Genomic DNA, 139,867 nt, shown 5'->3' with positions numbered 1-139,867 from the left:
CAAGGTATGTAATAACTCAATTGTTCTTCTTCTTCAATGGTATATGTACACAAAAATGCATTGGATGTTTCCAAGCTAGATAAGTTGGAAGATGTAGTAGTTACTTTGTGTTTGCTTGAGAAGTACTTTCCCCCTTCATTCTTTGATATCATGGTTCATCTAGTAGTACATCTTGTCAGAGAAGTTTGTCTATGTGGCCCAATATATTTTAGATGGATGTATCCGTTTGAAAGGTATATGAAAGTGCTAAAAGGGTATGTTCAGAATCATACTCGTCCGGAAGGTTGCATTGCTGAGCGGTATATAGCTAAAGAAGCTGTAGAGCTTTGCACCAACATTTATCTGAGTTATCTGATTGGAGTGCCTTCAAGTGAAGATGGGAGTTTCGAAGCCATTATCAAGTTGGCGAGTAAGCTTAGTTGATCGGGACTTGTTAAACCAGGCATATTTATTTGTCTTGGAGAATACGGAGGAAGTCCTACCTTATATCGAGTACGTATGACTTTTATTTTTCATATGGAGCCATTTTAAACATTATTATTCCTTATATTTATCTTATATACAAGGAATCATAATGCTTGACTTTTTGGTGTCAATGTCGAGAACATATGATCCACATCAAGACCACTTATCCAAAATTTAGAAAGAGAATAAAGTGGCTGCAAGATAAGCACAATTACTTTCATTCAATGGCTCGGTTTAAGAGTATATATATGTTATTGAATGACATGCATCAACTTTTAAGTTTCTTCCATTCTATATGTTAGATTGAATTAAGGTATATATGATTAATTTGCAGGGTTTATTTCTTCCAAGGCACAAGATGACGTGCGAACTGTCCAAAATAGTAGAGTTATTTACTTACATACTATGCAAGTTACACCTATTGTCTCCGATCATGGGGTTTTATGGTGTTATTCAAGAAATTTGGGATATTGACTACCAAAAGTTTAGAATCCCAGTCTTTAGGTGTGATTGGATAGATAACACTTCGGGCCTTGTAGTCAACGAACTTGGATTTACCCTTGTAGATCTGAGTAAAATTGGACATAGGAATGACCAATTTGTTATGGCTTCTCAAGTCAAACAAGTATTTATGTTGATGACCCAATGCATCATGGTTGGTCGGTAGTGTTATCAATGCCTAATAGAGAATATAATGATGTTATTGGTGATGATGTGCTAGGTGATACTAGAATTGAGTGTGAGCCATTTACTAGAGGGATACCAAATGTTGACACATTTGATGACCTAGTGGGTGAGTTTGGGAATGAAAATATTAGAGATGGATGTGAAGACATATGGATTGATTGATTGTTGTAATGTATGACCTTAGTTATTCAGTTAATTGTATGACATTAATTAATAATTTTGTACAACATTTTAATTCTTATCACATTTTCATTATGCAGGCTTTGGGCAAGACAAATCAAAAATTTAAAAGCTTGGTTAAACTATGTAAATCAATGATCGGGGATAAAAATTGAAACACATCGTCTAAGATAAAAACAACGTCCGGGTTTCAAAGGCAGCGATCGTAAAACAAAAAAACAGACATCTAAAAAAAAATCAAGATGGTTTGCTTAAAATAAACCGTCATCTAAACCTCAAAACAAAGGCCTTTCAGTTCAATTAACGGTCGTGACAAATGTTCTGCACGTTTGCTAGTCTATAACAATGATGTCTCCACATACATACACGTCACGGTAGGTCAAACAAGCGACTTTTAAAAGGACAACCACGTCATCATGTAATAAGAACCGACGTGGTAAGTAATTACAACGTCAAGCAGGTGGATCTCTAGACGTAGTGAAGTAATTAACCACGTCCTTTATTTTAAAGCAACAGACATTGAATCTATAATCCACGGCGGTTATGTTTCTATCCACGCCTTAAATACTATTTATAACGCCATCCCTTGAGATAAACCAATGTGGGGAAGAGTTTTGTACGTCGATATTGAGTAATATTCTGTCATTTTAAATATTTTAGACGTCGGTTATTTAGAAAAAGTGACGTCTACCTCTGTTAAAGGGCCTTCTTTATTCTATTTAAACGACGATTCTCGAAAAAAACAGACGTGTCAATGAGTTAACGGACGGTTTGTATTATAGTTATGACGTGGATAAATACATAAGCGTCTATGATGCCTAGTGCAGGATGTAGTTATTTTATTTTACGACAGTTATTGAAAGACAAATGACATGTAATACTCTTTAAATGTTTGTTGGTTTGTGCGTACGTCGTTGTTTATGGTTCACACGTTGGTTTTTTTTAAAGTTTAACGTTGTAAATATTAACCACGACGGTTTCTAGCTTATCCAAGTCTTTTTCCCTTCATTTAGAGATGTGGATAATTATCTATACGTCGGTTCTCCTTTGGATCATGACATGTAATAGTCTTTAGACGTCTCCTTTTTCATAAAACCGTCGTCTAATGTTGTCAGAGATTTCATTTTAGGCTAATTATATAGTAATTACACATTGGTTAGTAATAAATATGGACGTTGAATTCCTTAACAACGTCGGTTATTAACCGTCTATTGTTGTTGATAATACAAAAGATGGCAGTCGATTTCATAACGGTTGGAAAACCTTATATACGACGGTGGTTTCCCGTCGTCTATTTCGATTTTTGTAGTAATGACATTGGTCACACTTCATTACCTCTTTTGATTAGTTACCAATACCCCCAAACTTATTTCTTTTCAACACTTGGCTCTTTACCTTATATATATCGCTCATTGAGAGAAGAATAAACATATCAGTTTAAACCCTAATTACTTTTGAGTTCTCTCTCTCTCTCTCTCTAGCAAAGCTTGTATTGGTAGGCCTCAGCGGCAATAAGAGTTACACGAACAACCTTTGAGGTTTTAAATTATTTTCACAATTTGTTGATTTTTTGTCCAAAGATTAATATGTTTATTTTTATTTTTTAGATTGTAGCTACAGCTGATATAGCCAGAATGTAGATGCATCCCTGAATTTGTCAGGCCTTGAAAATGGTAGTTAGATGAGTAAAAATGCTACCCATTAGAGCAAGTGCAGCACTAGGGCCTTGCCCTAGCAACAGTTCCACCTACAGCGCACCAAACCCAGCCCGAGCAAGGCATGGGACCCACTAGCGTGATGTTAGCACTGACCCACCAACCCACATAGCCCAATGGCTACAAGCCATGTGGCTTCTCCTGGAGCCTCAAATCAAAAAGTCTTGCCCAATCCAAAGGCTGAAAAAAAATATCAAACAATTTTAAAAAAAATATAAAAAAAATTTTGAAATTTTTTCTATAAATACCTACCAATTATTCACTTTCCATACTAAATCTTCATATATAAATTCATCTCCTTCCAATATTTTTCACTTTCTACACCAAATTTTCTACTACAAAATTCCATTTGTGCAAAAATATAAATGGTTTCTTCCATCGAAGCCGGAGGGTCGTGGACAAACGTTCGAAGAGGTCAAATCTAGGCGACAAGGTAAAAAAGATTAGTTACCGTTTTATTCAATTTAATGTCATTTTTAATATATATTTCTTTCCAATTTCATTTCTTGCCATAATCGGTTCGTTGGTGCATTCGGTATGAAATAATGGCACTATTACGTCATCCGAAGGAAAATACTCCCCCACATGCAGTGGCGGAGCCAGGAATTTATGTGTTGGGGGGCCAATATATAAACCAAACAAGACATTAAAAAATTTCAAATTTTCAACCTTAACAATGTTTGGAAAAATTAAAGGCAAAAAATAATTGTTTATTCAATTAGGTATCAAAATAACACTCGTCGTTCTTTCATATCTCGAAAACCATCTATGATTGAGTCAACGCTAAACTTTTCTGCAATTTCCCTTTCGATGTACATAATCAAAGAGTCTGTGAGAAATTCGTCTTCCATCTTGTTATGGAGCCTAGTTTTTACTATACGCATAACAGAAAATGATTGCTCTGTAGTTGCTGTAGAAACAGGAAGAGTAAGCACAAGAACAACCGCTCTATAAACAAGTGGATATGTCGTTGATCTTCTAGTCATTACCATCCATTGAGATAGATCAGAAATTGTTGACAAGTTTTTGAACTCTGGGAAGTCTAACGACGTCACTCTCAAAATGTCGAAGTTGTCTTCTCAAACCTATCTTCTCATGATCTTCAAAGTCTTGTGGATAGAACTTATCTACCAATTGACAAATATCATCAATCCTAAAAGATTTATTCACTTCACGAGGATCCAAAGCCGACCCCATAATAAGCAGCTATGTTGTTTGATCACTAAATCTGCTATTTAATTCTTGAAGTTGAGAATCTATTGTAGCATAAAAAATATCTATCATATAATAATGCTTAATCGTAAAATCATCTTGTTGATGGCGAGCTCTACCTCGTCTTGCAACATAACGAGCATTCATATCTAGGATATCTATGTTCCATGCTTCACAAAAAGAATTCACCTTGGTAAGCAAAGAATCCCATCCATCATCTCTTAATTCTTGGATGAGTGCTTTAGTGGAAGAAACAAGATTCATGGCATTTATGATGTCTTGGGATTGACATTGCAAAGCTTGACAAAGATCATTAGTGATCTCCATAAGTTCTTTCATAAGATGTAAGATAAAGATAAATTCATATGAAGTCATTGCCTCATAAGCTGCATCAGCATCTCCTCGTTGAGAATAAGTAGTTCCGTTATCAATTATATTAATTAGAACTATGCATGTTGCACTAAACATATTTACCAAGCTAGTAATTGATTTCAAATGAGAACCCCAACGAGTATCACCATCATGTTGTAAGGTGCCAATTTGGTTCATTCCTTTCCCAGTCTTATTTCAGCAGCTTAAGCATTTTTCAGTTCATCATTACGCTTGCATGAAGCACCAACAATATTGACAATAGAAGTCAATTTAGTGAAAAAGTGGTGAACATGAATAACTTCTCTTGATGATGCAATTAATGCCAATTGTAATCAATGTGCTAAACAATGAACATAGTAAGCATATGGGCAATCATTCAAAATCAAAGCTTGTAACCCATTCCATTCACCTCGCATGTTACTTGCACCATCATATCCTTGTCCTCTAATATTTTGAATATTTAGTGAATTATGAGACAATATAGAGTATATACCTTTTTTCAGAGTTAATGCCTCAGTGTCGACACATGAACAAGCCCAAAAAGCGCTCCTGAATATGACCTTCTTTGTCAACAAATCGCAACACTATAGTCATTTGCTCTCTCTTGGATTCATCACGTGCTTCATCAACAATTGTACAAAACTTTGATTCCCCAATTTCTTCATAGATTGCTTTCTTCACTTTAGTTGAAAAACATGTAAAATTTCTTTTGGATCTATGGTGATGTGTAAAAGGCATTTTTGGGAGCTTTATCTAAGATAACTCCAGCAAATTTTCATTATATGCAGCCAATATTTCTAACATTTGAAGAAATTTTCCATGATTGATTGAATTCTTTTTTTCATCATGGCCTCTAAAGCACATCCTTGGAATGCAAGCCACCTGACTGCTTCAATTGTTGCCTTAAGTCGTAGTCGATTGTCCAATTTGTTGGGAAGAATAATTCTCAACGACTTTCTGTATATGCTGATTGATTCATCAAATCCAAACATGATATTTCAGCAATCTTATGGGGGGAGTTAGGATCTTTCCCCTCGTAATTTAGAAAAGAACAATTTTTTCCATCTCTAACTTTCTTCTAACTTTGAAATCCCTCAAGAGTGAAAGCATTTTTTCAGAATGTCCAGATGGTTTGTTAAAAAGATAGCACGGTAGACAAAAAGCTGCATCTTTCACAGGTGAATATTCTAACCACAAAGGAAATAATTTGAACCATGAACTTTGAAAGCTACGCTAATGAGTTAATGATCCAGATTTTGGATACTTGGAAAGTATAGGTTGGTATGGACCGACATTAATGTAAGCTCGTCGAATTTCGTCACGTTGATTAACAGGATAATTCCATATTTGCGGACGTAGCCCTGGGTCGCGCTCTAAAGTACTAATATCAACTTCATTATCAGTAGTCTCACTTGGAGATCCAAACGATTTTCATACGCTATTGTCTCAATATTATAATCAGTACAGATGAGGTAACTTCAATATGTTTTCGTTTGAAAAATCCATCAATTTTAGGTTGTTTCTTCATCTACAAACCAATTACAAATTTTATTAAGGACATGATAAATTATACCACAAACCAAAATAAAAAAATAAAATCATATTCTATGCATAGAACATATACAAATATATTCTCATAAAAAGTAAATAAACAAAGGAAAAAAATATATGACTATGTAAAGTTATCTAACCTGGAATTAGAAATTCTGAAGTAGGAGGTTGGAGAGCAAACAACCAAATTCAATATTTTCTTTTGTTGTGTGCGGCTGCTTTGAACTAAGTTCATGTTGCTTTATATAGGAACAAAAATTAAAATCTCAATCCTTTTTTATTTGGGTAAAAGTCTATTTCCTATTTGATAAAGGAAATTTTTTGAAACTTTATTTGATTGACTGTTTTAATTTTTTTATTAATATATTGATGGACATGAGATTCTACTTTTTAAAAAACCAAAACTGGCGTGAGGATAGAAACATTCACAACCTTCTGTCAAGTGGCAAGTGGTTATTATTATATATATTTAATTGGAAAGAGAAACACATCTTGAGAGGGCCACAAGCAAAATTATCATATTTACTTTCTAAAATCTGTAGGAACAGAAGACCACAAATCAAATATTATGAAACTTTTGGGGGGGGCAGGCCCCTTCAGGCCCTCATATACCTCCGCCACTTACATCATGATCCGGTGGAACTGCGCTCTCACAATGGTTGAGTCGTCCTTATACTCGATTGTGTCGAACTATGAGGATCGGGAGTATTTCAATTGTATGATGAGTGAGTAGGTATTTCAATTGTATGATGAGTGAGATGTGAATTTTATAATAAATATGGACACGTGGCAACCGAAAATCTTATCCAAAAATTTAATTTGAAAATTTATCCGAAAATGTTATCTGAATTTTCAGGTGAGAATTTTATAAAAAATATTGACACGTGGCAATTGAAAATCTTATCCGAAAAGCTCATCAAAATTAATGGTTTAAGTATAAAAATAGAAAATAAATTAAAGTGAATAGTAATTACTCTCGCCATTGCCTTTTGGGTGGAACCAAAGAAGACAAGGTTGCCACTATTCACATAAATAGTGAAAAACTTTGTCTTATTTTTGCCTTACCCTTACCCTTTGGGGTTAAGTGTGCCGTACAAGTTAGCTGGAGACCTTAATAACAATATTAATTACCTTATCGCTTGACTGAATATTGGTACAACGTAAGTTGATAAGCATTGACATCAAGACTGAATTTTTGGATATACTCGATAAACACTGCATGCATGGACCCAACATTGACTTGAACCAAGCTATTACCTCTCTCTCTCTCTCTCTCTCTCTCTCTCTCTCTCTCTCCACCGAAGCATGTATTGGTATGCCTCAGCAATAAGAATTACACCAACAACCTTTGAGATTTTAAATTGGTTTAACAAAATTCTTTTTTTTTTTTTTTTGTCAAAAAATTAATGATTTTATTTATAAAAAAAATTCCTTCAAATGACAAAGTTTGCCCCCAGTATTATATTGCAATACATTCATCATTTGCATAAAGTTTCATTGAGTGGACTAGTTTCAAATGGGATGGGTTGTGTCTACATGGTTACAAGAGTTTTTTTTCAAGACTACATGGATATTTGAAATGTTTTAAAAAAAAAAAAAAATGTAGCTACAACTGATATAGCCCAGAATGTAGATGCATCCCTGAATATGTCAGGCCTTAAACATATGGTAGTTAGATGAGTAAAAATGCTACCCATTATACATTGGTGGAGACCTTAATTACAATATAAATTACTTATCACTTGACTGAATATTGGTACAACATAAGTTGATAAGCATAAACGTCAAGACTGAATTATTGGATATACACGAGAAACACGTTGTTTTGCCTTCGACATTGCATGCATCATGCACGTACCCAACATTGACTTGAACCAAGCTATATCTCTCTCTAAATTGTTTTAACAAAATTCTTTTTCGTTGATTTTTCGTCTAAAAATTAATGATTTTATTTATAAAAAAATTTATTCAAATGACAAAGTTTGCCCCTAATATTATATTGCAAATACATTCAATAAGGTGAATTTTGTCATTTGCATAAAGTTTCATTGAGTGACTGGTTTCAAATGGGATGGGTTGAGATTTTTTTTTCAAGACTACATGGATATTTGAAATGTTATAAAATAAAAAATAAAAATTGTCGCTACACCCCATACAGCCCAGAATGTAAATGCGTCCCTTGATATGTCAAGTCTCTTGAAATTGGTGGTTAGATGAGTAAAAATGCTACTCATTATACATTGGTGTTGGTTGCGTGTGTCGTACAAGTTAGCTGGAGATAGGCCTCATCATTTGGCCGTGGGCTCATGGGTCGATGGGGGCCCGCCTGCCCATTGGAAAAAGCCCGTCCGCCCATTGGAAAAAGCCTGCCCGTCCGACCGTTATGGGCTTTGAGATGGTTCTACCCGCTTTAGGTCGCCAAGCAGGCTTGGCAGATATCTGAGCGGTCTCACCCTATGCCCGACCCAATTAAGCCCAAGAAGCCGAGGCCCACCCATAAAAGCCCGCCCCTTAGCTGCAGATACATATATAATTATGTATAAATAAGAGTTTAGGATTATGATTATATCACTTAAATCACATATATAATTTGTTTCATTTCATTTACTTTTCTTTACTCATTCCTAGTTTATAATTGGATGATTAGCACATTAATTTGTGTCAATTATTAATACAACAATTATATATATATAAATAAGATGAACAATATATCATATCACTAAATATAATCATATCACGAACATAATCGTACTACTACCACCAAATATAATCATGTTTTTCTTGAACACATCACCAAACATTTACATATTTATTTATACCATCCTTTAAAAAAATATATCCTTTTGATACTTATTATTTTTTAAAACGTATTACAATCTAATTATGTAATAACCTCAAAAATAATACTTTGTTTTATTATGTTTGTGGAAAATCTTATTAAGTTGTGTGACTTTATTGGGTACTTTATGAATTTGGTTTGATGTGAAAATATTGGAATTAAGTGAGTTTAATCTCAAAATATGTGAAAAGAAGATTATCTCTTAAATTAATTAATTGAACCAGTTTATCTAGCCAATTAATTAATTGGGATAAATATCTTAATTAATGAGATATTATCTTTATTTAATGAGATAATACCATTAATTTAGATATTATCCTAATAAAGAGAAGATAATATCATTAATTCAGATATTATCTTCATAAAAAGAGATAATATCATTTAATTCAGATATTATCTTCAATAAAGAGAAGATAATATCATTAAATAAGATATTATCTAAGTCCGACTCGATCCCAACGAATTTGGGTAGAGAATAAACTCAACATATTCTCTACGAAATAGCCCCGAGACTCCTATAAATAAACTACTTCATTCATCATTCAAGGTACATCTAAACCTACTCCTAAACCCAAGAAAAATACCTGAAGCTCTCTCTTCCTTTCCATTCTCCATATTTTCTCCACACGACTCACTACCACACACGGCTCCGCCCGCCCGCCCGGTTCACACCATACATATAACTCCGTACCATTTGCTTAGCTATTGTTTTCCTACAAACACTTGAACTAACTTAGGCATCGAAGGGCCTTTGGCCAACACCCCTAGGTGTGGTCTGTTACTCCAATCTTTTTTACAGGAATTGAGAAAGAGAGAGAAGGAAGATCGAAGGTTGAAGGATCTAGAAGCGAATATTCTCCCGCGAGATTATTTGCACAAATAGTATGTTGATAATTAATTTGACCATATTTATCTCTAGTAATAATCTGACATAATTATCTCTAGTAATAATCTGACATAATTATCTCGTTAACATAGTATGTTGATAAATAATTTTAAAAATTATGAAATTTTAAATTTTCAAAAAAAGTCTGCTAAAGAATGCAGTCTCCTTTCTTCCCTTTTTTACCCTTTTCTCATTTTTACCCTTTTTTCTTCCAGAGAGCATTGAATGCAGTCTCCTTTCTTCCTTTCAAGAGTTTTCTCTCTCCTCTTATTCTTCAGATCAATGCTGTTATGAAGTTGAAACAACCATTTCTCACAGAAAAAGCAAAGGGACAAAACTGGGTTTTTTTATTTGACACTATTGTTTGTGCAAATAATCTCACGGGAGAATATTCGCTTCTAGATCCTTCAACCTTCGATCTTCCTTCTCTCTCTTCCTCAATTCCTGTAAAACAGATTGGAGTAAATAGACCACACCCGGGGGGTGTTGGCCAAAGGCCTTCCGATGCCTAAGTTAGTTCGAGTGTTTGTAGAAAAATAATAGCTAAGCAAAGGGTACAGAGTAGTGTTTATGTAGGGTGTGAACCAAGGGCGGCCGGAGCCGTGAGTAGTGGCCGGAGCCGTGTGGAGAAAATATGGAGAGTGGAGAGGGAGAAAGAGCTTCGGGTATTTTTCTCGGGTATAAGGAGTAGGTTTAGATGTACCTTGAATGATGAATGAAGTACTCTATTTATAGGAGCCTCGGGGCTAGGGTTTCGTAGAGATCAAGTCGGACTTAGATAATATCTGATTTAATGATATTATCTTCTCTTTATTGAAGATAATATTTGAATTAAACGATATTATCTCTTTTTATGAAAATAATATCTGAATTAATGATATTATCTTCTCTTTATTATGATAATATCTTAATTAATGGTATTATCTCATTAAATAAAGATAATATCCCATTAATTAAGATATTTATCCCAATTAATTAATTGGCCAGATAAACTGGTTCAATTAATTAATTTAAGAGATAATCTTCTTTTCCATGTGGCGTGCCCTGATTGGAGACGGAAATATTTGTCCCACAAATGCCCTCGCTTCTGATGGCGCCGTGTGTGGCATGTAGGAGATGAAATTATTTTTTCGGGCTCTCCAACCGTGTCGGGATTTTTGTAGATCGGATTACTAATTGGCGAGGCTTTAATCGTTCTTGGAGTTGGATTCTCAATAGGAATGAGCTTGCGATTCCTTCTTGACTGAGTTGTCCAACTTGTACAAATACAGTGGCTTCTCTTCACTCTTTCTTACATTGCAAACTTAACTTCTACTTTCTAGCTTGAGAAAGATCTTGGAGAATTTTGTACTGCTTGTCGAAGAGAGGAGTTGCCGTGCATCCCAAGGTAAGTTGAGCACGTATATTTTTCTTCGCTTCTTTTCGAGGCAAGGACCACTGGGTGACATCGTGATTGGCAAATAAGAAGGTTAGAGCGAGTGGCGCTTAGTTGCTCGGCCGAGCGAGCATCGAAAAAGACAATGGTCTGCCTTGCTAAGAATGTCGAGGATGAGCGAATGGTCTTGATCCCGATTATCCGCCGCTAGATAGGAGGAGTGTTCGCTGTCAATGGCCATGGCATGTTTAGCCTACGTCCAAGACATGTAGATGAGAGTGACCCGTGTGCCCTATGCTTCAGACGTGTCGATGTGTGTGGCCCGCTTAGCCTACGTCCGCCCGAGACGTGTCGGCGATGGTGTGACCTGCTTGGCTTACGCCCAAAGACGTGTCGATGATAGTGGCCTGCTTGGGCTATGTCCAAAGACATGTCGATGTGTGTGACCCGCTTGGCCTACGCCCGAGACGTGTCGATGCGATAGTGGCCTGCTTGGTCTACGCCAGACGTGTCGATATGTGTGACCCGCTTGACCTATGTCCAAAGACGTGTCGATGCGATAGTGGCCTGTTTGGCCTACGCCCGCAGACGCAGTCCGTTATGTGTGACCCGCTTGGCCTACGTCCGAAAACGTGTCGATGTGTGTGACCCGTTTGGCCTACGCCCTAAGACGCGTCGATGATAGTGGCCCGTTTGGCCTACGTTCGAGATGTGTCGATGAGAGTGACCCGCTTTGGCCTACGTCCGCCAAGAAGTGTTGATGAGTGTGGCCCGCTTGGCCTACGCCTCGAGACGTGTCGATGCGAGAGTGGCCCATTTGGCCTACGCCGAGACGTGTCGATGTGTGTGACCCGTTTTCCTACGCCAGCAGACGGTCGTTGAGAGTGGCCCGTTTGGCCTACGTCCAGAAACGTGTCGATTGCTTTTGTGAATACTTCATTGGAAAGAAAAGCTTGAACTTGTATTGATGTCTGTGTGACTACATTGCTTTATCGAACAAAAAAGATGAGTGCATGAGTAACATCAAAAGTAACTTGTCTTCAATGGAGGTGAGGAAGGCTTGGTCACCTGCTTAGAGCCGAGCTGATAAGTGAAGAGCTTCATGGATAGTACCCTTGGAGGTGATGGGTATTTCATTGTCTTAGAACTTCCTTCCATTGAAAGATGAAGAAAGGTTCGTCTTCCACAACTTGGTAGCTAGTGACGGCTTAGGAGACGGAAGTCGCCTGCTTGATCTTTCTTTGCCCCCTCGGTGGTCGGTCTGGGCTTTTGAGTCAGCTAGGATCGTGTTGATCCATAAGACATTTTTCGTGAAGGTTCATCGTTAGCTGCGTCACAATCCTTGATTTGCTGGATAGCCCTCCTTGCGATGAATTCCATGCAATGGCCGCCTCGACTAGATCTTCAAGGTGCCTTTTCCAAGCGAAGCAGTCATTTATGTAATGACCATGCCCTTCATGGAATGTGCAGTATCTACTAGTATCCTTCTTGGTTGGGTTTCCCTTTAAAGGCTGATGGTTTCTTCAACCAAGGCATGTCTTTACTGGGCCAGATCTGGTGTATCGGATAGTGAACTTGGTGTAGCTCTCAAGCACCTTCCCGAGGCGTGATCCGCGCTGCCGCTCTTGGCTTGCTCTGCTCAACTACTTGATCAGCCTTCTTCGTGGCGATCCGGTCGTCCATCCCATAATACGTGAGTGCTCTGCTACAGCGAAGACTTCTACCGTTGTTTGACGAGGATAAATGGTCAGCTATCGATACAGCTCATATTCGCTGACAACCCCCTCTTGAAGGTAGAGGACACAATTTGGTCATCACATCCTACAATGTTTGCCCTCTCCGCTTTGAACCTCTTGATGTAGTCTCGCAGGGATTCATTGACATCTTGTGCAAAGGTTGAATAGATGGTCAGGATTCTTCTTGATTAACCGATAAGAAGTGTATTTTTTAGTGAAGATATAAGCAAGCTCCTTGAAGCTGCTGATCGACCCGGATGGCGGGTGTGGAACTCCCCAGCTGCTCCTTGCAAAGTCATCGCAAACACCTTGAACATTAGCGCGTCTTCGACTTTGTAGAGGATCATAAGGCTCTTAAAATGCTTCAGATGGCTTTTGGGATCGGAATCGCCTTTGAAGCATGTAAAAGAGGGCGTTGAGAATCGTTTTGGGAGCCTGCTCAATTTCGACGGTGAAAGGTGATGAGTTTGCTCGGTCTACCTCAACACGTAGTGCATCTTCGAAATTTCCACCAACCTTTAAGTCTCGAAGTCGGTTATTCACAAGCTTCTCAACGTCTTCCGCACACATGGCTAGTCGGTCACGCTGATGACCTTTATGATTTGGGTGAGACCGAGTAACTTCCTCGCTGGTTTGCAAGGGTTGATCTTCTTGGCCTGGTCTGCCTTAGGCGGCGTGTTGGTGGACCATGCTTATGCAGGAATTTTCAGAACTTGGCGATGAGAATTGGTTCTTCTAGAGCGGCCGCTGGAGTGCCTTTCTTCACGGTCTTCATTGTGCGGGTTACTGTTGACCTCCTTGGGGGCCTAGCCTCGTGAATATTTCTCTGCGAGCGGTAGCGGAGCACCTCTTCATGATCCTCGATTGTGGCGATTGTCGCTTGACCTCCCGGGAACCTAGCTTTCATGAACATTTCCTGCGGGCCCAAAGCGAGCGCAAACGCGTCAAGTCGTGGGCCGAGTCTTTCTCGTGACGCTGCTTTGTGTGTGGCTTGCAGATGCTTGTGACATGACGACAAGTTGATCACGTTGTTGTCCTCTCCTTGTCCGCCCATTCCTCGCCGACCTGCTTGGTACCCATCGAGCTGCCGATAGGTGCGTTCATCCATCATTCTCTCTTCGCCCGGTTGTCCAAGGTCAAGGTTTTGAACCAAGTTTATTTGGTAGAGAAGCTGCCTCATCAGATTGGTTTGGTCGTCCATCCTCTGACCTAGCTGTTAACTCTCATATTAAGATCTGCTTGACTTCGTGGATCGGGAGGAGAGAAGTGTGTGGAGCCCAATTGCACATGGGCTAGGGTTTCATTGGATGTGTATGGAGGAGCATGCATCGAGCGTGGAGGCAATGGAGGGAATGCTTGAAGTTACTCCAAGACCGGGCCTAAGTCAGTGGTGGTAACGAGCCCACCTTGATGGGAGGTTCCACCATGCTCGGTGGCGGTGCCACGGAGGTTGCTAGATCCGACTGCAGGTCAGGTAAGCAAAGGGCACGAAGTAGTGTTTATGTAGAATGTGAACCGGGCGGCCGGAGCCGTGTGTGGTGGCCAGAGCCGTGTGGAGAAAATATGGAGAGTGGAGAGGGAGAAAGAGCTTCGGGTATTTTTATCGGGTGCATAAGGAGTAGGTTTAGATGTTCTTGAATGATGAATGAAGCAGCCTATTTATAGGAGCCTCGGCTAGGGTTTCGTAGAGATCGAGTCGACTTAGATAATATCCGATTTAATGATATTATCTTCTCTTTATTGAAGATAATATCTGAATTAAACGATATTATCTCTTTTTATGAAGATAATATCTGAATTAATGATATTATCTTCTCTTTATTAGGATAATATCTTAATTAATGGTATTATCTCATTAAATAAAGATAATATCCCATTAATTAAGATATTTATCCCAATTAATTAATTGGCCAGATAAACTGGTTCAATTAATTAATTTAAGAGATAATCTTCTTTTCCACGTGGCGTGCCCTGATTGGAGACGGAAATATTTGCTCCCACAACTATTTTCGTCATCTTCTTCATCTCAACTATAGATAGATTTTTAAAAACTAAATAAAAAAAACATAGTATAATATAGAGTTACCAATAAGAACAAAGAGAAAGAAGAAATAAGATATGAAATGCATGTTGGGATTTTTTTTCTCCGATATTGAGTGTTGAAATTGGAAAAGTAAGAAAATTCATGGTAAAGTGTTTGATAGACCTCTTTAGCAAAGTGTTTGATAGAGGCCCATCGTTTCATTCATTTTGATTGTAATACGGAAGGAAAGTCCTCTTTGTATCTGGCCACTGAGAAAGGGTTTGCTGAGATTGTGAAGCTAATGCAAGAAGAAACAAGTAAGGAAAAAATTCCTGTCATTGGCAAGTCCTCATTGCACGGTGCAATTCTAGGCCGTGGAAACAAAGGACCCCTAAACCATACATTGTGCAGCATCAATTGGTTATCTGGACGGGGTTCGTTTCTTATTAGAAAGACACCTCTCCGATTCTCATCAAGTGGATCATCGTGGCATCTTTCCATCCATTTAGCATCAAGCAAAGGTCATGTCAAGATTCTTAAAAAAGAAAATTCTAAAAAATTCCTAAATTTTTTGTATAAATACCTACTTGATTCTTACATAATTTCGCACAAGATCTTCATCATTTTACATATTATCCTTCATCAATTTCATATTTTTACATAATTTCTCACATTCTCTTCATTCTTTTACAAACTATCCTTCATCTTTTTCCATTTAATTTAATTTTTAAGTTGTTTTTAAAACAAGAGAATGACTGAAACAAGGAAAAAAATAATAATAAGAAATCTATGGGGCTAATCACGTGCCAACACGTGAATGTCAAAAATTCTATCCCAAAATAATTTTATCTTCTAAAATGTATTTTAAATATGATATAAATAGTAGTTTAATTAAATTAACTAATAAATTTACATAATATACTAAAACTTTTAAAATATTAAATTTAGCCCTTTGTTGCTGGAGATGATTAAAATGTAACCTCACACTATTCCTTATAAAATCATTTATTAAAGGGCTAAATATAGCCCTCCCCACTTGAAGATGACCTTACATCACAGAAAGATAAGAGATAATACATAACAAGGACCCCAAACCACACAAGGAAATGAAAGGGTGACCATCCAGCCACAAAGAAAACAAAGGGTAGAAATCAAACCAAGTAAAGGAAGTAAGTGAAAGAAAGTGATGCCCAATTAAACTTGCACAATACAATTTCCAAACTTACGCTCGAAAGTTAGCCAAAAACAAAAACCCAATTTTCAAGCGATGCCCTATGGAGAGAGACAGAGAGAGTGTTGGGTCCATGCATGCAGTGTTGACAACAAAGCGGGAAGGCAGTAGAATGTTGTCCATATTCAATAATTCAGTCTTGATGTTGATGGTACTTCTCGTCGAATCCATGTAATGAGCTAATTAATTTTGTAACTCCAATGTGAAAGTTCAATAATAATAAAAACTCATGCGGAGATTATGATAACAGTCGCTTTTGAGCTACTTTGATTAGCATTCCTCTTGTGTTTAAGATAGCAGCTGGTAATTAAGTTTTCTCTCAGATAGTAGTTGGTGGTTAGCATTTACTCCCATATTCTAGGATGTTCTTGTTCTGTTATAAAAATCCCTGTATCTGCAGCAGTTTATGGCAAGGAGCAACAAAAAATTCAGACCTTACCAGACCTCTTTAGAACATAATATAAAAGCCCTGTCTCTACTGTTTGTATAGTTTCTACTTCTCTCAGGGTCTTTCCTAGCTAGCTACTTCCTATGTAAAATCTCATGCGGACCCATGTAAGAACCTAATTCCCTATGTGTTTGTGCAATAAAAGACCACATTGCTACAATAATTTTGAGCAATAAAAGACCTTTATATATCCTATTTTCCCACTTATCATATAAATTTGAAAAAACACAATTCTATCTTTCCACTCGCCATTATTCCTAAAATACTCTTTAATTATTAATTATAACAAGAATATCATAATTTTTGCTTAAATTATAACTAAAGAGTATTAATCATACGAGTCTTAGGTGGCCGTGCTTAAAAAATAAGCGGCTTTAAAAATAATTTTTGCAACTGAAAGTGTTTGGTGAAAGAAATCAAGTCATCTTATTTTAAAATCTCGAGTCATCCGAAGCAATTTTTCAAAGCAGGTTGGACCCAACTTCTCAAAGCTGCTTTGAAAAAAAAAACAGCTGGCTCCTTTTAATGATTTTTTCATTTTTCCCATAACGCCCTTCCTACATTTTCCAAAATGATAGCCCATATCCCTCCCATTCCAAAATGGGTTTCGTCTCCCCTCTGCACGCAATATTAGGCAGAACCCGTATTAGGCAAAGACACTTATCTTAGAGCTGCACTTTTTAACCGATATTCACATTCTCTCACAAGTTTTTTAATTTTTGAAAAAACTTCATCAATAACCTTTTTGCAAGATGCAATTCAATTTCCCGACATTTTCAACAAATGAAATTTGACTCTAGAATAGGAGTCTTTGTAAGTATTATGATAATAATTGATTCAAACATAGTTTTTGCTCCTTTCCCTAACTTGTCAAGCATTTTAACATACTTCTACAATAAAGCATGATCATCTACCTTGATTTCATTATTCTCAGTAGTAAGATTAACATTAGTACTTGCATTATTATCCAGATTACTCATATTCTTGAATATAAATAAAATTCAACAAATTAAATATAATATTATTAAGGGCAAACTACAGTAAACCCCCCAACCTATAAGGGTCATTGACGAGTCCATATCCGATTTTGTGACATTTATGAAAAGACATACTCAACGTCGCAAAACCTACACTTTGCCCCCTTTCATAATGATCACATAAAATCCAAGTTATCGCACGCATTCATGGAGACTTTTTAACTGACGTGGACTCCACATAAGACATAAAATTAATAAAATAAATGAAAAACAATAAAAAAATCTAAAAACCCCAACCACAAAAAAAACTCATCTTCTCTCTCTCTCTCTCTCTGTTGATCTGGGCCAACGTTTGAGTCTTTGCTCTTGTTCGTCCCAGACAACGAAGAAGAAGTTACAGATGATCCATCGAGCCTCGATGAAAATGCCTCCAATCTTCCATGGACCTACGCCAATCGCATCGAAGGCTAATCCTTCGATTACTTCGTGAGGAGATTTGATGACGCCATGAATTCACTCCCAATTTGAGAAGGCTCGATCTGAGCTTCAACAAGCTCGCTGGGTCACTTCCAAAATTGCCCCCCAATTCGCTGAGAAGAATAATGCCCGTGAATGGCCTCTTGTTTTTCTCTTCTTCTGTTATGTTTGGGCAACTTGCAACAAAGAAAGAAAGTGTAGAACCAGCTGCCAAATTAGTGAATTATTTATTGCACAGTTTGATCTTTTTTTCAAACCCTCCTCTAGGAACCCACGCCACACACCCAGCCAACCCCATGAACTTCGCTGACTACCCCATCTTCCCCTACAAAAAAAATAAAAATAAAAATAAAAAGCAGGGCAGTCTCCATAACCCACCAAACTCAAATCAATTTCAAAACCTAATTTGTACTTGGTCAATTTATTGATCAAATTTGAATTGTACTTGAGAGTTTCCGACCTCATCGGCTCAGCGGTCAAATTCTTTTGGTGTCCTATTTTTTCATTACCCTATACTAATTATATGAGATTTCTCATAGATATATCCCTTTTTTTTTCTCGAGTTAACCAAAGGAAAGAGGTTAATTACATGAGTTTCAAACTAAATTTTTTATTATAATCAGTTTTATCTTTTCTCCCACCTTCAGAAAAATAAAGCATAAGCGTTTTCACTATTATTCGAATTTTCTAAAGGTAACTATCTCGGTTTCATATATAAATTTATATAGAATCTTTGAAAAAGGCAGCTTCATAAGAAGGAAAAGACTTACCATCTTTGGGATCTGACGCTACACTGCTGCTCAATACCTTAGGGGATCGACTCTATTACATAAGTGGATTCCTAACTTTTATCTCATATCATGACATAAGTAAGCGCTTCTTATTGTATCGGACCAAAACCTCCAATAGATCTTTACGGCGCTTCCTCTATCAATTAGATCCTTTATCCATAGAATAAAAGTAAAGTATCTAGGCATACCTATTTCTTCATATTCATATTTCGACTTTTATGAAGTTTATTTCTTTGTTACACTGATAACAATCGTTGTTTTGAACGATACATATGTAGAAAGCCTACTCTTTGTTTCTAGTATTTATTAACGTTAACAGGATTTTTTCTTTCTTTCCTTTTTTATTTCTATAGTGGAGATAGTCGACGTAATGACAGATCACGGCCATATTATTAAAAGCTTGTGGTAAGAATGGGTTTCGCTTAGGCCCAAAATAATATTCCAAAGCTTGATGTTCCTCTACTTGTGTGGATAAGGCCTATGTTATAGAGTATATAACTTCGATCATAAGGATCAATTTCTAGTCGATAGCTTCATAATAATTCTGTAAAGCTTCCGATAATTTCCTTCGATTCAGCCGACATCCACATGGTCCATTCGATTCAAAGAATCTCCGCTTTAGAACTGCATATGAGATTTTCATCTCATACGGCTCCTCCTTTATGTGCGTAATGATAATAATACATGGAATCAAAAAGACTGAAATATTCTCATTATAAACTAAGCGGGGCTAGTGTTTTTACAAGAAATCTCTAGCCAACCTTCTTGTAGAAGATCCTTCCTTAACATCAAGCATGTTGGTATTAGATAAAAAAAAGTTACTCCAACAATTTCTTTGTCTTCAACGCCTTAAATTTGCAGGAATTAGTCACTTCAACACTTCAATGGTTATACGGGTATCCAAAATACGAACGAGATGGATGTTTGTTGTCCCAACCATTGTTAGTCCCGATCCTGATAAGGAAAATGGATAATTTATAACAAAGTTTTCATGTGTTGATTCCTAGTAGTAGTGCTTCTTCCCCTATGCACCCTATTGGTACTAGTGGAGTAGGGTTGACCTAACCCATAGGTGTAACCTTTCGCTCAATACTCTAGAATCAACAATTGAAGCATCCGAGGCTGCATTAATCGGGATACACGATGCGTTGTTTTATTTACAAACTTCACCTTCAACAAGTGTAGATTTATTTTCATAATTTTTTTCTTCCTATTCGAATAATGTTGTCTTTCTCTTAAGACCGAGAGCGTAAAATAAAAATAAAAAATAATCAAATCGCACCATCTCTGTAATAGGTGAATGCCTCTTTATCTCCCGGGTTGTCGGAATTATTCGTAATAAGATATTGGCTACAATTGAGAAGTTTTATCAATAAAATTTCCATTTATCCTGATCTAGACATAGGTGTATTAATCCATTCTATAATTTATTTTAATTCTTCGTGAGAAAATGATCCCATAAACAAAGGAATTGTGCAAGATTTAAATAACATAAAAACGGATTCATTAAAAAGGAAGACCTTTTACTCAAATTGTTTCTTTTGACAGAATCAATAAAAAATCAAGTGTTCATGAATTTGGAATAAATTTATGGGTTAAGAAGTTGGAGTAAGAGTTGTTGTTGAAAAATCTAAAACTGGAAAGAAATTTTATAATTTTATGAAAATTGAATAATATTGTAAACTAAATAGAATCATGATTTAAAGGTATCCATTAAACACAGTCTAAAAAATATATATCGATCATTGATTCGTTTCAATTGAGTGATTTAATCCGTATAAATATTAGAAAGGGCGGAAACACCATCTTCAAAACATGAATAGATATATATCCTTATTTTACAATTTTTCCCAAAAAGGATTTATCTTTATCCCCACCTCGAGGAAGGATTTTTCTTTGATGAAAAGTTTTCTATTTTTAGAGTTAAAATTGAATGTACATAATACCTATCCAAAATAATATGAATGACTCACTATTCACTCGATTTTTGGGCCATAATCATTATGTAGGAGAGATGGCCGAGTGGTTCAAGGCGTAGCATTGAACTGCTATGTAGACTTTTGTTTACCGAGGGTTGGAATCCCTCTCTTTCCGTACTCAAATCAACTAATTCACCAATGTTACTGACTGCAATGCATCAAATAAGAATGGATACTCCAACAGTTAGACCTTTCTCGATATGGATTATCTATTCCTACCCGAATTTATGTGGTACGAAAAATACTAGACAAAATCAACAAGGAATGAAAATACCCTACCGATCTATGATACATGAATAAGAGAAAATCCCCAGATGAAACCCCTTACCTTACTTACCCCGGGTCCCTTTACTTAAGCCAAAATGAAGGGGGCAAAATTGCCCGAACCCTTGTTATTTTAGTTATGGTTAAGTCTGACGAGAGTAATATTCTTCAACTAGCAATTCATTTATTTTCAAACCGACCCATTTACTGTCTATTATTTGATTGACTAATCCTTCATATTGGAATGGGTGAAGAGTCAAATGTTTTGTTAATTCTCGCTGGGGGTGAATCAAGATAATTTTGAATCGAGCCTAGATTTTGCTCACCTCACCGTAATAATTTCGGGTTTGCAGCGATAACTTGGTATATCTACTATACGACCATTAACTAAAATATGTCTGTGGTTAACTAATTGGCGGGCTTGAGGAATAGTCAAGCCATACCTAATCGAAAAGGATGTTATCTAAACGCATTTCAAGTAATTGTAGTAAAACCCGACCACCCTTTGGCTTTTCCGCGATCCAACGTATTTAAGTAATTGTTGTTCAGAAACCATAATGAAAGCGCAATTTTTTTTTCTTCTAAACGAATATGATATTGAGATTTTTGCGGGCGCGATTGGTTTCTAAGATCGCTTCCGCTCTAGGCTTTTTACTAGTTAGCCTCGTAAAGCCCCAGACGATTTAATTTTTTTGAAACGAGGTCCTCTATAACATGACATAAAGACTCCTTATTTTTTACGAAATTTCATAAAACAAATTAAAACTAAACTAAAATATGATAAATTAAGCTTAAATTTACTGAAGTATTACAAAGAATAAATAATTAGAGGAATTGTATCAATATCCGTACCTTATTGTATATAAATAATTGTATTATATAAATAAAAAGAATTTAAAATAATAAAAATTTAGGGTTTTTTCTTATCTTAATTGATTTGTTCTACAGAGACCGAACTCCTCCAATCCAATTTTTATTCATAATTGGAAATTCCTACAAAATAATAGAAATAGATCAGTGACCCTTGGGAAAAGGGAAAGAAGTTTTTCACTTTGATTTCACATTATCAATTAAATTGTGTAAAAAATCAAACAAATGGAGAAAAGCCAGCTATTGGAATCGAATCCGATGACCATCGCATTACAAATGTGATGCTCTAACCTCTGAGCTAAGCGGGCTCGCATAACATAAATTGTACACATATACTAATTTAGTAAACTACTGAGATATTAATTGTTCATTCTTAGCTATTTCATAAGAAATATTATTTATATAAAAATAATAAATATATATATAAAGATATAAAAAATATATATAAAGAATATTTCCAAAAATATTGGATATTTGAATATTAAATTTCGATCTATTTCTCAAATATATGTTTATCGATAATTAATATTTTAATTAGCTTAATTAAATAGTAAGATTTTTTTTTTACTATTCTATAGTACTATGTTTTTTTGATATTTTATTATATTTCATATATATTATATATGAAATATATTTTAATTTTTTTTATATATTTTATTTAGAATTATCTTCTAATTATAAATTAACGGAAAGCCATTGTATTAGTTATGGCTAGTAATTAAATTTTAAATTAATAATACTCAAATTTTCCTTTTTTTTGTTATGTTATAGAGGGTCTGCCCTAAGAAAAGGATAAGAATAAAATGAAAGATAAAAGTGTAATTCAGATCATAATGAAACACTCCTCTGGTTTCATTCAAAAAGGCGAAAGCTAAGATGAAAAAAAGAAGAAGAAGAAGAATCGACCGTTCAAGTATTCAAAATTGCACGGATAGAAATAGGGGCATATCTAAGTATAATAAATATATTATATATAGTATAATATATATGTTATGCGGTATATATCTATATTGAATTTCTGATATAGAAATGATAGAATCATTTCTGATTGGACCAAATACTGGTCTCCGATAGAGATCAAAGAAAATAGACAAGAAATCAAATAGTAGAAAACACTTTTCAATATAGGAACCGTATCTAATGAATTCAACGGTTCCAAGATAATATAAATGAAAGAAAAGAAAAAAGGGTGACGGCATCATAATGTGATCCTAATCACATCACAAAAAAAAAAAAAGGGATATGGCGAAATTGGTAGACGCTACGGACTTAATTGGATTGAGCCTTGGTATGGAAACCTACCAAGTGATAGAACTTTCAAATTCAGAGAAACCCTGAAATTAAAAATGGGCGATCCTGAGCCAAATCCTATTTTATTAAAACAAACAAGGGTTTCATAAACGGAGAATAAAAAAGGATAGGTGCATAACACTAAAAAGCCCCAATTTCAGGCTTTGTTCAATCAAAGGAGGAGCTTTATGTGGCTTCGCTTGATCTGAACAAGAAATTTTCTTCTTGTTTAGGGCGCGAATAAGACAACCGTCCAATCTAAGGCTTTCAACGCCTGCTCTCTTCGCATCGCTTTCAATATCCTTGGGTGGCTTCTTTGTAGTTTCAGCTATGGAGAGTCTGAGACTTCAAGTTTTGATTTTTAGTGCGAACAAAAAAAGCAAAACGATTTTGTTTTCTCGCTTGGGTAGGGGGAAAAAATCAGTTGAAGAAATCGGGGAAGAAATCGAGAAGGGAAAAAATTGGGAGGAAGGGGAAGAAATCGAGAGAGAGAGAGAGAGAGAGAGAGAGAGAGAGAGAGAATCTGGGTAAGGTTTTTAATTTTAATTTTAATTAAAAATTTTAAAAATAATTTAAACAATAAATTTTTTATTAGTTTTTTGTTCACGTGGAATCCCACTCAATTAAAAAATGGGTCCCACATGTAGGCAGATAACGAATTTTCTAACTATCTCGCTAATGGATGGAGCAAATTGTAGATTTTTTTCGACGTTAAATATGTACTCATAAAAGTCCCTAAAATCAAATATGGACTCGTAAATCACCCTATAAATTGAGGGGTTTACTGTAATTTACCCTATTATTAAATTACCTAACCCCCAATTTTTTTTTCAAAATAAAATGGGTTTTCCTGTGGTGGAGTGGGGGGGTTGGGAGGAAATAAAATTCAACAAATTAAATATAATATTATTAAATTACCTAACCACAAATTTTTTTTCCAAAATAAAATGGGTTTTCTTGTGGTGGTGGGGGGTGTGGGTGTTGATTACTGTAATATAATAATATATGTGTTGGTCACGTAAGGACAAAAGTTGTACCAGAACACAAATCAGAGAAAGAAGCGTGAACATACCGACGGTTACCGCACCCGAAAACGCCCCTAGTAGTTAGAGACTCTCTCTGTCTCTCCCTCTCCCTCCCCGTGCAAAGGTTGAAGGGTTCTCTAGCTATATACTTAAGGAGTGTCGCCCTCACTCGTCAGGTAAGAATTATATTTAGGAAGGCATTCATGGCGGAGCCCTTCTTCGAAGTGGGGCTGACTCTCGAAAGCGCCCTCGAATTGGCGCTGACTCTTGTACGTAATGCTGTTCGCAAAATCTACTGGGGTTTGGGGTCGCCGCTCCTCTTGGATCACGAACACTTATGGATACTGTTGGCGGACGGATTTGCTAGCCTGTGGACAGGAGTATTGAAGAAAGAAGCACATAAACTCCAGAACCTTGACGAAATAGCAGACCCGTACCAGAAGCTGTACAAGTGTGCATCTGAGGGGAGGCTAGATCAATTTCTAGTGACTGTGGGCAAGCGTGAGAGTACAAATGATGCAAATGTTGACATCCAGCTACTCTGCGAACTAAGCCCCTTGAAAAACACATTTCTTCACATAGCTGTGAGCTTCGGCCATGAAATTCTAGCAACTGAGATCGTAAAACTTCACAAGCCCCTTTTGTTCAAGAAAAACTTTCAAGGAGACACTGCGCTCCATCTTGCGGCCAGAGATGGGAATCTAGATATGGTAAAATATCTCTGCTCAGGTGAAGGAGAAGCAACGGATATTGAAAATGATATGTCATCAAGGAATCCAGGTTCAGGTGAAAGCAATGCCACAGATATTGAAAACGACCGCATGCGGTTGCTGAGGATGAAAAATGATGAGGAAAACATGGCTTTGCATGAAGCACTGATTAATGGCCGCAAAGAAGTGGCAACATATTTGATCGTGGCCGATCCAGATCATGACCGTCCGGTTTCATTTTCTGCAAATAAGGAAGGCAAATCACCTTTGTATCTGGCCATTCGAGCAGGGGATGTTCGAATTGTGAAGTGTATAAGTCAACGGTACCGGTCGCCTAGGAACTTGGCGGTGGAAGGGAAGTCCCCATTGCATGCTGCAATTCTGGCCAAGAACAAAGGTATTTTTCTTCTGAAATTTCAATTACTGAACACATGGAATCAGCTAAGTTTAATTGTTCCATCAAGTCTCCATGCTTTTTCAATTATTTTTACGAAGTTATTTTCTGGTTCAGTAAAAAAACATAAAGAAGTTTTATTTTTATTTTTATTTTTTATACCGAAGTTAGAAAGGGTTAGGAAGGGGAGTGAGTTTTCTCACATATACTACCAGTGTCAAAGGAGTTTGAACTTGTGACCACTGATCAACAAATCAATATTCTTTTCCACTGAGCTAAACCTCGTTGGCCTGCATGTATTTATGATGCTTGCATGATTAGTTTGGTTGTGATTTTTCCAGTCAAATCTAATCGTATCAGAGGTTTAAATCCAATCCAATATGATTAAATTGATATTAGATTGAATTGGATTGGATGATCAGTTTTGATAATGAAAAAAGACAATAATGAAATATGAAACATTTATCGTTAGATTTAATCTAACAAAAATATTAATAGATGTAAATGTAAAATATGAATGAAATACTAGAGAAAATTATTTTGGTTTTATAATATACTAAACATAATTCCATCAAATGACTTAAAATGTTCATAAAATTTTCAATTATAAATACTAACACGAGCAAAATAACAATGAAACTAACTAGATTGGATTTGTTTGAATTCTCACAAATAAGTCCATTATCTGATCCAATCATTTCAGTTTTCAACATTACAAATCCAATCCAATCTGCCAAATCATCAAAACCAATTAAAATTGAATTGAATCGGTCGATTTGGACGGATTGAATTAGATCTTGCATACCCTTAAAGTTTTGAGCCCATATGTGAAAAAGATTCCCCATTTAGCATCCATGCAGTCCACTTCCTTTATGCCACACAAATCCTTGTCAAGGCTCAATCAATGCAATTTTTAGTTTTGGGCAAATTACGTTTTAGTTTGACTTATTTTTCATTTAGGCTTTTACGTTCAATGATTCTAGAACTTTGACCTAATTCGCATTTTGGTTCCTCAATTTCCAAAATCATTCTCGTGGTCCTTCAATTTCAGTTTCGCTACGAAAAATTGTCCTGCCATCAATTTTGTTAACTTTTTAATGTTAAATTTGAGCATATGCATGGCACATGGTGTACTGTTGAGGTCAAAATTGAAAACTACTTCACTTCTGTGTACATGGGCAGTTTCTGGAGCACCCAAACCCACACGCACTCCCCACATATATATCTCCCTCCCTCTTTTCCCAAGCCAAGCCCATGAAAACCCACCAACAATCGAGCAATGATATATCTCCCTTCTTCCAATCCAACAAAGCCATGGTCAACCTCCACCTCACCCTGAGCTAATTAACCCACTATCCTGGCAACAACTGATGGCGCTCCCACAACCCACACCCCCGCCTAAACCATACCCACCCTCTCTGCCTCTCACTCTATATCATATCCTCGATTTTGTTGATGAATTTTTTTTTTTTTTTTTTTTGAATATTTCATCATGGGGAAAGAGGGGTTGGCACTGGGTGGGATGGTGAGGGTGAGGAAGCCTTGGTGGTTGTTGTGGGTTGTGTGTGTTTAGGTGGGATTGGGTTGAAGAGGTTGTGGCTGCTATGGCGAGGATAAGAATAAATTTTTTTAGTTTTTAGCCTTTATTTTTAATTTTTTGGGTGAAAGGAATATTCAGATGGTGGAAATTAAAAATAATACCCAAAAAAACAAAACCATTTTGCCCCTGCATTTAACCGAAAAGATAACAAAATTGATGGCATGACCATTTGTCTTAATGAAATTGAAGTTGAAGGACCACAGGAATGGTTTTGAAAATTGAAGGACCAAAATAAGAATCAGATCAAAGTTCAGGAACCATTAGACCTAAAAATCCTTTTCATTTTGCTTGTCATCATTTCAATTTCAGCAAGTCTATCCTATAGTTTCTTTTGGTCTGCAATCAAGTACAAATCATAAGTTTTGTCAAATTAATTTATGAAATTTATACAAAGGACCGACTAGTGTAGTGGTTTGGAGCAATTGTCCCCTAAGAAAAGTCTTAGGTTCGAGTCATAGCATCCGTGTAGTGTGTGTATGAAAGGAACTAACCCAAATTCCACTTCAGAATCTGAGCCGAACTCTGTGTGTGTCCGACACTTGGCGAATGCCGGGCACAAATGACTAAACTATCCCTCTAACTAAAAACCCAAGTTTTCTACTAGCTAGACTTCTACTGAAAATTTGGCAAAATCTCCCTTGTAAATTGAACATTTCTCAAAAGTTTCCACCTGTCAACAAACATTTATAAATGTATCACAATCGTTCAACATGCACTTAAAGATATTTAAGAAATCAAACAACCTAATACTCTGGCCTCCAGACTCAAAAAGTCGAATAAATCATTCTCTTAACGACACTCAAATCAATTCTTATAACATCCCCAGAACAGTGTTAGATTTCTTAATAACTTAACTAGACTACCTTTTACTACCTAACCTCGTGGCTGCACCTTGTAACCTCAGGCTGCCTATGTACCCTTACTGAGGGATCAAGCCACACGTAATTCTTTCATCTAATTCTGATTCGTCACTTCACTAATATCTGTCAATACCCTCCTCGCGGGCCTAGGAGATACTGCTTCTATCCGGGCCGCAACCTTGTACCTCATGACTCAGGAGTCCCCTAAAGGTTCCAAAATGCCTAGGACACATGTCTCGGGAGTTTGGTCTCGATCATACGGTCGGATTACCCCTGATCGCACAATTAGACAATTACTATAAACCTAGCCCTAGAGTTGGCATTTCTGGAGTAACCGGGACTCCGCTTCACAATCCGTCGAATTCTAAACGATCCTGGAATTACCTATATCAATATATCTGAAAATAACTACGATCCGAAAGCTCAAACATAGCTAACCCGAAAATCACACCCTAGGCGAGATCCGTTCAGGGTTCAAACGTTATTCGAATTGGAATCCGCGAGTACCCACACGCTTGTGAGGACCAAGGGATTATTCTAGGACTGAATGTGGTTCCCACCATACTGCCCACGCACCGCCACACGCGCCGGTAGAGTGTGGTTCCTAAAGTGATAATGCTTCGCCGAAAAATCTCCAAATCACGGCTCAATACTCCTACACTAGGTGTAACACCCTATTTGGAATCACTTTTGTTCTTGGACCTACCCCAAAAACTGGCCGAAATCTCAACCCGAAATCCGGCTACACTTTGGATCCAAGATCGAGTTATCTACGCTTGAAATTTCTGAAATCCTACCCAACCAACAGCTAGGGCTCGAGAAATAAATGAGTTTCCATACCTGGATCACCGGAAATGGTGGCCGGATGACGGAGGACGAACGGCTGGAAATCTCGAGCGAAACCGCCTATTCTTAGGTTCTTTCCAAGTGGATTCGGTGGTTTCGACGGCAGAGCTTGACCGGGAAGGGAAGGGGAGGCTGCCCTGCCCATTTGGGTCCGATCCGTACAATCGTGGCTGTGGTGGCGGCGGTGGCTTTTGAAAGCCACCGCTGAACTGAAAAATGGGGTGGGAGGTGTTCTGTCGCACCAAAGAAATTACCATTTTGCTCCTCAACGTAATTTAATCGTATCTCTCTCGTTACAACTCGGATTTGGGCCCATTACGCGTCTACGGACTCATTTCATCGCGCTATACGCAACAGCATAATCGAAATTCCCAAATTCTTTTCTGGTGTAAAAGTCAACTTTTAACCTAATAAAATATTCCGAGGGTATTCTAGTCATTTCCTTGAATAAAATAATAATTAAGAATTAATTAAGGATCGGGTCATTACAGTGTAAGTTTAATATATTATCACCCCTTTCAATAATAAAGGTCCTCCAAAAAAAAAAATTTGTTGTAGCAATGTGTGACCACTACATGTTTTGTTTTGCAAAATATTTGCAATCAACCTACATTGTAAGAATATCGTTTTTTTTTTTTTTTTAACAATATAAGGGTGAAGCCATCAGAATCTACCCTAGTATAAAAGGACCTTGACTTGTAGACCAGTGGTATTATGTTTGAACCCCATGCACTTTGATATTGTGTGTATGAGAAACCCCCCTCCCCCTTATAATTTAGACTGTCGCTCTTATTAAAAGAAAATATATAAGGGTTTTAGAACTTTATTGCTAACTAAACAAAACTACAACACTAAAATTGTCCAAATTGAAATGACAGAGACTAAGTGGAAAATGGGTCAAACCACAAGCACAAAAAATGTGATCCTTTTTTCTTGAGCGTTAATAATATACAAACAAGAGCGCTCAAGCACTAACCGATTAGTAAGTTAATAAGGCACTAAGCACTCATTTTTACCCTACTTCACAATCTATCTCACAATCCGAACTGTGTACTTGTTAGATCATTAATGAAAGATAATCCTTGTAAAAATTAATTCAAATCAAAGAATGTTAAGTTTTCTAAAACTTACCACACATTTTTCCTCACTTTACAATCTATCTCACAAGATGAAGATCTCAACAAACCATACACCGAGATTGTCCACACCTTAACCACCTAAGCACAATACTTGGGTTGGGTTAGGCCTAATGGACACTAGGTGTGTGGTTTTAACTTAAGACCTCGGTGCAATTAGGATTGGAGCACCTATATTTGAACTGTAGATTATTGTTGTATTCTTCGATGTGGGACTTTCACATCATATCTTGTATCGAGCCACTACACCAACAATTTGCTGATATATCATTGGAATATAGAGTTATGATGGGTTTGAAGAATGACAAGTGTTAGCTATAGGTTGTTTGTGTCTTAGTAGATGCAATTGAACTGGCTCTTGATGCCCAAAATCTGTGTTTCATTATATTTTAGTTTCGTATAGCCATGCTTAATTCCTTAAATCAAACCAGTTATGACCCAATTTTAAAACAATATAATATGTAATTAAGGGTCTGTTTGATAATCATTTTAGTTTTCAGTTTACATTTTTCAAAAACTAAGAATTGAAAACTTGTTTGGAAACTAATTTTAGTTTTCAAAACAAATTAAAAGTGAAAGTTGAACAAAAGCTGTTGTGTACTTGATTTTAGTTTTCATTTTTCAGTTTTATGTGTAACTTGGAAATGAAATTTTTTGGGGTTAAATTGCGAATATGAGATCACGAAATGAAAGTGCATGTTATAAAGAGATCGTACGTAGTATGTTTCGGTGATTTTTTTGGAATTAAGATGATTTTTTGGTGAATTTTGGATTTGGAGTCTCGAGGCTTGGACTGAGTCTGTGACCAACGCAAGAATTAAGTGGCCAGATCCAAGAACACCCGCAATGGACTCCCTAAACCACCTCTTTAGATAGAATTTAGGGGGTAAGTGAGAAAACCCACCTCCAACTATGCTCCCTATCCAGCTCCTAAAATAGGGAGACCTTTAGGAGCTCCTAAATATGAGGAGAGAGAATGAACTCTTAATGGCTCCCAATAATTTAATGCTGTCTTATTTAATAAATATTTTAAACTATTGCCCTTTATTATTATTATTATTATTATTATTATTATTATAATTATATAGAGAAGATGGACCATTTATGTTGAATTAAAAAAGAATTAAAGCATTTATGATTCCTTAAACTAGGTTGTAAGATTGAACTTAAAATTTGATAGAGAGCTCCTAAAATAGCGTTTCTGTGCTTTTAGCTAAATTTTAACTAAAAAATGAAGAGAATGATTGTAGATCCTCTAAATAGCAAGAATACTAAGAGAACATCATTGGAAGAGACTAAAAAGGATAAGGACGATGAATAAAAAACTATTTTCAATTCATTCTAATTTAAAGGTTAAATTTTTTGTCAAAACTTGTGTAAACTGCAAAAGATTCCATTCGTATTACATTTACCCAAGGGGAAAAAAACAAATTCATTGTAATTATATCATTCTGAATCTGTATACTTGATTCAATTATTGATGATAGAGCTCCTGGAGATAATATCAACCATGGGATTTACCATCAACGTAACAGATGAGAAAGGAAGGACCCCACTTCATTATGCAGCATCAACTGGTTATCTCGAAGGGGTTCGCTTCTTCTTGGACAAATGTCCCTCTGACTCTAATCAAGCAGATACTAGTGGCTTCCTCCCGATCCATTCTGCATCAAGCAAAGGTCATGACAAGATTGTTGAAGAGCTGCTTCGACATTTTCCAGCTTCGAAGGAATTGCCAAACTCAGATGGCCAAAATATACTCCATCTTGCAGCAAAGTTTGGAAAACATGCCCTCGTTAACTATTTTCTAAGAGAAGGTAATGGGTTTCAGATGTTGATAAACCAACAGGATAAGGAGGGAAATACCCCTTTACATTTGGCAACAATTTATCGGCATCCAAGAGTTGTGAAATATTTCACATGGGACAAAAAGACCAACTTAACGGTTTTGAACAATGAAGGCATGACAGCTCTTGACATTGCAGAGTGCACTATGGAAGCTGTTGCTTCATTTCATGGGGTAAGTCTGCTATATTTGTTTTAGGGGAAGTAGCCCAGTTCTATTTTATATCATCTGTTTCGTTTTTGTTGACAATGAATATGATTTTTCTGTCCCACCATACAGAGGCTAACATGGGTAGCACTGAAATCTGGCGGTGCGCAGCGAGCTCAGCCTCTGCATGTTCTCTTGCGGACAAATGTGCAGAGTCCACAGCAAGATGATGTAGGAGACAACGATGGACATGTCGCAACTATGAGTCAAGATGTCCGAGATGAAATTATAAATTCTTGTAGAGCAGACCGCATGGAGTTACAGTTTCCTAACAAGGAAAGTTACAAGGACAGGGTGAACACTCTATTGCTGGTAACTACACTTGTAGCTACAGTGACATTTGCAGCTGGTTTCACAATGCCGGGTGGCTACAATAACTCCGGTCCTCACGAGGGCAAAGCAACCTTGCTAACCAAGGTTATGTTCCAAGTGTTTGTGATCAGTAACACCATAGCTATGTATAGCTCCATCTTCGTTGCAGTTACTCTCATTTGGGCACAAGTGGGAGACCTAATTTTGGTGTTCACAGCTCTTCGTTTGGTAATGCCTCTGCTGGGGATTGCGCTTGGCATGCTGTCCTTAGCCTTTATGGCTGGCGTTTATGTGGTCGTAAGCAACCTTCGTTGGCTTTCGATCGTGGTGCTGGTCATCGGAATATGCTTTCTTTACAGTGTCTTCATACTTTTCAGCCCACTCTTCTTTCCAAATACAACACCTACTTTTCATTACATCACCTATTATCCCTTTTATTTGGTAGCTCTATTAGCTGCTGGAAGTCACAGCAACGACCTAGAAGAAGAAGAAGAATCTCCTCTGTCGAAGCGCTAAGTTGAGAAGCACTAAGTTATTAAGAATTAATAAGAATTATTAACTATATATTGTGTGTTATTTTTTTGGTGTGGGTCATTGTATTTTATAATGTTACTACATTATTAAACTTTGTCGGCTTTCAACCAAATAAAACTTTCTGGGCTAAACGTCTGCCTGTTCTACATTAAGGCTCCTATTTGCATGCATAATTCTAGAATGAACAGGACATGCCCAGAATATCACTGTTACCAGCGGTCTAGTCATCTATCAACATTCAAGTTTAGCTGGCCTGCAAGTTCACAACTACAGCAAGAAAAAAACACAGTATTTTCACCCTGCTAGAAATTTTAGCATACATGACATTCTATGGTGAACATGACTGCGTATGTGGATTCGGAGAGTTGAATGCTAAATGCCATAGAAATCTTGAAGAGAAGAATAAACAGAGAAGGAAAGTAAGCTCTTGGGCTAGTTGAAGCCTAGACGATATGAAATCACTCGCGATGATCTTCAGTTGACCTGAAGAATCATGACAATCCTATGTTATGGCATCCATCTCTGATTGGGTGGCAAAACCAACTTCAAGACTTGGCTTTCAAGGATAACCAAAGAAGGAATCAAAAAGGGAGGAGAATATGCAATTCATGTTTATTCAGTAATATTTTATGTGAGCCTAGTTTTTCATTTATTAGAAAATGCACTAGTGGAGAAGAGTCTTATGCCTGTTTCTAGTATCAAAACTGACAGATTCAACTATGTGATTGCATATTGTGAGGCTCAAACCAATTGTGTGATTTAATAACATTGATCAGAAAATCAAGTGAGCACTGTTAAGTTCAAAGCCATAGTATCAATTACCTGACTCCTAAGAAATGAAAGAAGGTTCACTTTCAAGAAACAGGAAAGAAGTGTGGAGACTTAAATGTGAAATTCAAGATAAGAATGTTATCATTAGAGTCATGGCGTTGTACAGGGAATGTATTAAAATGGGTGATCTCAAGTTTCCAGTCCAACAATAAGAGCATCCAAGCACACACCAATGATGAACAACTGTAAGGAATTCTCACCAGACAAGTGAGCTGCACTAAAAATAGCTGAGCTTATCAAAACTGCTGACTGCCATTTCATAGCGGACGAAATCGACGCTAATAAAAATCCCCTGTAAACAGTTTCTTCCAGCACGGGAGTTACAATGCAATATACAAGGACGCAAGCAGCTTTTGAGATGTTGCTGCTTACCAGGATTTCTTTGAGTACAGGGTTGTTTATAGCCTGCAATGATATGGTGCAAAATAAATACTTGAAAGAGGAACAGAGTTTCCATAAAATTACTAAATCAATGATATATTTATTTAGAGAAATATAAATGAGCTGTAATAAGAACTTGAGAACAATTTGAAAAGGCAAAAACAATTTATAGGAAACTCTACAACAGCCAGAAAATGAGCCAACTTCTTTGGAAGTTTTTTTACTTGCATTAAGGACTCAGATGATACACATTGTTGAAGCAACTGCTTAGAGTTAAGGGTTAAATTGCATTGGAACATGTAGATTGAAAAGGGTCAAGAACGACGAAATAAGAGATATACTAAATCAAGAAATCTTTTTCTAATTTCAATGCAAGATTGATTTGGGAAATTTCCAGTGAGTTAGATTAGGCCTTTATCCCCTTATTCAATTATTCTTGGGCCCTTTCAAAACATGTTTTACTTGTTGTCTGATGCAGTTGTGAGATCATTTTAACTTAGGTGGAAAATCCTTAATTCCAATTGTAAAAGCCTCTTCTACCGAGCACTATATGATTCTAAACTAGTTAAAATCAAACCACAGCCACTTACTCATAAATAGTGAAATCAAATTAAAATTAATATCAGAAACATTTTATCAAGCACTAAACCATTTTATATTAGCTGCTGTATCATCACAGCAAACCGAGTCATCAGACCAGTTGTCAGTTTGTTCAGTTTTGGCTAGTGAAACCATTGTGAGCCTAGAGTTATCAAGTCAATGAGAATCAGTCCCCTATACAGTTTCATCTCTCAAATTCTCTATGCACTATGAATCATGTGAAATGAAGGATACAACCTCCTTCCTGCAACTCATCATTAATTCCTATGAGATCTCATCCATCATCAGATTGGTTGTATTATTCTCAAAAACCATTTATTTACTATATTTGGATACCTTAATCATTGTACCTTCTATCATTTGTATGACATTATAGACGTATGCTCTAGGGGAAAAAAAAATAATAATAACGTACAGTTCTGAAAAATAAAGCCAATTGTAGAAAAAGGTACTTATCCCAGTTTCTGATTGCCTTTTTTTTTCTTGGATGAGAAAGTACATGAAATATTATAACAAGAGCAGAAAACCATAAGCAGTTAAATTTATCAAGCGAACCTTGGGCCCAACAACACTATCAGCAAGGAAGGAAGTAAGGAAAACCAACATGAATAGAAACCCAAATCCTACAGCTGATGCCAACAGCCAGCTCCTCTCTTCTGATACTTTGTTAGCTTTAAAGAAATCCACAAACTTATATTGTGGCTTAGCAGTGCTCTGCAGAAGAACTAGAGCTGCAATGAGCTCTAAAATTTGAGCTCCAAGCAATGATATTGCCTGCAATATCCAAAAAAGGAAACCAACATGCGTTATAAGTGTGCAACTTTATTAATGCAAGGCTAAAGTTTGTTCAAATGCTAGACAGTCCATATATGAACTTGCCCAAATTAGGTATCAGTGCAGAACAGAATCCATGAAATCCCATTACTAAGAGAGTTATCTACTGAACTACAGATCTTATGGGCGTGAGAACAATGCTATGCCACGAGATGCTAATTGTTGCTTGTTTCAAATTTCAATTGGTACTTCGAAGATGCTGATGAGATTCCTATCTCTGCATTACAGAACCATGTACTTTCGTAACCATTGTCACGTTTTTGAGTTTTGAATCCTAAGTTTGATGTAAAGAGAGGACTGGATGGGCTACTTGATTATAGGGTGGTTCATTAGCCTCAATAAAGCATATGCCAATCCATACACAAGGACAGAAGACAAACAAATCCAAATTCAGCCCCGAAAAACGACACCTACATTTCAATGTTAAATGATGAAAAGGGAAGTAAGATCGCCCTTCTCGGTAAAGCATTTTGTGTAAGTATCCTCTAACATTTCCCATTCTTCCGAGAATCGAATAGTGTAAAAAGGCATTTTTGCGCCAGGTCGATCTTACAAATCAAGAAACAAACTCACCTCTATCTGTGGATCAAGAATGGGTTCACGCAATACATGAGCAACCACAGACAACCCTCCAAAACTCAGAGGAATGTGCAAACTGAACATATAGAAAGCCATAGTGCTCCATAAACTTCCATGGTCCCATGGAGCATCTGCTGCCAAAACCGAGAATCCCTACAATTTAGAATCACAAAGAAGCCCATTTCATTTCATGCTTGGTTCAAGAACAAAAAAAGCCAAAGAACCCAAAAGAATATGGTTGACAGGCCAGTTGTAACAATGAATTCACCATTAACGCATAAAAATCCTCTGAGAAAATATCAGATATATAAAAAAGAGAAGTTCAAAAAGAAAAATGAGCGGAGTTGAACCTGAGAAGAGGCTTCATGGGTGTTTTCAGTTTTGTTACAAAAGCACTTGAAAGAAACTTTGGAGCTTAAGCTGGATTTGGAATTGGTGCAACTGAGAAGAGTATGGGGAGATAGAAAGCAAATTAGTGGTCTGCTAAAATTTCCAAGGGGTTTTTTTGGTGCAAGGTGTAGAGGATGCCACAGTTGCCACTGTAACTGTATCATTCTGTCCCAAAGCAGTGGTTCTGCTCCTCCTCATGTCCAGCCGCTACCCAATCATCGATGGTAAACCACAAGGTCTTAGGCCAAATAGGGGAATTTGCGCTAACGGTTCTTGTCCGTATCCTGCTTTTATTTGCTCAATTAACACAATTAAAATTGCGGTGAAATTCGGATCAACTCGTCATGACACCACCCAATTGTCATGACAAAGGACAAAGAGAGACAAGGCTGATACTATTTATATGAATAGTATAATTTCAAAGACAAAAGTGTTTTAACTATATCACATAAATGACAAATATTATTCACTTTACTTTTATTTTTATTTTTATACCTAAATAATTAATTTTAGAAGATTTTCTGATAAGATTTTGGATTCCTCGTCAATATTTATTATAAAATTCATATCTCAGAATTCAAATGAATTTTTGGATAAAATTTTCGAATAAGATTCTCATTGTCACATGTCGATATTTATTAAAAAATAAATCTCAAATTTCAGATAAGATTTTAGGATAAGATTCTTGGGTGTCACGTGTCGATATTTATTATAAAATACAAATATCAGATTTCATATAAGATTTTCACCCTTAAAATTACGTCACGTGTCATCTCTATCTTCTAAATTTCTTTATAAAACTAGAGGCTCAACTCATACCTCTCACACCAGATCTTCTCTATCTTTTCATTTCTCATATTTTAGATTTCATACTCCACTCTCAATGTCAGACATAACGAGATGCTTGGATAGGCAAGAGCGAGAAATTAAAGAAAAAAGGTGTAGACGAGTTGAAGAAAAAAGGGTGCAGTGGGTATGCTTGATCTATCAAGGCAAGGCTGCCACCGTGGTTCATAAGTCGGTCGTGGCTCGAACGTGGACAGACATAGGCATTACTTTATCCCAAATTCTATGTACTCTAATGTTGATTTTCGAGGGCGATATAGAATGCAACCTCATTTGTTCAAAAGTTATGCATGATGTTTGCAATTACGATACATACTTCGCTCAGAAGTGTGATGTTGTTGGGGTTTTAAGGCTTCTTCCAGAGCAAAAGCTTACAGCTAATATCGAATGCTGGTGTATGGTACATCTGTTGATCAGGTGGATGAGATTGCTAGGATAGAGAAGTCCACTACTCTAGAGAGCTTGATCAGATTATGTGATCCAATCAAAACTCTTTACACCAGTGACTATCTTCCCAAATGGCTTCCACAGAAAGCTGAAGTTTGAGGTTTTCCAAGCATGATTGGAAGCATCGACTGTATGCATTGGCAATAGAAGAATTGCTCAACTGTCTGGCAAGGAGATTATGGGAATAGGAAAGGGCAAAAAAGTATCATTCTCGAAGCCGCTGCTAGATTCGATATATGAGTTTGGCATGCCTTTTTCGGAGTAGTCGAATCTCAAAACGACCTGAACGTGCTGAGTCAATCCCTAGTATTCAATGATATCTTGAGAGGTGAAGCCCCAAATATCACCTATGAAATCAACAATACCGTCTACTGGAATGAGTATTATCTAGCAGACGGCATTTACACGAGGTGGACCACATTTGTCAAATCAATTCTGCATCCCCTATCGGAGAAGGAAAATTTATTTTCTACATATCAAGAGGGTTACAGAAAATATGTCGAAAGGTGTTTTGGTATCCTCTAAGCTCAGTGAGCATTTATTAGGGGTGATGCACGTATGTTTAATAAGGAAGTGCTTTGGAGCATTATGATGACGTGCATCAACCTCCATAATATGATTGTGGAGGATGAGTATGATTATGATGCTCTAGACGTATTCAAACTTGATCCCATGAATACGACCTTGACAAGAATTTATGAAAGGCCCATGGGAATAAATGGACAACCACTGGAGCATGAACCGTTGGTTAGGAACGGTCGTTTCATGAACCTTATGATTGATCGATATACGGAGATGCAATTGTCTTATATTCATGAATGATGTCAAGTTGACTTGATGGAGCACTTATGGGCGGTTAGAGGCAATGACGGTGAATGAAGTAAAGTGAAGATGCTTTGTTTTTAATTTTACTTTGTGGTGATGTATGCTTTACTTGTTTTTTGTTTTGAATTTGCTTTGGTTGTGTTTTATTTTTAATTACGTTTACGTTGTGTTTTTTATTTATTTTTTTATTATGCTTTAGTTTGATGTATGCAATGTGTTGAATAAAAAGGTATTCTATTGAATGATTTCTTTATTCACTAAAAGAAAAGCAATACAACTAATTACGAAAGACTAGTAATTAAATAAAAGACAAGAATTACAACTAATTTAATACAAAACGAAAATTACCAATAACTTACCTCATTGCCAAGATTTTCGCCGCTTCGATGGTTGTCCCTTGCTTTTGCCAACACATCTCTCCATTTCCCCAACTCTTTATTCAAAATTTTCCACCTACTAGCCAAGGCCATTTCCGTATGAGCTGAACGCGATCTTTCACAAAATTCGACATGAATTTTTCTCCACATATGAGAGAATTTCATCTCTTTGCTCGTGATCGGACATTGACCAACTTGGACCCAACACTCACACAACAGAACATCTTCAATGGTTGTCCACGTCCCTCCAGCTTTGATGGAAGATGCCATAAGATGGTGAATAAAAATGAAAATTGAAAGTGAATAAATTTTTGTGTAGAAAGTGAATAATATTAGAAGGAGAAGAAAATGTATGAGGATTTGATGTTGAAAAAAGTGAACAACATTGGTAGGTATTTATAGAAAAAGATTCCAGAATTTTTTGGTAATTAAAAAAATAATTTCAAATTTTTTCAAGAATTTTTAAGCCAAAAAAAGGGTAGCCTTTGGATTGGAGGAAAAAAAAGATTGAGTGACCAAACACGCCACGTGGTAGGTGTTACCGCGTAAAGCAAGGCCGACACTAGCGCAAGGAAGTTTAAGGTAAAAAATTCAAACCTGTGTGTTGACGCGATCAAGGCCAAGAGCCCTCGGGCTCATTTCACCTTCTGCTTGCCTCGGTTTCAGTGGGACCCACCTCTTGCTCAGCAAATTTGGCCTCTGAACGCAAAACCTAGGCTTGGGCTCCCTCCTCCCTAGCTTGGGCAACCGTTGGAAACGCTCTTAATAAACTAGTGAATTTAAAGATAACCCACCAACTCTCGAAATGACCTAATTGACACATTTACTATTTAATTTTTATTAATAATAATAAATATGTGGTATAGGGTAGTAGATTTCATCCCACCCAAATGAAAGTCCTTAGCCTAAGTCGATATCCTTAGTCTAATTCTCATATGTATTTTGAATTCAGCCTCCTCTTAAACATGTTAGTAATCTATTTAACATGACTCGAACACGTTTATTAAATGGATTGGATTTGAGTTGAGCATCCAGACAGGACACGACATGACACGACCCATTGTCAACCCTACTAGTCCAATAGTAAATTTAGTAAAAGGGCATTTATCATTTGGTCCATATAAGGTACGTAACGTATTTTGTAACAATTGGATGATAATAATCTTATTGGTTTTTAAGATTCCCTTTGAAGTCTAATTGTGCTTCTCAGATGATGCCAAGGGAGATTTTATTTTTTCTTTTCATACAGTACTAAACATGGTTCCACTTTTCTTTTGTAAAATTTGGTACTTACGTAGATGATCTCTTCGCGTGAACTGGAACTACTACTTCTCCTACTTAAATGATCTCTTCATATGGACTTGTGTTTCGTCTATCGCTTCTATTATTGTTGATTTTAATCTTATTGGGAGATGATAGATTCATTTTTATCTTATGCTTCCGTCATGTTCTCGATATGAATATGTTCTTATGCTAAATTATTCTAGTATGACATGTCATTGGCCCCGTTTGGGATTGCTTTTTTTCGCTAAAAACCTGCTTCACTTTAGTTAAGCAGTTTTAGGTGTTTGTAAAAATAAAATATCTCGATTATTTTAAAGCGAGTAGCTTTTGACATTTTGAAGCTAAGTTATGTTGCTTTTCAAAGCGCTTTCAAAAGAAGCGAGATAAACCTTTAATGAATTTTTCAATTCCCAAAATACCATCATTCATTTTAAAAATAACACCACCTCCACTTCCACATCCAACTCCACCACTTACACCACCACATTCACTACCTCCACAACCACCGCCATCGCCACCGCCACCACCACCACCACCACCTCCTCCACCACCACCTCCTCCATCACCACCAACCCACCACCACCACCACCACCACCAACAATTCCACCTTCACCTCCAACTCCACCACAACCACCACCACCACCACCACTACCACCACAACCACCACCACCAACTCCACCTTCACCTCCACCACCACCACCACCACCACCACAACCACCACCTCCTTCAAAACCTCCACATCCACCACCACCTCCACAACCAACACCACCACCACCACCATGCTGCCACCTCCACCACCATGCTGTCACTACCACCACCTCTACAAGCGCCATCCCTACCACCACCACCTCCACTCCATCACTACCACTACTACCACATGATGAGTACATAACACTTTTAACATCATGTCTATTTTAGTCATTATTCATAGTTACAACAATTTTATATTAAAACTTACCAAACGGTTTTGACACTGCTTTTTGTACTAACAGCACTTTAAAAATATTGTTTACCAAACACGGAGCTGTTTTACTTTATAACTAATTATTTTCAAAGCCAGTTAAACAACTTTTTTTAAAAGTGACAGCAATCCCAAACTTGGTCAGTCTATCTGCTTTGTCCCTATCTATGAAAAATATTTTAAAAAACCACGGTATTTATAAAAAAAAAACGTATATGTGTGAATAAAATAAGTATTGTAGGTGAATTTACTAACCATGCTATAGAAATTCTTTTTTGATTAATTCAGGCTAGCATGAGAGAAGCACTCAATGTATCGGTTTCTTCTTCTAATTTTAAGCAAACGCCGCGTTTTGAAAGCTTGAAAGCTTCGACTCTTTCACTTCATCGTTTTCCCATCCCGCCATTTTTCCGCAAAGACGGATTTCTCTCCTCCTTTACACCAAAATCAATCCAACCTCAAACTCCCCTTGTATCTCTATCTCCTTTAACAAAAGTTCAAACTTCACTCCTCAGCATCAGGTATGGATTTGTTAACTTTTTTTGTTTATTTTATTGAATGAGTGCTGTATGCTTATTGGGCATTACAAAAGTCTGGGTTTTTCTTTTGTTGAATGAGTTTATACAATTTGCAGAAATTTTACTGAAAAATCAGACAAAAAAAAGTAGAAATTGGTTATTTTATAATTTTGTTCAATTGATTGATGGGTTTTAGGGATAAATTTTTGTTTTTGAACAAGGTTTTAGGGATTATTTTGTTGAAGGGGTTTTAGATGAATTTACTTAAGAACAACCTTGAAGCCAATTCATTGAGTTGGCCATTTTCGTTTCTGTCTTTTGAACTTCTTTAATCAAATTTCTTGCTCTATTTTCTTCTAACCCTCCCCAGTATCACACGTGAAATTTGAAATATTTTCTCTAGCCCCAATCAATTTTCAAGTTTTGTTTTTAACCCTGTTTCTTACAGGCTTGAGGGTTCATTTCCAAATATTCTCTGGGGTTGTTGGAACAATCTTCTTCCTCTAAGAATCACAGCTCACTCACCCCAGCTGACCCAGGTATTTCTTCTTCCCTTCTTTTAGTTTCTGATTTATTTCAAATTTAGGATTTGATTAGAGTTTATATAAGCTTCTAATTTAAGGTTTAATTTAGAGTTGAACATAGGTTTAAATTTGGGGATTTAATTTATGTTTTAAATAAGGAATTAATAAATAACATTTCTTACTTTTTATGTACTTGCTTCTGTATTTGTACATGGACATATGGAGTAAACTAAGGCAGGATTTCCAAAAACATACCTGCGCACTTTTTTCTGGCCTGTTTGGGGTTTGGACAGTTTGGCAATATGAAACATGAAATTGTTTTTCTGTGAGTATACTTTATACGGACAGTTTGATGCTCTGAGAAGCACCATGTCGGAATCTGTTATGCATGCATGCCTCCTTCTTAGAGTTGAACCAAATTCTTCTGCAACGTTGGTTGAGATAGTTGCTTGAACAGCAAAAGTAATGTGCAAATTTCTCGTAACTTGAATATCTGGTGGATATTAAAACTTCCAAACTAATTCAAAACATTGTCTTCAGTAATCATGGTGTTTTTCTAAGCTAAAAATAAAAATTTCTATTTTACATAAGACGATATGAGAAACTGTTTTTGGTTTTCTCTGGAAGTGTTTTTTGAAATCTGCGTTTTGAAATAATGAGAACCTCTTTATACATTGTTTGTAAGGTTAAAATAAACATCTTCTTAGGTTTGTGAACCACTTTTTTATGGTTTTTGGAGGGGCTTCTCGAAAAGTGTTATTAGGTGAATAGGTAACAGACAGTGATAAGAGGATATTATCTCAGGATTATGCAAATTTTTACGTGTTTCTACTAACACTTTATAGGTGTTAAATAACTCGCCTTCTAGATCTTGTTCTTTGATGTAACCGACGGCAATAGACTAAACTAGCAAATATTAAAACACTTAGAAACACACAAGAAATATACTGGTTCGGCAGAACTTTTGCCTACGTCCAGTTGTGATTTCTCTACTAGAGAAATCACCGCTCCTTTGATTAATAATAGAGATTACAGAACTTTTGCAACCCTAGAACTAATCTCAAAACTCTTGGCTGTCTCTGGCTGTTTTTCCTCTCTTTAAAATAAGCCTTGCCACACCCTATTTATAGATATAGAGTTGGCTTACATGTCCCAAGGCTGATTGGATTCCTATTCCTAAGTAGATTAGGAAATTACATTTATCCAAATCATAATAGACTTCTAGAAATCCAAACCTGAATTGAATAAGGAAAACTGAAATTCTTTCCTAATCCCTTTAGGACAAGAATTGGTATACCTCTAATTTTCCTAAAACAATCCTAAACCAACTAGGACATATTTGACGAGCCAAAATCCTAACAATCTCCACCTTGGTGAGTCAAACCAAGTCTTGATCGTTGCACCCCAGAGTATCTTTGAACCTCCTTGAAGTAGCTCTGGAAATCTTCAAGAGTCTTCACCTTGGCAATCTTCTTCTTGCCTCATTTGCACCTCAAGTGAGGAGGTGCTCCACTTTAATCAATCAACGAGATTGATCAAGTTCAAGCAATGCTTGAACTTCTTGGCCGGCACTATCTTTGTAAGGAAATCTGCAGCATTGTCATATGTATGAATCTTTTCAATCCAAATCTCCTTAGACTCCACCCAACCTGATTCTGTGATATCTTGCTTCAATGTGCTTTGATCTTCCAGAAAAAACTTGATTCTTTGCCAAGTGAATGGCACTTTGACTATCACACTTCAGCTTCACAAAATCTTGGGTGATCCCCATTTGACTTACCAAGCCATTAAGCCAAATTGCTTCCTTTCCAGCTTCGGCCAATGCAATATACTCTGCCTCTGTGGTCGACAAAGCTGTAATTGGTTGCAGTAGTGCCCTCCAACTGATCGGTCCTCCTGCGCATGTAAACACATAACCAGAAGTTGACCTTCTCTTGTCCAAGTCCCCTGCATAATCAGCATCCACATATCCCAACACCCTTGCATTTTCTTTTTGCTTCTCAAACATAATCCTTTGTCGCCAAGAACCCTTCAAATAACGCAAAATCCACTTGACTGCATCCCAATGTTGCTTTCCTGGATTTCCCATGTATCTGGAAACGACACTGATTGCTTGAGCTATGTCTGGACGTGTGCATACCATTGCATACATAAGGCAGCCCACGGCATTAGCATAAGGAACCTTCTCCATTACTTGCTGCTCTTCCTCGGACTTAGGACACTGTTGCCCACTTAACTTGAAGTGAGCTGCCAAAGGAGTCGAAACTGCCTTTGCTTCTTGCATGTTGAACTTCTCAAGAACCTTCTGAATATACTTGGCTTGTGATATCCAGATCCTTCCAACGGTCCTATCTCTCTGAATCTCCATGCCAAGGATTTTCTGTGCTGCACCTAGATCCTTCATGTCGAACTCCTCGCTCAACATCATCTTCAAGTCTTGAATTCTAGACTTGTCTTGACAAGCGATTAGCATGTCATCCACATATAACAACAGCAATATGACCATCCCATCTTGGAACACATGATAGTACACACAACAGTCATATAAACATCTTCTAAAATTGATTTTCAGCATGAAGTAATCGAACCTCTTGTACCACTGTCTTAGAGACTGTTTCAGGCCATACAGGGACTTCTTTAGCTGACATACTAGGTTTTCTTTCCCATATTCAACAAACCCTTCTGGTTGAGCCATGAAAATTGTCTCCTCTAGATCCCCATGAAGAAATGCTGTCTTCACATCCATCTGCTCAATCTCCATGTCATGCTGAGTTGCCATTGCTAAAAGCAATCTGATAGAAGTATGTTTAACTACGGGTGAAAAATCTCATCATAATCCACCCCTTCCTTTTGTGAGTACCCTTTAGCCACGAGCCTTGCTTTGAATCTCACGGCATCTTGTTCATGTAGTCCTTCCTTTTTCCTAAATACCCACTTGCATCCAACTAGCTTTCTGCCTTTGGGCTTAGGAACCAACTCCCAAACAGAGTTCTTGTAAAGAGACTCCATTTCTTCTGTCATAGCACTTATCCAACTATCTCGCTCATCACTTGCTATAGCTTCTCGATAAGTAGTTGGATCTCCTTGACTAATGTTGAGAGCATAATTAACTTCGTCTTGGTCAAACCCAAACCTGTCAGGTTTCTTCTTGTTCCGATTAGGTTTGTCCAGTGCTATGCATCTCTGGAATGCAGGTGGATTGTTGGTTGGAGTTCTAACCCTTTGGGATGTCTGGCGGATTAGAGTGCCTTCAATCTGCCCTATTTCTTGCTCCACCTGATTCCTAACTGGTGAACGATGCTGATGCTCTTCTTCTTCCTCAAAACCATCAAATTCAAAGCATCTTGCTCAATTTGCTCCACCTGAGCTGCTTCTTCGTCTGAACTGATTAACGGAATCTTTGTTGCTTCAATTTCAGCATCGTCTTTCTTCTCCCTACTGCTCTCGACTTTATTCAGAGGCATGGTTGTCTCATCAAAGACAACATCTCATGACAACCTTTTTCCTGTTGTTGATATCCCAAAGCTTGAAACCCTTCACTCCTTTCTCAAAACCTAAGAATATGCAATGTGTAGACTTTGGTTTGAGCTTGGACCTTTCATCGCTTGGAATATGTGCATAAGCACTGCAGCCAATACCCCGAGCTTGGAATAGTCCACCGACTTCTCGCACCATACCTCTTCTGCACTCTTAAAACCGAGAACTGTAGATGGTGATCTGTTAATCAAATAACTTGCATGATTAACACTTCGCCCAAAAACTATTAGGCAATCCTGCATGAAATCGCATGCTCTCTCTCTCTCCATGAGAGTTCGGTTCATCCTCTCAGACTCCATTTTGTTGGGGATTCTTCTTTCTTGTAAAGTGCCTTGTGATGCCTTCTTGCTTGCAGTAATCAGTAAACTCATTACTTGTATATTCACCTCCATTGTCACTTCTGGTACTTGATCTTTCTTCCAGTTTGATTCTCGGTTTCTTTTTCCATTCCTTGAACTTTGCAAAAACCTCGGATTTCTGCTTCATGAAATAAACCCAAACCTTCCTAGAAAAATCATCCATGAAAGTAACAAAATACCTGGCTCCACCATTTGATTTGGTTGGTGCAGGGCCCCAAACATCCGAGTGAATATAGCCGAGTTGCTCCTTGCTTCGGTTATCTGCACTGCTACTCGTGAATGATACCTTCCTTTGCTTTCCAAGAACACAATATTCACAAAAGTCCAGTTTGCAAGATGACACGCCTTCCAACAGGCCTTGCTTGTATAATTCTTGCAACCCTTTCTGGCTTATGTGCCTGAGCCTATGATGCCAGAGTTCAGTCTTGTCTTCTATACCTTGATTTACAGAAACAGCTGCTCCCCCAACTATAGTGGTCCCAATTAACTTATACAGCTTATTGGGTTGTAGGTCACCCCGCATTACCACCAGTGATCCTTTGGCTACCCTGAGTCTTCCCTTTTTAGACTCGTACCCATAGCCGGCCTCATCTAAAGTACCCAAGGAAATCAAATTCTTTCTTAGTCTAGGGACATATCTAACGTTCCCCAAAACTCGTATCATCCCATCAAACATTCTGATTTGAACAGTGCCGATTCCTTTTACAGGACATGAAGAATCGTCCCCCATTAAAACTTCCCGCTGCTGACTTCTTTGTAAGTATCGAACCATTCTCTTACTGCACACATATGAAAAGTGCATCCGGTATCCAAAATCCAATTTGTGAAAGCCTTGGAGCTGATGTTACTTGAAAGAAGCTCCTGTCACTCTCATGCTCGGTGATTGCACTAGCTGAACCCGAGCTTCCTTCCCTCTTGGCTTTCTTCTCTTTCCAAATCTTGCAGTTCCTCTTCCAATGATCGGCTGAACCACATTCGAAGCAACCTTCCTTCTTTTCCTTTTTCTTCTTGGATTTTGACCTACCTCTGTTGCCTGTTTTCTTTCCTTTGTCTTTTCCCGCCCCCTCTCCTTGCCTTTGGCATAAAGGCCTTGAGAGCTTTCAGTTATATCATCTAGTTTAGCATATGGTGAAGAGCTTGAATCACGTCTTCAAGCTTCAGGGACTCTTTTCCAAACATTAGAGTTGTTCGAAAATGCTTGAAAGACGAAGGTAGAGACCTCAGCAAGATGATAGCCATATCATCATCTTTGTAAGTTTCTTCGACCTTCTGAAGATTAGTTATGCAATTTTGAAACTGCATACGTGATCTTCAATATCACCTCCTTCTTCCAATCGAAGTCCGAATAGTTCATCCTTTAGAAAAAGTTTATTGGACACGGTTTTGCCCATATAAACATTCTCCAACTTTTCCCATGCTTCTTGGGCAGTCATCTTTTCTGTGATGTGTGACCGAACTGATCTTGTGAGATGGATCTCGATGGAACTCTTGGCTTTCTTGAGAACCTTAGTCCATGCTGTGTCTGTCATGCATGTTGGCTTCTCACCGCTGAGTGCATCATCCAAATCTTCTTTGTATCGACGTTCTTCATCATCCTTTGCCAATCCGTGAAGTCATCCTTGCCGTCAAAGGGCTTTAACGCAGGTCCTAGATCCGCATTCATCTTCCCTTTAGACATCGTAGAACCCCTTAACCAGGCTCTGATACCACTTGTTAAATAACTCGCCTTCTAGATCTTGTTCTTTGATGTAACCGACGGCAATAGACTAAACTAGCAAATATTAAAACACTTAGAAACACACAAGAATTATACTGGCTCGGCAGAACTTTTGCCTACGTCCAGTTGTGATTTCTCTAGGTAGAGAAATCAGAGATTACAGAACTTTTGCAACCCTAGAACTAATCTCAAAACTCTTGGCTGTCTCTGGCTGTTTTCCTCTCTTTAAAATAAGCCTTGCCACACCCTATTTATAGATATAGAGTTGGCTTACATGTCCCAAGGCTGATTGGATTCCTATTCCTAAGTAGATTAGGAAATTACATTTATCCAAATCCTAATAGACTTCTAGAAATCCAAACCTGAATTGAATAAGGAAAACTGAAATTCTTTCCTAATCCCTCTAGGACAAGAATTGGTATACCTCTAATTTTCCTAAAACAATCCTAAACCAACTAGGACATATTTGACGAGCCAAAATCCTAACAATAGGCACTAGCAACAATCCTAAGTTGACTTATTGGTGCTGTAGCGTCTGCGCAGGCAGCTGGGAGGACACATCAAAGCAATCCGATAAAGGTGGGTTCTCTATTCTCTATCTTTCTTCAGAATTTGTTGTCAACCACGTAGTTTTCAAGTAACCCTATGGACCAATAGACAGAAAACCAAAAAGAGAAAAAGATATGTCCAGGCCTTTCTAAACAAAGACAATTCTTACAAAACAAAAGAGATGTACAAGAAAGTTATATGTCCAATCTATAAACATTTCATACCCATTACATCACAAAGATCCAAGTCCGTACATACAGACTGCAAATACTTCCTTAATCTGGAAGGGGCAGTGGCAAGCCAAATTGCTTCAATCTTGCAAGCTTGTAGTGATCATTCTCTTATCCAACAAGGTAGACAAGTTCATGCGCATGCTATTTGCAGTGGACTTGTAAAAAACAGCCTTGTCGGTACAAAGATTTTGGGTATGTATTTTCTCTGTGGGAGCATTGTGGATGCTAAGAACATCTTTTATCAGCTTGATTCGCAATATACTTTGCCTTGGAACTTGATGATTAGAGGGTTTACTATGACGGGTTACTTTGAGTTTGCCTTGCTGTTTTACTTTAAGATGTTGGGTTCTGGAATTTCACCTGACAAGTACACTTTTCCAAGTGTAATTAAAGCTTGCGGTGGTGTGAATAATGTAAGATTGGGTAAAGCAATCTATGATACCATCCAGTTTATTTGTTTTGGAGTGGATATATTTGTGGGTAGTTCTTTGATTCAATTGTATGTGGACAATGGTTGTATCCATGATGCATGGTGCTTGTTTGTTGAAATGCCTCACAAAGATTGTGTTTTATGGAATGTCATGCTTCATGGTTATGTTAAAAATGGAGAATCGAAGAATGCTGTTGGAATGTTCTTGGAAATGAGAAATAGTGAAATTAAGCCCAATGCAGTGACGTTCGCTTGCATTTTGTCTGTTTGTGCCTCAGAAGCTATGATTGGTTTTGGTACTCAGCTTCATGGGCTAATTGTTGCTTCTGGGTTGGAGTTGGATTCTCCAGTGGCTAATACATTGTTAGCAATGTATTCAAAATGCCAGTGCTTGTCTGAGGCCCGCAAATTGTTTGATATGATGCCACAAACTGATTTAGTGACATGGAACGGAATGATATCTGGGTATATACAAAATGGTTTTATGGTTGAGGCTTCACGCTTGTTTCAAGCGATGATTTCTTCTAGTGTCAAACCGGACTCAATCACATTTGCAAGTTTTCTACCATCGGTTGCTGAACTGGCTAGCCTCAAGCAAGGTAAGGAAATTCACGGTTACATTGTAAGACACTGTGTGCCTTTGGATGTGTTCTTGAAAAGTGCACTGATTGATGTATACTTCAAGTGCAGGAATGTGGATATGGCACGCAAAATTTTCAACCAAAGCACCAGAACTGATGTTGTCATGTGCACTGCTATGATTTCAGGGCCCGTTCTCAATGGGATGAATAATGATGCATTGGAAATTTTTAGATGGTTACTTAAAGAGAAAATGCGACCGAATTCTCTAACCTTGGCAAGTGTTTTACCAGCTTGTGCTGGTTTGGTTGCTCTGAAATTGGGAAAGGAATTGCATGGAAACATCCTCAAGCATGGGCTTGACGGAAGGCTTCATCTGGGAAGTGCGCTTACAGACATGTATGCAAAATCTGGAAGATTGGATCTTGCTCATCAAGTTTTTGAAATAATGTTTGAAAGGGACACCATATGTTGGAACTCAATGATAACAAGCTATTCCCAGAATGGCAAGCCAGAAGAGGCCATTGATATATTTCGTCAAATGGGGATGGCAGGTGCCAAGTATGACTGTGTAAGCATTTCAGCTGCTCTTTCTGCTTGTGCAAACTTACCGGCACTTCATTATGGGAAAGAGATTCATGGTTTCATGATTAGAAGTGCATTTAGGTCTGATCTGTTTGCTGAGAGTGCACTGATAGACGTGTATGCCAAATGTGGAAACTTAGTTCTTGCTCGCCGTGTGTTTGACATGATGGAAGAGAAGAATGAAGTTTCCTGGAACAGCATTATTTCTGCTTATGGGAGTCACGGTTGCCTTCAGGACTCTCTTGTCCTGTTTCGTGAAATGTTGGGTAATGGGATCCTGCCTGATCATGTCACCTTTCTTGGTATATTATCTGCTTGTGGCCATGCAGGCCAAGTTGATGATGGAAATTTCTACTTCCGTTGCATGATTGAGGAATATGGGATCCCAGCTAGGTTGGAGCATTATGCTTGCATGGTAGATCTATTTGGGCGTGCTGGACGTTTAAGTGAAGCATTTGAAACAATAAAGAGCATGCCATTCTCCCCAGATTCTGGTGTCTGGGGAACATTGCTTGGAGCTTGTCGGGTCCATGGCAATGTTGAGCTTGCTGAAGAGGCATCAAGACATCTTTTTGACGTAGAACCACAAAATTCTGGGTATTATATACTACTCTCAAATATACATGCTGATGCTGGAAAATGGGGAGTGTGCTTAAGGTTAGAAGTTTGATGAAGGAAAGAGGAGTTCAGAAGGTTCCTGGGTACAGTTGGATCGAGGTTAACAACAGCACTCATATGTTTGTTGCAGCAGATGGAAGTCACCCACAGTCTGCTCAGATATATTCAATGCTCAAGAGTCTTCTTCTTGAACTGAGAAAAGAGGGTTATAATCCTCAACCCTATCTTCCTACACATCCACAAACATCGGGGATGTAATTACTGGAAAGTTTCATTGTCTCCTCTAATCCTAGCAACTTCAGGATTAGGAATATGGTGCTGGCTCTGTGAATTATGGTAAGTCAGGGAATGAAAGGTTGTTGAACTATTCTATTTTACCAATTGCTAGATACATTTTTTATTTGCGTACTCGGATCTGCAGTTGTCACCTGTAATGAATGAAGCTTAAAGTTTTTATCATCTGCTTTATTGCACTGGTTGGAAGCACAAATATTTTTTTTTTTCTGGCCAGGGAACATGAAACGAATTTTTGTGAAACTGTACGCTGTTTTGTTTTTCCTTTCTTGACATTTTAATTAGAGTTTTAGAGAGAAAAAAGCTATAATCATTTTAACTTAAAGTGTGTAATTATACATAGCTAACTTAAAGTGTGTAATTAGACATTAATCCTTTTCTTTCTTCTTTGAATCATTCTATAGAACCAGATTAATTTTTGGAGATCATTGGAACTGATCAAGTTGGGCTTGATCTGCTTAGGTTTCCAAGACCTAAGTTTATTTACTTTAGTTTATTTTAATTTTATATTGTGGCCAGTCTTATCATCTACCCATTTTTCTTGTAAGATATAATTGCAAGATTGTAGCTTTTGGTCTGAAAATTACTATGTTAATTTTTAGGCAGATAAGTCTCTGAGGTTTGAACCCTTTGCTCTCTTTCATTTAGGCATCTTCAGCTATAAGATTAGAGCTTCAAGTAGGTTTCTGTATTTTGTTAACCCTTCCTTTTGCGTTATGTGAGAATCTCTGGAAGTGGTCATTGTTTTGTGGAGTGGAAAGATTGGTTTGTTTTGCAGGAGAGGAGGCAAATATGTGGTCAAAAATTTCCTGAAGGATTGTGCTGGAGAATCCATTTGCAGTTGTGGGTACTGAGATGAGCGTTCGACACATGATCTATATCGTTGCGGAGGGATTTTTGGAAGTGCACAGAAAGGAAAGCTTCCTAATATTGTTTAAGAATGTACGTTTACGTTTGCGGTTTTCTGTTTAAGACATAGCTTTAAGGGCTTTTGATATGTAAGAAGCTTGAAAGGTTTTGACTTATCCATACAGCCTAGTATGAATTGATAGTTCTAGTGACTGAAAGAAATTTTAAATCCGTTTTGCCACTTACGGATTTAGTAGGGTATTCTGTTTTGATATATGCTGCAAGAAATGAGGGGAATGTATAAGTGGGGATTATCACGTCAATGCATTGATCACAGAATCACCTCAACATAATTCATTAGAAGCTTTATGGATTCTTGAATATCCAATTACCGCAGATCCAACCCAATGACGTGGTATTTCTTTTGTTGTGTTTCGTTCTAAGTACAGATGTGCACGATTAAGCTTTCAATTTTTTCTGATGTGCGACTCTGAAACCTTTGTATCATGACCGTCTTTCAAAGAACTTGAAGTGACACAATCCAGACATTGTATGTTACGTTGTTGAATGGACGTGTTAAACAGCTCAAGCATTTCATGGCATTCTGTACATTACTCTGACACTACTTATCAGAATTCATATGAACTAAAATAAATAGGATCTCTCTACGAAATCCTCACCTAAAGGAGTTCTCCTTATACCATATTTGCAAATATTAGGGCAGAATGTGATGATGATCCTGCTACAGTCTAAACTCGTGTACATTATTAAAAGTCCAGAGGTATGCTCGACCACTTATACTATCTTTTTTGGTATTATGGGTTGAATTCTAAGTCTCGGTGTATGTTAACGGCATGTCTGATTTATTAGGTACTGTGATTTTCTTCATTTTCTTCTGTGCACATAGGCTAGAGTGCTGACCACATAAGCTTTTGTGTTCTGTTGAGGTACTTGTTTTGGGTTCTCTTGATTTCCTTTCGCTTCTGAACTGTATTTTGGATGCCAGGGATGGCTTTTCTTTCCAGCTTGAAGGAATGGATCACAGATTTCAAAGTCCCATTTCTGCCCTGAAATGTTTTCATACATGAGTTGTTTTCTTATATGGATTGGTTTCTAATTCAGTTATAAAATTTGAACATTATTTGACCACTTATTGTGAAATATTCTAATAGAAGCCTAACAGAACTGCCCCATTCCGTTTTATTTTTCTTTGATGCTTTACTTTAAAATCTTTCCATGAGGGTTGGTTTATTGTTTTTGGTTGATATGATATGATAAAATGCGGTTCTATTCTCTCTCTCTCACACTTTCTTCCTCTCCTTTTCTATGCTTTCTCTCACCCTCTCTCCCTCTCCTTGGTGCTCTTTCTGTCATCCATCTCTAGATCTGGTCAGATCTCGAGATTTGGAGATGGATTACTGTGTCGATTTGCCTCTCTTTGAAAATGGCAAACTGAGGTGCTCAGTTAGAGCATTTATAATGGGCTCCCTAAACCACATCCTTAACTAAAATTTAGGAAAGAATTGAAAAAACTCACCTCAACCATGCTCCCTATCCAGTTCCTAAAATAGGGAAACCTTTAGGAGCTTCAAAATCTAAAGAGAGAGAAAAGACTCCTCCCTATAATTAAATGCTACAGTATTTTGTCATTATTTTAAGTATTTATTTAATGATGTCTGTAATTTCTAAAATTAACTGAGTACACCCTATAATTTAAACACACCCTAATGTTGAATTAAAATGTAAAATTAACTAAGTACATTCTATTTAACTACTAAAAATATCCATGATATACTCTCTTTAATTTTTAATCTTTTAAAGTATTTAAAATAAAAAAATAAAGTAAAATAATATTTTAACCAAAAAAAACTCTCACTCTCTCTCCTCAACGTTGCAGCTTCCTCTTTTTTTTTCTTCTTTTTTTCCTCTCTCCTGTGCTACCACCACCACATGGAATTGTAGTTCTCCACCGCGACCACCGTGGGTTTTATGTGGAAACATCTGAATTGGGATTGGGATTGGATTGTTACATTTGAGAATTGGGTTTTAATGAGTTGCTGTTGGAGTTGAAGGAGAAATGGTGACTAGGGTTGTTGAGGTGGGGTGGCGTAGAGAATAGGTTCTCAGGGTGGGGTGGGTCGGGAAGGAGAGAGTTTTTATTTTTATTTTTTAAAATTTAAAATTTTATTTTTATTTCACTTTATTTTTTGGTTTTAAATACTTTAAAATATTTAAAATTAAAGAGTTTACCACAGTTATAACAATAGACATGTGTCAAGTCTTAAAAAAGGTGTATACATTGGGATACACAATTCAATATATATTTTTGTTCATTTTATATTATGGTAAATTAGTAATTCAATAAATAGTTCAGATTACTACGATGTAGTCAGCTAATTTTAAGGTTCGTTAAGTATCACTCTTATATCTTTGAGTATGACCTTTCCACGTTGCAAAACACAAACACTTTCTTGTTTTCAATTCTTTTCGTTGTAGGTGTTTTGCAAAGCACAAGCACTTCTTTTTTAATAAAATTCTTTTCGCTGTAGATATTTTGCAACACACAAACACCTTTTAAAAAAAAATTTCTTTCCCTACATATCCACTTAAGATTTTAGAATAATTAGCCAGAGACCTTAATACAATATTAATTACCTTATCACTTGATTCTCTCTCTCTCTCTCTCTCTCTCACACACACACACACACATTCATTTGGAAGTAACCCTTGTTCCTGTCCATATCATGCATCACGTTGATGATCCTTTTTTTTGTTTGTTTTGGTCTGCCTGGATGAGGATCTAGCAAATAAAGCAGTTCAGATCTCTCCAAAAAGCTAGGGACCATACCTAGACTTTTTTAGGTTGATTAATAACATCATCAATCGCTAGTAACCAAACAATGAGAGAATCAATCATGTACCCTTTTTATGTGGAAGGCTAAAAACTTGGACAATTTGTTGCTGAAAAAGTTGATATATCTACAAGTGTGTCTGATAAGAAAAGTACTTGTAAGTGAATTAGTAGTTGCATAACCAAGAGAGCCACATGTCCAGCCTCCAAGGGTGGATGGATAGAGGGCTAAATTTTGTCAAGTGACCTTGTGAATGCCGTAAATTTTCTCTGCAAGTTTTGTCGGTGACCTTTTGAAAGGTTGGTGATAGCAGCAATTAAAACGTTATGAGATATGGATTTACATGGAGGATTTGACTTGGATATAACATGCAAGGGTGTATTTTGGCTTAGTATATATGAAAAAGCTAGTTAATAGAATGGTGATAAATGTTAAAAAGCTAGTTCACATTTTTGTAGTATCTTTTAATTTTTCATTGTATTTTTCGTTTACCAAACATTTGGCAATTTTCACACATTGATTTATTCAAGATAAAATTATGGATCTGTCATTGTTGGCTTCTCGTTTCATCTAAATGATGATAGAGGGAAACTAACTAATAAACGGTCCCAATTTGTTGATGGGATAATGAATAATGAAATTTAGGGTAAACTACGATAAAACTCCTCAACCTATAGGGTCATTTACGAGTGTATACTTGATTTTGAGGACATTTACGAGTACATACTCAACGTCACTGGAAAACCTACAATTTGCCCCGTTAGCGAGATCGTCAGAAAATTCGTTATCTGCCTATGTGGCATTTGTGGGACCCATTTTTTAACTAATGTGGACTCCACATAAGAAATAAAATAAATAAATAAAAATTTTATATTAAAAATTTAAAAAAACGAAAAAAAACTCATCTTCTCCCATTTCCTCTCCCCTGCCTTCCAGCCTGACCTCCAACCCACCTTCCCCACAGCTCCGCCCCACCTCCATTAGATTTGACTCTCTCCAACCCAGATCAAGTTGCCATCTCTCTCTCTCTCTCTCCCCCCACCGGTTTCACCTCCATGGGGCATGGTGACTATGTCGCTTTCTGGAATTTGACCCAGTTTGGTGCGAGACCCATCTACGTGCTAGAGAGAAAGGGCAGCAACAGCAAACAAACATCTCCTGATTTTTACCATCATGGTGATGATGGGGGAAAAGAAATGATGATGATCGTGCATCAGTATTGAAAGTGATAAGGACGCGTATCAAGGTAACAACATGCATGGGATTCATCTTCATCTCATCAATCCATATCAAATCTACCCTCTTTGCTATAAATGCTGCCGTTTTGGGAAATGGATGAAGAAAAATCGCCAAAAAAAAAAAAACAAACTCAAAAGATCATAGCTTTCTTAGATGGGTTTGTTAGAAACAGTGAGAAGCATTCGGTTTCTTCAAAATTTCACATGCTTTCAATGTGTAGCAAGCAACCAGTTTTGTGCAAATTCCATTATAATTTATATGTTGGTACTGGCATATGTGAAAAGTTTGAAGATTCGTTTGCGTTTTGAAGCATTTCAGGGAGCTGGTGATTCTGGGTCCAAGTTATTAGTTTTGTAGGTGGTCTCGAGACCATCCAAAGTATGATAAGTTACTACAACTTTAACTTAGTGCACTGAATAATTTATAGGTTTAAGCTTTGTCTGCATATGTGTGGTCCTGTGTTATTGTCCTGGTTTTGGCTATACGTGTGGTCATGTGTTGTTTTGGCTATATGTGTGGTCTTGTGTTATTGTCCTTATTTTTGTGTTTTTATATATTTTAGATGTTAGTTTTTTTATTTAGTGAAGGTAGTATATGTTAACCATGATGGTTTCGACGTCATACACGACGGTATTCCTTCAAATATAGACGTGGATAACTTTTTTTACATCGGCGTTTATGTAGTTCTTGACATGTAACATTCTTTAGTCTCTATTTTTTAAAAACCGTCGTCTAATGTTGTCGAAGTTTTCCTTTTATGCTATTTATATATTAATTAGACATCAATTATTATTTTGGTATGACGTTGAATGTCTTAAGGACGTCAGTTATTTGCCGTCGTTGTTTTATGAATCAAAAGATGGCAGTCGATTTCATGACGGTTTGAAAACCTTCTAGATAACGGTGAATTCCCGTCGTCTATTGCAATTTTTGTAGTAGTGCAAATTGAACCAAAAATCAAACAAACTCCAAATTTAAAATTATATAAATAAATAAATAATAGGTGACCGGTGTGGAATTGGTTGCATAAGTGGCCCACTAAAAAAGTGGTCCCACGTGAGAAGGAGTGTTGAAGAATACATAGAGTCACATCGAAAACTTAGGAAAATAGAAAGGCGCATATAATAAATGGTTTCACTCACAATAACATCGAACTTTTGTATAAAAACCGCTAAACATGTGGTTAAGTTGGAGCAATATCAGTGTTATTAGTGATGGGCCAAAGATCCGTCCATTTGAAATTTTAACATAGTAGAGTTATCAATAAGAGCAAAGAGAAAAAAGAAATGAGATATGAAATACATGTTGGGATTTTTTAAGTAGAGGAAATATAAGATGAAAAAATGAGACGCATGTTGGAATTTTTTTCTCTGATATTGCTTTTGCTTTGGGTCTGGTTTAGGTTCAGGAGAGAGAAAAATTCCTAAGTGAGAGAATGTGGGCATTCAATAAGCGGGCTCAAAGGGTTGAAATTGGAAAAGTAAGAAAATTCACTTGGTTTGAATTTTCTTGATTTTCTCAAATACGTGTAATGCTTAGAGTGGACAATGCCGGGGATTATGATAACAATCGCTTTTGAGCTACTTTGATTATCATTCCTCGTGTCGTGTTTAAGATAGCAGCTGGTAATTAAGTTTCTATGTTAGATAGTAGTTGGTTGGTGGTTAGCATTTACTCCCATATTCTAGGATGTTCTTGTTCTGTTATAAAAAGCCCTATATCTGCAACAGTTTATGGCAAGAAGCAACAAAAAATTCAGATCTTACCAGACCTCTTTAGCAAAGTGTTTTATAGAGGCCCATCGTTTCATTCATTTTGATTGTAATACGGAAGGAAAGTCCTCTTTGTATCTGGCCCCTGAGGAAAGGTTTGCTGAGATTGTGAAGCTAATGCAAGAAAAAACAAGTGAGGAAAAAATTCCTGTGAGTGGCAAGTCCTCATTGCATGGTGCAATTCTAGGCCGCGGGAACCATACATTGTGCAGCATCAATTGATAATCTGGAAGGGGTTCGTTTCTTAGTAGAAAGACACCGATCCGATTCTCATCAAGTGGATCATCGTGGCATCTTTCCAATCCATATATTATCAAGCAAAGGTCATGTCAAGATTTTTAGAAAAGAAATTCTAAAGAATTCCTAAATTTTTTTACATAATTTCTCACATTCTCTTTATTTTTACACAAAATTCTCTTTTTTTTACACAAAATTCCTACCTCATTCTTACATAATTTCTCACAACATCTTCATCATTTTACATATAATCCTTCATCAATTTCATATTTTTACATAATTTCTCACATTCTCTTTATTTTTTTACAAACTATCCTTCATCTTTTTCCATTTAAATTAATTTTTAAGTTGTTTTTAAAACAAGACAAAGACTAAAACAAGAAAAGAACATAATCAGAAATCTATAGGGCTAATCACGTGCCGACACGTGAATGCCAAAAATTCTATCCCAAAATATTTTTCTCTTCTAAAATGTATTTTAAATATGATATAAATAGTAGTTTAATTAAATTAACTAATAAATTTACATAATATACTAAAACTATTAAAATATTAAATTTAGCCCTTTGTTACTGGAGACGGTTAAAATGTAACCTCACACTACTCCTTATAAAATTATTTATTAGGGGGCTAAATACAGCCCTCCCCACTTGAAAATGACCTTACATCACAGAAAGATAAGAGATAATACATAACAAAGACCCCAAACCACACAAGGAAATGAAAAGATGCACATCCAGCCACAAAGAAAACAAAGGCCAGAAATCAAACCAAGTAAAGGAAGTAAGAGAAAGAAAGCGATGCCCAATTAAACTTGCACAATACAATTTTCAAACTTACGCTCGAAAGATAGCCAAAAACAAAAACCCAATTTTCAAGCGATGTCCTATGGAGAGAGACAGAGAGAGTGTTTGGGTCCATGCATGCAGTGTTGACAGCAAAGCGGGAAGGCAGTACCAGGTTGTCTATATTCAGTAATTCAGTCTTGATGTTGATGGTTCTTCTCGTCGAATCCAAGTAATAAGGTAATTAATATTGTAACTCCAACGTGGAAGTTCAATAATAATAAAAACTCCAATGTAAAATCTCATGCAGACCCAAGTAATAACCTAATTCCCTATGTGTTTGCGCAATAAAAGACCACAATGTTGCTACAATAATTTTGAGCAATAAAAGACCTTTACATATCCTATTTTTCCACTTATCTTATTTTCTCACTCATCATATAAATTTGAAAAAACACAATCATATCATTCTCTCTTCGCCACTAGCATTTCCATTATTTCTGGGATTTTTGGGTCTTTGACATCAGGCGGATCTGTTCTGCAGGTGGGGGAGTGGAAGAAGAATGATGAGGGCGGAGCTGCTGGGTTGGGTTTTGAAAAAAAAAAAAAAAACCTTACCAATGGCAGCGACTAGAAATTTTCCAGGTTTGTAGTCTTCGTTGGAATTAGAGGAAGGCGATGGTGTGGATGATGATATGGATCAAGAGGGGCTGGGATTTTTTAAGTTGATTCTTTTTAAAATTTAATTTTTTTTTTAATGGTTAGAATGTCATTTTATTATTTTTAATATTTTTTTTTTGTTAATAGGTGGGTCCCATAGTAGACACGTCGGCATTTAACGATTGTTATCTGATCGACTTGGAAGGATGAAATTGGGCGATGTTGCAAGCGTAAGGATGTAAATTGATAAAATTGATACGGAGTCATATTGAAACCAGCCCTACTAAACCATTAGGGTGTCTTTTATTGTTAGTCCAATTATTAATTATAACGAGAATATCATAATTAAATCTACCAACAACAAACCTTTCTTTCCATAGGGTTGGAATATTTTTTTTATTTTACTTGCCCATACTTCTATTTTGACGATGGTCTTCAATAGGGTTTAGGGCCATAAAATTTTCACGCCGTTTAATTACATGGCCAAGATTTTCAGAAATCTTCCCCAACATATGCCACAAACAAAAACAATGATGAGCATTTGGAAACATCTCTAAGACAACTGATTTTTTCGATTTGTCAAGGTCAGTGATTATTACTTTTGGAGCTTGCCCACCACCCAACATATGCCACAAACAAAAACAATGATAAACATTTGGAAACATCTCTATGACAACTGATTTTTTCGATTTGTCATGGTCAGTGATTATTACTTTTGGAGCTTGCCCGCCACCATACCTTTTAGCCACGTCTGTTGATTTCCATAATACATATCCCGTGTAGGGTTATGGTATAAATTTGTCTTTAAAATTTTACAAATAAGGTGGATATGGAAATAGAATATTGGGTGGAAATAACAACATTCATTACAAATTGGGACCACCTCTTTTGGCGTTCACTACTTGTCAGACACCCTTTTATATCAGTTTTGTCGGCAATTAATTCTCCAAGTTTTTATCCTTTCAGGTAATTAGGGTCATTGATTAATTTTCTCGTTGTTTTGGTTGCCAGCGATTCATGTTAGTAATCATTTTAACTAGGTGGTTTTGCTAATCCAACATCACCCGTCCATTCTTTTTAGAGATGCAACGGCTGAGCATCACTTTCACAAGGACCTAGTTGGTTTTGCTAGACCTGGTGGGCTTCCTGCAGTAGTTACTAGTTTTCTAACAAATAATGCAGTTTAGGGTTTCCCAAGCGACATATTGAGCTGTAGTGTAGAACTAGTACTGTATTCATTAATTTGAAGTGAAGCAAGCTATTCTTCTCCCTCTCTCTCCCGGGCTCCTCCACCTCCATCATCTTTCGGTAAGTACGTTCAGACCTTGATTGTATCTAATTGCTTAATTATCTGTAATCATATATATATATATATATATATATATTAGTAAATTGAACTTAGACCCATAAAATTCATTTAAAATTACCTACAACCCTTTCCTTTAGTTTTCTATTTAAAATACTCAATTTTTTCAAATAATACCCGATGACTAGGATCTAACTAAGCAAGTTACCTAATATGACTTAAAATCTGATTTATTATATTTTTCGGATTCCAAAACTACCTTTATTTATAAGTTAATGTGTTATGGGGGGTGTAACTAATGACACCCGTTGAATTTGGAAATATCTCCAAATAGTTGTAATTGATGTAGGAACTAATTTAGAAACTTATTTGAAATTAAATATTAAATTCCACATTAAAGTATTAGTAATCTATTTTTGAATTAGCTGTGTTTTCCTTCTATGAATTACGACTATTAATCTATTTAAAGTATTAATAATTTAAATTCAATATTAAATTTAGGAATTAATGTTGTTTTCTTTTTATAAATTATATGACCAGTATTCTTTTTTATTATAGTTTTATGAATAATAGTGTACATTCTAATTATGTTAAAAAATAATTTGATAATCTATTTATTGTTTTGTTTTTAAAACATTTTTTTAATGAACCTATTTTTTCTCCAAATATTGTACCTATTTTTTTCTTTATTACTTGTTTTATGAAAAATAATTTGATCATTTTTTATTGTTTGTTTTATGAAAACAATTTTTTTAAATGAGCCTATTTTTTCTCTAAAAAATAATGTACCTATTTTTTTCCCTCTAATAATGTACCTAGTAAAACAATTTACCTAGTATAAAGAACCTTTTTTTTTCTCTCTAATAATGTACCTATTTTTTTTTTCTAAATAATGTACCTATTTTTTCTCCCAAAATAATGTACCTATTTTTCTCTCAAAATAATGTACCTATTTTTTTCTCTAATAATGTACCTAGTAAAACTATTTACCTAGTATAATGAACCTATTTTTTTCTCTAAATAATGTACACTTTTTTTCCTCTAATAATGTATACCTAGTAAAATAATTTACCTAGTATAATGAACTTTTTTTTTCTTTCTAAATAATGTACCTATTTTTAATTCATAAAAAATGTGCATAAATTTCAATTATACAACGTACCTATTTTCTATAAATTATTGTGTACCTATTTTTAATTTATGAAAAATATAAGGAAATTTCAATTACAAAGTAATTGACCTATTTTTTGGTAAATAATATACCTATATTTTTATACGTATATATTTATATTTATATTTTTCATATATACATTATTGGATATGTAATTTACATATTTTTTTTATTTGTAATTTTAAGGGGTCATATGTTAGAGGGAATGGCAACCAAAAGAAATGGGGTGATTGATATGCTATTGGCAGTTAATGAAATGCTTGAAATAAATTATATATAAAATATGAAGTCTGATGGCAAGGATGTAAAAATATAGGAATACTGCGACCTCTTATATCCTACTGGTAATTTAAGTTTGAAATTGAATTTTACACATAGATTTATAGAATGATGGGTATATGTCTATAAAATAGAAATTGTAGGGACCTATATTGGACAAGCCCATATATATATATATATATTGAAGTTGATATAATTAAGAGGGCACTCATAGTCACTCATTAATTGATCTCCGCAACGTTGTGCAGATCAAAATCTAAAGCAACGTTGAAGTCCATATATGGAGCTGTTAACTAATAGGGAGGTACAGACTGTAACGGAACTACCATCACAGGAAATGGAAGCTCATCATCGAACACAGGACTTTGAAGAAACAGATGGTTATGCTGATAACTTGGACTTGTACCAGCAGCTATACAGCTATGCTACTCATGGCAATACAAATAGATTTCACGACACTATTGAAAAGAAGCTTCAGGATCCCAATACTCGCGTGCAGTTGTTGTCTCGACGGAGCCCCCAGAATAACACATTTGTTCATATAGCTGTGAGCTCCGGCCATGCCGAACTAGCAGCTGAGATCTTACAACAACACAAGCCCCTTTTGTTAGAGAAAAACTTTGAAGGTGACACCGCACTCCACATTGCGGCCAAATCCGGGGATATAGATATGACAATAAATACTCTTCTCCGCGAAGCACGAGGAACGACAGACTTTGAAAATAATGGTGATGTATTGACGTTGCTGAGGATGAAAAATAATGAGGAAAATACTGCCCTGCACGAGGCCCTAATTCGAGGTCACCAATCAGTAGCCAAGTGTTTGATAGAGGCCGATCCTACCATTTCACTTTACACTAATAAGGAACAAAAGTGCCCTTTGTATCTGGCCGCTGAACAAGGGCTTGTTGTGATCGTGAAGCTAATAAAAGAAACAGCAATTGAGAAGAACACAGAAATTCAAGGCAAGTCCCCATTGATTGCCGCAATTCTAGGCCGCCACAAAAAAGGTTCGTACATTGAAATAATAATTCTTTTATTTAAATTTTAAATTATTATTGGTCAGATAATTTTTATATAAAAAACTCCAGGTTTTAATAATTTGAATGGTTTGAAATTAAATAACCTAGAATTTCTAGGTACATTAAAATACAACAAACTAAGGTTTTATTGGTGGGTTGTGGTCTAGAGTTTTTGAATTGCTAGGCCCTATATTAATGTTATTTTTTTTTTCTGTCACAGTGACCAGTGTGATAGATTTTGATAGATATTACAACCTCTTCATAGAAAAACATTATCATTATGATCATATTGTTATAATTTATACTTGATTCATTTACTGACGCCAGAAGTCCTAAAGATAATATCAAAAATGGAAGCAAATATTTTGAACTCAAAAGATGAGAAAGGGAGGACTCCACTGCATTGTGCAGCATCAATTGGTTATCTAGAAGGGGTTCGCTTCTTAGGCAGACGTCTCATGGATTCTCATCGAAGGGATCATTGTGGCAACTTTCCGATCCATTGTGCATCAAGCAAAGGTCATGTCGACATTGTTAAAGAGCTGCTTCGACATTGTCCTGATTCAATCGAATTGAGGAACTCAAGTGACCAAAATATACTCCATGTTGCAGCAAGATGTGGTGAGGACAATCTTGTCAAATATTTTCTCAAGAAGGTTGAGTTTCAAATGTTGATAAACCAAAAAGACAACAGAGGAAATACTCCTTTGCACTTGGCAAAGATGTACCATCATCCCAAGGTTGTGGACCTTTTCACTTTCGATAGAAGGACCAACTTAAAGATCTTGAATGATAGGGGCATGACATCTCTTGACATTTCAGAAAGCACTTCGGAAACTAGTGCATCATATCATGGGGTAAGTTTGTGCTATACCTACTTTTATCATATTATTGATGATGATGGTTTTGGCTATCATACCCAAGGGACTTCCTTGTTTTATTTAGTGTGTTAGGTACAAGACAACATTTAGTAGTCTAGAAATTGAACAAAGAACTAAAAGGAGAAACAAGTAATTGAGAAAATATTGAAAGCACTTGAGGCTGATATAAATAAGCTGGAATGGATGATCTAAATTTGGGATGATCATTTGGCCCGTGATTCGCAGGCCAAAGTGGGTAACCTGTGGCTTGATGGGCCAAAGTCTATCCTAATCCAATGGTTAATTAGGCCCGCTCGGCCCGATCCATTTTAAGGTTAGGGTAGGGCTTGCGCTTAGGATTTGAAACCTTGGCCCTTACGGCCTGTGACTAGGCCCGCCCATTGCCTTATATTGCCTTATTTTCATCCCCCCATTTGGATTCTATTAAAAATACTAGAAATTCAAATTCCCAACAAATCAAAATATAAAAATCCAGTTTTATTATAAGATACAATTTATATCAATATTGATACATCAATAAGTCAATGCATATACTTCACACTAGAATCTCAAAAAATCGTGGTTAATTATTTAAAACGAAAGGAATATAAACCGCCATAAATATTATTAAAAACATTAGTATTTCAAAAGTTCATTTTTCATTCTTAGTCAATATTGGGACACCAATACTGGTGTAAACTGTATCTTATTTTAAAACTGGATTTAATATTGATGCAATTAGAAAATCAGACAACCTAGGATCAAAATTGATGCAATTCGAAAATCAGACAACCTAGGATCAAAATTGATGCAATCCTACCCAACCATCAGCTAGATTATGAAGAATGGATGAATTTCCATACCTTTATCGCCAAAATGGCAGCCGGAGGAGAGAGATCAGAGCCGGCGAAGTTTCAAGGGAAAACCACCTAAAACCACAATTTTCGGCGGTGGAGCGGCGGCTAATGTCGGGGAAGGGCGGTCGTGACTCCGGGGTTGAGTCGGTCCTTTTGGCACAGTCCCCCAGTAGTGGCTAGTGGCGGAGTTTCGAAGAGAGAGGCTGCCGTTGTGAGAGAGAGAAGAGAGAGAGGAATCAGATTTATCAAATCCTTTTGGCAAAAATTACGATTATGCCACTGAGGGTATTTTGATAATATCTTCTTCGTTACAACTCCGATTCGGACCCACTACATATCTACGGACTCATCTCGCCGTGGTCTATGAAACGGTACAATCGAAATTCCCAAATTCCTTTCCGGTCAAAAAGTCAACTTTAAACCTAATAAAATATTCTAAAGGTAAAATGGTCTTTTATTTGAATAAATTAATAATTACCAATTTATTTAGGACCGGGTCGTTACATTTTATGCCTTCGAATTCTTCGACATCAACACCACCAACACCCCAAAATGTTGTCACATGACAGTTGGTGGTGGGTGGTGGCTGGAGATGGTGGTTAATGGGTGGCAGCAGTGACTAGTGTCGGCAATGGAACAGGATGTTGGCGGGTGGCGGTTGGTGTCCGCGGTGGGTGGGGGTTTATAGTGGTGCAAAAAAAGGAAAAGGACAAAAACGTAAATGTTAGTCATTCCTATAGCACATGGGCTTACTCATATTCACCTTTAACAAAACAAAATTTAAAACTTATTCACCTAGCCCAAAACAAAAATAGGCCATTTACCATAGGAAAATGCTAGGCTTACCACATTTTTCATACCACATTGTGTACCACCTTTGTAATAGAGGTGGGCCCCATTGTATTGGTGGGCTCCACCTCTATTAGAGAGGTGGTACATGTCAATTTCTATTTGGACTAACTTAAAAAATTCATTAAAAACTCATGTGTATCGAAAAATTCACCGAAAATTACCCCGAATTTGTAATCGTGTGTACATTTATCTCGTGACCTCCAAACCCACATGCTAGCTTTTGGTTAGATTAATTGGTATTAATTTTGGTCAGATTAATTAGTATTGACTTTTGTTAGATTAATTATGTAATTGACATGGATTTTGTTCATATATATTTGATATGAATTTTGGTAAACTTTGTGTGCATTGACATAGGTTTTGTTCATATTAATTGATATACCATATAGACTATAATCAATTAGTAATAGACGTAATTGTTTTAATTTTGAATGACATGAATATTGTTTAAATTCTAAAGGCATTTGTGTGTCTAAATTATTTTTTGAAATTTTAGGGTTTTAAATATTGCACCCCCCTGAAAATTTCATGGATCCACCACTGCACGAGATTCTTATGCCTTGGTTTCAAGTTTTCAATATATTAATGGTACCACTTGTGCATCGCAGATGATACCTGCTGCAATAGAAGAAGAAAATGGCGTGATCCAGTTATATTCCTCAGAACAAAATCCAAGAGACTTGAGCAGCCTACCTGAACTTGATCAAATTTTGGTTGAGCCAGGCCCAGGTATGGAAACAAAAAGAACTACTGCCGCTGCTGGTCAGAGTCAGAACAAAGCAGTAGCGATAGCTTGGTGTCTGATAAATAGATTGGTAAATTTCTTGGAATACCCAAGAACTTGGTTGGAAGAGACACGTGGCATGCTGATGATTGTGGCAACCATGATATCAACCACAACTTTCGAAGCTGCAGTTAATCCACCCGGTGGTGTTTGGCAAGACAATAATACAAATAATAGCGCTGGAGGTACTACTTATTGCACCCATGATAACATATGCTTAGCTGGAACTTCAGTGGCAGGCAGCGGCTTCCCAAAAGAGTTCCTCGAGTTCGTAACATTCAATACCGTCTCATTCATTGCTTCTCTCAGTGTCACCCTTTTGCTTGTTGGCTGATTTCCCCTCCGGAATCGCTTAATTATGTGGCTTTTATCAATGGCCATGTGTCTCACTCTCACTTCTATGGCACTCACCTATATACATGCTCTCATCTTAGTGGTTCCTAACACTGACATTTTCATGTCATATCAAGGTATATGCGGTAAAGCCGTTGTGGTTTGGGCTACGTGGCTTGGGATCATAGCTGCAATCCACACCATTCGTCTTATCATTTGGTTGGCGAGGAAGTTGTGGGGCAGGTTCAAGCATAAGATCCCAAAAAGCCTCAGGAACGTGATTGATAGTTTGGTGGATAGTTCGAGAGCACATCACCGTACCAAAAAATTCTGAGGAGAATACACCGGATTGCTAAAGTAAACCATCTATTTAGCGATGAAGAATGTGTTTAAGGAGGACTAGCAGGTTGTGTTCGGCTAGTGAGCTAGCCAGTGTTTGCCTTAATTTATTTCTGTTAGAATTTGTTAAGAGTGAGTCAGAATGATCAGTTTGGATGCTATGTAATAAATAAAGATTCTGTGGAGCTGTTGGTGTTTATTAATCTGAAATCTATTTTTATTTCCTCCTTATATATATATAAAACCGTTTGATAACTCTTCATAGGCTTTACAAGATGCATAACTGATTCAAAGTATATATTAATAATTCTAGTGTTCCGCTAATAGTAAAGAGAGAGGTTAAGCTGACGTGTCGTTAGTTAGTCACGTGTATTAGTTACGTTAGTTGTTGTAATAATCCCGTGGGTTATTCTTCAGGTAGTTAGGAGGTTTTGTAGTTGCTTTGTAGCTAAGTAAAGCTTGAACAAAATACAGTGACAATGAAATACAATATGTACATGTCTACACCAGGATCATACCATGAGTTCATAAGGGATCATATATTTAATAATACATCAATTCGTTAATATTTCCGCATTATAATATAAATTGACAATAAAACTGGTATTATTTCTTCCTGTCAGCATCATAATTTGCCAATTGACAGATTCGTTCTTCAATTTGAAAATAATCATATAGCCAAGTAAATGCATAGCCATTAGCACTCCAATTCATAATAGCAAATGCATTTTGCAAACTCGAAATTCTCCTCCCTATATAATAGACAATAATCTATGTCTCGTTCATATGCTTACAATTATATGGAAATCAAGAGGGAAAAATTATCCTCTGCATTGCTCTGTATGTGTACTTTAATATAAAAATAAAACAATTTCTATTTTCACTCATTATAGACATCCAAATTAATTCGTACCTTTGTATGAATTCATTAATGAAAACACAATAAAAAGATTTCGACATAGCCATATATGCAGATCATAGAACCCTTATACACTCATTCATAAGCAAACTACTATCACAAAACGGATATTGATTCATATGTACAATTGCTAGTTACAGTGCACATGAATACAAATAGTCTGTTGGGATACCATTCATAATATATGATATTATTAAACATTCAACCAACGTCAAAAAATGCACTAACCGTTTGATCAAAGAAATTTAATCGAGGTCACAATAGATCATGAACACTGTTACGGTTCAACCAAATTAAAAGATCAAGCCCTATAAATCATAATGGAAAATCAAGCACTACGACATTTTACTATTTGCGCGACGAAGTCAATTTCGTCGCGCAAAAAGGATTTCAGTCGCACAACATTTAGCGCGACAGAAATTTCGCGCGCATAATCCGTCGCGCAAAGATCGTGAAGAAAGACTTTCGCGACAAATAATGTTGCTTGGTCGCAAAAACTTGAGCGACGGTTGACTTTCGTCCACAAAAATTTTCGGGATGAGACAGTTTGTCGTCGCGCAAAACTTTGCACGACTATTAAACCTTCGTCGTAACAACATAGCGCGACGGTGGCGTGTGTCGCATTAAAAGGTAGGGCGAGGAAATGCCGTGCCTCAAACATTTGCGCGACGAAGTGATTGTGCGACAAAAATCCATTAGTCGCAATTCATTTCGTCGCGCAAAAATAAAATAAAAAATTTTGAAATTTATTTTTCCGGTTTTTATTTTGTAAAAAGTGAATTGGCGACGAAAAGCATTTCGTCGCGCAAAAAATAAATATTATTTTTTAAAATTGATTTTGATCTTTTTTGGGGTTACATTTTGATGGTTTTTTTATTTTGTAAAAAACATAAATTTGGTTGTTGTTTTTTTGTTTGTAATAAAATGAAATTGCAATAAAAAAAATATAATGAAGAGAAAAAAATATTTGTAAAAACAATAGAAATGTATGTATTACAAGATCAATGTTTCAAATGTAATTAAAAAAAGTAAAAAAACTAATAAAAAAGAGTTTGAAAATCTACATGGTAAATCACTGCAAATGCGGCTCGGAGTGCAGGCGATATCAGCGAGGGCAAGAGTGTGGTGGCGGCTTCGGGTTGGAGGGCTCGGAGGTCAACGAGGACCAACATGCGGTATAGGAACACGGACCGGACGATGGGTGTAGAATCTATGACATCTGTGACATCCGGGTCCTAAGCAGCCACGTAGCCGTCAGTAGTCACTGATTTTTAAGCTGCGACGAGGCGGGCTCTAGGTTCCCGCGTGGGCATTCCCCATCCTCGACAATATGTCACTGGCCTTCTCTCGAGAGTCGATCCAGGTCTCGGTTAGGATCGAAACCACGCATCATGTGGAGGATCCACGACTCGGCGGAGTATCGGGAGGAAGTTGGGAGGCGGACTCCTGAAGAACCATATGGCTCTTCTCCACCATCGTCGTCTATTTAACATAACATAAAATATTAATTACAACATTCATATAATAACCATGAAACATGAATGCATAAGATAATATTTAAAAATAAAGAATCCTTACATGAAGGAACTCAGCCAACTCATTCCCAGGTCGAACATAAACGTCGCCAAAGACATCGATCTCCAGGAATTTAGACCTCTCTGAATTGAACAACAGAAGACAAAAGTTGAGTACGAAAAAACAAATTAATATTAATGACATATTAAAAATTGAATATAAAAGATTTTATTATTACCCGCCGTCGTGCGTCCATCCTATATGAAAAGGGCCTGGAACCTGAATGGTGGAGAAAGTCTTCTTGTCCCTATTGCCCTTATTTGCTTGGGCCTTACATTGATGCATCGCGAATCTCGCGGCACGGTGCTCGGGCTGAGGATGTGCGTCAACGCGTGGCGTCCTTTTTGGATGCGGTGCGGTTGTGCGGCGTGCCAGCCACGATCTTGTCGTCGAGATGATGATGAGGTTGGGTAGAAGATGGCTTAAATGTTCGCTTTGTTTTGTGGTGGCTTTTGGTGGTGGGTTTAAGTGGAGCGAATCGAGCGATCGTGGCGAGTGAGAGCGAATCTCGGCCGTCAGGTTCACGGCTTTGAGCTACAAGGTCGTTTAGTGGTAGTGTTGGTGGTGGGTTTTGGCGGTGCTCGTGGCGTTGCTCGAGCGGCGGTCGTATGATATATGGGGTGAGTGAGGCGATAACAGAGATGGTGCTCCGGCGCCTTGAAAATCAAGGGTTGTATGATATATTGATGAATGGATTTTCCTTACAGTCTACCACTACTCCTAAGAAAGCAAATAAAGCTATTGAAAGTACATTACAGAAAAATATAATTTGCTCCGTAGGAGGCTTTTGGTTTTGGTGTTTGAACCTTTTGAATGTAGTCCTGAGCTTAGTATTTATAGGAGTTCTGAAGGGACATTCGAGGCTAACAAGACCTGCGTGGTGGAGCCTGACCGGGGCAAGTGGGTAGTCAAATCGGCATTTGGGATCGTGAAGCATGGTGGTTTGGGGTTGAGAAGCATGGTGGTGTGACCCCTATAAATCTCGGCAAATCTCGGCCACCGCCCGATCCTGGGTTACCTGCTTGGCTGTGGGAACACATTTAATGCCCTGGTCTGGTGGTTGGTGATCTGACTCTAAGTCGTAAGATTACTTGTGAGAATGTCTGCGCCTAACCACCCTGATTCCCATTACTAAATCCTGACTTCATCACTTCCTCGTGCATTGAATGTTTCTTGTGACTAGTGGGTTTTGCTGTGAAGTTAGAGGCATTACATCATTAAATGGAGCATAGGGCCACGAGGCCACGTGGCGATTCAAGCACGCTTTTTAGACCGTGTCTTTTCTGTCCTTGACCTCGGCCTTCAAAGCTGCGATCGCGAGGCCGTGGGGATTACCTTTGTAGCTTTTCTTTTGCTCTTAGGAGGCGAAATGCTTGTGAAGCGGTAGGCGCGGCCGAAGAAGTCCGTCAATCGAGTTCATGATCGTGATTTATTAGGCACAAACATTGCCCCATCACTGGATTCTTGGTCGCGGCACAGGCGGAGGTCGAAAGGATTCAAGGATGGACCCTTACATTCCCTTGAAGTGATTGGATTGGTGCTTTAAATGAGTAGGTCAATCGGCGCATTAAATCGCAAGCACGTCGCATGAGCTATCATGGCGCAAACCGCCGTTTGTCTTGTTAAATGAAATGGCGATTTTGAGCTTACGCCACGCGTCATCGGCGCGTCGAGCGTGCGATCGGACCGCTTCGTCTCTTGAGAGAGCCATGCCCTTTGTTTCATATTCTGCGCCAATATAAAAGCTTGGCCTTCTTCATTTTCTCCACTCCGTCTCCTCCAATCCAACCTACTCTAGTGGCCTCCCCATTGTAGCTTCTCCAGAACCAAAGGTGAGCCATATCCGCGGATTCTGGGTCATGGCCTAATCCAGATGGTTTTCTCCCTCTGGCTGTCAAACAACTATCCTTTGTTCGGGAACGTCGACGTGGGCCAAGGCCATGGTGTGGCCGAGATTCCTTCCCGGCCTTGGGGGAGAATGACCTTCCTTCATATGAGGCCACGGAGAGACCGCAATGCGATCGATGAAGATGGAAGGGCCTGGTATGACGATTCCAACTTGGCCATGTCCGTTTGGCCTAGCACCTTGGTTGCATCCATGACCGGGTGCGGCCTGGCCTCACCTAGCCATAGTTGTGTCTAGAATACGGCCTTGGCCATGGCCAGAGCGACGGCCTTGATCGCGACCTAGTCTCACCCATGACGAGTGGCGTCCGCACCCATGGTTGGAATGCGGCCACGATTTTAGCCGGTGCACCGTGTCCCGAGGCGGGCCCGCCATGTCTGAATAGCGACCTTGATTGCGACCGGTCTCACCCATGTCGAGTAGTGGCCACGCTTGGTCGCGGCGGTGGAACCAAGTGGGCGTGGAGGACCGCCTAGGAAGAATGATCTACCTGTTCGAGCAAGGGGATCAAGAAGCGGCCGTTCATAGATTTAGGATGTATTATACTTTTTGCATATGTATGCTTATATGTTTCATTCGGCCATGACCGGCCGTTCTTTTTGTAACCGTGCCTCCTTTCTTTTAATCTAAATGAAGTATAACCCTTTTTTCTTCTGACCGAATGTATGGTTTTTCTTTTATCTTTGCCAATTGCGAAACCTCATGACCCATTCTTGGCCATATCCCACAATGACGGGGCATATTTCTTCAAATATTGGCCGTTTATTGGCAAATTGTGCCATTCCCCATCCCTATCTCTTAACTGAAATGCGCCTCGCCAAGGATCGATCGATAATAAATGGCCCTTCCCAATTGGGTGAGAATTTGCCGAATCGAGGGTCCTTAGTCCCGATAGGAAGTACGACACGCCATACCAAGTTGCCTTCGGCGAAAGTCCTTTGCTTCACCTTCTTGTTGTAGGACTTGGCGACGACACTTTTGTGCACGCATTAGGTTATAGGCGTCGAGCTGGATTGCTCCAAATCTTCTAACTGCTTGAGCCATGGCCTGCGCATAGTCCTTTTCTTCCTGCCCGGGTCGTTCGGTCACACGGAGGCTTTTGGTTTTGGTGTTTGAACCTTTTCAATGTAGTCCTGAGCTTAGTATTTATAGGAGTCCTGGAGGGACATTCGAGGCTCACAAGACCTGCGTGGTGGAGCGTGACCGGGGCAAGTGGGTAGTCAAATTAGCATTTGGGATCGTGAAGCATGGTGGTTTGGGGTTGAGAAGCATGGTGGTGTGACCCCCATAAATCTCGGTAAATCTACACCGCCTGATTGTGGGTTCTGTCCTGTGTGGGCGCATTTAATGCTGCAGTGCAGTGGTTGGTGATTTAACCTAAGTCGTAAGATTACTTGTGAGAATATCTGCGCCTAACCACCCCGATTCCCATCACCAAATTCGACTTGATAACTTCCTCGTGCATTGAATGTTTCTTGTGACTAGTGGGTTTCTTTGTGAAGTCGAGACATTACTTCATTAAATGGGCGTGGGGCCACGAGGTCGCGTGGCGATTCAACACGACTTTTCAGGCCGTATCTTTTACGACCTTGACCTCGGCCTTCAAAGCTGCGGTCGCGGTGAGGATTCGCCTTTGCAGCTTTTATTTTGCTCTTAGGAGGCGAAATGCTTGGCGAAGCGGTAGGCGCGAGCCGAAGAGAAGTCCGTCAATCGATTCATGGTATTATTTATTAGGCACAAACACCTTCTTATGTTATACAAAAAATGAACGTATTAGTTGAAAATGAATGGAAATATAAAAAATTAAATAAACATTAATAAGAAACGTATAATAATTGTGAACTTAATATAAAAAAATACCAAATAATCAGCCTCCTGAAAATGACCGCAAAAGCCATGCCCAACTATCCTCCCGTCCCTCAAGCTCCTGCGGGCAACCCTCATGCAGAGCGACTTGCGGATCATCAAATGTCTGAAAATGGTGGTGCAAGTCGCTCTTCCACTGCTTGTACCTCTCAGTGAAGAGTCGGTTGACGTGCGTCAACGACCCGTCGTCGAGGTCTTCTAAATTGTAGTTGTTATGCAATAAATTAATTACATACATTAAGTAATAGAAATATATAAAACTTGAAGAAAAAACAATTAAAAAGTAGGATACATACCGACAACTGTCCGCACACCTCCATCCTTGTTTAAATCAGGCATGACCTTCCAAGACTTCCATTTCATCGGGCAATGGGCGAACAAGCGTGACCAATGTCGTGGGCCAATGAGCTATACAATTCCGCCGTTGCTCTGACCCGATGCGCTTGTCTTCTTCAACTGCGCGACAAGGCCCCCGAGTGTTCTTCTTGGTTGCAAAGAAATATAAAATTAAAGTTAAATAAAAAATTCTACTATAAAATATTTGTCCAAAACAATTGCAGTTCAAGGAATCTTTACAGGTTGTGACCACTGGCGCACCTTTATCGAGGTTGTGTTGGTGCGGGTGCTAGAAGCGATGACAATGCATGGCGCTAACAAGTTGCGCCACGGATGATGCTAATGGCGCCGGTGCGAGGCCCGGGACCAACTAGCATGTAGTCCATCATTGCTAGAAGCGTGGCAGTGAAGGCGAGTTGGGAGGCGACATCTATGCAGTCGTCACCGCCTTACGACTTCTAATAAGGTTTGACATCTGCACAATTGAACAAGCATCCATAGGTTAAACATAGTTACTTTAATGTGGTAAAAAACCATTTACACATTTATTTCAATTTTTTTTTAATACAAAAGGTCATGGTCATGGTCAAAGTAATCAAAAAAATAGGAACCCATTCAAGAAAACACAAAATCCTAACCAATCATCAGACTAGGCACATATTAATGTATACCATATTGATTTTTTATTTTTTCCAGTGTGTTTGATACAAGATAAACTCATACAGCAAACAAGAAAAATCATAAGCACATATGATAGAAAAATCAAATGTAGTACCAAATTTATAAAACCACAACTCCAGTTCTTAAAAACTAACAGTAGGTCATATTTTAAACCCCCCAAATAAATGCAACTCAATCCAACCAACCAACCAAAACAAAAAACGGCAATACACTTACAAAATCAGAAAGACATGACAACAAACAAGTTCAAACACATTTTTGCAGCTATATCATTGAAACTCATCCCCACTGCATATATCAGTTTTCTGTTATTTACGGCTAAACCCTCATGATTAATTTTTAAAAATAAAATAAACAATGAAATGTAAATAGGGCTGCAAACGAACGAATCAAACAACAATATACTTACAAAATCACAAATCGAAGACCACAATGCTTGATCAACACCTCCAATCAAATCTGAAATCCAAAATAACAACCCAATACCACAAATAAATATATATATTCAAAGAGAAAAAAAATTCATAAACACATTAAAACATAATAACAAAAAGGAAAAAAATTTCACCTTGATACAGACAGCAGCGGATGCGAGAGGGAGGCGCTGGTGGTGACTTGTTTACAATGATGGGGCTTTTCGGTTAGAGAGAGAGGGAGAGAATTTGGGTTGGAGAGAGAGGGGGAGAATTTCGAGTAAAAGAGGGGGAACGGGAGAGAGGGTTTGTGCTTTGGTTAGGGGTCATCAACGGGGGCGGCGAAGGCCTGGGATGTGACGGTGGGGTCCGGGCGGACGTGTTAGGTCTGGTCTTGGGGCTGGACGTGGCCAGTGGTGGTGGTATGGAGGTTTGGGAGGGCACGGCTGGAGGAAGAAGGAGAGGCTTGTTCGCGGGGGAAGAAGGAGAGTCTGAAAAAAAACGGCGGCTTTTTCACATTTAGTTCGCCTAAAATTTTCGGCACCTTTAGCGACGAAGAAGAACATCTGCGTCGTGCAAGGAAATATTTCGTAGCTTGCGCAACCAAGAGAGTTACGTCGCACAAAAAAAACCTAGATATTTACTCTTTTGGGACCTTGAGCGACGAGAAGACTACCTGCGTCGCGCATATTGCTTGCGACACTACTAAAATTGTAAAACCACGACACAAAATAGGCGACGGTATAGTTTAAAACCGTCATTATATTTTAAAAGATGACGATTTCACAAAAACCGTCGTGATATACCAGTTTATACACCACTAAAATAGAGTTGTGTTTTAAAAGACGACGTTTATAAATTACAAAGGTCATCTTTTAAAACACGCTAGGCTCCTTAAGTGAGTTCGCTCCCGACCTAATTTTCAGATTTCCCCCCACTCGAAAACATTCCCTCGTCTAATTCTCGCAGCGCTCTCTCAACTCTGTTCTTAAACAGTCCCTATGAATTATCCCCATCTCTCTTGCTCCCTCATCGTCACATATCTTCTCTTCGTCTATCTTTCTCTTTTTGCTATGCATCTCTCTCTTGACCATTCGCTTCTTTTGCTTTGCAGGTCGTGATCGATAACGTCGTCTGCTCCACTACGACTTTACTCAAGGTTTCTGAGCTCGCCATCTCGTCGCGCCATCGTGGTCAGTGAGAGTTTCGGTAAGAGATTTGGGGCTTTTGCTATTTCAAATCCCTAGTATCCTTTTACTTATACTCTCTCATCGATCTCCAGCTCTTTCAGATCAAACCCACCGAAACCCTAAGCTTGCTCCTTCTGCAACAAAACCTCCCAAGTCGTGAAGGCCTTTGCAATAGTTGGTCTGAAATTTTTATGTTCTTTATGATTTACCTATTATATTGTTTCAATTTGATTATGAGTTGTTGCTCTGTTTGGATTATGCTGGTTGTCTATTCATATAGATTTTTATTCTGGAGTGCATTTATTTCATAAGAACTCTGGTCAGTCCCCTTTCTCAGTCTCAGGCTTTAATTTCTCAAATAGAGATGAGAGATGCATACATACATACATACAACATATGCATTCATGATATACATATAGTATGTATTTATATGTTGGATTGTGTATTGTATTAATTGCATTTGTGAATTCTGTGAAGCAGTGATTGGTGACAAATTGGGCGCAAGGCTTGATTGTGATGGGGAAAGGTGACGCTGGTCGCTGCATTTCCCCCTCACCAGTTTGCAAATTGGGTAACAATCTTAAATTTCTTATTTGTACTTCTTAAATTCTAATTATATTTGTTATTAATTTTCTTAATTTATTCTCGTTTTGAGGCAACAAGCATGTTTCAGTCTGTGCCAGAAGTGGTTTAGCAGCCTTGATTCTGAGTTTTTATGGCATAAATTTTAATTTGCTTAACACTCACAACCAGGTCAATTTACAAGTGAAGTTGATGCTGGTTTCTAATTTTCAGCTCTTGTGTACGTATGCGTATTTTGTTGTGATAGTGATTTAGTATATTGCTAAATGCAGGGAAAACCTTGTGCTTTTTCACCTCTGGAAAACATATTATGTGCTGCTGTTTTTGCTTATTTTCTTTTTTTGTGTAAATTATGAAGTGATGTGTTTTGTGCTATTTGATTGCAGAGACTTGCAGTCTTACCTTTCGGATCTTAGCCTTTTCCTGGCCCCTGAAAGCAAGAAATTCTATATCTTGGTTGACAATCGGCCATGGCTAGGCTCACGGTCAGCACACTTGTGGCAATTGATGGTTACCAAGGTCACTCACTAGTCACTACACCCCCCATAATGTTCAACTTGTGATTTTTTTCCTTTTTCAATTCAATTTTATGTGTCTATTCATTTATTGCAAGCTAAGAATCTTTTTTTTTTATTTTTTCTTAATTTGTGCATCTGTATTTGACCTAAAACTAGAGTTCCTCTCTCTTTGACGTGTTGTGATAAGTTTAATGGGTGATTTGCCTTGTATAAATATAAAATGAATGTCTTGGGATAATTTGTTCATGATCCAATTCTATCAATGTATGTTTTGCAATTTTCTGCATAGTGTACCAAATCTTAAGTGAAGGCACTTAATTGTTATCCTGACGTGGTATTCTTCAGCATCGCTGTGGTTTTAAGATGTTCACTAGGGCTGCTGCAAGAAAGCTTTTTACTAACATCCGTTTGAACAGGTAATTCCACTTTAGATTGTATAGATAGCTTTCTGTTTGAACAGGTAACTGCACTTCAAATAGCAATTTGCAATAGTTTATGCTTACCTTTGTTGCTTTGTAACTAGAATACATGCATCTTTTTACTGCTTCTCTGTTATCCTTTTGTTGTTGAGAATCTGATATGTATGTCAATTTGATGTTTAGGAGCAAATAATTTTTGTGTAGGCAAAGCAGCTTGGAATGATGACAAGTGGTGATGATGAATGTATAGCTCTATATACATATGGAGAACTGGACTAGAAGGATAATTAGGTATAGGAATTTTGGTGTATTATTGTAATTAGGCTTGCAGCTTGTAGCTTTCATTTTTTAGATTTTATTTTGTTCTATTGTACTCTTGATATTCTATTTATGAAAGAAACAATTTTTTAGTATATATATGTATTCTGTGGGTAATAATATATTTGAGTATATATTTCTGATACCATAGGAAACAAGAAAAAAAAAAACTAAAATGTAAAACCGTAGTCTATTTCAGAAAAACCGTAGTCTATTACATTAATAGACGGCGGTTCTTTAAAACAAATCATCTATTACATGTAATAGACGGCGGTTTTTCTGAAAATAACGTCGTCTATTAATGTAATGAGCGGCGGTTTTTCTGAAAATAGGCGGCGGTTTTTCTTAAATAACCGTCGTCTATTAATGTAAAGGCGACGGTTAATTCCGTCGTAGTTTGACATTCAAAAAGATGACTGTATCGATTTAATGCGGTTTGAAAAAAGAAAAGAGCGCGTGTTTTCCGTCGTCTATTTCAATTTTGTAGTAGTGCGACCAAGAACATTTCCGTCGCGCAAAACCTAAACCCTAAAGAATTAGACAGGCAAAATTTTCAGAACCTTGGCGGCGAAGAAAACAATCTGCGTCGCGCGAAGAACAATATTCGGATCTTGCGCGCGAAGAATATTAGCATTGCGCAAAACATAAAAAGTAAATATTAAGGCCTAATTAAATTTTGGGTACCTTGAGCGGCGAAGAGCACTGTTGCGCAAAACCTCAACCCTAAACCCTTAACCTAAACCTAAAGCGCGCAAATTTCCACCCTTAACCAACAGCAGTGCGGCAGATTATGCGTCGCTAAAGTACATATGTTCGCAACTTGCGCGACGTAGAAGCCCCTATTTCGTCCCACAAACCCATCCTAAACCTTTAAAAAAAAAAATTAAGATGCCTTCGAATAGTCTAGCATGTTCAGACAAAAAAAATATTATAATAATAAAAAGAATAGGCTAGCATCTATATGAAAATAAAGAAAAATATACACTAATCTAATTTGCTAAGTTTTGAATGCATGTGCTTTGTCTATAATATTACCAATGAATTTGGATTAGAATATAACATTGTTGGAGTATTCCCAACTAACTTGTAATGAATGATTCTGCTCTAAACATAAGTGTTTCTTGAAGTATATGTTGGGGTTTTATGGATGACAATTGTAATTATGTCTAATTAAAAAAATTATATGATTATAAGTTACATTCCTAGAGCAGATTTTCATTGCTATGAATATATATATATATATATATATATATATATATTGGAAGCAAATTGGCATCATAATTAGAAGAACAACTTTTATAACTCTTCTAGTGCAAGCAACACTCGATAGTCCATAAGCATCATCATTATGTTTGTTGGTGACTGTTATAAGACTTAGATTAAGTGCTCACTCTATACTTTGTCATAGAGTTAAAATTACATGTAAATGAATGATAACATATATAGTGAAGTTTCGATAACCTCCTTTCCCAATATTGTTTTGTATTTTTCCTTTTTCAAAGAAAGCAATTTTTGAACTATTCTATAAGCTTGGAAAACATTTCGCTCAGTATATTGTTATTGTGAATTGTGATTAACATCATCTCACGGTAGATATGAGTGCAATTTGTCTGTCGAATTTCCTTATCATAGATTAGGACATCATTTTACTAATATTATTACCAACCAAACTAAAAAATAATAATCTAACATGTAAGAGCTCTCTCGTGAAATTTTGAATGACTGAACGTGTAACACCCCGACCCAAAATTTATCCCATGTTTTAATTTATTTAAGTGGAATTGAGAAATTACCCGTGGGATAGGGGTATTTTAGTCATTTTCTTACCCGGAAGAATTTTGGAATTCCGGTTGTACCAATGCGTAGAAACGGTGAGATGAGTCCGTAGACACGTAGTGGGCTCGAATCGGAGTTGTAACGAGAGAAATATGGTCAAATGAAGCTTAGAGGCATAATTGTAAATATTTTGAAGTGGGTTTTGGTTAAGATGGAATTGCCCTGTCACTCTCTCTCTCCCAGCGCTCTCTCTCTCTCCCCAGCGGCAGCTTCTCTCTCTCTCTCTTAAACTCCGGCCACCGTCCATGGCGATGGGCCGGACCAGTAAAGGACCGGCTCAGACCCGCCGTCAAGACCCGGTCCTTCCCGACATCGGCCGCCGCTCGATCGCGGAAAATCGATTTGGCGGTTTCGCCGAAACTTCTCGGCTCGATCTCCTTCATCCGGCCACCATTTCTGGTGATGAGGTATGGATTCCTACCTATTTTTCATGATCTAGCTGATCGTTGGGTAGGATTGCATCAATTTTGAGTGTAGATCATCCGATTTTCGATTTAGGTTTCAGCCGGTTTTGCGATCGAGATTCCGGCCACTTCGGTCAGTTTTTGGGGTATGCCCAAGAAAAAAGTGGCTCCAAATTAGGTGTATTACCTAGGGTAGGAGTCTTGGCTCACGATTTGAAAGTTTTCCGGCGATGCGATATCGCTTTAGACACCTGTATTTGCGCGGCGCGTGTGGCGTGCGTGGGCACCGTGGCTGAGGCATTTTTGTCCCACGCGTGATCCTCTCAATGTCACGGCCGTAGGTGTGCTCGGATCTCATTGGATACCGTTAGAGTTCGAGCGCCAGATATCGCATATCGCGTATTTTCCGGGTTCGCTAGGTTTGGACCGTTGGATGGTCCTGAAGTTGTAATATGTTGATCGGGTATTACCAGGATCGTGTAGGATTCGACGGATCGAAAAATGGAGTCGGATACTCGGAAATGCCAACCTAGGGTTAGGGTTTTAGTAACCGTCCGATCGTGCGATCGTGAGCGATCCGACCGTCCGATCTGGACCAAACTTGCGGGACGTGTGTCCTAGACCTTGTCGAACCTATAAGAACTTTCGGATCATAATTTGGAGGTCGTGGGCCCCGCGGGCCTGTTGGACCAAGTTTGGGTCGTTTGACCCCGGGTTGACCTTTAGACTTTCGTTGTAGTTCTACCATCCCAGGAGGGTTAAAATGACCTTAGTGGCAGGTCTTGAGTGTTGTTGAGTTAAATGGTTTATATGCAAATTTAGAATATTATTATATGTTTTAAATGGCGAAATTATCAGAGGCTATACCAGGGTTGAGGTTTGTATAAGAGTAGAAATTATATTTTATATATTTAATTGTGTGGATGTATAAAGGTAAATAAAGCGATCGAATGTTAGCTTACGAGTGCTATACGCACTACCCCACGTACCCCATAATATGATTGTGTGAAATTTGGTGAGAATGTATGCGAGCCCGGTGTGAGTCGCGGCGTCTTTGGATTAGCCGGCGTGTTGAGATCCCATACGTGGCGGGTGCGTCCCGGCGTATGAGGAGATATTATTGTGTGGGGTGGTGAGAATGTAGCCAGCCCGGTGTGGTCGCAGCGTCTTTGAATTAGCGAGCGTGTTGGCGGGCCCCATCGTGGCTGGGTGCGTCGGCGTATGAGGAGATATGATTGTGTGAGGCTGGTGAGAATGTAGCGAGGCCCGGTGTGAGTCGCGCAGCGTCTTTGGATTAGCGGCGTGTTGGCGGACCCCACGTGCCGGGTGCGTCGACTTATGAGGAGATATGATTGTGTGAGGGCTGGTGAGAATATGGCAGGCCGGTGTGAGGTCGCAGCGTCTTTGGATTAGCGGCGTGTTGTGAGAACCCATCACGTGGCCTGTGCGTCCCGGCGTATGAGGAGATATGATTGTGTGAGGGTGGTGAGAATGTAGCGAGGCCTAGTGTGAGTCGCATCGTCTTTGGATTAGCGGTGTGTTGGCGGACCACACGTGGCGGGTGCGTCTCGGCGTATGAGGAATATGATTGTGTGAGTGGTGAGAATGTAGCCGGGCCTAGTGTAGGTCGCCGCGTCTTTGGATTAGCGGCGTGTTGAGGCCCCATACGTGGCGGGTGCGTCCGGCGTATGAGGAGATATGATTGTGTGGTGGTGAGAATGTAGCAGGCCCAATGTGAGGTCGCCGCAGCGTCTTTGGATTAGCGGCATGTTGGCGGACCCCATACGTGGCGGGTGCGTCCCGGCGTATGAGGAGATATGATTGTGTGAGTGGTGAGAATGGCGGGCCGGTGTGGTCGCCGCAGCGTCTTTGGATTAGCCGTGTTGGCGGGCCTCTGGGCGGGTCGTCCGTCGTATGAGGGTGATATTGTGATTGTGTTTGGTGAGTTGTGATGGATAAATCCTAGAATATGAAATTGTATGGCGGTAATGGTTTATTTGATAATAGTAGCCAGGATAGATAGGAAAGAGCTACGTGTGGCTTGATCCCTTAGTAGGGTACGTAGGCAGCCTGAAGTTACTAGGTGCAGCCACAGATTAGACCCCACTTAGGTGGTCTTATTGAGATTGGTTCGGACCTTGTTGTTGGTCCTGAAACTTGGTTGAATTGAGATTGGTCCTGTAGACTGAGTGAGTGAAAGTGTGTATAAATAGATTTTGAATTTATTATATGCATGTTTGATGCATTAAGTTATTTTACAAACATTGTGGGCAGTTCTGCTAGAATTATTTGAAGGTCGGAGGCCCTTTATGTAAATTGCATGAGATTATATTGTGCGTGCTGCCGGTTGGGTTATAAAATGCGTTTTATGCGGATGGGAATTTTGGGGAAATGTTCAATTTACGGAGACTACGCGAAATTTAAAGAGTCTCGTGCCCTTAATCTTCTATAGTGGCGAGACATAGATTTAAGGAGTAAACCCGGCGTGGGTGTGATGCGGGGTCTCCACGAGATTGTCTCGGGTTCGGAAATTCGGCAGGTCTGTCGAAGCGAAACCCATTAATTCCATAAGTGAAACAGTTAATTGAGACATAGCATTAATCACATAAGAATAAAAAAGGCAAATTTGTTAATTAAGCATTTATCAATTCAATTTTTTCTTCTTCTAATATTCACATCAAAATATCCAAATAAACAAAAGAAGAAACAAAAAATTGAGTTGATAAATGCAAGTTGCAAATAAATTATAATTTTTTTTAATCATCTGAACTATAATAACTTTCGTTATCGTCACTATCATCACTTTTGGTCTCCCAATCCTCCTCCTCATCACTTTCGTAGTTCGGGCCCACTGGAACATCGTATCGCAGTAGATCACCAAGGTCAATTGTAATTGAGTGAATCGGTATTTCGATTGAAGACACTCCTTGCAGCTGAAACGGTTCTTATATAACATTTGTATCTCGAAGTGTTTCTGCATCATTTTCCATGGAAGATTCCAAACGTTGGTCAGCGATGTTGTCAACGTTGTTGTCAGTTGGGTCTAGTTCTGGTATAGCATACACGTTCCGTTGATCCATCTTCTGAACAACCTTCCAACCACTCCCGGCTTTAAGGTCATCTAGATACACAATCTGTGTTGCCATATTTGCCAAAATGTAAGGGTCGTCATCATACCAAGTTCTGTTAATGTTCACAGATAGTAAGCCATGGTCGATTTTAACACTTCCTTGCCTATTTGGGTTTGTATCAAACCATCGACACTTAAACATGATCACTTGGTATCGGTCTTTATAAAGCAATTGCACGACAGTTGTGAGTTTGCTATAGAAATCAATGTCCGTACTTTCGCCTCCACCTGGGACATGGACACTGCTGTTTTGCGTACACAACTTATCATCTCGTGCAGTCCCCAAAAACTTGGCCGTTAACATGGCACCCGAGAACAATTCAGCGTGAATCAGCTCGAATGCCAAGTTATATAACTCTTCACTGTAAGTGGGGGAATTCGATGATTTCAATTTATTCACCTAATATTATACAAAAACATTCACATGTTAGTTTGAGAAAATTAAATACTACAATATATATGTCAAATGCAATACACTTATAACTTACATATTCCAAAAACCATTTTGGAAACAATTCACTGTGTTTATTGCCATACAAATGTGATGGATGTTCTCGCTTTATCATCTCTTCATGCTCATCTAAGTATGCCATTATCTCATCACAATTGTTCAGTACGAACCATTGCGCTACCTCCATGTCATTTCTGGAAAACGACTATCCTCGTGCAGGATCTCCAAAGGGTCGTGCGCTTTGGGCAAAAACAGAAAGTTTCTCATTTCTCACACCTCCATCATTATTGCGCTGAGGTAGATTGAAAGCCGTCTCCACATCTTTTAAATACATTCCACAGAAAGTCACGAACTCATATTGAACCAAGCCTCTATAGTTGAGCCTTCGGGCTTCACCCTATTACAGTTGATTTTTCAGCTCTCCGAGAAGCCTGCTAAAAAAAAAACAATACGATACAAATTAGCAAGCGTGGGATAAGGATGCATAAACAAATGATGAGGATTATATACCTTTCTATTGGATACATCCAATGACAGTTGACAGGACCAGCAAGCAATGCCTTTTCTAGCAAGTGAACTATCACGTGGATCATACTTGTGAAGAACGCTGGAGGGAATATCATTTCAAACTTGCATAGGACTTGGACAATGTCATGGCGCAACTGATGAATGTCTATCTTTCGCAACGTTTTTGCTGTCAGTTGGGAAAAAAATTTGGACAACAACATGATTGGTTTGACTACATCTTCCGGCAATAGATGTCGAATACCCACAGGAAGTAGGCGTTGCATAAATACATGGCAGTCATGGCTCTTTAATCCAGCAAATTTACCCCCGTCAACATTTATGTAACGTGCGATATTAGAAGCATACCCATCAGGAAACTTTATAGATGATACAAACTTTAGAAAATCTTTTTGTCATTCGGTTTCATGGAAAAAAATTCAAGATCCCTTCTAGCTTTATCACTGTCCCTATTCATCCACAATCCCCTTCGTATGCCCATTCTTTCCAAATCAAGACGAGCTTTGATGGTGTCCTTTGTCTTGCCCTCGATATCTAGAATCGTACCCATCAATGTGTCAAATACATTTTTCTCAACATGCATAACGTCGAGATTGTGCCTCAATTTTAGTTTCGACCAATATGGGAGCTCAAAGAACATAGACTTGTGCGTCCAGTTCAAATGTGTAGAAGGTCCGTCCGACTAACTATTTTCCCGAGCGGAGCAAAATCCAAGCTGTTGTTCCAAGATCTCATCACTGGACCATTCTCTAGGTCCGAGGCGCGCCTGTGTTCCGTCAAAATCTTTATCATTTTCCGCCACTCGTGGTCCCATGGTAACCATCTCTGATGACCAAGGTAACAAATTTTTCTAGCGTGCCAACCGAAGTTATATCTTCCTTGCATACGGGCATGTCATATTGTTTGCCCGTTTTGCGTTTACTCCTGTGATGGAAGGGCAAAGTTCCCCCGCTTGAGAACCATAGACCGTCAACAAGTCGCTTTCTTTGGTGTGGCGTGCCCTAACGCTAGTAATAAAATTCTAGCAGACTTAGTTTGGAATGGATAACTTGCAAGTTACTGATTTCTGCAAACAAACAATTGTGAATTTGGGTGAGGAATATCTCCCAAGTAAGTTCTTTTCTTGCCTCAGACTGGTGAGGACTTTAACAATTTATCTCAGTATAAAGAGGTTGTTCTGGCTGTAATGGTTGATGGAATTTAAACTGTTTAAGCGTAGAATCGCTTTACAAAACTATAACAATAAATACTCATGCTAGAGAGATGAAGATACTGATTGGAACTTCATTTCGTCGAGATGGAAGGTTTTGTTACAGGGACGAAATGTCCGGGCTGGATTAATTTGACGCTGGGCTGGTGGACCATTGACAACCTTGATTTGCTAAGCTTCAACTATAAATCGATACCAAAGGTTGATTCAGCAGAGCTTCAATGTACCTTAAGCTTTTGTGAAGCACGAGTGGCGTAATCTGCGGCTTCTTGATCTTGTAGGCGCGTATGGCTGTCTCGAGGACTTCAATGGGCTAAAGATCGCATCTTTAAAATTTGTTGAGGTTTTCATGTTTGAGAAAAGCTCAAGCTCTACCTGTCTTGGTTTTTTGCTAAACCAAATTTGTAACGAGAGAAATCTCGTTTTGAATGACTTATTTTCTAAGTCTGAACCTTGGGAATTCTAATCTAAAGCTGGTTTTCACTTGGAATTCAAGTGAGCTTCTGGTTGATTTTGAGTTGTTTGTTTGATTGATGACTTGAGTGTTGGATTGATTGTTGTTTTGTTTGTGTTTTGATTTTTGTTGTGTTGTCCCTTACCTGTTCACTCCTTCTTGTATTTATAGTAAACTGTTTCTTCTCTGGAGTAGGGTGATTGTGTTTATTTATTGGGCGGCAAAGATATTTCCCCCCTTTTCCTCTTCTTTAATGGAAGGAAAGAAAATAGGATTTCTTCAGTTTTGGCAGATAGGCTCTCAAATAGGCAATCACTTCCCTGATTTTCTTGAAAAGGAACCTAATCTCTTTCCCAATTTCAACTGCCCCTTGTGATATTTTACCCGTGATGGTTAGTTTGATTCCTTTTCTGGACAGCTCCCTGCTTTCCTGCTTATCCCTCTCTGAGATTGTAACTTGCTTATCTCCTTGGGAGAATTACCTTCTCTGAAAATACAGAAGAAAAATATCTGAATATATATATATATATATATATATATGTATGTAAGAGGGATTTGATCTTCAGTTTTTTCAGAATCAACTTGATGTCATGAACCTTCAATCACTTCTTCTATGATACGCCATTGTCGACTTTTCTTCATCCCGTAGATGTCACGTGGGATTGTTTCGATGAGCCTTGGGCTCTCTTCGGTTTTTTGGCTTCATCTTTTATTTGGTGTGTCAATTTTTGGCCCAAACAATGCCCGTAAGTCTGAATCGTTTTGGAACAGTTTCGGACTTAAATATTATGGCCATTAAATTGGCGCGTGGTAAATTCCCATTACCTCACGTCGCCACTCTTCCCACTAAGCTAGTGCCCGTGCGGCGTTTTCATTACTAGCTTTTATTAGCATCAGGTGACGCTTGTCTTCCACGTCGATGTCTTCTCTTCCCACGTTGGTCTGGATGGATCGAGATACCAGTGGTGGGCCTGGATCGACCGAGATACCCGGCTGGACTGACGCTTTGGGCCGGATCGACCGTTGACAACCTTGGGAATCGTACAATATTAGCTAGCCAATCAAGATAGATGGCAGGCCTGATGAATCCTGCCTTGAACAACCTTTCTATTTCTTCTTTGACTTTTAGTTCTGTGTCCATGGAGTTGTTGTGATTGTTGTGTTCTACCAATTCCCTGTCTAATCCTGGCATCTCATGATAATGCCAAGCAAAACAATCTTTGAACTCTTGTAGAAGTGCAACGAGTTCATTCTTAAGTGGCTCTTTCAATAGTGCGCTGATAAAGGTAGGCCTTGGATCCTCCTTGTTCCTAAGTTTATTTCCGAAAGGATCTTCTACCTCAGCAGAGTCATCCAAAGGCGGTGGTGCAAAATCTAGCACTTCCTCCTGTAGTTCCTCTTCCTCCCGGCTTTCCGTGCTTTCATGAGTGAATTCTGCCATATTGATGGCTGGATTCTGCGCAAAAAACTTTCTTTCCTCCCAGTATATCAACAATCTTTTTGGATTCTGCAGCTCGATCCTTTTCTTGTTGATTGGGACTAGACATTAGTGCTATGGAAATTTAGAACAAAAGGTCTGTTCCAATCCTCCAAGGAATTGGTTAGACCTTCTTCAATGAGCCTCTGGGCCGTGACACCATGGGGGCGGCCGTTCTGGTTGACTCCAAAGAAGGTGAAAGGACCAAGGTCATCATGATAATACCTTGCCTCACAACACATGGCAGAAGGTAGAAATGGCCGTGGATCGGCCTCTATTATCTCCATGTAGCCTTCTTCATTCCATAAAGCTAACTGTTGATGAAGAGTGGAAGGAACACATAGACTCTGGTGAATCCAGTCTCTGCCAAGCAATGCATTGTAAGTGGTAGAGGTAGTATCTACCACAAAGAATGCAACCTTCAGCTTCTTGCTTCCTACTAAGACATCCACATCTAGGATCCCAAGGGTTTTGGTGATGCCTCCTGCGAAATTGGTGATGGTCAAAGTGGTTGGAATTAAATCTTTTCTTTCTGCCCATTTTGCTCAAAGATTCTGTAAGAAGGTTGATGGCTGCACCTCCATCTACCATAGTTTTGGGAATAGGAACACCCCAAAGTTTCTGTTATAAACAAGGGTCCGAGGTGGTTTGCCATTTCTTTGGTTGGTTTGGAGAAGCAAAGCGGATCTGTAGCCAACTTGTTGGTTGTTCCTTCTGTCCTGGGATTGTCTCGCTTATTGCTGTTCCGCATTTCTTCCGCTCGCCAACTCGCATTCAAAACTTTCTTGGGAAAATACGTCTCGGCCTGAGTGCTCTTCATCCTTCTACCGAACGTAAATAAATATATATATGCACACACCATTCAACGATCCAACCGTCAAACTTGTTTGTATATACTTCAAGATCGTATACCCCAAAAATCGCAAAAAACAAACATTCAGAGACCTAGTAATGGGACAAAAAATTTCAACGGTTATAAATGAAAAATCACGATTTGACGGTTATTTTAACTCCGATTTTGATGATTTTTTACAGCTACACTCCATGACCCTATATGAATACAATGAAATAATTCGATGGTTAATTTAAAATATTTACACTAGTGGATACCACAAAAGTATAAATTAACTCTTAATTGTTAGTGAATATATTGTTTTGATGGCATACGCATTCTACGAAACTAGTTTCAACGATCCAACCGTCAAACTTGTTTGTTTATACTTTGAGATCATATGCGCCAAAAATCGGAAAAAATAAACATTCAGAGATCAAGTAACAGGACAAAACTTTACGATGGTTATAAATGAAAAATCACGATTTAACGGCTATTTTAACTCCGATTTTGATGATTTTTTACAGGTACACTCCTTGACTCTATATGAATACAATGAACTAATTCGATCATCAAGTTAAAAAATTTACACTAGTGGATACCACAAAATCTCATGTTATATTTAACAAAAGTATAAATAAACTCTTAATTGTTAGTGAATATATTGTTTTGATGGCATACGCATTCTACGAAACTAGTTTCAACGATCCAACCATCAAATTTGTTTGTTTATACTTTGAGATCATATACGCCAAAAATCGGAAAAAATAAACATTCAGAGATCAATTAACGAGACAAAACTTTTCGACGGTTATAAATGAAAAATCACAATTTAGCAGTTATTTTAACTCCGATTTTGATGATTTTTTACAGCTACACTCTTTGACCTTATATGAATACAATGAACTAATTCGATCGTCAATTTAAAATATTTACACTAGTGGATACCACAAAATCTTATGTTATATTTAACATAAGTATAAATAAACTCTTAATTGTTAGTGAATATATTGTTTTGATGGCATACACATTCTACGAAATAAGTTTTAACGATCCAACCGTCAAACTTGTTTGTTTATACTTCAAGATCATATACGCCAAAAATCCAAAAAAATAAACTTCAGAGATCAAGTAATGTAATGGGACAAAACTTTTCGACGGTTATAAATGAAAAATCACGATTTAACGGTTATTTTAACTCCGATTTTGATGATTTTTTACAGCTACACTCTTTGACCCTATATGAATACAATGAAATAATTCGATTGTCAATTTTAAAAAAATATTTTCTAACAAAAAAATTTTAAAAAAGAATTATTTTATTTTATTTATTGGACTTTGCGCGACGAAGTTTATTGTTTTGTCACGCAAAGTCTCTTTGAGCGACAAATTGTTTTTGTCGCGCAATTGTTTTTCATCGAGCAAAGTGATTTTGCGCGACGAATAGTTTTTCGTTGCGCAAAATTTGGTCGCTCAAGACTTTGCGCGATGATGTATTGTCGTCGTGCAAAAGTTTGTCATGTAAAGTGATTTTGCGAGACGAAAAATAATTCGTCGCCCAAAATTTTATCGCGCAAGGTTTGTAGCGACGAAATTTTGTGTTTCATCGCTCAAAGTGACTTTGAGTGATTTAATAATTTCGTCGCGCAAAATGTGGTCGCGCAAGGGTGATTTTTTACTAGTGATGCTATGTAATAAATAAAGATTCTGTGGAGCTGTTGTTTATTAATCTGAAATCTATTCTTATTTCCTCCATAGAAGGGGATATATATATATATATATATATATATATCGGTCCCCTTCTATTGAGGGATCCTTAAATAATTTTATTTGAGGGACGCCTTTAGGGTACCCTACAATTTTTTTCCCAATGATCCAAACCATCTATTTTTTAGGTCTTCATTCATAGATCATCCTTACAAAAAATTAGACAAATCGGAAACCGTTTCGACATCCAATTGTGTCTTACAAAATCAATGAACACGGTGTTTCAAGAAAGTACTAAAATTTCAATAACTCAATTGAGTGGTCAAATGATATTGGATTCAAGTGATTTTTTGTAGAGATGATCTTTGAATGAGTATCTACAAAATAGACGGTTTGGATTAGTGAAATACAATCCGGAGTGGGGCCTATAAGGGGTGTCCCTCAAATAAGCTTATTTGAGGATCCTCAATAAGCTCTCTGTATATATATATATATATATATATATATATATATATATATATATAAAAGAGAGAGATTAAGCTGACGTGTGGTTAGTTAATGACGTGTCAAGGCTGTGATATTATCATATTAATCACGTGTATTTGTTATGTTAGTTGTTGTAATAATCACGTGGGTTATTCTTAGGAGGTTTTGTAGCTAAGCAAAGCTTAAACTAGCCAGGACTATAATAAAAGACTCACTGTACTGTATTTCTCATCAAGGAAAAAGAAATATGAAATACAAGTTCTCTGTTGTTCTCTCAATTCCTCTGTTTTCTATTTCTCCAATCTTCTTCTTCTGTTAGCATCTAGAACCTTGTAGACATCAAAACTTTCTGACCCTAATTATGAAAAATTATAATATTTTGGTTAGGGAGTTTCACATATAAACCCTTTATTGGAGACTAATAACTTATAAAAATATTGTTGGAATTTTAAAAAGGTTTTAAAAATTTAACCGTTTTATTTATTTATTATTTTGGTTGTTTTATTTTATTTATTGTGGGGGTTATAAATATCTAATTTTTATGTTTTATTTCTACTTAATTTTCTAGTTTAATGTGGTGAAGGTTACATGTTATTGGATGCCTATAAAAGGTCACTCCTCCTTCACATTTGAACAACCACAATACACCATCAAAATATCACATACCACAATCACCAACACAAACTAATTCTCTCATTTTTCTACTTTTATATATATTCTTTACTTTATATTATTATTTTGGCAATGTTCTGTGACTTGGCAATGTTTTGAATTTTCCTAAATGGAAACTTTAATGCTGTAATTTTATTTGTAAGTTTAACGCTTTCCTTCTCACTTCTCTTTCCCATAATTTTGTGTGTGTTTTCAATTTCTTTATGTTCTCATGGGAAAGATTCATTATATTCTTTTAGTAACATAATAATTTTTATATTTCCTCGGCAAACAGACTGTGCCTGTGTGAAATTTGTTTCATTATGAAAGTTTATTATGAGACTAACTCGTCTTCAATTTTGACATGAAAATGTGTGCAACTAATGATGACCTTGGAATAAAATTTTGGTAGAGACTTCTTACTGTCTTATAGGTTCCTATTGAGAATCAAGAAAATACAATTTCATATTAGTCCATTTACTTAAGTTTACAATGTAAATAAGGAAGTACCTCCTATTTGGATTCAAATCAAAATACTAGGAATTCAAATTCCCACCAAATCAAAATACGAAAAATTGGTTTTAGTGCAAAATACGATTTAGGCTAAAAATGATTATTCCAAAAAATCATTTTTCATACTTAGTCAATATTTTTATAGAAAACATTTTTTCATGTATGATATGAACGCATGAAGGGACCTAAATTTTTTTTTCAGTTTGTGTAATTTTGATTTTTTCTTTCTATTATGGGGGGAAAGCTTTAAAGATATTTGCTAAATCGCTACTCTTTGTCTATCTCTTACAATTTTTCTTGCTCATAATGTATTTGTCTATCCCTTTGTCAAGGACAATTATGATTATAACCAATAAGCAATATAATTCTTGACATATGATATATATATATATATATACTATTTTTCGTATGTATTGTGAGTTTGTATTTTTTATTCTTTATAATTTAAAAGAGGCCCCCACACACATGAAATTATGGCTTCGCCACTAATCAAGTACTCTAAACAATCTCATCCAGAGCCTATGTATTAGTGTTTAATTGGATTACAAGGCTAAAGGGGTTCTTAGTTGTTGATGCTCAAAATGGTTGGGCCAAGATTGAGTCCAACTTAGTGATGATATGTGATGGATGATGGATGAAGGTGAGGACCTTAAGCATGTATGTAAAGACTTGGACAAGCGATAAATGTAAAGAAGACAAGATATACGTGGTTCACCCTTAATGAATTACGTCCACTGTGTTCTCATTATAATAGTGTATGATTACATTTGTACATGGGATTGGACTCAATATAAAGATAACAAGTGAGATGCCCAGTCGGGATCTAGGAGAGAGTCCGGCCCTAGGGTCTAGCTCGAGACCCGGATCCTCTTCTAAGTGGAGAGGGAAGTCCTCTTTTCACATGGATACTATTCCCTATTTATAGGGAGGTGAAAGTGGGAGGTTTGTGTAGATTTCGATGTGACTTTGCACAAGTCACTGTGGTATGACACGTGTCATGGTGTTGATGCTCTTGGTGCTAGTTGCTTGATGCTGACACGCTCGGTTGATTATGGTGTAAACATTAGTTTTATTAGAATTAGGATTCATTGTTCTATTGCATTAAGGATACTTTAAGGAGGACACATCAAAGTAATCCGATAAAGGTGGGCTCTCTATCCTCTATCTTTCTTCAGAATTTGTTGTCAACCACATAGTTTTCAAAGTAACCATATGGACCAATAGACAGAAAACCAAAAAGAGAAAAAGATATGTCCAGGCCCTTCTAAACAAAGACAATTCTTACAACACAAAAGAGATGTACAAGAAAGTTATATGTCCAATCTATAAACATTTCATACCCATTACATCACAAAGATCCAAGTCCGTACATACAGACTGCAAATACTTTCTTAATCTGGAAGGGGCAGTGGCAAGCCAGTTTGCTTCAATCTTGCAAGCTTGTAGTGATCATTCTCTTATCCAACAAGGTAGACAAGTTCATGCACATGGTATTTGCAGTGGACTTTTAAAAAACAGCCTTGTCGGTACAAAGATTTTAGGTATGTATTTTCTCTGTGGGAGCATTGTGGATGCTAAGAACATCTTTTATCAGCTTGATTTGCAATATACTTTGCCTTGGAACTGGATGATTAGAGGGTTTACTATGATGGGTTACTTTGAGTTTGCCTTGCTGTTTTACTTCAAGATGTTGGGTTCTGGAATTTCACCTGACAAGTACACTTTTCCAAGTGTAATTAAAGCTTGTGGTGGTGTGAATAATGTAAGATTGGGTAAAGCAATCTATGATACCATCCAGTTTATGGGTTTTGGAGTGGATGTATTTGTGGGTAGTTCTTTGATTCAATTGTATGTGGACACTGGTTGTATCCATGATGCATGGTGCTTGTTTGTTGAAATGCCTCACAAAGATTGTGTTTTGTGGAATGTCATGCTTCATGGTTATGTTAAAAATGGAGAATCGAAGAATGTTGTTGGAATGTTCTTGGAAATGAGAAATAGTGAAATTAAGCCCAATGCAGTGACATTCGCTTGCATTTTGTCTGTTTGTGCCTCAGAAGCTATGATTGGTTTTGGTACTCAGCTTCATGGGCTAATTGTTGCTTGTGGGTTGGAGTTGGATTCTCCAGTGGCTAATACATTGTTAGCAATGTATTCAAAATGCCAGTGCTTGTCTGAGGCCCGCAAATTGTTTGATATGATGCCATGAACTGATTTAGTGACATGGAACGGAATGATATCTGGGTATATACAAAATGGGTTTATGGTTGAGGCTTCACGCTTGTTTCAAGCGATGATTTCTTCTAGTGTCAAACCGGACTCAATCACATTTGCAAGTTTTCTACCATCAGTTGCTGAACTGGCTAGCCTCAAGCAAGGTAAGGAAATTCACGGTTACATTGTAAGACATTAGTGCCTTTGGACGTGTTCTTGAAAAGTGCACTGATTGATGTATACTTCAAGTGCAGGAATGTGGATATGGCACACAAAATTTTCAACCAAAGCACCAGAACTGATGTTGTCATGTGTACTGCTATGATTTCAGGGCTCGTTCTCAATGGGATGAATAATAATGCATTGGAAATTTTTAGATGGTTACTTAAAGAGAAAATGCGACCGAATTCTCTAACCTTGGCAAGTGTTTTACCAGCTTGTGCTGGTTTGGTTGCTCTGAAATTGGGAAAGGAATTGCATGGAAACATCCTCAAGCATGGGCTTGACGGAAGGCTCCATCTGGGAAGTGCGCTTACAGCCATGTATGCAAAATCTGGAAGATTGGATCTTGCTCATCAAGTTTTTGAAAGAATGTTTGAAAGGGACACCATTTGTTGGAACTCAATGATAACAAGCTATTCCCAGAATGGCAAGCCAGAAGAAGCCATTGATATATTTCGTCAAATGGGGATGGCAGGTGCCAAGTATGACTGTGTAAGCATTTCAGCTGCTCTTTCTGCTTGTGCAAACTTACCGGCACTTCATTATGGGAAAGAGATTCATGGTTTCATGATTAGAAGTGCATTTAGGTCTGATCTGTTTGCTGAGAGTGCACTGATAGACGTGTACGCCAAATGTGGAAACTTAGTTCTTGCTCGCAGTGTGTTTGACATGATGGAAGAGAAGAATGAAGTGTCCTGGAACAGCATTATTTCTGCTTATGGGAGTCACGGTTGCCTTCAGGACTCTCTTGTCCTGTTTCATGAAATGTTGGGTAATGGGATCCTGCTTGATCATGTCACCTTTCTTGGTATATTATCTGCTTGTGGCCATGCAGGCCAAGTTGATGATGGAATTTTCTACTTCCGTTGCATGATTGAGGAATATGGGATCCCAGCTAGGTTGGAGCATTGTGCTTGCATGGTAGATCTATTTGGGCGTGCTGGACGTTTAAGTGAAGCATTTGAAACAATAAAGAGTATGCCATTCTCCCCAGATTCTGGTGTCTGGGGAACATTGCTTGGAGCTTGTCGGGTCCATGGCAATGTTGAGCTTGCTGAAGAGGCATCAAGACATCTTTTTGACTTAGAACCACAAAATTCTGGGTATTACATACTATTCTCAAATATACATGCTGATGCTGGAAAATGGGGAGTGTGCTTAAGGTTAGAAGTTTGATGAAGGAAAGAGGAGTTCAGAAGGTTCCTGGGTACAGTTGGATCGAGGTTAACAACAACACTCATATGTTTGTTGCAGCAGATGGAAGTCACCCACAGTCTGCTCAGATATATTCAATGCTCAAGAGTCTTCTTCTTGAACTGCGAAAAGAGGGTTATAATCCTCAACCCTATCTTCCTACACATCCACAAACATGGGGATGTAATTTCTGGAAAGTTTCATTGTCTCCTCCTCTAATCCTAGCAACTTCAGGATTAGGAATATGATGCTGGCTCTGTGAATTATGGTAAGTCAGGGAATGAAAGGTTGTTGAACTATTCTATTTTACCATTTGCTAGATACCTTTTTTATGTGCGTACTCGGATCTACAGTTGTCACCTATAATGAATGAAGCTTAAAAGTTTTTATCATCTGCTTTATTGCATTGGTTGGAAGCACAACAGTGAAAGTTAGATGAATCAAAATTTGTTCCTATACAAAACTCCGAAGCTAGATGTGCTTTTGGTGAGAATAAACAAATATCAGTTGTTATCAACAAAGAAGTAAACTAAGATCGCTGGCCTCTTAATTTGTCTGTTGCCCCTCTCATTTTATACTTTTTGAAAGGATAATCTTTCCTTGATAGGTACACATTTGATTTCTTGCTTCAGTGCATTATATAGGACAGAGATACTAGTGCATCAAAAAAAAAATTTATTTTATTTTCTGGCCAGGGAACATGAAATGAATTTTTGTGAAACTGTATGCTATTTTGTTTTTCCTTTCTTGACATTTTAATTAGAGTTTGAGAGAGAAAAAAGCTATAATAATTTAAAAACTGATCAAGTGTGTAATTATACATAGCTAACTTAAAGTGTGTAATTAGACATTAATCCTTTTCTTTCTTCTTTGAATCATTCTATAGAACCAGATTAATTTTTGGAAATCATTGGAACTGATCAAGTTGGGCTTGATCTGCTTAGGTTTCCAAGACCTAAGTTTATTTACTTTAGTTTAGTTTAATTTTATATTGTGGCCAGTCTTATCATCTACCCATTTTTCTTGTAAGATATAATTGCAAGATTGTAGCTTTTGGTCTGAAAATTACTATGTTAATTTTTAGGCAGATAAGTCTCTGAGGTTTGAACCCTTTGCTCTCTTTCATTTAGGCATCTTCAGCTATAGAATTAGAGCTTCAAGTAGGTTTCTGTATTTTGTTAACCCTTCCTTTTGCGTTATGTGAGAATCTCTGGAAGTGGTCATTGTTTTGTGGGGTGGAAAGATTGGTTTGTTTTGCAGGAGAGGAGGCAAATATGTGGTCAAATATTTCCTGAAGGATTGTGCTGGAGAATCCATTTGCAGTTGTGGGTACTGAGATGAGCGTTCGACACATGATCTATATCGTTGCGGAGGGATTTTTGGAAGTGCACAGAAAGGAAAGCTTCCTAATATTGTTTAAGAATGTACGTTTACGTTTGCGGTTTTCTGTTTAAGACATAGCTTTAAAGGCTTTTGATATGTAAGAAGCTTGAAAGGTTTTGACTTATCCATACAGCCTAGTATTAATTGATAGTTCTAGTGACTGAAAGAAATTTTAAATCCGTTTTGCCGCTTACGGATTTAGTATGCTGCAAGAAATGAGGGGAATGTATAAGTGGTTATCACGTCAATGCATTGTTCACAGAATCACCTCAACATAATTCATTTGAAGCTTTATGGATTCTCGAATATCCAATTACTGCAGATCCAACCCAATGACGTGGTATTTCTTTTGTTGTGTTTCGTTCTAAGTACAGATGTGCACGAATAAGCTTTCAATTTTTGATGATGTGCGACTCTGAAACCTATGTATCATGGCCGGTCTTTCAAACAACTTGAAGTGACACAATCCAGACATTGTATGGTACGTTGTTGAATGGACGTGTTAAACAGCGCAAGCATTTCATGGCATTCTGTAGGGGTGCGATTAAAATAGCAGTAAGAATCTGCTAGTCAAAGTGGGAATGCATTCGTTAGGTGTCAGAATTTCAAGTGCATGAGATTTAACTCTCAGACTTCAATATAAGGCCACATTAAAATTTGAAAAGGAATTTGTGCAAGAAGTGCTACAAGGAAAATAAATATTTCACAAATAATTTTTCATGGTATTTTTCGTTTACCAAACATTTGGCAATTTTCACACACTAATTTAGTCAGGATAAAATTATGGATCTGTCACTGTTGGCCTCTCGTTTCATCTAAATGATTATAGAGGGAAACAAAACTGATAAACGGTCCCAATTTGTTGATTAGATAATGAATAATAAAATTTAGGGAGATTCACTATTATACCCAATATGGGGGCCCAAATTATAAAAATACCCCATATGAAATGAACTTTAGAAACACACATAAAACCCATTTACAACATAACAAAAAAGCTTTTAACTTCTTATAAATTACAAAACTGCCATCAATTAAAACAAGCTCAACCTCAAAATCTCATAAAAATACCCAAAACACTCAATAGGGCATCAAAGTAATTTAATTATCAATATTAAATTCAATAACGCCAGCTGTCATTTTTTGAGTTTGTTTATAAAAATTCAATTGTGTAGGGTTTATTTATAATATTAGTGCTAGAAATGGGTATATCACTAAATATCTCTAAAATTTAACTTTATTAAGAGACATTTTTAACGTATATTAATTACCTCATCACTTGGATGGAGTATTGAATTGATGCCACGTAAGTAGACTTGCATGCATGGACCCAACATTGACTTGAACAAAGCCACTCACTCTCTCTCTCTCTCTCTCTCTCTCTAGTGTCTTCTTTTTTGTCTGTATAATTTTCTATTTCTGTCAGCGTCTCTATTGATATCTTCCTAATAACTAGCTACTTCCTACTCTATTATATGTAAGTGGCATTGAGTTGTAGTTGTTATATCTATCGTTCTCTCTCAGGCTTCTCCACACCTCCAGTATTTGGTAAGGACACGTAGACCGGTAATTGTATCTAATTACTTAATTATCAGTTAACACTTGAGCGCTAGCTCTTCATATCTTATAGCAACGTTGAAGTGCAGATCGGAATCTAAAGCAACGTTGACGTCCATATATGGCAGACAAAGAGCTGCGTGCGGCCACCAATGAGGACACAGCTGCAAGCATCAGCATAGCTGACGATGAAGATGACGGCGTGGACCTCCGAAGCTTGGCTAGTGATCAGCCCGTGTCCCGCAAAGAAGCAGTGGTCCTCGATCTGCCCATGTACCAAAAAGACGATGGAGCACTCCTTGAGCAAACAGATGGCGATAAAGATTCAAGTAGCTTGCACTTTGTGCGGACCGCTTTGGAAGATGTAGAATTCAGTGAGCAATATGCTAATGCTTTCCATGGGACAAGGGAGAATGCATCAAAGAAATTAACAAAGAAGAAGGTAGTCCACGAAAGGCCCGTTCTTGATGTACCCTCGTACGAAAGAAGCCTTGAGGTAGATGTAAAATTCGCAGCGCAACATGTTAAGTTTTACCATGGCACTAGGGAGGTACCAAATGCAACAAAACCATCAGAGGAATTCAATCGAGGACTCCTTGAGCAAACAGACGGCGATGAAGATTCAAGTAGCTTGCGCTTGTACCAGCAGTTGTACGGCTACGCAACTCAGGGCAAGATAGATAGCTTTAAGGACACCATTGAAAGGAAGCTTGAGGCAGATGAAGTACATGATCCCAATGCTCGCATTCGGCTTCTGTCTCGACCAAGCCCTCATAAGAACACATTCCTTCACATAGCTGCAAGTTTCGGCCATGCGAAACTAGCAGCCGAGATCATACACCTTCACAAGCCCCTTTTGTTTGAGAAAAACTTTGAGGGCGACACTGCGCTTCATATTACCGCCAAAGCCGGGGATTTAGATACAGCAAACACTCTTCTCCGTGAAGCCCTAGGCGCTGAAAATGCTGATGAGGTATTTATGACCTTGATAAATGATGCGCAAAACACCCCCTTGCATGAGGCCCTGATTCATGGTAACCAATCAGTAGCAAAGTGTTTGATAGAAGCCTATCCTGCCTTTTCTTATTATATTAATAAGGAAGAAAAGTCACCTTTGTATCTGGCCGCTGAGGAAGGGTTTGATGAGATCGTAAAACTAATAAACAAAAAAGCAGTTGAGAAAAAGCCAGAAGTTCGTGTTAATGGCAAGTCTCCGTTGCATTCAATTCATCGGAACAATGGTACCGTAGTACATTCAATTAATACTTCTGTTTTTTCTGCTTTGCCACAACGGCTAGTGTGGTGGATTTTTTATCCATTTTTTTATTATTTCATTTTTTAATCTGAAAGAAAAACGTCATACTCATATTGTTCTAACTTATACTTGATTTCATTAGAACTCTTAGAGATAATATCAAGTATGGAGGAAACGTTTGAGAGCCCAAAAGATGAGAAAGGGAGGACTCCACTACATTGGGCAGCATCAATTGGTTACCTGGAAGGGGTTCGTTTCTTATTTGGCAGACGCCTCTCCGATTCTCATCAAATGGATCATGGAGGCAACTTTCCAATCCATTCAGCATCAAGCAAAGGTCATATCAAGATTGTTAAAGAGCTGCTTCGACATTGTCCTGATTCAAAGGAATTGAAGAACTTTAATGGCGAAAATGTACTCCATGTTGCAGCAAGATGCGGCAAAGACAATCTTGTCAAATATTTTCTTAAAAAGGGTGAGTTTCGAATGCTGATAAACCAAAAAGACAGCAACGGAAATACTCCTTTACATTTGGCAACGATGCACCACCATCCCAAGGTTGTCTACAGATTGGCTTGGGATACAAGGACAAACTTAAAGCTCTTGAATGGTAGCGGCATGACAGCTCTTGACATTACAGAAAGCACTTTGGAAACTATTGCATCATATCATGGGGTAAGTTAGTACTATATTTACTTTTATCAGATGACTGATGATGATGATTTTGGCTATCATTTCCAAGGGAATTATCCTTGTTCTATTTAGCGGGTTGGGAACAAGTACGCATTAGTTCCAGTTTGGTCTATTCTCAAAGAAATCGAACAGAGAACTAAAAGGAGAAATAAATAAATTTAGAAAACACTCTAGATTTTATTGAAGTAGGATTACAACTCTATGGCTGATGTAGCTCACCTAAAATGGTTGATATAAAACATACTGATGCGCATATTTTATATTATATATTTAACCCCATTTTTAATATAGTTTGGTTAATATTTTGGAAGAATTTTGATACTTTGAATTATATTTCCATTATAGGACTTTCGACTCCCTCTGGAGCAAAACATAATCAAATGGACGAATTTTGGAGTAATTCCAGTTGGAGGACGTTCGTGAGTCACTTGGCTTGATCGTATCAAAATTTAAGACCTTTCTACCAAGCGGTTATTTTCTGATAAAATAAAGGAGCAGTGTGCTGGAATAATGACGATTTGGGCTTTTATCGTGTTTTGGAGCCCAAGATGACCTCAGATGGGTTCGTGGCCTTCTGGAGAAGTGTTCAGAACGTTTTTATCTTTAAAACGAGCTATCTTGGGCCAGATTTGAGGAGATTTGAGACCAAAACGTGGCTGGGCAGATTTGGGCAGATTCTCCTAATCCAATTTGGATTTTATATCCTAGTATTATCTTATTTTAACCTAGTTTCCTTGTGGGGATGGGGCAGCTAGGTTTTAGGAGGTATTTAAGCTCATTTTCACAGCAATTTAGGGACTCCTTTTTATTTCTTTTGGCTTTGGAGCAATTGCTAGGGTTTTGGATTTTCGACTTTCGGTGTTTTCATTCTTATTCTTCTTAATGATATTTTCTTGGATTTCAATTGTGAACATGCGTAACTAACTCTCTTTTGCTAGGGTGAGGCCACGAGCCTTAGCAAGAATATGTAGTTTCTGTCCAATTTGCTTTTGATTATATGCATGCAGTTTACTGAATTATTCATCAGGGTTAAACTATCTAAGTGTCTTGATGCTTGATCACCATTAGATGTTTAGAAAAGTAATTTGATGCAGTTTTGGTCGGAGGTCGGTCCTGAAATTGACGGGCTTCTGTGATTAATATGTGCAAGTTCACTTAGGATGAATATCACGCCTTAAGGGTTGCATGGTTTTTCAAAAGGTTTCATAGAACTTAATGAGTCATGTATGTTTAGATTTGATCCAATACCACAGACGGATTGCATGTGTGATATACGCTCTATGTTGGGGGTCCAAGTAGGCATATATTAGGAATACCTAACCTTCAAATATGCATGTATAGGTCATAAGTAATTGGGAAACTATATAGAATTGTTAAGGTGACGCGGATCCTAGTGCTTTCTTAATTTGATTTCTAAAAACACAATGCTTTCTCTTGCTCTTAGCTTTAATTTTGAATATTGCTTTATCTTTATTAGTTAAATTTTTAATTTAAGGTCTTCAAATCAAACATCTCAACTTTCTTTTGCAATAATTAATTAGAATTTGTTGCTACGAGTTATTTAAATAATCCCTGCGGAGAACGACCTTGAGAATCATTTATACTACAATAACCTTGTCATTCTTGCAAGTTTTGTAGGAGTTTTAACCCTGTTTGCGGGTACTAAAAAGCCTATCACATACACCACACATCCAGTGACAGATCCACTTGAGGATAGTGACGACTATTGGCCCTACTCACCTCTTTTTACCGCCCGTGAAGTTCCATTGATGCTCTGTTGAGCAAGGTTGGAGAGACAAAGTGGCATGGACTGGGTATTCTGGGCAGCTGTGGAAGGTTTGGTTATCTATGAGACTCTGTGGATTGCAGATTTGTAAGTATCTAGCACCCTTATTTGTTACTTGTTGAGTATTTAAATGATGTATTCGACGTGTAGTAGATTTGGTCTACATCTTGCCCCCAATAAGAAAAATTCATGGATGGGTCGCTGCACAGATCCCATATATAAGGAGTTTACAAGATACAGTCTTCCTGCCAAATTCAAAGAACAAGCAAATGGAAAAAACATGTGGGGAAAGAAAATGAATAGTTGTGCTGGGCAAAATGAAGACATCACTAACTATGCATTTATTTGGGCATAAACAAACTATATAGGCAACTCCAACTGTGATTAGAAACTCCGAGTTATGTAGCACTCAAATAGTGATCAACTAAAACTTATCGTCATCATTTACATGTTAGTACATGTTTTTGTTATCTTTATACGATTTGTTTCTATTTTACCAACAACATGTGTCTGGTAATTGGATTGTTTCTTCTTGTACTGCGCAGAGGTTACTTGGACGGTATTGAAATCTGCTTTCGCACAACGAGCTCAAAGTTTGCATGTCCTCCAAAGAAAAAAACAGAGATCGCTACAAGTAGCAGACAGTGGTGGAGGTTCGACTCACTTGAAGTTACCAAACGAGGAAAGCATTAGGGACAGGGTGAATACTCTATTGGTGGTTACCACACTTGTTGCCACAATGGCATTTGCAGCCGGTTTCACAATGCCAGGTGGCAACAACGGTGACGCCCCTCAGGAGGGCATGGCAATCTTGCTAACCAACGCTATGTTCCAAGCCTTTGTGATTTGTAACACCATAGCTATGTATACTGCCATCACTACTACAAAAAAGGAAAAACACGACGGGAATTCACCGTCGTGTATTCAGTTTTCAAATGGTCATGGAATTCACCGACATCTTTTTCATAACAAAACCACGACGGTAAATACCCGTTGTTGTTAAAATAAAAAACGTTATCAACAAATAAAAACCGACATCTTTGTACTGCAAAAAGACATAAAAATCAGTCGAGAATGAGAATAGACGACCAACTGTAACAAAAAAACGTCGTTAAAAAGGAAACATATGACATATATTAACAGAACATGGCCGCAAGATACACATACAGTGACGAGAACTAAAACTCAACGCTGTTAAATAAACCTTTAACGACAAATAAAAATATGACGTCTTTAAATATATAATAGATGACGTTATTGACACCTACTACGTCATTACATTTCCAACAACTGTCGTAAAATAAATTTTCCACTTCGATTTTTTTATGAATGATGACGTGGAAATAGATGTCAGGGTCATTAGTTACAACGCATGTATGTATAGAGACGACGTTGAAATAATAAACAACGTCGGTTCCAAATAAATGAGAGCCGTATTACAAAAGTTATACGTCATATTTTGAAATATAATCGTTGTGTAATGACTCTGAAACGGCATCGTTTCTCATTCCACCGCCGTGTAAAATAATTTTAATGACACGATCTGAAAATAAACGACGTGGAAAAAATGATGGGGTCATTAATTACGACACATTAATTTATAAAGACGACGTTGTCGTCTATATACAACGTCGTTACCATGAAAAAGACCGCCGTGTTTCATAATTTATACGTCATCATTAAAAAAATTAACGTCATCTAATTCATATTTCTTAACGTCGACAAATTTACCAATGGACTTCAAATACCGTCGTCAATTCATCCATTTCCACTTCGTTTATGAAAGAACATGCGACGTGGTAAATTTATGACGACATCGTCTTTTGTAACGCTTCAGTTAGATATCTCGCTTTTAGACGTCGGTATTATGGGATTGAGTCGTGTTATTTTGAATTACATGGCGGTTCTTTATGCTTCTCCGACGTGTTATCCTGAATAACTGTTTTACAATAGCATCGTGGTTCTTCATTGTTACGTTGCTTTAAGACGTCGGTAAATATATTGCGGTCGTTGAATGCTCCAAAACGTCGTTTTTTATTAGAACATACGTTTGTTTTTCACATTTTTATCAAGACCGTCGTGTTTGTAATCTGGAACCAGTAATTTTTGTACTGATTGTTTTGTGGCCAAAACCTGTATAATGAAAGTGAAGAAATGACATTACAATATATTACAAAATTAATGTCATACACTGCCAATTACATAAAGCATCATTCAATCCATATACCTTCACACCCATCTCGAATATTTTGACTCCCTAACTCACCCACCACTTCATCAAATGTGTCAACATTTGGCATCCCCCTAGTAAATGGCTCACACTCAATTCTCACATCACCTAAGATATCATCACCAATAACATCATTATATTCTTTATTAGGCATTGATAACACTATCGACCAACCACGATGCATCGGGTCGTCAACAAAAAATACTTGTTTGACTTGAGAAGCCAAAACAAATTGGTCATTTCTATGTCCAATTTTACTCAAATCTACAAGGGTAAATCCAAGTTCATCCATTAAAAGACCAGAAGTACTATCTATCCAATCACACCTAAAGACTGGGATTGTAAACTTTTGGTAGTCAAAGTCCCAAATTTCTTGAATGACACCATAGAAACCCGTATTTGAGAGATTTGGGTTTTTATCCTTGGCACTAGCAACTTGCATGGTATGTGCAAGTAAATAAATTCCACTATTTTGAGTTGTCCGCACATCATCTTGTGTCTTGATGTTGAATTTAATACCTTTAATAAGATAACTCCTATATAATGGCACTGCCATGTTTGGACCAGCTGCTAGCTACCTTAAATTTTCTGATACACCATGATTGTCTTCCTCATTAAGTTCACTTTGAACCTGCGAATTAATCATAACTTAATTCAATCTAACATAGAAAGAAGAAAATTAAAAGTCCAATATGTTATTCAATAACATATACCTTGAAGCGTAGCCATTGAATGAAAGTGCTATTATGCTTATCCTGCAGCCACTTTGTTCTCTTTCTAAATTTTGGATAAGCGGTCTTGATGTGGATCATATGTTGCCTACATGACACAAAAAATTCAAGCATTACGGTCCCAAACATATAAGATAAACATAAGAAATAATTTAAAATGGAAACTTAAAGAATAAAACTCATACGTACTCGATATAAGGTAGGACTTCCTCCGTATTCTCCAAGACATATAGATGTGCTTGGTTCAACAGGTCCCGATCAACTACGCTCACTGTGCAACCTGATAATGGCTTTGAAACTCCCATCTTTTGGCTTGAAGGCACTCCAACTGTACTAACATCAGATAAATGCTCGGTACAAAACTCTACAGCTTCTTCAGCTATATACCGCTCAGCAATGCAACCTTCGGGACGAGTCTGAACATACCCCTTTAGCTATTTCATATATCTTTCAAACGGATACGTCCATATAAAATATACTAGCCCATATAGACGAACTTCTCTGACAACATGTATTACTAGATGAACCATGATATAAAAGAATGAAGGGGGAAAGTACTTCTCAAGCAAACGCAAAGTAACTACTACATCTTCTTCTAACTTATCTAGCTTGAAAACATCAACAGTTTTTCCACATATAGCATTGAAGAAGAAGCACAAACGAGTTATTGCATACCTTGCAGGCTTCTCCAAAACAGAAAGAATTGCCACAGGGAGCAATTGTTGCATTAAGGTATGACAATCATGTGATTTAAGGCCAAGAAGTCTTGAATCTTGTAAAGATACAAGATTTTTTATATTTGAAGAATAACCTTCAGGGACCTTCATACCATAGAAAGAATTGCAAACCTCTCTCTTCTCTGCTCTTGACAAATTCCAAGGCCCGGGAGGCAAACGAGTACGTCTTTCTCCATACTCAGGTTGCAAATCAGTTTTGACCCCCATGTTCAATAAATCTAATCGAGCAGTAATCCCAACTTTATTTTTTCCAGGGATCTCTAGCAATGTACCAATGATACTATCGCAAACATTCTTCTCAATGTGCATAACATCTAGGACATGCCTCACAGGAAGGTACTTCCAATACTCGAGGTCAAAGAATATTGATTCTTCCAACAAAATCTGTCACCATCTTCAACCATATGCAGCACTTCTTCTCCGATTAATGGCTCGAATCGTGCCATATTCAGGTTTCCCATTAAAAGCTGCACGTTGCCTCCTATATGGATGATTGATTGGTAACCATTTTCTATGCCTAATGTAACAAATTTTGTGGCCATTTTTCAACCTGTGACTAGGTGTATCATCGCCGCATATTGGACAAGCTTTATATCCTTTAACAACACAACCAGATAAGTTTCCATAGGCGGGAAATCATTAATTGTCCACATTAATGCAGCTCTGAGTGTAAAGTATTCTCCATCATGTGCATCATACACTCCTCCAATCTCATCCCACAAAGATTTTAAATCATCAATCAAAGGCTCCAAGTAGACGTCTATATCATTTCCACTGTTTAGGACCGGAAATCAATAAGGTCAACATCATGAACTTTCGTTTCATGCACACCATGGAAGGAGATTAGATGTAACTAAGATAATTGGCCAGCAACTATATCTGCTAATTAGAGAACTGTGGATTGAATCCATCAGATAAAAGAGCCAATCTCAAGTTTCTACTCATTACCAAACTCGTGCCATTTATCATTAAGAAGTTTCCAAGACGGGAATCCGCCGGATGAGACATCTGACCATCAATTGATTTTTAGCAGCATGCCAAGTCAAACTCTTAGTTGTCTCATGTGATCGAAACATCCTTTTAAACCTTGGAAATGAGGAAAATACCACACCACCTTCGCTGGCACACCCTCTTTCAAGATTGAATCTTTGCCTTCCTTCCACCTTGAGATACCATAAGTAGGACAATTAGTTGAATCCTCATACTCCTTCCTATACAAGATGCAATCATTGGGGCATGCGTGCATTTTCTCATAACTCAGCCCCAATGCACACAAAGTCTTTTTGCCTCATATATAGAGGCTGCATCAGATTTCCTTCGAAGCAAATCGCCTTGAAGTATCAATAATTCTGTAAAACAGACATCACTCATCCCATGTTTTGCCTTCAAATTATACAACTTCACTAATGCTGATAACTTCGTATACTTTCTACAACCAAGGTACAATGGTTGATCTCCATCCCCAATCACATTGGCAAACTCATAAGGATCAAATCCAAAATCACCAAAATCATTATCATCCATCTGTAACACCCCGACCCCAAATTTATTCAATGTTTAATTAATTTAAGTGGAATTGAGAAATTACCCGTGGGATAAGGGTATTTTGGTCATTTTCTTACCCAGAAGGAATTTGGGAATTTCGGTTGTAAAGCACGGTGAGATGAGTCCGTAGACACGTAGTGGGCCAATCGGAGTTGTAACGAGAGAGATATGGTCAAATGAAGCTTTGGCAGTGGCATAATCGTAAATATTTGAAAATGGATTTTTGGTTAAAAGACGGAAATTCTGTCTCTCTCTCAAGCCTCCCTCTCCTCCGCTGGTTCGCGATAAGAATGGAGGCCGCCACGTTGGCGGCCGTGCTCGTCCGCCACCAAAGTCTTAAAATGACCGCCGCCGCCTCTTCCTACCTAACGGGTCGCCGCCCAGAGTTTCCGGAAAACGAGGAGAAAGCGCCGTTTGTAGAAACTTCGCCGGCTTCGTCTCCGTCGTCCGCCGCCATTTTTGGCAATCAAGGTATGGAAATTCATCCATGATCAAGCTGATGGTTGGGTAGGATTTCATGAATTTTGAGGCTAAGTAGCTCGATCTACTTGAAATTCGCCGATTTTATGCGATCGCGATTCGCCACTTCCTTTTGGGGTATATCCAAGAACAAAGTGACTCCAAATTAGGTGTATTACCTAGGTAGGAGTCTTGGCTCACGATTTGGAGGATTTCATGATATCGCGATATCGCTAGACACCCATGGCGCGCCGTGTGGCGGCGCCTGGGCAGCATCGTGAGCCGAGGGGCATTTTTGTCCCATTGCGATCCTCTCGATGTCACGAGCGCTTGGTGTGCTCGGATCTCATTTTGATGCCGTTAGAGTTCGAATCGGATATCGATATCGCGATTTTCCGGTTCGCTTAGGATTGGACCGTTGGATGGTCAAATTACAATATGTTGATCTAGGTATTACCAGATCGTGGATTCGACTGATCGTAACATGGAGTCATATCGAAAATGCCAACCCTAGGGTGAGGGTTTTAGCGATCGTCCGATCGTAATGATCGTGAGCGATCCGTCCGTCCGATTCGACCAAACTTGCAGGACATGTGTCCTAGAGCCAGAACCTATAGGATCTTTCGGATGAATTTGGAGGTCGGTGGGCCTGTTTGACCAAGTTTGGGTAGTTTGACCCTGGGTTGACCGCTAGACTTTCCTTGTAGTTCTACCATCCCAGGAGGGCTAGAATGACCTTAGTGACAGAGCGTTGTTGAGTGAAACGGAGACCGTGAGCTTAAGATATAAATTAGTGAATTTAAATGGGGGAGTTTATGGAATGCTTTATTTGTTGAGATTTATTTAAGATTAGAAATTATATTTTCTATAATTAATTGTGTGGATGTGTAAAGGTAAATAAAGCGATTGAATGTTAGCTTACAGTGCTATACGCACTACCCCACGTGCCCTCCCCCCATATTGTGATCATGTTGAGGGTGTGAGAATGTAGCGTGCCTACAGGTGAGGTCGACGTCGCACGCCTTGGATTAGCCGCGCAGTTGATTGCACTCCCATACGTGGGCCAAGTGCGTCCCGAATGAGGGAGATATGGTGTGAGGGTGGTGAGAATGAAGCCAGCAGAGGTCGCACGCGCCTTTGGATTATGGCAGGCGTCCCGAGGGAGGGGAGATGTGATTGTGTGATGGCAGAGAATGTAGCATGGAATGTAGCCGACGCACACGCCTTTGGATTAGCACTGCACTATACACGTGGCACGATGAGGGGAGATATGGGTGAGGCTGGTGAGAATGTAGCTGTGCCTGGCAGGAGGTCGCACGCGTCTTTGGATTAGCCGGCGTACGACGATGAGGGGAGATGTGATTGTGTGATGGCCGTGAGAATGTAGCCGTGCCGTAATGGTGAGAATGTAGACAAGCCTGGCAGAGGTCGCACGCGCCTTTGGATTAGCCGGCGCAGTTTTAACGATGTGAGATATGGCGTGTGAGGGCTGGAGAATGTATCGCACGCACTTTGGATTAGCCGGCAATGACACCCATACGCGGCCGGGTGCCCCGACGTATGAGGGGAGATATGGCTGTGTGAGAGGGCCGGCCGTGAGAATGTAGCCGGTGTGAGGTCGCACGCTTTGGATTAGCCGGCGTGTCCCATAAGGCCGGGTGCGTCCCAGTCGTATGAAGGGTGATATTGTGATTGTGTTTAGTGGATTGTGATGGATAAATATTAGAATATATGAAATGGGTATGGCTGTAATGGTTTATTTGATATTAGGAGCCAGGATAGATACTGAAGAGCTACGTGTGGCTTGATCCCTTAGCAGGCATGAGGCGTACGAGTTACTAGGGTGCAGCCACGATTAGACCCCACTTAGGTGGTCTTATTGCGATTGGTTTGGACCTCGTTGTTGGTCCCAAAACTTGGTTGAATTGAGGCTTGTCCTGGGGACTAAGTGAGTGAAGGTGCGCGTGAGTAGATTTTGAAATTGTTATATGCATGTTTGATGCATTAAGTTATTTTAAAACTTTGTGGGCGCTAGAATCATTTGAAGGCCGGAGGCCATTTATTTAAATTGCATGAGATTATATTGTGCATGCCGGTTGGTTATAAATGCGCTTCTTTGCAGGAGGAAATTTTGGGGAATGTTCATTTATAGGGAGACTACAAATAAAGTCTCGTGTCTAATCCTCTGTTAAACGAGGATTTAAGGAGTGAACCCGGCATGGGTGTGATGTCGGGTCTCCGCAGGTTCGCCTCTCGGGAAATCGACGGGTCCTGTCATCTCTATTTCTTCGACACAAATCTGTACCTACTATGGTCATCATCTTCTTCAACATTTCTACTAGCATTAGTAGTTGCTTCCCAAGGTTCTCCGTGAAATGTCCAATTCTTATAGCTTTGGTCAACTCCATTAAAGTATAAGTGATCCCTTATAATTCCAACCCCAAACAATTTCAAATTAACACATTTAACACATGGACATATGTGTTGTAGTTAGAAGATTTTCTACAAAAAAGTTCAAAAATGCTTCCACTAACTCATATGCCTTCGATCTTCTATTCGAGTGCATCCATAACTTATCCATCTCCGACATTATACCCTATTATATGATAAAGTGAAAAGACAAGCAATGACCATCACTATAGCAGATTATATAAAGTTCTAATAGCAAGTAATATACGACACAGACGACGGTTTTTAAACAAAAACAGACGTATTTGACATATATAGACGATGGATTTTCAACAAACGTCGTCTAATTATAACTATGACGTCTTTTTTTAAACTAAGACGACGCAATATTTTTTTCGTGATGTGGATTCATTTTTAAAACGTCGTTAGGTGTAATATAACCGACGTGGATTTCATTTTTATAATTATAAATAGAATTTTTTTTTCCCTAGTTCTTTCAGTTCATTTTTCAAAAACAGTGCGTTATAAATAGAGTTTTTTTTCCCGAGGAAATTAATGTTCTAGAATTTGTAAAGTTTCTTTTTTGGGTGACTTATTTAAATCAAATACGAATATAAAAACAACGATTGTTTTTTGTTATACCGTCGTCTTTTTTTGTCATCTTAAGTAAGATTAAGGTTTCAACTTCTTCTTGCCCCTTTCTCTGTCTTACCTCATCTCTTAGGAGGCAATTGTTTGAATGTTGGTGTGTGTATATGTTTATGTATCTGATTCACAAACATACACACATCACCAATTTTCAAAAAATTGTGTCTCTCCGATTTCAAATCTGTGGCTGCCGTTGAAGTTTTAAGAGGCAATTGTTTGATGTTGATGTGTGTGGTTAGGTGTAGATACACAAACGCACACATATCATCAACTTCCAAACAATTGTCTCTCTGATTGCAACTGAGGCTGCCGCCAAATTTCAGGGCAATTTTTTTGATGTTAATGTGTATGTGCGTTTGTGTATCTCAAAGACACAAATACATATACATTATTAACCTCTAAAATATTGTCTTTCTGGTAAGATTATGATGAGGAACAGAGTTCCATCTTGTAAGATTTTCTAACCCTTGTGATCTTAGAAAAATCTAATTATATCGGCGGCTTTCTATATAAACCGTCGTGGTTAGTTCAATTCTTGTCATTAAGTAGATCTACCGACGTAGGATAACAAATCCAAGAAATAAATTGTTAAAAAAAAAATTTATTCAGACAATGGTTTAAATATATTGTATGACGATAAAGTGAATAAATACGGCGTTAAATTTTATAATACGTCGTTAAATGAAACCCCAACGTGGTGAGATTTAAAGATACCGTCGTAGAAAATATGAGAAAGACGTCGTTATATTTATCTTTGCCGTAGTTGTACATTAATTTAATATGGCGGTATTTTGTATTTTACCGCCGTGGATTTATTTGTAATTATACGGCCTTATACGAAAACTTGGTCGTGTTAATTTCTAAAACGGCGGTTGTTTTTGAAATCGTCCACTTTCTATGTTGGTCGTTTACAAACTTCATGTTATTTGTTGGCTTTGATTTTACTACTCGGAAATCCTATTTCAATAAGACGTCGGTTTTTTAATTAGATACGTCGTGTTTTAGGAACAACCATTTGAATCTCCAATTTTTAGTTGTCTAAGGTGTTATTACACGGCGGTTTTATAGAACCGTCGTCTTTTTAAAAAACAACGACGGTTTTCACTTAGACCATCGTTTTTTTCTGGTCGTCTTTGTCACTTTTTGTAGTAGTGCATCCTTGTTGCAGTCTGTCTCATTTGGGCGTAGTTGGGGACTTAAATTTGTGGACACAGCTCTCTGTTGGCATTGCCGCTGTTGGGGATTGCGCTACCATGATTTCCTTAGCCTTCATGGCTGGGTTTAGCAATCTTCATTGGCTTGCCTACGCTTGTATTGATCCTAGGAGTCCTTTTCATTTTCATTGTCTTAGTAGTTTTCCCTCCACTCTTCTGCAAAACTACTGGTCCCGCATCTTCGTTGGATCACTTATTTTCTCCTGTGGGAAGTACGGCTTCTAGAAGTCAGAACGATGACTCAGAAGACGACTGATCTCCTTGGTTGCGCGAAAATGTGGGCCTTCAAACTTATCATCTTGGAATGTTTAAGTGGAACTTGTTGTGTTCCCTAAAAAAAAAGATAGTAGTTTTTATGTTTCATGCACTTTATGTTGTAGTTAAGAACTTTTAATGTATGTATTAATAACTGGGCAAAATTGTAGCAATGATCCTTGGACTAAGCCTGAACTTTACTTTTTGTCCCTCACATTGCTAAATTGTTACCATGGTACTTTAATTATGCCTCCTCTTTTAGAAACCGTCATTTCTGTCAAATTTTCCATTTAATTTGATGACATGGCATGGACAAGTCCTACTTGGCATGGGCAAAAATGTCTTTTCCACATTAAAATTATTCATCCGAATTAGAAAGCTTACACCATGGCATGGGCATTAATGTATTTTCACCGATGAAAAGGGTTTCGCGATTTTGAAACTGAAAGGTATCGAAGGTCGACATCAAAACAGAGGAAAAAGCGAGGGAAAGGGAATGGGGAAAAGGAGAAAAGGGGTAGGGTTTCTTGATTGTGATGTTTCAAAGTGCGATTTGTAGTCGAAAGTGCTCTGTTTGAAAGGGAGATAGTGTTGATTGAAGTATTAGTGCATTACTGAAGATTCGAGGGTTCGGTTTTGGAACAGTTGAAAGTGACAATGTTTTGGTGTTTACAAAGTGTTTACAGAGAGACTTCAAAGGGGGACAATGTTTAGGTGGTCTCGAGACCATCCAAGGTATGGTAAGTTACTACAACTTTAACTTAGTGCGTTGAATAATTTATAGGTTTAAGCTTTGTCTGCATATGTGACAGACCCACCCCAATTTCTAAACCGAGACAAATCTGTGAAACCCCGACATCACCCCGATGTCAGCCCACTTACTAGACTGTAACCTCATTTTTCAAAAAGGAGTAGGCACGAGATTTTTTGCCAAATTTCCACAGAGTCTCCCCTGTAAATTGAACATTCCCCAAATTTCAACCTGCACAAAATTCATTTTAATATCCCAACGGGCAGCATGCACAAGATAATGACATGCAATTCAGCTACTTGGCCTTCGGCCTTCAAATACTTCAAAACAAATTACCAACACATTCCTTACACCAAATAATATAATCAAATGCACTTATGCAAGCCAAAAGCAATTTATATCATTTAATTTTCCAAATCAATTAGCATATGAGGTTCCAACCTCCTAACACGGCTGCATCTCACTTTCACCCAAATTTCGGGACCAACGACAAGGTCCGAACCAAACTCAACAAAGTACCTAACTAATTTAATCTGGCTGCACTGGCGCTATCCCTGTGCCGCTTACGCATCCCATCGAGGATCAAGCCACACGTAGTTCTTTCTCTAAACTTTTCCTAAAACACAACTCACCAAAAAATTCCCATACACGCCAAACATCCAAAGTCACGATGGGCCTGTCCGCACGCCGGATAAACCTGCGACGCGTGGGACCTCATCATCACAACACAATATCACATATATCCCTTATACGTGGGGACGCACCCGCCACGATGGGGTCTGTCAACACGCCGCTACTCCTACGACACGCGCGACCTCAACACAATATCACATATCACCTCATATGCGGACGACCCGCCACGTATGGGGTATGTCAACACGCCGCTACTCCTACGACACGTGCGAGCTCAACACAATATCACATATCACCTCATACGCTGGAACGCACCTGGCGCCACGATGGGGTCCGCCAACACGCCGCTACTCCTACGTATACACGCACCTCATCACAATATCACAATATCTCCCTCATACGACGAGACGCATTCGCCACGATGAGGTCTCACAACACGCCGCTACTCCAACGACACGCGCGACCTCACACAATATCACATATCACCCCTCATACTTCGGACGACCCGCCATATATGGGGTCTCAACACGCCGGCTATCCGACACGCAGTGACTCAACACAATATCACATATCACCCTTATACGCCGGGAATCACCTGCCACGAATGGCTAACACGCGCTACTCCTACGACACGTGTTACCTCACAAGCATATCACATAATCCTCATACATCGGACTCACCCAGCCACGATAGGGTCTGGTCAACAACTCGCCGGCTACTCTACGACATGTGTGACCTCACACAATATCACATATCACCCTCATACGCCGACGCACCCGCCACGTATGGGGTCCGGCTAACACGCCGGCTACTCCTACGGCACGTGTGACCTCACAAGCATATGACATAATTCCCTCATACGCCGGGACGCACCCGGCACATATAGGGTCTGTCAACACGCCGGCTACTCCTACGACACATGTGACCTCACAAGCATAGGGTGGTACTTACAGTATCATCAATATCCCGGGTGCACAGGATAGTGCATATAGCACCGCAAACTGACACTCAATCCCTTTTTATACCTTTATACATCCATACAATTAAATATATGTCTAATTTCTAATCTTATATAAACCTCAACCAATATAGCATCCCATAAACTCCCCCATTTAAATTCATCAATTAATATCCTAAACTCACAATATCCACATAACTCGACTAACAGTCAAGACTTGTCTCTACGGTCATTTCAATCTTCCTAGGAAGGTAATACTACCTAGAAAGTCACTGGACAAACCAGGGTCAAACTACCCAACCTTTGTCAAACGGGCTCAAGGGCCCACGAACCCAAATTCCAACTGACAATTTCTATGAGTGCTACATGGTTTAGGACACACGTCCTGCAAGTTTGGTCCAAATCGGAAGGTCGATCGCTCACGATCGCACGATCGGACGGTTACTAAAACCCTAACCCTATGGTTTGCATTTTCGGAGTATTCGGGAATCCATTTTACGATCCATCAAATCCTACACGATCCTAAGGATGTCTAGATTAACATATTGTAACTTGGAGTCAATCCAACGAACCGAACCTATCGAACCCGGATAACGCATAATAGGTGATATCCGTTTGAGACTCAAACGACATCCGAATCGAGATCCGCAAATTCCTACACACTCGTGACAACCTGAGAATCTCATCGAAGGCTTTGCAGCTCCACCACTCTTGCCCACGCGCCACCACACGCGCTGCGCGCAGTGTAGAGTAAATTCCGCGACGGAAAATCTCCACAAAGGTTGCCTCAAGACTCCTACCCTAGGTGAATCACTATATTTGGAGTCACTTTTGTTCTTGAGCATACCCCAAAACTGACCGAAGTGGCCGGAATCGCGATCCTAAAATCGGCCAAATTTCAATTCAGATCGAAATACTTAGCCTCAAAATTTATGAAATCCTACCCAACCATCAGCTAGATCATGCAAAAGGGATGAATTTCCATACCTTGATCGCCAAAAATGGCGGCGACGGAGAACGGTCGCACAGAGCTTTTCTTGTAACACCCCGACCCCAAATTTATCCCATATTTAATTAATTTAAGTGGAATTGTGAAATTACCCGTGGAATAGGGGTATTTTAGTCACTTTCTTACCCGGAATTTGGGATTTGTAACGAGAGAGATATGGTCAAAAGAAGCTCATAATCGTAAATATTTGGAAGATGGATTTTTGGTTAAAAAGACGGAATTGCCCTCGCAAACCGAGCCCAATGCAGGTTTTTGGCCGGTATGGATTCTACTTATTTTTCATGATCTAGCTGATGGTTGGGTAGGATTGCATCAATTTTGAGTGTAGATCATCCGATTTCGATTTAGGTTTCTACGCGATTCCGGCCACTTCAGTTTTTGGGTATGTCCAAGAACAAAAATGACTCCAAATTAGGTGTATTACGGTAGGAGTCTTGACTCACGATTTGGAAGTTTTCCGCGATGCGATATCTGTCCCATTGTGATCCTCTCGATGTCACAAGCGAGTAGGTGTGCTCGGATATCATTTTGGATACCGTTAGGTATCACGCCGTTGGATGGTCCTAAAATTATAATATGTTGATCTAGGTATTACCAGATCGTGGTAGATTCCTTGATCATAAATGGAGTCGATACAAAATGCCAACCCTTTAGGGTTTTAGTGACCGTCCGATCGTGCGATCGTGAGCGATCCGACCGCATCCGACTAAACTTGGACCAAACTTGCGACGCGGTGTCCTAGACCTTGTAGAACCTATAGGAACCGCTCGGATCATCATGATTTGGAGGTCGTGGGCCCCGCGGGCCTGTTTGAGTTGGGTAGTTTGACCCCGGGTTAGACTTTCCTATCATCCCAGAGGTTAGAATGATCTTGAGCGTTGTTGAGTTAAATGGTTTATGCGTGAATTTAGGATATTATTATATAATTTAAATTATAATGGATGCTTTGCCAGGGTTGAGGCTTGTATAGAAGTAGAAATTATATTTTATATATTTAATTGTGTGGATGTATGTATACGAAGGTATTAAAGCGATCAAATGTTAGCTTACGTATACTACTACCCCACCCCAATAATGTGATTGTGTGAGGGTCGTGAGAATGTAGCCAGCAGAGGTCGCACGCGCCTTTGGATTAGCCACAGAGTTGACTCACGTTAAGGAGATGTGATTGTGTGATGGCTAGTGAGAATGTAGCAAAATTAGCCGGGTGAGAGAGACGATTAGACCGACGAGCCGAGAGCCTAGAGGAATGGTTTATTTGATATTAGGACTAGATACTCTTTTAGGTAATTGGTTTGGACCTCGTTGTTGGTCCCAAAACTTGGTTGAATTGAGGCTTGTCCTGGGGACTAAGTGAGTGAAGGTGTGCATAAATAGATTTTGAATTTGTTATATGCATGTTTGATGCATGAAGTTATTTTAAAAACATTGTGGGCAGTCCTGCTAGAATCAATCTAAGATTTTCGCGAATCTCGACAAGACCTTCGTCTTTGTTGGCTTTGAGGAAAATCTAACTTTTTTAAAATCAAAATCCTTTTTTCAAATAATTACGATCGTGTCACTGAGTTTCATTCGATCGTAATTCTCTCGACAACTCCGATTCGAGCCCACTACGTGTCTACAGACTCATCTTGTCGTGCTCTACGCAATGGTACAACCGAAATTCCCAAATTCATTTCGGATAAAAATGACCAAATTACCCCTATCCCCATGGTAAATTCGTAATTCCACTTAAATAAATTAAAATAGGCAATAAATTTGGAGTCGGAGTGTTACAATATGTGTGGTCTTGTGTTATTGTCCTACTTTTGGCTATACATGTGGTCCTTTGTTGTTTTGGCTATATGTGTGGTCCTGTGTTATTGTCCTTGTTTTTGTGTTTTTATATATTTTAGATGTTAGTTTTTTTATTTAGTGAACGTAGTATATGTTAACCATGACGGTTTCGACGTTATACACGACGGTATTCCTTCAAATATAGACATGGATAACTTTTTTTACATCGCGTTTATGTAGTTCTTGACATGTAACATTCTTTAGTCTCTATTTTTTAAAAACCGCCATCTAATGTTGTCGAAGTTTTCCTTTTATGCTATTTATATATTAATTAGACGTCAGTTATTATTTTGGTATGACGTTGAATGTCTTAACGACGTTGGTTATTTGCCGTCTTTGTTTTATGAATCAAAAGATGGCGGTCGATTTTACGACGGTTTGAAAATCTTCTAGATGACGGTGAATTCCCGTCGTCTATTTCAATTTCTGTAGTAGTGAAAATTGAACCAAAAATCAAACAAACTCCAAATTTAAAATTGTATAAATAAATAAAAAATAGGTGACCGATGTGGAATTGGTTGCACAAGTAGCCCACTAAAAAAGTGGTCCCACGTGAGAAGGAGTGTTGAAGAATACATAGAGTCCCACATCAAAACTTAGGAAAATAGAAAGTCACATATAATAAATGGTTTCACTCCTAATAACATCGAGGCTCTTTGTATAAAACCCTACATCTGCTAAACATGTGGTTAAATTTGGAATAATATCAGTGTTACTAGTAATGGGCCAAAGGTCCGTCCATTTGAAATTTTAACATAGTAGAGTTATCAATAAGAGCAAAGAGAAAGAAGAAATGAGATATGAAATGCATGTTGGGATTTTTTAGGTAGAGGAAATATAAGATGAAAAAATGAGACGCATGTTAGAATTTTTTTCTCTGATATTGCTTTTGCTTTGGGTCTGGTTCAGGTTTGGAGAGAGAAAAATTCCGTAGTGAGAGAATGTGGGCATTCAATAAGCGGGCTCAAAGGGTTGAAATTGGAAAAGTAAGAAAATTCACTTGGTTTGAATTTTCTTGATTTTGTCAAATACGTGTAATGCTTAGAGTGGACAATGCCGGGGATTATGATAACAGTCGCTTTTGAGCTACTTTGATTATCATTCCTCGTGTCGTGTTTAAGATAGCAGCTGGTAATTAAGTTTCTATGTTAGATAGTAGTTGGTTGGTGGTTAGCATTTACTCCCATATTCTAGGATGTTCTTGTTCTGTTATAAAAAGCCCTGTATCTGCAACAGTTTATGGCAAGAAGCAACAAAAAATTCAGATCTTACCAGACCTCTTTAGCAAAGTGTTTTATAGAGGCCCATCGTTTCATTCATTTTGATTGTAATACGGAAGGAAAGTCCTCTTTGTATCTGGCCCCTGAGGAAAGGTTTGCTGAGATTGTGAAGCTAATGCAAGAAAAAACAAGTGAGGAAAAAATTCCTGTCAGTGGCAAGTCCTCATTGCATGGTGCAATTCTAGGCCGCGGGAACCATACATTGTGCAGCATCAATTGGTAATCTGGAAGGGGTTCGTTTCTTAGTAGAAAGACACCGATCCGATTCTCATCAAGTGGATCATCGTGGCATCTTTCCAATCCATATATTATCAAGCAAAGGTCATGTCAAGATTTTTAGAAAAGAAATTCTAAAGAATTCCTAAATTTTTTTACATAATTTCTCACATTCTCTTTATTTTTACACAAAATTCTCTTTTTTTTACACAAAATTCCTACCTCATTCTTACATAATTTATCACAACATCTTCATCATTTTACATATAATCCTTCATCAATTTCATGTTTTTACATAATTTCTCACATTCTCTTTATTTTTTTACAAACTATCCTTCATCTTTTTCCATTTAAATTAATTTTTAAGTTGTTTTTAAAACAAGACAAAGACGTACTAAAACAAGAAAAGAATATAATCAGAAATCTATAGGGCTAATCACATGCCGACACGTGAATTCCAAAACTTCTATCCCAAAATATTTTTCTCTTCTAAAATGTATTTTAAATATGATATAAATAGTAGTTTAATTAAATTAACTAATAAATTTACATAATATACTAAAACTATTAAAATATTAAATTTAGCCATTTGTTACTGGAGACGGTTAAAATGTAACCTCACACTACTCCTTATAAAATTATTTATTAGGGGGCTAAATACAGCCCTCCCCACTTGAAAATGACCTTACATCACAGAAAGATAAGAGATAATACATAACAAAGACCCCAAACCACACAAGGAAATGAAAAGATGCACATCCAGCCACAAAGAAAACAAAGGCCAGAAATCAAACCAAGTAAAGGAAGTAAGAGAAAGAAAGCGATGCCCAATTAAACTTGCACAATACAATTTTCAAACTTACGCTCGAAAGATAGCCAAAAACAAAAACCCAATTTTCAAGCGATGTCCTATGGAGAGAGACAGAGAGAGTGTTTGGGTCCATGCATGCAGTGTTGACAGCAAAGCGGGAAGGCAGTACCAGGTTGTCTATATTCAGTAATTCAGTCTTGATGTTGATGGTTCTTCTCGTCGAATCCAAGTAATAAGCTAATTAATATTGTAACTCCAACGTGGAAGTTCAATAATAATAAAAACTCCAATGTAAAATCTCATGCGGACCCAAGTAATAACCTAATTCCCTATGTGTTTGTGCAATAAAAGACCACAATGTTGCTACAATAATTTTGAGCAATAAAAGACCTTTACATATCCTATTTTTCCACTTATCTTATTTTCTCACTCATCATATAAATTTGAAAAAACACAATCATATCATTCTCTCTTCGCCACTAGCATTTCCATTATTTCTGGGATTTTTGGGTCTTTGACATCAGGCGGATTTGTTCTGCAGGTGGGGGAATGGAAGAAGAATGATGAGGGCGGAGCTGCTGGGTTCGGTTTTGAAAAAAAAAAAAACCTTAACAATGGCAGCGACTGGAAATGTTCCAGATTTGTAGTCTTTGTTGGAATTAGAGGAAGGCGATGGTGTGGATGACGATATGGATCAAGAGGGGCTGGGATTTTTTAAGTTGATTCTTTTTAAAATTTATTAATTTTTTTTTAATGGTTAGAATGTTATTTTATTATTTTTAATATTTTTTTGTTAATAGGTGGGTCCCATAGTAGACATCGCCAAGATTTAACGATCGACTACACTACAACTTAATGTAAGGATGAAATTGGACGATGTTGCAAACGTAAGGATGTAAATTGATAAAATTGATACCTGAGTCCATATTGAGAACCACCCTAAACCAGCAGGGTGTCTTTTATTGTTAGTCCAATTATTAATTATAACGAGAATATCATAATTAAATCTACCAACAACAAACCTTTCTTTCCATAGGGTTGGAATATTTTTTTTATTTTACTTGCCCATACTTCTATTTTGACGATGGTCTTCAATAGGGTTTAGGGCCATAAAATTTTCACGCCGTTTAATTACATGGCCAAGATTTTCAGAAATCTTCCCCAACATATGCCACAAACAAAAACAATGATGAGCATTTGGAAACATCTCTAAGATAACTGATTTTTTCGATTTGTCAAGGTCAGTGATTATTACTTTTGGAACTTGCCCACCACCCAACATACGCCACAAACAAAAACAATGATAAGCATTTGGAAACATCTCTATGACAACTGATTTTTTCGATTTGTCATGGTCATCAGTGATTATTACTTTTGGAGCTTGCCGACCACCCATACCTTTCAGCCATGTCTGTTGATTTCCATAATACATATCCCGTGTAGGGTTATGGTATAAATTTGTCTTTAAAATTTTACAAATAAGGTGGATATGGAAATAGAATATTGGGTGGAAATAACAACATTCATTACAAATTATCCGTTTACATTGTCGACCTGACCAACAAATTGGGACCACCTCTTTTGGCGTTCACTACTTGTCAGACACCCTTTTATATCAGTTTTGTCGGCAATTAATTCTCCAAGTTTTTATCCTTTCAGGTAATTAGGGTCATTGATTAATTTTCTCGTTGTTTTGGTTGCCAGCGATTCATGTTAGTAATCATTTTAACTAGGTGGTTTTGCTAATCCAACATCACCCGTCCATTCTTTTTAGAGATGCAACGGCTGAGCATCACTTTCACAAGGACCTAGTTGGTTTTGCTAGACCTGGTGGGCTTCCTGCAGTAGTTACTAGTTTTCTAACAAATAATGCAGTTTAGGGTTTCCCAAGCGACATATTGAGCTGTAGTGTAGAACTAGTACTGTATTCATTAATTTGAAGTGAAGCAAGCTATTCTTCTCCCTCTCTCTCCCGGGCTCCTCCACCTCCATCATCTTTCGGTAAGTACGTTCAGACCTTGATTGTATCTAATTGCTTAATTATCTGTAATCATATATATATATATATATATATATATATATATATATATAGGAGTTTTATTGAGGATCCTCAATAAGTTTTATTTGAGGACACCCTGAGCCCCACTCGGATTGTATTTCACTAATCTAAACCGCTATTTTGTAGATACTCATTCAAAGATCATCTCTACAAAAATCACTTGAATCCGATATCATTTGACCACTAAATTGAGTTATTGAAATTTTAGTACTTTCTTGAAGCACCGTGTTCATTGATTTTGTAAGACACAATTGGATGGTTTCAGATTTGTCTAATTTTTTGTAAGGATCATCTAGAATGAAGACCTAAAAAATAGATGGTTTGGATCATTGAGAAAAAATTGTAGGTACTTAAAGCGCCCTCAAATAAAATTATTTGAGGGATCCCTCAATAGAAGGAGACTGTATATATATATATTAGTAAATTGAACTTAGACCCATAAAATTCATTTAAAATCACCTACAACCCTTTCCTTTAGTTTTCTATTTAAAATACTCAATTTTTTCAAATAATACCCGATGACTAGGATCTAACTAAGCAAGTTACCTAATATGACTTAAAATCTGATTTATTATATTTTTCAGATTCCAAAACTACATTTATTTATAAGTTAATGTGTTATGGGGGGTGTAACTAATGACACCTGTTGAATTTGGAAATATCTCCAAATAGTTGTAATGGATGTATGAACTAATTTAGAAACTTATTTGAAATTAAATATTAAATTCCACATTAAAGTATTAGTAATCTATTTTTGAATTAACGGTGTTTTCCTTCTATGAATTACGACTATTAATCTATTTAAAGTATTAATAATTTAAATTCAATATTAAATTTAGGAATTAATGTTGTTTTCTTTTTATAAATTATACGACCAGTATTCTTTTTTATTATAATTTTATGAATAATAGTGTTAGATAGTAGCTGGTAATTAAGTTTCTATGTTAGATAGTAGTTGGTTGGTGGTTAGCATTTACTCCCATATTCTATGATGTTCTTGTTCTGTTATAAAAAGCCCTGTATCTGCAACAGTTTATGGCAAGAAGCAACAAAAAATTCAGATCTTACCAGACCTCTTTAGCAAAGTGTTTTATAGAGGCCCATCGTTTCATTCATTTTGATTGTAATACGGAAGGAAAGTCCTCTTTGTATCTGGCCCCTGAGGAAAGGTTTGCTGAGATTGTGAAGCTAATACAAGAAAAAACAAGTGAGGAAAAATTCCTGTCAGTGGCAAGTCCTCATTGCATGGTGCAATTCTAGACCGCGAGAACCATACATTGTGCAGCATCAATTGGTAATCTGGAAGGGGTTCGTTTCTTAGTAGAAAGACACCGATCCGATTCTCATCAAGTGGATCATCGTGGCATCTTTCCAATCCATATATTATCAAGCAAAGGTCATGCCAAGATTTTTAGAAAAGAAATTCTAAAGAATTCGTAAATTTTTTTACATAATTTCTCACATTCTCTTTATTTTTACACAAAATTCCTACCTCATTCTTACATAATTTCTCACAACATCTTCATCATTTTACATATAATCCTTCATCAATTTCATGTTTTTACATAATTTCTCACATTCTCTTTATTTTTTTACAAACTATCCTTCATCTTTTTCCATTTAAATTAATTTTTAAGTTGTTTTTAAAACAAGACAAAGACGTACTAAAACAAGAAAAGAATATAATCAGAAATCTATAGGGCTAATCACATGCCGACACGTGAATTCCAAAACTTCTATCCCAAAATATTTTTCTCTTCTAAAATGTATTTTAAATATGATATAAATAGTAGTTTAATTAAATTAACTAATAAATTTACATAATATACTAAAACTATTAAAATATTAAATTTAGCCATTTGTTACTGGAGACGGTTAAAATGTATACAAATTTATAAATAAACCCAATCCTAGACATGTATTTATAAAAAAACCCTAACACTATTTAAACATAGAAACACACCCAAACTCAACCCCAAAATCAACAATTGTATATTTTTTGGGTGTGTTTATAAATGGGTTTTGAGTGTGTGTAATGATGGGTTTTGGGTGTGTTTATAAAGTGTTTTGGGTGTTGGGTTTTTTATAATTTTAATTTTGGGTGTTTTAGTGAAACCCCCTAAAATGTAACCTCACACTACTCCTTATAAAATTATTTATTAGGGGGCTAAATACAGCCCTCCCCACTTGAAAATGACCTTACATCACAGACAGATAAGAGATAATACATAACAAAGACCCCAAACCACACAAGGAAATGAAAAGATGCACATCCAGCCACAAAGAAAACAAAGGCCAGAAATCAAACCAAGTAAAGGAAGTAAGAGAAAGAAAGCGATGCCCAATTAAACTTGCACAATACAATTTTCAAACTTACGTTCGAAAGATAGCCAAAAACAAAAACCCAATTTTCAAGCGATGTCCTATGGAGAGAGACAGAGAGAGTGTTTGGGTCCATGCATGCAGTGTTGACAGCAAAGCGGGAAGGCAGTACCAGGTTGTCTATATTCAGTAATTCAGTCTTGATGTTGATGGTTCTTCTCGTCGAATCCAAGTAATAAGCTAATTAATATTGTAACTCCAACGTGGAAGTTCAATAATAATAAAAACTCCAATGTAAAATCTCATGCAGACCCAAGTAATAACCTAATTCCCTATGTGTTTGCGCAATAAAAGACCACAATGTTGCTACAATAATTTTGAGCAATAAAAGACCTTTACATATCCTATTTTTCCACTTATCTTATTTTCTCACTCATCATATAAATTTGAAAAAACACAATCATATCATTCTCTCTTCGCCACTAGCATTTCCATTATTTCTGGGATTTTTGGGTCTTTGACATCAGGCGGATTTGTTCTGCAGGTGGGGAATGGAAGAAGAATGATGAGGGCGGAGCTGCTTGGGTTCGGTTTTGAAAAAAAAAAAAACCTTAACAATGGCAGCGACTGGAAATGTTCCAGATTTGTAGTCTTTGTTGGAATTAGAGGAAGGCGATGGTGTGGATGACGATATGGATCAAGAGGGGCTGGGATTTTTTAAGTTGATTCTTTTTAAAATTTATTAATTTTTTTTTAATGGTTAGAATGTTATTTTATTATTTTTAATATTTTTTTGTTAATAGGTGGGTCCCATAGTAGATACGTCGCATTTAACGATTACACGGTCGACAACTTAATGTATGATGAAATTGGACGATGTTGCAAGCGTAAGGATGTAAATTGATAAAATTGATACCTGGAGTCCATATTGAGAACCACCCTAAACCAGCAGGGTGTCTTTTATTGTTAGTCCAATTATTAATTATAACGAGAATATCATAATTAAATCTACCAACAACAAACCTTTCTTTCCATAGGGTTGGAATATTTTTTTTATTTTACTTGCCCATACTTCTATTTTGACGATGGTCTTCAATAGGGTTTAGGGCCATAAAATTTTCACGCTGTTTAATTACATGGCCAAGATTTTCAGAAATCTTCCCCAACATATGCCACAAACAAAAACAATGATGAGCATTTGGAAACATCTCTAAGATAACTGATTTTTTCGATTTGTCATGGTCAGTGATTATTACTTTTGGAGCTTGCCCACCACCCATAGCTTTCAGCCACGTCTGTTGATTTCCATAGTACATATCCTGTGTAGGGTTATGGCATAAATTTGTCTTTAAAATTTTACAAATAAGGTGGATATGAAAATAGAATATTGGGTGGAAATAACAACATTTATTACAAATTATCCCTTTACATTGTCGATCTGACCAACAAATTGGGACCACCTCTTTTGGCGTTCACTACTTGTCAGACACCCTTTTATATCAGTTTTGTCGGCAATTAATTCTCCAAGTTTTTGTCCTTTCAGGTAATTAGGGTCATTGATTAATTTTCTCGTTGTTTTGGTTGCCAGCGATTCATGTTAGTAATCATTTTAACTAGGTGGTTTTGCTAATCCAACATCACCCGTCCATTCTTTTTAGAGATCCAACTGCTGAGCATCACTTTCATGAGGACCTAGTTGGTTTTACTAGACCTGGTGGGCTTCCTGCAGGAGTTACTAGTTTTCTAACAAATAATGCAGTTTAGGGTTTTCCAAGCGACATATTGAGTTGTAGTGTAGAACTAGTACTGTATTCATTTGAAGTGAAGCAAGCTATTCTTCTCCCTCTCTCTCTCCGGGGCTCCTCCACCTCCATCGTCTTTCGGTAAGTACATTCGGACCTTGATTGTATCTAATTACTTAATTATCTGTAATCATATATATATATATATGATTAATGTTGCAACTCCAATGTGAAATTTCAATAATAATTAAAAGAAAACTCAAATGTAAAATGAGGAGAATAAGTGTAGAATCTCATGCGGACCCCTACCTATGCGAGCTTCTATCAGACTCTTACTAGAATTATTTACACCAGACAATTTCCAAAAGGACTTAACACTCTCAGATCGCTGAACCGCAGACATTCCAGCTAAAAAAACATCTCTCAAATGTATGTTGGCTTACACTGTTTTCGGTCTTCATACAATGACTGAGACCATTCATCATCTTTGAGTTCCCATAGTAATTAATTATCCCGTGTAGGGTTATGTGACTTGAGGTTTTTGCCCTAAACAAAAAAATTCAAGAATTTTCCACCACCTTTTTTCAAACTCTTCATTTGTTTATGACCTGTGGATGAACTCTGCAAATTCAGCCACAAAATTTTCATGCCGTTTAATTACATGGCCAAGATTTTTAGAAACCTTCCCCAACATATGCCACAAGCAAGAACAATGATAAGCATTCTGAGATAACTGATTTTTTAGATTTGTCATGGTCAGTGATTAATACTTGTGGAGCTTGCCCAACACCACCCATAGCTTTCAGCCACGTCTGTTGATTCCCATAGTAATTAATTATCCCGTGTAGGGTTATGTGAGTTGAGGTTTTTTCCCTAAGTTCTTAGAAGTCATTTTACAAAGCACAAATTGTCCCTTAACATTCTCTGATCTGACCAACAAATTGGGACCACCTCTTTTGGTTTTCTCTACTGTCAGACACCCTTTTATACATCAGTTTTCCCGGCCATTCAGTAGTCATTGATTCATTTCCTCATTGTTTTGGTTGCTAGCCGTTCATGTTAGTAATCAGTTTTAACTAGGTGGTTTTGCTAATCCAACATCAACCGTCCATCTTTTTAGAGATCCAACGGCTGAGCATCACTTTCATGAGGACCTAGTTGGTTTTGCTAGACCTGGTGGGCTTCCTCCAGTAGTTACTAGTTTTCTAACAACTAATGCAGTTTAGGGTTTCCCAAGCGACATATTGAGTTGTTGTGTAGAACTAGTACTGTATTCATTTGAAGTGAAGCGAGCTATTCTTCTCCCTCTCTCTCTCCCGGGTTCCTCCTAACTCATTTTTCGGTAAGTACGTTCAGACCTTGATTGTATCTAATTACTTAATTATCTGTAATCATATATATAGTTAAGTTGATATAATTAAGAGGCCGTTAACTAATAGGGAGGTACGGACTGTATCGGAACTACCATCACAGGAAATGGAAGCGCATCATCGAACACAGGACTTTGAAGAAAACGATGGTGATGCTGATAACTTGCGCTTGTACCAGCAGCTGTACAGCTATGCTACTCGAGGCAACACAAATAGATTTAACGACACTATTGCAAATGAGCTTCATGATCCCAATGCTCGAGTTCAGCTTCTGTCTCGACGAAGCCCCCAGAATAACACATTTGTTCACATAGCTGTGAGCTCTGGCCATGTCAAACTAGCAGCCAAGATCTTGCAAGAACACAAGCCCCTTTTGTTAGAGAAAAACTTTGAAGGTGACACCGCGCTCCACATTGCGGCCAAAGCCGAAGATATAGATACGACAACAAACACTCTTCTCTGTGAAGCACGAGGAACAACAAACGTTGAAAATAATGCTGATGTATTGACGTTGCTGAGGATGAAAAATAATGAGGAAAACACTGCCCTGCACGAAGCCCTGATTCAAGGTCACCAATTAGTAGCCAAGTGTTTGATAGAGGCTGATCCTGCCGTTTCACTTTACACTAATAAGGAACAAAAGTCCCCTTTGTATCTGGCCGCTGAACAAGGGCTTGTTGAGATAGTGAAGCTAATAAAAGAAAAAGCAGTTGAGAAGGACACAGAAATTCAAGGCAAGTCCCCGTTGTTTGCTGCAATTCTAGGCCGCCAGAAAAAAGGTTCGTACATTGAAATAATAATTCTGTTTTTTTAAATAGTTAATATGACTTTTCCTCTTCAAACTATTGTCTTATTTACAACCCATCATTTTATTTTTCTAGAAATAAAACCCAACTATTATAAGGAAAATCCAATGACTATAGTCTAACTCATCAAGCTGCCTAATTAAGCTTAAAATATGATTTATTGTACTTTTTCAGATTACAAAAATACCTCTAATTTCTGTTTTCCATTATGCATATTAATGGTGTTTCAATTTTGCATAAATTTTATTTTGTTACACAAGCTAGAGGAATTTTGAACTAATTTTGATTGTAGCTCAGTATTTCATTTCTTAAAATTAGGGACTTAAAAAACTGTCAGCAATTAAAGAGTGATTTAATGGCATAATTGGTAAATAAAATCAAATTACATGAACACATCCTATTGGCATCTAATTTTAAAATTGGGTTTTATTTAAGGTAATGTTACACTTACCACATTTTTATCCCATATTTCTATACCACATGATATGGCATGTCCATATTATATGCCACATCAATTAAATCAATGAAGTGTATTTAATTAAGACAATTAGAAAAACAAATACTGGAATAAATCATAAAAGAAAAGAAAATATTAAATAATTTTAATTGACGTGGCTGTCCACCTTAACTGCCACATAAGATGGTATGGGGATGTGGTTTACAAATGTGGTAAGAGTAGCATTATTCTTTACTTAAAGGTTTTATTATTAGTGGGTTATGGTCTAGAATTTTTGAATTGTAAGGGGCTATATTAATGTGACTATTTTTTTGTCGCTGCGACCAATGTGATAGATTTTGATAGATGTTACAACCTCTTCACAGAAAAACATTCTCATTATAATCATGTTGTTCTAATTTATACAATATTCATTTATTGATGCCAGAAGTCCTAAAGATAATATCAAACATGGAAGCAAATATTTTGAACTCAGAAGATGAGAAAGGGAGGACTCCACTGCATTGTGCAGCATCAACTGGTTATCTAGAAGGGGTTCGCTTCTTAGGCAAACGTCTCAAGGATTCTCATCGAAAGGATCATTGTGGGAACTTTCCGATCCATTGTGCATCAAGCAAAGGTCATGTCGACATTGTTAAAGAGCTGCTTAGACATTGTCCCGATTCAATGGAATTGAGGAACTCAAGTGACCAAAATATACTCCATGTTGCAGCAAGATGTGGCGAGGAAAATCTTGTCAAATATTTTCTCAAGAAGGTTGAGTTTCAAATGTTGATAAACCAAAAAGACAACAGAGGAAATACTCCTTTGCACTTGGCAAAGATGTACCATCATCCCAAGGTTGTGGACCTTCTCACTTTCGATAGAAGGACCAACTTAAAGGTCATGAATGATAGGGGCATGACATCTCTTGACATTTCAGAAAGCACTTTGGAAACTAGTGCATCATATCATGGGGTAAGTTTGTGCTATATCTACTTTTATCATATTATTTATGACCATGAATTTGGCTATCATAACCAAGGGACTTCCTTGTTTTATTTAGTATGTTAAGTACAAGTGAGCATTTAGTAGTCTAGAAATTGAAAAAAGAACTAAAAGGAGAAACAAACCCTAGGACCCTACCATCTCCTCACAGCCACCACCCCTACCGATCGTCACCCATCTCCACTCCACCCTCTTGGCGCTGCCGTCCACCCCCTCCTCTTTATCTCTCTTCCCTTTTTCTATTTTCCCCTCTCTCTTCGAAACAAGGGTTGGGTTCCATCGCCGTTGAATTCGACACCCTCAGGGACGTCGCGTTCAAACTACAACTTCATTTCAAACCCCAATCTCCCACCTTCCACGTCTCCTAAGCTCTGTCATGCCATTTCCTCTGCTATATCCCCACCTTTCGACCACATTTCCTTATCTTGCCTCTCGTTCAAGCTCTCTCTTCCCTTGACGACGACAGCCCTATTGTTCAACAAGTCATCCATCTCATATCAATGGGAACCGCATCGGGTTGGATCTGAACTCCATGATGATCTGACTGGCCCATCCTCGTTGAAATCCCTTCTTTCCATCTTGCTTTCTCCTTTTATGCCTCCGAATTCGCCCACCTAATCAACACCACCAACAACTGCTTGCCAAATCCTTGCATTCAATCCCAACTTGTTCTCCCCAAACCCTTGCGATTGTTAAAGTCTTGAGGGAAAGTAAGATTTCGAGAGCAAAGAGACGAAGAATGAGTTTTGATACTTACGCGAGAGAGTGCGAGTGGGTTTAGATTGGTTTTGGCATGAATTGAACTGAGTAAAAGACATCGGTCCTTAAAACTTTTACTTAAAAAAACTTGAAATATATATGGCATCAGTTTAAATATCGACTGATGCTACTTCATTGGCTTGCCAAGCATTAGTAGCGAGGTCTTTATAAACCTATGGTCCTCCTATTACTTATGGAACTGGTGCCTTAGAGACTAACAACATCGTTTCCCAGTTTACCGATGCCTATCAACTAATGCCTAAAGTGAATTTTGACATAGTGAAATCTGGTAAATTAACACATAGAATTAAGGGAACTCAATAGGAACTTTATTATTGTGGTAGATACGAACCCAATTTCACCTAATCTAGATAAGGTCAATGACTAAAATATAGCATCTAATTTTACAATAATGTAATTAAAAAACCTCAAAATTACATTCTCAGCCGCCTCCTCTGCCACCACCTCCTCCAACTGGAGACCAACTCTGGCGCCCCTTATTCACTCTAAAAAATAGAACATTTTGTGTACTTTAAGGCACTCAAACCTTCCCTCAAAGGAGGAAGCCTCAATCACAAACCCCTTCACCAACTTTATTTTTGTGATATTTGTTCAGTTACACAATATTTATATTAAAGACAAAGGTTTTTTTAGAAGAAAAAAATTATTTAATCAATACCAATTTGTCATACTCTAGAGTTATATAAATAGATCAATTTAAACTTACAAAATTTATAAGTTTTAAACCCTTATGTATATTATATTGTTATTTTTTAGGTATATACAATAAATTCTGCAATGTATATATTTTTATGTTATTCTTATATTGGTATGTAGACTTATAAAATAGAAACTGCAATGCAGTGTGTATAATTTTATGTTACTTATATATTGATAATTTTAGACTTAGAGAATAGAAATTGCAATGCAGTGTGTATTTTTATGCCACTTTTATATTGGTTTTGTTTAGGCTTTTAGAATAGAAAGGGCAATGCAATGTGTATTTTTATGTTATTATTGGTATACTTAGGCTTTTACAATAAAACTGCAATGCAGTGTGCGTATTTTTTATCTTCTTCTTTTAAAAAAATAATTTTAAATTAAATTAAATGAAAATGGTGTCACATGACAATTGTTGTGGGCAGTGGCCGGAGATGGTGGTCAATGAGTGGCAGCAGAGGATGGCAGCGGTGACTGATGACGGTGGTGGAAGAGGGTGTTGGCAGGTGGCGGTTAGTGGCAGGTGGCAATAGGGGTTTATAGTGGTGCCGAAAAATAAAGGGGAAAAGGACAAAAACGTAAATGTAAGTCATGCCTATAGGTATTAGCATATGGGCTTACTCATTGACCTTCAACAAAACAAAATTTTAAACTAATTCACCCAGCCCAAAACAAAAATAGGCCATCATATAATAGTTATTAAAGTTTTTTTTTATCCCTATACACTAATTTTTCTTAGAATTAATACATTTGACACTCTAAATTGGAGACAACTACAATTTAAATTTTATTCACCGGTATTATTGTTTTTTGAGTTGGGATTAATTTTTTATGCTACACCTACATGCACGATTCTTAGTACGAGTTGGGTTTCAAGCAGCAAAGTTTTCGACATAATAATAGTACGAGTTGCGTAGGTGATACCTGCTGTGAAAGAAGAACCAAATGGCGTGATCCAGTTATATTCCTCAGAGAAAAATGCAAGAGACTCGAGCAGCCTGCCTGAGCTTCATCAAATTTTGGTTGAGCCAGGTATAGAAACAAAAAGAACTACTGCCGCTGCTGTTCAGATTCAGCAGCACACAGCAATAGCAACAGCTTGGTGGCTGATAAATAGACTGGTAAATTGCTTGGAATACCCAAAAACTTGGTTGGAAGAGACACGTAGCATGCTGATGATTGTGGCAACCATGATATCAACTACAACTTTCCAAGCTGCAGTTAACCCACCCGGTGGTGTTTGGCAAGACAATCATACAAATAGTAGCGCTGGAGGCACTACTTATTGCACCCAAAATAGCATATGCTTGGCTGGAACTTCAGTGGCAGGCAGCGTCTTCCCAAAAGTCTACCTCACGTTCGAAACATCCAATACCATCTCGTTTCTTGCTTCTCTCAGTGTCAACCTTTTGCTTGTTGGCGGATTTCCCCTCCGAAATCGCTTAATTATGTGGCTTTTATCAATGGCCATGTGTCTCACTCTCACTTCTATGGCGTCCACCTTTTTACTGGCTTCCCTGTTGGTGGTTCCAAATACTGGCATTCTCGTTTCAGAAGGAGTTAGATCCCGTAAATCCGCTGTGTTGGTTTGTATTGCGTTGCTTCTAACCATCGCTTCAATCCACACCATTCGCCTTATCATTTGGTTGTCAAGGAAATTGTGGGGCAGGTTCAAGCATAAGTTCCCAAAAAGCCTCAGGAAAGTGGTTGATAGTTTGGTGGATAGTTCGAGAGCACGTCACCGTGCCAACAAATTCTGAGGAGAATATACGCCTGTTGTTTACTTGCGTGTTGGAGGAACTACACCGGATTGCTACAGTAAACCATCTATTTGCCGATGGTGAATGTGTTTAACGAGAACCAGCAGGTTGTGTTTGGCTAGTGAGCTGTGTTTGCCTTAATTTGTTTCTGTTAGAATTTGTCAAGAGTGACTCAGAATGATCAGTTTGTTTATTATTCTGAAATCTATTTTTATTTCCTCCACACACACACACACACACACACACACACACACACACATATATATAGCTTCTATTGAGAGATCCCTTAAATAAGCTTATTTGAGGGACACCTCTTGTAGGGCCCACTTCGGATTGTATTTCACTAATCCAAACCGTCTATTTGTTAGATACACATTCAAAGATCATCTCTACAAAAAATCACTTGAATCCGATATCATTTGACCATTTAATTGAGTTATTGAAATTTTAGTACTTTCTTGAAACACCGTGTTCATTGATTTTGTAGGACACAATTGGATGTCGAAACGGTTTCCAATTTGTCTAATTTTTTGTAAGGATGATCTATGAATGAAGACCTAAAAAATAGATGGTTTGGATCATGGGAAAAAAAAATTGTAGGATACTCTAAAGGGCGTCCCTCAAATAAAATTATTTGAGAAATTCTTCAATAGAAGAGGACTGTATATATAAATTAGGGTCTCTTACAAATATTTTTTTTAAACGATCCAAACCATCTATTTTTTAAGTCTACATTCATATATCATTATTGCAAAAAATTATACAAATCGGAAACCATTTCAATATCCAATTGTATCCTACAAAATCAATGAACACAGTATTCAAGAAAGTACTAAAATTTCAATAATTTAATTTAGTGGTCAAATCATATCGGATTCAAGTGATTTTTTTTTTTTTTTGTAGAGATGATCTTTGAATGAGTATCTATAAAATAGATTATTTGGATTAGTGAAATACAATACGGAATGGGCCCTACAAATGTGTCCCTCAAATAAGTATATTTGAGGAATCCCTTAATTGAAACTCCATAGATATATATATATATATATATATATATATACACACATATATACATATATATATATATACATATACATATACATATATAAAGCTTGGTGAAAATTGTTTGAAGAGAAGTGCTCAAACTATCGATAACTGATAGAAGATATATGAAATTCTTCATGGCTTTGCAAGATGCATAACTGATGCGAAGTATATATTAGTAATTCTAGTGTTTGGCTAATTGTAAAGAGAGAGGTTAAGCTGACGTGTGGTTTGACAGGATCTGCCCCGAATTCCTCTTGGAATCTGTGACGAACTCTGTTCTCATCCGACATCTAACCGATGTCGTGTAACATCCCACATCGACCAACGGAGAGGGGGTGATGTGCCTTATATGTACATATGCCCGCCTCCATCTAGCACGAGGTTTTTTGGGAGCTCACGGCCGAGTCATGAACTCGTTAAGTGGGGCTAGAGCAATCCCGGATGGGTGACCCACTTTGGAAATTGCTCGTGAGCTCGAAACAAAACCGTGAGGGCAGAGAGGGGCCCAAAGTGAACAATATCGTCTTCATGAGTCGATCTTGGGATGTGACATGTCGGGCCCACTTACTAAATAACATTCTCTACTGAAAATTAGGCGTCTACACTATAAAACAAACATGTTCCAAATTTTCCACCTGTCAAACAACACAAACAAAAACCCAACTGGCAGCACACACACAATGCTAAAACACAATTCACAAAATAGGCATCCGGCCTCAAATTCAATTCTACATGGGCAATATCAGAGCAATTACTGGAGTTTAGTTTACAAGATCAGTTCCAAAATACAAAGCAACATAAGGCGAGTCCTACTGAAGTGGATTGACTGGGAGGAAACGAAGATGGAGTAGCTCACGTGGTAGCGAACTTTTAGCTATCAACTGCACAGGAGGGGGCAAAAGCAGTAAAAATGTGGTGGACAAAAAGAAAGTTTTTCTCGAAATATAAATACAGAACATATTAACCCCTCTATTAAACTTTTGAAAACTCACCAAACACTTGTAAATACACGTACAAGAATGAAATGTGATAAATACATAACTACGTAAAACCAACTCGCAATTAACTGTAAGCAAAATTCAATTAACACAATTTGTGATTCAAACCATCATTTAAAATCCAATAAAGCAAACGATCTCAACACATAATTCAACAAAATTCAAGCCTCAAACCAATCTAGATAAAAACTCTCCACCCAGGCATACCGATGAGGAAATTGACCAACCTTGTGTAGACAATCGGTAGGGTGGCAATAGAAAATCCTGGCCGGACACTCGTATTTGTGATACGAGTATAGGCAATTCACTGGCCGAATACCTACAAAAGAAGATACAGGTAATACATTGGTCAGACACCTACAGAGTAATCAAACTATAGGTAAATGCATATCACTAGTCGGACACCTAGGCCTATATATTAAACATAGGTACATGCAAAACTAGTCATCTGCACAGACTCTACAGAAGGCAACCGATATATTCGGAAGGTAACCAACATATTCCGAAGGCAACTGGGAATTAGGTACCTAAGGTGGGTTTGAAAATCCATTTCCCAAAACTTTGTCATAAAATTTCCTTTTTCCACCAGTCCACTTTCCAAAACAATCCACAAGTAACATGCATAATTCTTTTAACCAATCTTAATTCCAAAATTCAATTACCTTTCCAAAAATCCTATCTTAAATAAATAAGAAAAATCCCTTTAAAAACCGATATGAATCCCAAAATTCATTAACTTCACTCAGACCATGTATAATCCTTCAAAACCGTTCTCAAACTAAATCTGGTATTCATAATTCATCAATTCCACAAAACAATACAAATGATAATCACAATTCAAGAATTTCATAAAACTATTTAGAAAACAAATGTCCACTCACAGTAGGTCCAAAGCACACTTAACCCTCTGCGGGTACGTAGTGCCTAAAAACCTATTTGAGAGAATACAAGGATTAACTTAGTAATCGAACCCAACACTAAACTTTAAATCAATAACCTAGTTCCCGGGTCTCACAGTGTATGCCCAACCTTTAAGAAAAGGTTTTGGGCCCATTCTAATGCTAAACAAGGGTTGAGACAATCTCATAAGACTTGTGGTTAACCGAGTCTTCATAGTTTCGAAAACTATCAACTAGACCCGCTGGGTCCACGACCTCTGATTACCATTCTGAAAGTTTCTATAGGTCTAATGCAATCCACTAAACATGTCCCAAGAGTTTTGTCATGACGCGACAGTCCTATCTTATTGAACTCGGAAACGCCTAATAGGAGATTTTTGGTATAATACTCAAATGGTCAAAAATAGCTAATCCGAGCATAGCGTTGTGCTTGGGATGACAATGGAACAATTCTAGATCAAAAAGATGTCATTGACATCTGGCTGACTCACCTCCACCCGTCGAGGGCAGCGATCGGTGTCTTGAGAAATTTCTGGCGACGGAAAATCTCCAAACTATCCATCAAGCCCTATACCAACACAATTAGACCAATAAGGGGAACATTTCTCAGAAAAGGGTGAATCACGGCTAAACCCGTGAGAGTTTTAACTAAAATTTCCCAATTTCAGGCTGGCCACCAATAGCGTCGAAACAACTGAGGAAAGGGATGAGGAGAAGAGAGCTACCTTTTCCAAGTGGTGGCTCGTCCTGGAGTGGCAAGAATAATCGTCGACTATGGCGACAGTTTCTGGGCAAACTTCTCGTCGTTACAGTCGTCAATCCTCGGGTAGGGACTTCATCACAAGTGGGTTGCTTCAAAGAAGAATATAATGAAGATGTGGTAGATGGAAACAATTTAATATTCTCTGTGATGAATATTAAAACAAAGCCAAAGTTCAAAACGTGAAAAGTCTACACAAATGTTGAAAGAAGAATAAAATAATATTCAAGTGGGCTTAAAGAATGAATAAAGAAAGAAGTAGAGATGGTGGTCATTATCTCTTCATTTCTTTTTGTATTTTAGTCAGCTACTTTTGGTTGTCACTCACCAATCAATGGCAAGTGGACTAATACTTTGGATTTCTTTAAGTCTAATAGTGATAGCTTTTGTCAAATCATATCAAAGCCTCTTAGCAACTTTTTTGAGTTTGCTTATATTTGCACGCAACCCACACACCAAAACCAATGGCAAGTGGGTACTTCAAATTGACTGTTGGTCCATTCAACCGACCTCCATTCTCTATAAATTGAAGGAAAATTCATCAACAAATAATAGACAACTCAACCAACAAAAAACCAGACTCAACATCTATAAACCCAACTCAAAAGCTTGAAACAGCCTTCCTTTTTCATTCTCTGAATTTCCCAATTGACAACTCCTGAGGAATTTTCTTTATCTTTCTCTGCCAACTCTTGGTATGATATTTCCTTGTACAAGGCATGTTCAGAGGAGAAACTTAGTGGCTGCAAATCAAGTTTCACTTTATCAATGGAGGGACTTCATCACAAGTGAGTTGATTCAAAGAAGAATAAAATGAAGATGTGGTAGATGGAAACAATTTAATATTCTCTGTGAAGAATATTAAAACAAAGTCAAAGTTCAAAACGTGAAAAGTCTACACAAATGTTGAAAGAAGAATAAAATAATATTCAAGTGAGCTTAAAGAATGAATAAAGAAAGAAGTAGAGATGGTGATCATTGTCTCTCCATTTCTTTTTGTATTTTAGTCAGCTACTTTTGGCTGTCATTCACCAATCAATGGCAAGTGGACTAATACTTTGGATTTCTTTAAGTCTAATAGTGATAGCTTCTGTCAAATCACATCAAAGCCTCTTAGCAACTTTTTTGGATTTACTTATATTTGCACGCAACCCACTCACCAAAACCAATGGCAAGTGGGTACTTCAAATTGACTGTTGGTCCATTCAACCGACCTCCATTCTCTATAAATTGAAGGAGAAATCATCAGCAAAGGACAAACAACTCAACCAACAAAAAACTACACTCAATGTCTATAAACCCAGCTCAAAAGCTTGAAACAGCCTTCCTTTTTCATTCTCTGAATTTCCCAGTTGACAATTCCTGAGGAATTTTCTTTATCTTGCTCTGCCAACTCTTGGTATGATATTTCCTTGTACAAGATTGAATAGAGAAATCTTCAATCTCCATTTTAATTTTATGTACTAGGTCTGAATAGAGAAATCTTCAAGCTGTGTTGTTTATGTACTTCCTTTTTCTTTCAAGTTGTCTGAATAGAGAAATATTCCGATAAACTTATGTCATTTCCATTGTCATTCTTTGTCAGTTACCCTTTTCGCGCTAGATGAATATTGAAGTCCTCCTAATTGAGGCATAGAAAAGAACCTTGTATTGGGTCAATTCCCCGTCCAATCCACAATCAATTGATTAAAAGTATCTTGTCTCTCTCTCACATTATTGGTAGGGCCCTGAGTATTGATGCGATACAAGTTATAATTATCTGTAATCATATATATATAGTTAAGTTGATATAATTAAGAGGGCACTCATAGTCACTCATTAATCAATATCTGCAACGTTGTGCAGATCGGAATCTAAAGCAACGTTGAAGTCCATATATGGAGCCGTTAACTAATAGGGATGTACGGACTGTAACGGAGCTACCATAACAGGAAATGGAAGCGCATCATCAAATACAGGACTCTAAGGAAACAAATGGTGATGCTGATAACTTACTCTTGTACCAGCAGCTGTACAGCTATGCTACTCAGGGCAAAAGAAATAAATTTCACGACACTATTGAAAAGAAACTTCGGGATCCCAATACTCGCGTTCAGTTTCTGTCTCGACGGAGCCCCCATGTCGAACTAGCAGCCAAGATCTTACAACAACACAAGCCCGTTTTGTTAGAGAAAAACTTCGAAGGTGACATCGTGCTCCACATTGCGGTCAAAGTTGGGGATGAAGATACGACAACAAACACTCTTCTCTGTGAATCACGAGGAACAACAGACGTTGAAAATACTAGTGATGTATTGACGTTGCTGAGGATGAAAAATAATGAGGAAAACACTGCCCTGCACGAGGCCCTGATTCGAGGTCACCAATCAGTAGCCAAGTGTTTGATAGAGGTCGTGTTAGAATTCATAGTTTTCAATGTTTTTGGATGTTTGGGAGGAAGGGAGAAAGCACAAAAATCAAATGAAATAAGAGAGAACGTTGCTCTGTAAGAAAGCTGGATATATGTTAATACCATTTTACCGTTATATGTATATTCGTATAAAAGAGAGAAGTGTGATGCTTCTTTAACTGATTTGCACAGAAATTAAATCTTAGCCTTTGATCCTATCACCCTATGAGATGATTACACTTGTCACAATCTGACAGATTATATCCTAGGCTAGATAAGAGACCACTTGGACTATGATCCAATGGCTCACGTTACAAACAGAATTTAAACATATAAAAATGAAATAAAATGCAAACAGAGCAACTTTGGCGCCAAGGATTTCAGCTCAAGGGTTATACATCAGCACTCCCTTTTAACCCTTTGGTTGATCTCACACCAAGTAGATCTCTGAGATACACAAAACGATCCTTGGAAAAAGCCTTGGTTAGAATGTCTGCAATCTGATCTTCTGTTTTGCAGTAGATTAGTTCAATCTCCTTTGCTTGAATAGCTTCTCGAATGAAATGAAACTTTCGGCTAATATGTCTGGTTTTCTGATGGAAAACTAGTTTCTTTGCCATTGCTATGGCAGAGGTGTTATCACACAAAATTGGTGTACATTCCACTTGCTCCTCTCCAAAATCTTCAAGTACGAACCTTAGCCATTTAGCTTATGATGTTGCTTCAGCAGCACTCACATATTCCGCCTCTACAGTGGACAAAGCTACTGTGTTTTGTTTAATTGATGCCCATGAGAACATACCATAACCTAGTGTGAATGCATATCCTGAGTACTTCTTCTATCATCTTCACTTCCTGCCCAGTTACTGTCACAATACCCTATCAAGGTAGCTATCTTCCCTTTTATAAATTCAATTCCAAAATCAACTGTGCCTGAATGTATCTCAATACCCTCTTGGCTGTTCCCATGTGTTTTCTAGTAGGATTATGCATGAATCTAGCAAGTAAGCTAGAGGCAAACATTATGTCTAGTC

The 139,867-nt window shown here is 37.8% G+C and overlaps 3 protein-coding genes, 3 long non-coding RNA genes and 4 pseudogenes across 9 annotated transcripts; 8 read left to right on the top strand and 2 right to left on the bottom strand.

Annotated features, from left to right (window-relative positions):
- The first annotated feature begins 24,453 nt into the window (after nucleotides 1-24,453).
- On the top strand, nucleotides 24,454-32,990 carry LOC148917635 (protein ACCELERATED CELL DEATH 6-like). Its single transcript, XM_089051240.1, has 3 exons — nucleotides 24,454-25,500; nucleotides 31,427-31,959; nucleotides 32,065-32,990. Exons 1-3 carry the CDS (start codon nucleotides 24,597-24,599, stop codon nucleotides 32,818-32,820), a joined length of 2,193 nt encoding a protein of 730 aa, XP_088907366.1. The 5' UTR covers nucleotides 24,454-24,596; the 3' UTR covers nucleotides 32,821-32,990.
- A 737-nt stretch (nucleotides 32,991-33,727) lies between these two features.
- Nucleotides 33,728-36,747, bottom strand: LOC148917634 (uncharacterized; annotated as a pseudogene). Its single transcript, XR_016126391.1, has 4 exons — nucleotides 36,414-36,747; nucleotides 36,058-36,216; nucleotides 35,206-35,424; nucleotides 33,728-34,074 (listed from the first exon to the last, which is right to left on the bottom strand). The product of XR_016126391.1 is annotated as an uncharacterized LOC148917634 (transcript).
- A 5,552-nt stretch (nucleotides 36,748-42,299) lies between these two features.
- On the top strand, nucleotides 42,300-52,381 carry LOC148917633 (pentatricopeptide repeat-containing protein At4g21300 pseudogene; annotated as a pseudogene). Its single transcript, XR_016126350.1, has 2 exons — nucleotides 42,300-43,080; nucleotides 48,341-52,381. The product of XR_016126350.1 is annotated as a pentatricopeptide repeat-containing protein At4g21300 pseudogene (transcript).
- A 10,164-nt stretch (nucleotides 52,382-62,545) lies between these two features.
- On the top strand, nucleotides 62,546-67,562 carry LOC148917632 (protein ACCELERATED CELL DEATH 6-like). The gene is made up of 3 exons (XM_089050604.1): nucleotides 62,546-63,296; nucleotides 63,636-64,165; nucleotides 66,486-67,562. The coding sequence occupies exons 1-3, from the start codon at nucleotides 62,567-62,569 to the stop codon at nucleotides 66,993-66,995; spliced, it is 1,770 nt and encodes a 589-aa protein (XP_088906730.1). The 5' UTR covers nucleotides 62,546-62,566; the 3' UTR covers nucleotides 66,996-67,562.
- An 8,342-nt stretch (nucleotides 67,563-75,904) lies between these two features.
- Nucleotides 75,905-78,151, top strand: LOC148917631 (uncharacterized). Its single transcript, XR_016125764.1, has 6 exons — nucleotides 75,905-76,238; nucleotides 76,312-76,397; nucleotides 76,700-76,790; nucleotides 77,188-77,320; nucleotides 77,665-77,735; nucleotides 77,922-78,151. It is a non-coding gene; the product is annotated as an uncharacterized LOC148917631 (long non-coding RNA).
- A 14,878-nt stretch (nucleotides 78,152-93,029) lies between these two features.
- On the top strand, nucleotides 93,030-96,936 carry LOC148917630 (pentatricopeptide repeat-containing protein At4g21300 pseudogene; annotated as a pseudogene).
- A 1,487-nt stretch (nucleotides 96,937-98,423) lies between these two features.
- On the top strand, nucleotides 98,424-112,265 carry LOC103328567 (protein ACCELERATED CELL DEATH 6-like; annotated as a pseudogene).
- A 6,422-nt stretch (nucleotides 112,266-118,687) lies between these two features.
- On the top strand, nucleotides 118,688-120,541 carry LOC148917629 (uncharacterized). The gene is made up of 2 exons (XR_016125804.1): nucleotides 118,688-119,052; nucleotides 120,300-120,541. It is a non-coding gene; the product is annotated as an uncharacterized LOC148917629 (long non-coding RNA).
- A 6,002-nt stretch (nucleotides 120,542-126,543) lies between these two features.
- On the top strand, nucleotides 126,544-132,963 carry LOC103328560 (uncharacterized). Of its 2 annotated transcripts, none has more exons than XM_089049507.1 (4): nucleotides 126,544-127,223; nucleotides 127,321-128,030; nucleotides 128,942-129,471; nucleotides 131,898-132,963. In XM_089049507.1, the coding sequence occupies exons 2-4, from the start codon at nucleotides 127,358-127,360 to the stop codon at nucleotides 132,738-132,740; spliced, it is 2,046 nt and encodes a 681-aa protein (XP_088905633.1). In that variant the 5' UTR covers nucleotides 126,544-127,223; nucleotides 127,321-127,357; the 3' UTR covers nucleotides 132,741-132,963. The 2 variants fall into 2 exon arrangements, with proteins under 2 accessions (XP_088905633.1, XP_016648943.2); XM_016793457.2 differs by having other exon boundaries at nucleotides 126,545-127,223; nucleotides 127,355-128,030.
- A 1,746-nt stretch (nucleotides 132,964-134,709) lies between these two features.
- LOC148917628 (uncharacterized) lies at nucleotides 134,710-137,155 on the bottom strand. The gene is made up of 3 exons (XR_016126257.1): nucleotides 136,410-137,155; nucleotides 136,176-136,252; nucleotides 134,710-135,104 (listed from the first exon to the last, which is right to left on the bottom strand). It is a non-coding gene; the product is annotated as an uncharacterized LOC148917628 (long non-coding RNA).
- Between the last annotated feature and the right edge of the window lie 2,712 nt (nucleotides 137,156-139,867).

This window comes from Prunus mume, linkage group LG4 (genome assembly GCF_029339155.1).
Source record: "Prunus mume cultivar Tortuosa linkage group LG4, ASM2933915v1, whole genome shotgun sequence".
NCBI lineage: Eukaryota > Viridiplantae > Streptophyta > Magnoliopsida > Rosales > Rosaceae > Prunus > Prunus mume.
Note: the sequence above shows the minus strand (reverse complement) of the source record. Positions and strands in the feature narration are given on the sequence as shown.

What these genes read in the sequence shown, in the direction of transcription:
- LOC148917632 (XM_089050604.1), top strand. Translation starts at nt 62,567, where the DNA reads ATGGAGCTGTTAACTAATAGGGAGGTACAGACTGTAACGGAACTACCA. An exon ending in TCTAGGCCGCCACAAAAAAG is followed by an intron (nt 63,297 to 63,635) that starts GTTCGTACATTG and finishes TACTGACGCCAG; the next exon opens with AAGTCCTAAAGATAATATCA. An exon ending in CTAGTGCATCATATCATGGG is followed by an intron (nt 64,166 to 66,485) that starts GTAAGTTTGTGC and finishes TGTGCATCGCAG; the next exon opens with ATGATACCTGCTGCAATAGA.
- LOC148917635 (XM_089051240.1), top strand. Translation starts at nt 24,597, where the DNA reads ATGGCGGAGCCCTTCTTCGAAGTGGGGCTGACTCTCGAAAGCGCCCTC. An exon ending in AATTCTGGCCAAGAACAAAG is followed by an intron (nt 25,501 to 31,426) that starts GTATTTTTCTTC and finishes TATTGATGATAG; the next exon opens with AGCTCCTGGAGATAATATCA. An exon ending in CTGTTGCTTCATTTCATGGG is followed by an intron (nt 31,960 to 32,064) that starts GTAAGTCTGCTA and finishes CCCACCATACAG; the next exon opens with AGGCTAACATGGGTAGCACT.
- LOC103328560 (XM_089049507.1), top strand. Translation starts at nt 127,358, where the DNA reads ATGGAAGCGCATCATCGAACACAGGACTTTGAAGAAAACGATGGTGAT. An exon ending in TCTAGGCCGCCAGAAAAAAG is followed by an intron (nt 128,031 to 128,941) that starts GTTCGTACATTG and finishes TATTGATGCCAG; the next exon opens with AAGTCCTAAAGATAATATCA. An exon ending in CTAGTGCATCATATCATGGG is followed by an intron (nt 129,472 to 131,897) that starts GTAAGTTTGTGC and finishes CGAGTTGCGTAG; the next exon opens with GTGATACCTGCTGTGAAAGA.